A 144,179-nucleotide genomic window follows, 5' to 3' on the forward strand; every position below is an offset into this window, starting at 1 on the left:
TCACTCATTCTAGACCCAGCAACACAAGACTTTCGCAGAAGCAGAAAAACAGCTCGCAACTGCAGCCCGCAACCCTCACCAGCCTACGCGTTTCGACTGGCGCAGCCGCGGGTCAATCAGAGCGCCGTGCCCGCCCCATTTTGCGGCGTTGAGGACGGAGCGAAAGATGAAAACAAGGCTAGAGCTCCACCCACAGGTCCGTAGAAAGAAGGCGGAAACAAAAGAGGAGGAAATGCGCGCTGACGAAACGACGCCGCCGCTCAGCTGGGAGCAAGTCGGCCAATCGGGAGGCGCCGCGGAGAATTTTGAACGAAGTCGTCGCCTGAAAGACACAGACATACACACAAAAAACCACCACCAACGGCTTTTGGGTCGTCGCGCGCACTCGGTCGCGCAGTTGAAGGCATCTGAGGGGAAAAGAACGAGGGACGAGCGCGCGCCCCTCAGACGCAGGTTCGGCGGTACTTCTCTGTCCGTAATGGCGGCGGGTGGGTGCGAGGGAGCCCGGCTGAAGGGCTCCGTTTGCGGTTCTCCGTTCGGCGCCGGGTCGGGAGGCGGTAGGAAGAGAGAGATGAAGCAGGGCAGAAATGGAGGCTCCCGCCATATACCTTACAAAGCGGAGCCCGAAACTGGAGAGGCCGTTTCTGCCGAGGGCGGCTGGCCTCTCGGGCTCTGACTGCTAAGAAACTGAAGGGGTCGGATCCGCGCTTAGTCGTGCTCCTGGAGCACACTTGGTTGAAAGGAGCGGCCGCTTAAAAGTGGCGCGGGTTGGGTGCGACCCAGACGGCCCAGCACTCGTCAGATAGGAGAATTGTGAAGTCGGAAGGGACCCTGGGGATCATCTAGTCCAACCCGCCCCCTGCAACGCAGGAATAGGAAGCAGGACCGTTACGCGGTTGCGCACTGAAATCAGGCCACGCCTAATAATAATAATAATACTGTAGTAATAAAATATTTATACCCCACCCATCTAGCTGGGTTTCCCCTGCCACTCTGGGGAACATTAAAGGGTAAAGGGACTCCTGACATTAAAGGGTAAAGGGTCCAGGGGTTGTGGCGCTCATCCTGCTTTATTGGCCGAGGGAGCCGGTGTACAGCTTTCGGGTCATGTGGCCAGCATGACTAAGCCGCTTCTGGTGAACCAGAGCAGCGCACGGAAACAGCGTTTACCTTCCTGCCGGAGCGGTACCTATTTATCTACTTGCACTTTTTGGCGTGATTGTGAACTGCTATGTTGGCAGGAGCTGGGACCGAGCAATGGGAGCTCACCCCGTCGTGGGGATTCGAACCACCAACCTTCTGATCAGCAAGCCCTAGGCTCTGTGGTTTAACCCACAACGCCACTGGGGAACATTAAAAAGTGATAAAACATAAAGCATTAAAAATTTCTCTAAACAGGGTTGTCTGCAGATGTCTTCTAAAAGTCAGATAGTTGTTTATTTCCTTGACATCTAACGGGAGGGCGTTCCACAGGGCAGGCGCCACTACCGAAAAGGCCATCAGCCTGTTTCCCTGTAACCTCACTTCTCGCAGAGAGGGAACCGCTGGAAGGCCCTCAGAGCTGGACCTTTGTGTCCGGGCTGAATGATGGGGGTGGAGACGCTCCTTCGGGTATACAGGACCAAGGCCGTTTAGGGCTTTGAAGGTCAGCACCAACACTTTGAATTGTGCTTGGAAACATACTGGGAGCCAGTGTAGGGCTTTCAAGACCGGTGTAATGTGGTCTCGGCGGCCGCTTCCAGTCACCAGTCTAGCTGCCACATTCTACATTAGTTAGCCCCATGTAGAGCACATTGCAGTAGTCCAAGCAGGAGATAACCAGAGCATGCACCACTCTGGCAAGAGAGTCTGCAGGCAGCTAGGGTCTCAGCCTGCATACCAGATGGTGCTGGTAGACAGCTGCCCTGGACACAGAATTGACCTGCGCCTCCGTGGACAGCTGTGAGTCCAAAACGACTCCCAGGCTGCAGACCAGGGAGTCCCCCACACAAAGGTTCCAGGTTCAATCCATGGAATTGGGCTTGATACTTGGGGGTGGTTTTTTGGAGGAAGGGTATCTGAAGACAGGAGTTTGGAAAGAGTCTGCAGTGAATATAGACTCCAGAAGCTCAATTCAGGGTAGGATGATAATAATAATATAATAATTTATCATTTATACCCCCACCCATGTGGCTGGGTTTCCCCAGCCACTCTGGGAGGCTCCCAGCAGAATATTAAAAACAATAAAACATCATACATTAAAAACTTCCCTAAATAGGCTGCCTACAGATGTCTTCTAAAAGTCAAAAAGTTGTTGGTTTTAGTAAGTCAGATAGTTGTTTAGTTTATTAATAACAAGAGCAGCAATTGTGCTCTGTAGGTTTTTCTTTATACACCCCTTGTTTGTAAAAACAAAAGGCAAAAACATCTTAAGTGGTTAGGGTCCAATATCTCTTTTTCTTTGCTTTTGTTTTTTTTAAAAAAGCAGTGTATATATACAGTGGTACCTCGGGTTAAGTATGTAATTTTTTCCGGAGGTCCGTACTTAACCTGAAACTGTTCTTAACCTGAAGCACCACTTTAGCTAATGGGGCCTCCTGCTGCTGCTGCGCCGCCGGAGCACGATTTCTGTTCTCATCCTGAAGAAACGTTCTTAACCTGAAGCACTATTTCTGGGTTAGCGGAGTCTGTAACCTGAAGCATATGTAACCTGAAGCGTATGTAACCCGAGGTACCACTGTATATGGGAACAATGTTGCCCTACTGTATACGGAAGGGGATGAGGGTGGGCGGTGGTTAATAAGAAATCTAATTAAGAAATCCATTTTAAAATGGGTATTATTCCTAGGTGGTTTTGACTGTCTTGTTTTAACAAGCTGTAGTTCGCAGTCTTTAAGACTACTGGTTCAAATTAAATAAGTACATTCTTTCTAATTTATTATTTAAAATAAATAATAAATCTTTATGTAAATCTTTACGTACTGTTGAAGAATAGGCCAAACATTACCTTTTCGGTACAATTTTATGATAAAAACAGATAGCTGATAGGTTTTTGGGGGTGGGGTGGGGGTATTAATATAAGATGGGTTAAAGAGTTCATTTTTCTATATTGGTAAGAAAGCCTTTTAAATAAATATTTGTTAAACTGTAATCAGTTGTTTTTGTATTTTTTTAAGGTGGAAAATGACTAGAGAAAGGTGCTTGAAAAAGTCATTTAAGGACAGCCTGGAAGATATAAAAGAACGAATGAAAGAAAGGCGAAATAAAAAATGGGCACAGTTGGGCAAAACCAAACAAGTCTTATCTGTCAACAGTAAAATTGCAAGTAAGTATTTTTTAATACAGTATTTTATTCAAGTTTTCCTAGAAATAGAAATTTTAGGAATTATTTCCATTTTTTTCCAGACAACTCATCTACACTGATGAAAAGCTTTCAAACAAACAATCGAGCATTAGCTCTGGCTTTGGAAGAGGAGAAGTGCAAAGTGAGGGAAGCACAAGATACAATCCTGTATTTAAAGAGAGAATATCAGAGTCTGAAATTTCAGATGTTTGCTTTGCATAGAAAGCTGGCATTACAACAAGGAAAAGAGCATTCTGAGGTATTTTATCTTAATACATGTTGTACATATATAATGCCCAATTAAAATACAGGCGGCAATTGTTTTAGGAGTGTCCATTTGACATATGATTTCCAACGCATGGGTCTTTTGGGACCCAAAAGAGAGTAGGATGGGGTGCGCTTATATGTGCTCCACCAACGCACGCAGGGCCCAGGAACAGAACATTTATTTATCACTTCAGACCAGAACCAGAAGGAGTTTTGAAGTTGCAAGAAGAATAAAACGCAATCTGTAAAGAAATCCCTTAAAACGTTACAAATAATACTAAAAATGTTTATCCAAAGAATTACCTAAAAGCACAAAATATCCACTTCAGCTGAAAACACAAATGACTACAAAAAGAAACCACATAAAGCCAGATCATTAGGGCTGCCCCAATGCCTAGAAAAAGAAATGGTATTTATTTTTCTGTTGCCAAAAAGATGACAAATGTTAGTGGCAGACAAGCTTGCAGGTGTAGAGCTTTTCATAATTGGGGACTCACAGAAAAGGCTTGTTCTCTTGTTGTCACCCTACTGACATACTTTGCATGGGGCACACAGATGAGGACCTCAGATGTCTTATTTCAAGGTTTGGGTTGGTTCATATGGAGAAGGGTAGTCCTTGAGAATGTAACCTGTGGTAGCAGATAACTTGTATAATAAACAAGAAATAGGAACCACTATTTCCTGTTCATTTTATTTCTAAACAAGCTCACTGTTGTATTGTAACTACATCAGTTAACTCTTTTTGTTTCTGTTAGACTAGATTAATGGCTTTGAAGGAGATTATTTCTAAAGTTGTTCGAGACCTACTCAATGCAACAAGTCTTCTTGGTTCAGCAAAAGATCAATATAACACAGCTTTTGTAAGTCTTTTCCCCATCCTTATATTTGTATGTTACTTTCTGACTTTAGACTGTTATCAGTTCTGCATCCATTAAGATAATTGCTTAAATATTTTGCTGTTACTGTCCAATAGTAACAGTAATCTTTTCTGTTACTGTCCAGTAGTCTGCCTCATAAGCTGCAGCTGGGAGCCACATTTTCAGACATTTCACTTTTATTATGTGCTTCATGTATGGTCCATACAGCATAATGGTTCTCAGCATAATACCTTGAATTTTTACAGAACCAGACTCTCAGTGCCTCCAGTGCTGAGGAGTATGATTCTAGCAATGTAAGAAGCCAAGATTCCTTGTAAGTATACTTAATATATTTCCATTTTTCTGCCTGTTTTTCCCCTTCAAAACAAAATTAAGAAACTTGCATCAATAAAATATATTTTAGATTGTGTTTTATACACGCAGGTACATACACACACAATGATAATTGAAAATGGTTTCTGTTTACTTCATTGATCACTTCCCCCTCCCCCCCCAAAAAAATGTTGCTGTGGGATAGAAAAAACAGTTTTCTCATGTTGACTGGTGGTTCTTGAATTTCAAGAGATCTCTAAAAAGCCTATATATTTGATTATGAAAAGTCATGAGTATATGTACTAAAGATTATAGTCCATGTTATTAGAGCACTGAGTCAAAATTATGTGATGAGGGCAACCCAAAAGTGGAAAATGCAGGGTATATGAGAAGAGCTTAGACTCCTGTGTCTCTTAATTATGAAATAAAATGATTAAGATTGAGAAAATTACCAAATGACATGTTAATAATGCTAAGCTAAAAAATGTTCGCATAGATCTGAAATTATGATTCAGGAAAGTGCTAGAGTAGCATGAACCCAGTCATATTCTGCAACTATATTTTCTCCATAATTAATCATCAGGGTTGGTCTGTGGGCTGGAGTTTTGATTCAGTGTGGGCCAATGAGTCAGGACCAAAGAGCAATCTGGCAAACCAGGAAGCAAAACCCAAGAGGCAAGATCAAAGAGCAGGACCAGAAACACAAGGCTCACTCTTAACAAAGCACCACTGAGACATGAAGCCCTCATACATCGCTTCGTGACCAGGAGAAAGCAATGGTTAGCCTGCATGAGTGAAGTGAAATCTTGTTCCATGTTTCCCCAGAGAGGGTAGAGTTATGAAGATCACAACAGGAGGCATATTTTAGCAGTTTCTGACAGTGTTATTTCTTTAGAACAACTGCACTTTACCACCAAGTACAGCACTTTTGAACAGGAATGTTTCTTAGAAAGTGTGTTTTAATGCAGTTTTTAATTAAAACATTTTCCCCTGTCCAAAGCCAATTTGAAGTTGAGAAAACTAACTGCCAAGTAGCTTTGTATTTCATTCTCAAGTGCATATTCCTGGAATATACCTTTGTTTACAAGAGTGAAGGTTCTCATTCAGTTTTAATTTAGGAAACCCTTAACTTTTCTTGCGGGGTATGTGTACCAAAACTGCTATATGAGAATCTGCTCTTAAAATAATTCATTGAATTTCACCTCCCCCCCCCCCCTTAGGGCACATCTAAGGCATATCCTTTCCGTAGATGCAAGCAAGCGAGATAAAACATCTGGAACAGAATTAAAGGATAATACAGATACAAATTATTCAGATGTTGCAGCTGATTCTCAGCAAGATGTTATGACTGAAGATGTTTTTTCAACATCAAAGAAGGATACAGGTAGGTTATCCCGCATTTAAGATTCTAAACATGGGTCAAAGGCTTTACTATTAAAGAGCATTGGCTGGGTTCTAAAGAACCGCTGCTGATTCTGCATACCTTATATTCTGTTTCTTAAACCACGTGCTTCTTTGAAGCTGAATGGATTTTAAAAGCAGATTACAGTATTACTTGGAGGTTTGCTTATTGCAGTGGGAGAGAGGAGTATACCTTTCCTGTCTTAGGAACACCTAAAGTAGCTGTTTGGATTCTGGTCACAGGTAGCAGCATAACATCAAAGAAGTTTCATAATCTTGTGCAAAGCTATTTCCTTGCTATGTGCCATAACTGTACTTTTTATGAAAGGTGTCCCTCCGCTGACAGAAGGCTCATTAATTTAGCAAAGCCTCCTGTCAGTGGAACAGGGATTGAGGCAATCTTCAGTGAGGCAGCCCCTCAGCCCAAGCTCTGAAGAGTCCCCCTGCCTCCAGAGCAGGTGGCAGTGGAGTTGGGGGTGCTGGGGAAGATTCATTTACAATTGCCTTAATCTCTGTTCTGCTGACAGAAGGCTCTATTGGATCAAAGATTTGACAGAAGGATATCAACTGGTTTGCAACCATAATACATTTTTAATTAAACATTTTAAGTCAAATTTGCTGCCTTTAATACTCAGGCATGAGATAGTGGGACATAAATGTACATATAGATTTGACATAATCATTTGGCATAATCAACCGATTCTCACAGGACTCAGTTCTGCAGTTCTCTTTCCCACTCTGCACAGCTTTGGCAAAGTACTTGTACTGAGGTGAAAATGACCTGATACAATTACCTTTGCTTGTGGAAACAGAGCAAGTTTACAGATTTCTGTTGTAATTCTCTATGCACAGGCATTATTGGTAAACGGTGTCTACTTCTGCTGTATCAGTATTATAATTAATAAGAATAATAATAATATAACTGTTCGTTATAACTGTTCAATCTGATGGACCAATCTGCCAAACCTTACTAACCATATTTAGCTTAATTTTTTTCTGTGCTATTCTAGTAACTACGTAAAGCTTTAATGTATGTATTTTTAAGCTTCCCTGCAGAACTGACACATTATTTTAAATTACCAGGTTGGCAAAGTAGTTCCCACTGTCATATGGAGTATCAGAACAGAAATGAAGAGAACATGCAATTTGAAAGTAGCTTACTAAAAAATGTATCTATCCGTCGTCACTACTCCAGGATCAAAACTCAGAATCCATTTGATGTATCTGATGGTAGCAGTCCGGAAGTACTTGAGCAGATAACAGAATGTTGCCAACAAGATGAACCTGGCCCTGAGTCAGGCTTGGTGAAAAATAATGAACAATATGAAGAAACTTACGTTTCTCAAGAGAAACATAAGATAAACACAGACAAAACTTTGGAACAGCCTACTATGTTACCTGAATCAAATACCCCAACAGCAGCCCCCAAACAAACTGATTTTAAAATTGTTGGAGGTTCTCAAACACACAAAGAGAGAGACCAGAAAAGAAAGTTGGAAACAAAAGCGAGATCCAGGATAAGGTCCAGAAAAGAGAGAAGCCATAATAGGAAGTGCTGTTCCAAAGAAAAAACAGATAGATCAACTGGTTCCAATGATGCTTACGATTTTGTTTTTGAGGAGTGTGTCCATATCACACCTTTCCGACAAAACAAAGTTGAAGAGAATAACATCCAAGAAAAAAATAATAGAGAAGAATCAGAAACTTCTTGTAACGAATCATTTGCTTCAGAAGAGGACTCTGATGATAGTCAGTATGTGCCTTGCATGAAAAAATCCAGGAAAAGCTTAGAATGCACAACTGATGGCAGCCCAAGACACACAAGGCAACAATCAAAGAACGCTGTGAATGACCAGCATGGCAGTAGTCCTGAGGGGAAAAACAGGAATACTAAAAAATCTGATAATTCTGCAGATAAGGAAAATGTTGAAAGTAAGTTATAATTCTGTTTTGAAAAAATCTGTATGTGAATAAGCATAGGGATACTGACAGCTAACTCTGAAAAGTTTGGGAATCTAAATTTGATCGAACACAATAGGATTTCTCTTTCTTTGGTTGCAAAAAAGGATAAATCTAATTTGCACAAGTGGAATGCCACAACTGGATATTTCCTGTAGTTTTTCCTCCACTTTAGAATTGCCAGGAAGAGGTCTAACTAGACCAGCGGTTTTCAACCTTCTTAAGTCCACGGCTCCCTTCACCAACCACATTCTTTCTGTGGCTCCGCTGTGGAAGCCACTTAAACTGGGATTGTTACAGGATGCACACAAGTGGGGATTTTCTCATTCCACCCCCAGCCCTTTTTGGCACCATTTTTGGTGCACATGTAAGTGGGAGCGCACGTGCTGACTGGAACCCAAGCAATGCCACTGCTTTGCAGGGCTGAGCTGACGTACCCCACCTGGCAACCTGTGTCTGCCTTTCCTGAAAGTAGCGTGCACATAATGGGGGTGGGGGGTGGGACGGAGAGGGCAATACCAGATTAAGATCAGAAGCAGAAATATTTTGTCATTATGGGGAAGGAAACCGAGAAACACAGCATAGGACACATGTTCAGACATGCTCCTTTCCTGCAACATTCTCCCTGTCCCCATAAAGCTGGGTGACTTAAGAAGGGCGGTGTTGCCGGGGGGGGGGGGGAGAGATAGAGAAGAAGAGGGGGGAGGGATGTTGGAGGTAAGAAGGAGTGAGAAACAGAAGACACTTTATTTTCAGGGTTATTTTTAAATCCCTCATAGAACACACATCCAGGCACACACATCATCAAGCTACTTTGCTGTTTTCTTGCATTTCTCATGCCCTCTGTGTAAAACTATGGAACTGTTAGTTACTGAAGCTGGGGAGGATTTTTTTTTTTGGGGGGGGGGGAGATTATAGGAAGATAAACAGTCTTGCAAAAGTGTCTCCGCTTTATTTGCCACTTTTATTTCAGGAAGATAATGAGCTGCAAGTTATATCTGCCGGCTCCCCTAAACATTCCCCAGAAAGAAAGACATAATGCAGGAAGATACAGGCTGCAAGTTAATGAAAGGATGGCCCCCAGGGCTCACCTAAACGTTCCTCAAGTCCACGGTGCCACAGCACACTGGTGGAAAACCAATGAACTAGACACAAACATGCTCATGCTCTTACATTTTGTCTCCCAGTGAAGAGCACTCACCCCCTGGAGCTTCCCAGGGGGAGAAAGACTAGCCGTACTCCTTTTCCTGATTGATTTGCACATCATAAGCTGTTTAAAAAATGACTAAAAGGAAACACATAATTTGCACACATTTTAGTCTTATAACCTGTATAAGGCAGGAAAGCAGTATGTGGGCCAGATCCTGGATTCCCCCCACCTCTCACAGGCAAACTTTGAAAGTTCAAAGGATTTCCTGGTACCCACCAATCACCCTTTGAACTCCCATTTGCAGGCATGGTTTGAAATCGATTGTTGTTTTCCAGCAAGAGCCAAGTCTGGTTTTATCCTGAATATTGGTTGTTGCATCTTAAAAATCAAATAAACTTAACATTCTGCAGAATTCATATACAGAGCTTTACCAATATTAAGGTGTTGTTTTGAGCCACAGGAAGAGGGTTTGTTTAAAGCTTATTCATTGCTGACGTTACCATTTAAACATTTTTCTCCCAGCAGATAAACCATCTAGGGCTCTTGAAAAATGTCATCCCTGTTTCAGTGATATTACCAATTTCGAATCAACTTCTATCCAAACTAGAGTTTCTCACCCACCGATGAGTACTGGAATAAAAGGTACTCCTCGAAAGAAACGTAGATGTACTGATCGTGTGAGCTATAAGGAACCAAGTCTCAGCAGGTCAGTATATTTGTTTCTAAATGGATATGCACCAGTTTCTTTCAAAAATTTATTGTATAATTTAGTTTTTAGAAATTTGTTGTATTAGTTTAGAATTAAATTTTGAATATAAAATCCAACCTTGCTTATGAATTTAGTTATGAGGCAAAGTAAGAATTACATGAATGCTTTCAAAACTAATGTACTATTTTGCTTTGATAGGAAACTCAGAAGAGGAGACCCTTTTACAGATAACATCTTTCTGGATTCTCCAATTTTTAAGCAGAAAAAGAGCCGCATATGTAATTCTCTTAAAAAGAAATCACTGCCCAGATCTAATGAGGTATTTGAATGCGTTGGTTGATTTTAATAACATTTTTAGGGAACAAACCCTTTAACTTGACAATTTAAGTAGTTGTATTGATATAAAGGTAAAGTGTATTTGCTGAAATATCATTACTGGAAAATCTTAACTATGTTTGTACATAAAACAGCTTTTAGATTTTAACACACCCTGGCCCAACACAACGCACATACAGTTGAAATTTATGTAATATAAGAACTAGATTTTATATTAAAACTTGTAAACATCAAATTTGTTGATGCATTTAGTGTTTTTTTCTAGTTTCTTGTTACACAGGAAATGGGAATTTCTTTTTGCTTGAAATGTAGGTTAATGTAATTCTACTTTTATAGCAAATCTTCAGATTACAGATTTAACTGTTGAAAGTCTTTGTAGTGTTTTCTAAATGATCATATTGAAATAAAATGTGTCAATGTTTTTGAAAAAGATAGCTATTTTAGTTTGCTATCTCAGTAGTGCTGTTGTTCCAACATCCATTTCGTTGTGTTTGTTCCGATGTTTCACTTTAACTGCATAAGGATAGTAGCACAGCTATCTTAAAAAGATTCCAAGGTGCATTCTTACGCAGTTACTTGGAAGTAAACCCTACTGAACACAATGATTCTGAGTAAACATGAATAAGCTTACCCTCTGGCTGTCCTCAATCTACGAGTAGGTTCCAAGGGGTGAATTGGAATGCTCAATTTATAAGCCAACTTTTTTGTGAACTTCATGTGTGTCTACACACATGAAGTACTGAACATGTAATGAAGATAGTTTCTTTTGGTAATAGTTGCACTCTTTTCAATTCAGATCTATTCTTGGGGGTGGGGTGGGGACCCTCAATGGGTCCACAGGAAAACGGATTAACTACATGGAATAGCATAGTGTTTGGTTCTTACCATCTGAAAGTGATGGTACAATTGTCAGAAAGTCTATTCACACAAGTTAAATATTTCAGGGTTTTTTTATATGCAAAGTACGAAATAGCACACAAGATTAATTTTATACATATAATTTAAAACCATTTTATACCAGAACAATAAATAATTTTACAAATGTAGAATTTCACTTAAAGCATTTTTAAAACACATCGTACTATATAGCTTTATTGCACAATATCTATGAAAATAATCTTTAAATTAGAAACCAAATGTTCTCAATATAGAAGAGACTCTAATTTCAAGACAATAAGAATCTTTGAAAATAACACTTTCACAGGATATCAAGCTTAAGAGGTGATTTTGTTGGCCCAGTTTATAAAATAATTGAAAATTACTACTTAAATACTCTAACACACAGCTGCATCATTGTACCTTAAATACAAAGCCAAATAAATTGATTTTTATATAAAGCACTAAGGCATTTATATGTTACCATTTTGACTTAATTTTGTACCATTACCTAGCAAGGGTAATCTAATCTTAGAATAAACACTACCATAGCCATTTTGAAAATAAATTTCTCTTGTAATTCTGTTTGGCAATTTTTTTACATCAGTTTTGCTAGTGAAATATTTCAGCGCATATAAAAACAATGAAACTAGTTCTTGAATACCTTTGTATAAATTAGGAGAAAGAAATAAAATGAATAAATTTACTTTCTTGGGTTTTGCAGAATTGCCTGCTCACATTCAAACAACTGAATGGCAAGTGAATATTTCCTTCCCTCACCTACATGAATGAAAGTGTAACTCCAATATTTAATGTAATGAGTAGGTAAAATACAGAAGTAATGATCAATAATGTTCTAGCAATACTTCGGTTGAAAATCAGTTTAATGTAACCAAAAGAATCCCTATAAACACTGGGAGAGGTGGGTGTGCTCAAAACTACTTTTATGGGGAAGTTCATGAAACCTTTGAAAGTATCAACAGTATTGATCTAGAAAGTGTTGAACACAAGAATTAAATAATTTGTGGTAGTAGCAGCTAGAGAGGAGACATTCCCATTGGGTAAGTATAGTAAAGGAAGATCATATGGGCTTGTCAAATGCACATGTAAATCTGCATGTGCTTTGGTTTCATATGTATGTCAGTCACATCTGGTCAGTGGTGGATCTTCATGCTCTGGCACCGGGGGGCAGGGTGTGCTGCCCGCAGGGGCAGGGCGCAGGCAGCCACAGTGGCACCCCACTGGGATTGCACTGCCAGGGGCGGTGCGCTTCCTCTGCCATGTGACTGGTGAAATCTAGTGTTAGCCTATGTGTGTGAAAATCAAGACTATCTCTTTTCACCCAAGTACTGCAGGACCAAGTGTGACTTTAAGGGAAGAATGGCTTTTCAGGGATAAAGGTATGTAAAAACTTATGCAGACAAAGCATTTGCTGGATTAGGGCATAAAGGTAGAAATGGTTATCGTTTATCTGAATTAAGCTTTTGCTGGCACTACAAAAGTTTTAAAAAGTGGTTTGTGACTACCACAGATTTTTTTGGAAGTGACCTAACACAGTCAAAGTCAGATGATGCTACATATTTAGATTTTCTTTGCAAACTCTAATATTAAAGAATCAAATTCAGAGAGGAAGTTTGAACCTACTGGGGTTTTTGTATCTTGTAGGATTTCTCTTTCTTTCATAGCACCTTCTTAGTTGAGTGTTTCATTAAAATATATATAAAACTCATTTCCCCCTTCATTAGCATCTTTTGTAAAAAATAAAAAGCTATTTTACAATTTGATACTGCATTACATTAAGCTTAAACATTCACTGCTTGGAAAAATTTCCCTTTTCAAATCCCCAAACAGTTTGTGCAATACTTCTAATAAAAATGTATTATTGAATACACTGCAAAAGGGCATGCAAGTGTACATTTAAAAAGACTTTAATAAAATAAACTCTTCTATATTACATGTTTTAAAAGTGCTAGTAAATAAAATGTTTTTTTAAAACACAAATTTCAATTCTATTCAAAGATCAACTGCATATTCTGCTCTTAAATTAGGCATCTTGATTGCATGAGAGAAGGACTGATTACTTGTCAATTAACCCAGCTTCTTTAATTTTTGTGTAGAAGAATTTCTCCAATATATTGGCACACTTGTAGTATTCACTTTCAGGAGGGTTGTACTCTCTGCAGTTAGTAAAGACTCGCTGCAGATCTGCCATGAATAACTTCTTGGACACGTAGTACCTGTTCTTCAGTCGCTCACTCATCGTTTTCAGATCTGTATAAAAACAGAAAAATCAAGTCTTGTTCCAACAATATTATATCCTAGACTTGATTTTTTTTACTATTGCCATCCTCCCCACCCTGTGCTGCTTTAGTGAAAAGGTCCTGTTTCAAAAGTGCCCTTACAGACCTCCTATTTTAAAACGTACACGCTGAAAATAGGCTGGTGGTGAGAGCTCTTTCCCCCATTTTTATTTTAAACCTTGGCCTATGGTGATGACCAGACTACAGCTGGAATCATTCCAGCAAATATGAATTATGAGAAATGGGGGAACACAGTGGCCAGAGTTGTGATATGACTGCCACTATGGGCTACAGTTTGAAAAGTATATAAAAAACACACCATCATGGTAAGTGCCCCCCCCCCCACCAGCCAGACCTGCAGCTCCCATCCCCAGAAATTAAATAATCTAGGTCAATGAAAATCTCAGTAGTGAAAACTTGTAATTATTTGGAGGGTAGGGCAAAGCTGTCACTGTAAGCTATATATAAAACACTTTTCTACTATCCAAAGTTCTGTTACTACAAGTAATTTCCACTTACACAGAAGGACTAGGGTAGTCTTTATCTTAAGGGAAAGGTTTGATCCCTGGTATCTGCAGGTAGAGGTGGGAATATCCCTGTTTAAAATCCTGGAGAGCCACTGCCAGTAGGTGAAGATAATACTGAACTAGAGAGACAAATGTTCTGACTCAGCATATGGCAGCTTCCTTTTCCTGTTTCCTTCTGTACTATAAATGCAAGAACTGCTGCACTGTTGCAGTGCACTGCAAGAAACTACAGGCGTTTGTGCAAGATTTCATGGAGCAATATAAATAAACTTCCCCCCTCTTTTACTCTTGGTTTCTGGGAGCAAAGCCTATATACTCAATTTGCTTCTGGTTCATTGAATGCTCTACTTTTTAAAAAGTTGATGGCCTTACCCATGGGGAACCTTATGACTTCATAATATCCAGGAGCTTCTGTTCTCTTCACTGGTTCCATGAATGGCCAAGCGCTTTGATGGCTCTGGTAGATGGGAGAAAATACACTCATGTAACAACGCTCCATAGCGGAAAAGGTTTTCAAAATATTTACAGAAAATGAATGCTCACCTTGACCTGCTGCAGAATGTTTTTTAGTGTGCTGTAAAGCTGATCTGGATCTTTGGGTTCTTTACTTGAAAAAAAAGAAAAGTAGACAAGATTAAAATGTATGATTTGTTCAGTTGCGTAATGTTCTTTAATTAATAAAAAGCAATCGGCCACAAATTAAAAATGTACTTTAGTTACTTAGCAATTGTGCAACACATATCAATGCTTCACAGGCTTTCTTCATTGTCAAAAACAACGCTTACCCTTTTTCTTTACTGCTTGGTTTCCAGCCAGTATCTCCTATATAGCAAACAAAAGTGAAGCATTTAAGAATAAATTACATTGGATTACAAAGTAACTGAGTTGGTATGGCCCTATCATAGAATTATATTGCATCCTTACTGAAATACCAATCAAAAGTAACAGCTACAGTAATTCCAAGACCACCCAGTTTGCTTTAGTCAGCACTCCAATATTCAATTATATGTTCAAGTATGTCTAAGTAGGATAAACCACAAAATCCTGTGGACCGCCCCAAGATCTTTTGAAGGGCAGTATACAAATCTGATGAAGAAATATTTTTTTAAAAAACTGACTAATTTATCTATTCATCCTACTTTAGTAAAAATAATCTAATCCTACATGCCCAATGCTGCCCCCTCCCCAGGCTATGTGGCAAACTGCTTTTGAAACTGAGAGGACTGCTATTCAAAGGTGGGGAGAGTAACAACTGCAATTCTATTCAGTTATTTAGGAGTATGTCCCATCACACTAATTTATTCAGATGCAAATCCCAAAGGACAGCATCCATTGCTGCTTTCTGCAAGCTGTAGCCCTTGTCTATTTAGAGACCTTTCTTGAATTCTTCCCAACCTCCTGAAAAAGGTTTTTAGGGGGGCGTATGGGGACTGCAGCGTAGAGGAAGGGGCAGGAACTGCTTGCTCCGTTGCAGAAGCAGGCTTCGTGTGTAACTGGATGCTTGCTAACAATCCCATGTGAATTTTCTTTACAGAATTGAGCTGCACTCTGTGGGACCTACTTCTGAGTAGGTTTAGGACTGCACTGAAAATCTGTAGAGGCAATGATCATTTTGCGCAGCGGTTCCTGACAGAGGCAGAGCACACATAAGCCCACCCCCTTTTCTGGCCACTTCCGCATTGCAACAATGTCTATCAACTCCACCTGGTACGCAGGCTGAGACCCTACCTGCCCGTGGACTGTCTCGCCAGAGTGGTGCATGCTCTGGTTATCTCCCGCTTGGACTACTGCAATGCGCTCTACGTGGGGCTACCTTTGAAGGTGACTCGGAAACTACAACTAATCCAGAATGCGGCAGCTAGACTGGTGACTGGGGGCGGCCGCCGAGACCATATAACACCGGTCTTGAAAGACCTACATTGGCTCCCAGTACGTTTCCGAGCACAATTCAAAGTGCTGGTGTTGACCTTTAAAGCCCTAAACGGCCTCGGCCCAGTATACCTGAAGGAGCGTCTCCACCCCCATCGTTCTGCCCGGACACTGAGGTCCAGCTCCGAGGGCCTTCTGGCAGTTCCCTCATTGCGAGAAGCAAAGCTACAGGGAACCAGGCAGAGGGCCTTCTCGGTAGTGGCGCCCGCCCTGTGGAACGCCCTCCCATCAGATGTCAAAGCGATAAATAACTACCTGACATTTAGAAGACATCTTAAGGCAGGGAAGTTTTTAATCTGTGATATTTTACTGTATTTTTTGTTTCTATGGAAGCCGCCCAGAGTGGCTGGGGAAACCCAGCCAGATGGGCGGGGTACAAATAATAAATTATTATTATTATTATTATTATTGTGCATATACTGGAGAAGCATAAAACAGTCATTGCCTGTACTAGATAGCGGAATACAAATAATCTGATGGAGAAAGCACTGGCTGTACAGTACGGCATAAAAGCCTGTGGCTACAAAAATAAACCCAACGTGTGCATATAACATCACAGAACCTCAGATTCAAATATAATCAACTACTTTTAATGCATTATTTCAAAAGTGGTATAGAATTGTTATGAACAACTAGAAGCAAGTCACTTCAACAAAAGAAAATCCAATATTCTCAAGAATGAACCCAATGATAACTGATGTACATACTAATTCCGGGGATGCTTTCTATGGGAATCTGCCGTACACCATCTTTGAAGCAAGAAAGGCCGGGATAAACTTTCCGAATCTGAGCTTGCTTCCTTTCGATCAACTTTTTAATAATCTGCAATGAAAGTAACATGGAAATTATACTTTTGGGGTGAAGGAAGTAGGTACTGCACCAACAGGCATAGATGAGTAAAGGGGTATGAGAGGTGCTTACGATTTCTATGGATCTAGGCGGCCTTCTCACACATTAGGAGCAGGGTTGAGACACATCACCGTCTACAGTGTGATGCTTATCCATGCTCTACTGAAAGCACACTTGTTGCACAAGACCAGTCGCCTCCAGCTAAAGATGAACCACAACTAGGGACTTCACTTAGGTGTGTTTATACATCTCAACTTTCTTCCATCATGGAACTCAAGGTGGCAAGCATGTGGTTCCCAGGTAGTCTCCCATCACTCAACCTCTGACCATGCTACGGGACACTGGCATTAGAGGACTTTTGTACACCAAATTAAAAACAGGTTACACTGTCAGATTAAAAATTACGTAAGAATGTTCCGCTTTTCATTGTAAAAGCTGCTCTTTTATTGCTACGAGTCAGCCTTTGGTGGTAGGGCTACCTGGTCCATGGAGCCACTATGCTAGGCATGGCTAACCTCTGCCCCTGCCTCAAAGACCCCTGAGAATTTGGTGGTTGCGGGGCCACAAAAAAACCCTTCACCCTCCCTCACCAACAGCACGGGGGCTCTGTTGTTGAAAGATGGAGCACTTGGCATAGGCTTCTGTTGCTGGGATGGTTGGAGAGTTGTCCTGAGATTGCCAATTGGGGGTCATGGGTTCAAATCCCACTCCTGCCATTATTTTTGTATACGTGCTAAAGTAGAGTGGACGGTTTTTCATCACAAACTTTTTTGACCGCTGCTATGTGGCTCTATGTGGGCAGGGGTACCTTTACCTTTATGTGGCTCTCACGAGAGGTCCCCAGAAGGAAACGCTGGTTGAAAAAAGGTTAGCCACCCCTGTTCTACATTATATGCTGTGAACAGGCAGAGCAATCCTATCCATGCTTACTCAGAAGGAAATCCCATTGTGCTCAGTCGAGCTTACTCCCAGGAAAGTGTGCATAGAATTGGAGCCTTAAATAGAAAACAATATTTATAAACGGGGGGGTGGGGGGGGTTGGTGTCAAAAATTCTAGTAAAACCTTTTTATTTGTCCAGGCTTTTTGAATTACTGTATATATTTTTTTACCTGGCTAAATTATTTTATTCTTCTCACTTTTCATCAGTCTCATTCTGAGAGCACTGCAGGGGCTGACAGTGACCCAACAGGGGTCAAATTTGAGCTACTGGGGCCAATTCAGGGTGGAATATAATTCAGCAAATAAATAAATGTTGCTGTATTTTTGTATAGTTGATCTGTGTTTTAATGTTGTATAGCAGATTAAAAAAATCTCTTGAACGAAGGTGCAATTTATATATTCTTCTGATAAAGTAAGGCTGGCTTGTAACACAGTGAGAAGAAAACCCACATTTGTCAACCAAACTGCCAAATTAACACTTCACTACTTTCCATTTCTAACAAATATCGTTCCATACATCAATTTTTTTTGCCTGTAATAAAAGGAAAGGAATGCTTTCCCATTTCCAAAGCTACTCAGAACAAGCCCCTCTGTCAAAGTTGTGCAAGAAACCTTATCTCTAAGAAATACTTGCGGGGCAGGTACTAGTAATTTGTGTTTTAATAAATAATAAAATAAAATAAACATTTGGTTTACATATTATTATTATTTACCTCTTTCTGCTTCTTAATGATGACTGAGAATTCGGTGTAAGGGATCCTTGGGTTTAGTTCACATCCCATTAAAGTTGCTCCTTCATAATCCTTGATATAGCCAACGTATTTTGCTTTTGGTACTTTTATGTCTTTTGAAAACCCCTAAGGGAAAGAAGAGTCATTGTCAATGTGCTTTGTTCACCTGCTTTCCAGCAGCCTTCTGGAACCACTGTGAGGTTCGTCCGTCGTCGTCCCCACCCCCGTGGAAGCACAGAGTGACCTTTTGCCTTGTGGGCTTTCAAACCACAACTCTGCATTCCAGATGAACCCATAGTTCACCAACTTACACACTACTGAAATACACATATGCCTGCAGTCACACTATATACCATAGGGCCCCTTTTAGATTGAGTTCACTATCTACCTCAGATTTTCAAAGTTGCCCTGCAAGCTACATAGGGCCTCAGGAAGACCTCAAAAAGGAAACAATGAAAGAAACCCAAATGGCATATAGATGTTCCAAAAACCTGTGCAATAAAATTAAAGGGGAAAGATCCCTGATGGAACTTCAATAGATGTGGATATGGTGCCTACGACTGACACTTCTACAAGGAAGGAGAGGTGAGTAAGTTGAGTGCCCAAAGGCAGAGACAAAAATCCTGCACTGGTTCAGCTGCCCTCTCGATTTTTTGAAATGGAATGCATTAACTGCTACTCTCATGTGCATATTCTTGACATATGCTTTGAAGAATTAGAGTATATATCCAGTCCCTGTTTGGAGAAAGGAGAGCGGTCACTCAACACATTTTTTTTTCAATGTAACAGCATGATTTCAACAGGGAAGTTTGGCATTAGGTCATCATTCTACTGCATAAGAGCAAGCATGATACCCTTTTAAAAATGTAAATGCCCTGAAAATTGTGGATGAGATGGGGTATTGCTTGTTAACAACATTGGCCTAAGGCTGTAACCCTATACAGTGGTGCCTCGCAAGACGAAATTAATTCGTTCTGCGAGTTTTTTCGTAGAGCGAGTTTTTTCGTCTTGTGAAGCACCACGGCGGGGAGGGGTGGGGAGAAGCAGGGCAGCTGCCGCAGCCGGTCCTTGGACTCACCCGCGCCTTGTGGACACCGCGCGACGCGGCTGCTGGAGGGCGGCGGGGCTCAGGAGCGCGACTCTGGCTGCTGGCGGCAACGGCTCCTGAGGGGAGCGCGCGAGGGCGGTGGGCAGCAGCGCGAGGCAGCCGGAAGGTCGGCTGGAAGGTGGGAGGGAGCCGGAGGAGCCGTCAGCAGGAAGGTGGGAGGGAGCCGGAGGAGCGGGGAAGCGAGCGTGTGACCGTCACCATGACAGGAGAGACAGGGCTGTTTCGTCTAGCGAAGCAAGCCCTTAGAAAAATCTGTCTTGCGAAGCACCTCAGAAAACGAAAAAGCCTTTCATCTAGCGGGTTTTTCGTCTTCCGAGGCATTCGTCTTGCGGGGTACCACTGTACATTAATTATCTGGGATTGAATTCAGTGGAATATACTTCCAGGTAGATGTACTGTACACAGGATTGTGCGGTAAATTAGAAGAAGAAGAAGAAGAAGAGTTTGGATTTGATATCCCGCCTTTCACTCCCTTTAAGGAGTCTCAAAGCGGCTAACATTCTCCTTTCCCTTCCTCCCCCACAACAAACACTCTGTGAGGTGAGTGGGGTTGAGAGACTGTGACTGGCCCAAGGTCACCCAGCAACTGCATGTGGAGGAGCAGAGACGCGAACCCGGTTACCCAGATTACGTGACTACCGCTCTTAACCACTACACCACACTGGCTCTCAATGTGTGTTTGGGAAATTCGTTCAAAATACAGAATGCTCCATTAATAATGTTCTCTGCCATTCCTTGGAAAACCTACTTATTAACAATATTTCTAATCGGACCTAACAAAAATGTTTGCAGGACACTTTACAAAATATTAGGAACACAGGAATAAAATAATTCTGTGGAACAGAAAAAAATGCAAATTGTGAAACTATGTGATAGCAACAGTACAATCTCCAGTTAATTCTGGAGCTAATTCCGGTTAATCCTCCAGTTAATAGCTGGTGGGACACAAATTTCTTCCTCCCAGTTGTCTTTTGAGAAGCAGGTGAAAACATACAGGTCTCTGAGGGAAGTGTATCCCATAATTCTGTGGCTGCCACAAAAAAAGAAAATCCTGGCAGATTACAACCTTAACCTCCTTAGAGAATGAAGTCCAATATATGGCTCTGGCTATAGGAGGAGAACATAAACGCCACTTCATCTGCATAATAGTGGCTTCTTTAGGATGATTTTCCATCGCCACCCAGTGATGTCTAGTACTGGTTACTAATTGACTGTTCCCTACCAGTCCCAGATACCCTGTTGGGTGTATGGGACTGGTGCTAAAACTTTATCGAGTGCAGAAGAGTCACATGATAGCTACACTAGACAATAAAGCTCATGAATGGCTTTAGGAAGCAGGCAAAGCATGGGTTTACATGCACCACTCTTCAGATTCAAGGAATAACATCGTTTTCCGCTCAAACATTTGGTCACCGTCCACATGAAAGACTTCTCCATTCTTTGCAAACCATTCTTAAAATTTCAGTCCCTCGCACAGGATTAAAAGCACTGTCTCAGGGCTACTCACTTGCTTCTTGAAGTAGCCAATTGCATATTCATCTGCGTATGTGAGGAAGTTGAGAATATTGTGCTTAATGTGGTACTCCTTCAGGTGATTCATTAGGTGAGTTCCATATCCCTGCACAGAAATTAGTAGGACAATTTATTTTCTGCAAAATGCAACAATCAAAGAAACATTGGCACACCAGGAATGCTTTGTGGGCGCCAGCATAACATGCTTCCTACTTCCAGGGCGGAGGGTTGCTGATTTTCCCTTTGCAACTTCACATGTAGACTGAATTCTGCCTCAGAGCCCAGCCTCTCGAGAAGCTTCAGGGTAGAAGCTCTCAGGCCCTGCAATGGGAAGGGAAGTTTAAATGTTCTGCTGTGTGTGCCAAGTCTGCACAAAGGCCTTTGGGCCCCAGACTGAATATTTAGACCTGGAATCAACTACCATAATAAAAATTACTATTATTATTATTACCCTGTTCTGCTGGCAGAAGCCAGTGCAAGGACTCCCGCTAGTTCAATAGGGCGTTCCCTGCTCTCAGAACTGATGGAAGGATCTCCTCAGCACTACACTGAAGTCCATCCTAAAAGTTTTTCCTGGGTGTTCAAAGTGCATCACATATATTATTTCAGTAATCATTTCAAAAGAAGCTACCCCCATATTTCTGGTGGAGGCTGAGACTGAAAGAATAGCGATTTCATGGCTAAAGTCGAGATTACAACCAGGGATTTTCCAGTTTTGCAGTCTATAATTATCATGAAGTCTCTCTCCGCTATGAATACATTTTTTCTACAAAAGATGTCCTATTTAAAGGGGTTTTTTATTTTGGGTATGTATCAGCTAAAATGAGCAGCAATAACAAAAACAACAACATTCGAATGGTGCATATTATTTTCCTGCTTAATGCTCCCCCCCACCACCTAAGTAATCTGCAGGGACTGAGGAGAAAACAGAATAATTTCCGTGGGTTAAGAAAGGGTTAACTTGGTTGGGTAATGATCATGAGCTATGACAAAGGCAGGAGAGCAGAACTGTGGAACCAGTGACTGACACAGAAACTTACTTACATGTACATTAGTTGTGGCAAGCTCCACGTGTTGCTGAAGTAAAATTCCCATCATCCCTAGCCATTGGCCATGTTTGCTGGGGATGATGGAAGCTGAAGTCCAGCAACATCTGGAGGGCCAAAGGTTCCCCACATCTGGTGGGGAAGAACAAAGAACAGATGTCGGCGGTTCCTGCCCTAAAAGGCTCACAATCTAAGATATATGCAAGCAAGCATCAGAGGAAGGTGGGGAACAGAGGCGAGGGCAGAAGAATATGCAACTAGTTCAGTTACATTGACATTGACTTCGTTACATGACTAAAAGGCATTCCAGAAAAGGTGAATTCTGAGTTCCTCCTATGTGGTTCATTTCATGTGATAAGAGGCACAGCTGAATGCCTCTTAAGAGATGCATGGATTCATGGTTCTGGCTCTCTGCTGATAGCCAGACTACACTTAGGAGAATAGCATAACGGTTGAGACAAAAACGCAACACGTTTTCTTCTTTTTACAAGCTGAATTTCCGGGCGTTTTTAAATTTGGCCACCTTTCTACAGCTGGCGTTTATTTCTGCATCCAGGCACTTTTTGGCATGAGCCTGCTGTGGGAGCGCCCTCGCCACCTATGGGGCAGATGTGCAGTTGTTTCTGTTGGCTCAAAGTCAGGGGAAAGGCTGTGTGCTAATCAAATGGGATGTGCCCCTACACAATCCAATTATGCCTTCATGATTGTGAATTTTGTGCCTTTCCGTACCACTGACTTTGTCCTTACCTTGACTTGTTCATTAGAAGTCACAGCGCAGAAAACTATTTCTGTAAATCCTTGAGATGGGAACATTCGGAAGCAGATGCCGCCAATCACACGGCCGTCTTTGATCAATGCAAGGGTCTTGTGTTTCCTGGAGTTATATACATTTTATGTCAGGCTTGTTTCACAGCGAGTGATGTATAAGCATTAGCATATCTCACATCCACAGCTAGAGCAGCAATAAATAATAAAAGCATTTGATGCAAAGACCTGACGCCAACTTCATGCTCTGCACAATCGGTAAATACAAGATCTTAGCAATATGTTACATTAAAGAGGAACAAAGCTGCTGATTCACTTTATTTTAAAAGTAAAGATGCCCAGGAAATTGGGCCATTTCTTACTGAAGTTGGTAATAACACTGAAGTAGTTATTACCGCGTTTTCCAACCCCCTTCCAAACAAATATCTGAACACCCTATCATACAGTTTTCTGCATTATACTGAAGAATTACTTGTTTCTTCAAACTGAGGAACAGTTTTGAATTCCCAACACAAAATTATCATTGTAATAACCAAAGGTGCACATACAAAAAACCACAATATATTAACAGTGGGGCAGGTTTTTGAAAACCCAAGTTTGGTGAAGATATTAGACTCCAAAAATAATAAAGAAATACAGATACCATTAAGCAGGTGGAAAGAGGCTTTCAAAGAACAGCTAAGGAGACATTTTTATTGGCTGATATTAGAGAACCATAATCTGCAATGGAGTAATATCTAAAATAGACAAATATTAATTTATATGAATCAATGGCCTGGTTCTTACATAATGCTAGCCATGGTTTGTCTTGTTCAAGTGTGATATTTTTGAATGCCTGAATCCAGTCCAAAATGGTTTATCTTGCAACAAACCATAATGTGAAGTGAAGGTTTGCTATTTGCTTAAGAACCATGGATTATTTGGGCTATAGTTTGGGACTGTGCCTGAAACTAACAACCTTGTTTAACCAGAGTTTGTTTGGCCACCCACAAACAGTCACCAGGCTACAGAGTGCACAATGCAGGAACAGCTAGAAAATAAACCATCTGTGGGACTACGAATGGGTTCATTGAGCAAACCATGGTTTGTATTACACAGCCAGTAAGTGTAAATAGGTGCTTAAGCCTTACTTTTCAGTCTAGCCAAGCTTTGTGGGATTGGTCTATTTTATTACTGACTTTTTCCATTTTTTTATGTTGGCAGAAGCCACCTGATAAATCAAGCTTTCTTTCCTCATTTCCTACAAATTTCATTATATCATAAATAAAAATAAACCTGCTTTTATTGTTCATCTTTAGCTTTCTTTTTCTGCTCTGAAGATTGCATCCACGCACCACATAAAATCTGAAAGCATGCTTTTTCTAGAAGCCAAATTTATCCAATATAAAGTATTGCCTTTCTCAATCTACCTTTCCCATGGAGAGGGGAGGGAAAACTTACGGATCAAAGACTAGACGAGTAATATACTCTTTCGGCATTCTGGGTAGCTGATGTGAGAATACATTCTGTAAGCCAACCAGCCACATCATGATTTTCTTATTTGGCTTTTGATTTAGGGAATTTCCAACTACGTGAAATTCAATCACTCCCCTGCGCTCTTCCATCCTCGCTGCTTCATCCCGGGCTGAGTGTGCAGATAGAAAATTAGTCTGCTTTATGAAAGGAAGAAGAAAAAAGGTTCAGTATACATTTGAGAATTTTGCCTACTTTGTTTTTACAGTCAGGCACACAGCACACCTGGAAATCTGTTCCATCTGTTGTGATAGAACACATTTCTAAGTGTGTTAGAAATTCCACTGAGAAACAACACAATTTGATTACAATGGGACTAATTTCACTGGATCTTTCTCCATGTGATTGGAGACATGGTGTGATCCCGTGACTTATCTTGATAAGGTGAACTAATCAGCTCCCTTTCTACGTACAGTGGTACCTTGGTTCTCGAACTTAATCCGTTCTGGGAGTCTGTTCGACTCCCGAAACTGTTCAAAAACCAAGGCGTGGCTTCTGATTGGCTGCAGGAACATCTGAACAACATTCGCAAACCGGAACACTTACTTCCGGGTTTGTGGCATTTGGGAGGCGATTTGTTCGACAACTAAGCTATTTAGGAACCAAGGTAACACTGTATTAGCAATGTTGTTTTGTTTTAAATGAGCTCTGATGAAATTCAGAATTCACACTTAAAGATTTTACCATTCCACACCACCTATTCTATAAGAGAAGCCTTTTTTACTTAAAGCATTTCTTAGATGCTATTTGCAGGAAAGGTATCAGTTTGTGATAACAGGAAGAACATCATGGCAGGGAGGGAGCTTCTGTTAATCCATGTGAAAAGCACTCAGCTGTATGGACCAATGGTTTAATTCGGTTTAAGGCAGCTTCCTATTCTGTAGGCAGTATTACGTGTCAGACTGAATTATGATATTCTGTTGGGAAAGGGAACAAATGCATTGCTTGAAATAAAAGGAAGCTAGGCGTGACAAAACCTACAGACAACTTCTAGTTCAGAGGTTGCCAACCTTATGAGGCTGATGGGCACATTTGCAAACTGGAGAAAACTACATGTCTCACCTCTGGACCGAGCATTGCAGCTGGATCTGTAATGGTTGACATCACTTCGTTGATGAGTTCAATAGGAATGTCTCCTACAACTCTTGGCTTCTTAGCATCCTCCACAGAATAAGGCTCATTGCTTTTTCTCTTCTCCCCTGGATAATATAGCAACAGCAATTGAAATAATAATCCAAACTACTGAAGAAGCTATAACTCTGTCAAAAGGCAGACATTCAAAGAATGGAAAAATTATGTTACTCATAAGAAATGCAATAAATCAATATTTTAGTGTGGCAGCATCCACACTTTGCAACTCCCTGCCTAGTGACATCAATCAGGTGCCTTCGCTGGACCCTTCTGGGTTCTGCCTTCCCCATGGAAATAAAAAGCCTCTGAGCAGCAATCGGTTTATGATACCAGGATGAACACCCCAGCAGATTAGAGGGCCAGCCTAGCCCGGTCCAAAGGAGAAAGTTTGCTTCTCCAACCCAAAAAGAACATTCAGCTCTAACGGCCAGTTTCCCTGGCCCCATCTGACACCAGGGTAACTCACAGCTTCTTGATTGTGTGGGTTTGATTACATCCATGTGCATTATTGAAATCCATTCTAAGGTGCCTTAAGTAGAAGATGAGTTACACTTCTTATAAATATGGACAAATGACAGTTTTGGGTTGCTGTGGGTTTTTTTTAAGTGTATATAAACACCTACATGTTAAAAATAAACATTATCACTACTTTGCACAAAACGGGGTGTTATTGTTAGGATATTTCCGTTCCACCTTAAAAGGGAGCAGGATGTTTGTGTCACAGCCTGCGTATTTCCTGTTTCACAGGATGTTTCTGTTGTGTCTTTGTTTTCGTTTCTCTCTCTGAGCCGGAACACTGAAGCAGGCAGTCATGTTTTTCTTTGTTCTGATCAACGCAGAAATAAAGTTGTAAATAATGCTCTCCTGAGTGCATCTTTCGCTGTGCATTATCTGCTGATAGAGCGTGCACGGCTCTGGAATGTGGCAAGCCATTTCTGGAGCTCGTGTCGCTAATTGCTGATACTGCGTGTCTACGGGAGATCGATGGACGTCCGGAGACGACGTGGAGTCATGATGGACTTTGTCTCCCTGGCAGTATCCCAACAGTTATAGCCAATGCCAGTCCTGCTCTGCATAGGCCCACTGGAAGTAACAAACCCCACACACTCATATCCATTAATTTCAATGGCTATACTGTAAGTAGGACTAGCCCTGGATAAAACCCTAAGTTCTTGTCCCGTGGAGTATACAGGCATTTCCTATTTGTGTCAATGTGACAAAAGTTGCTTGTCTCCAAGCCTGCCTTTTTCCTCTGTGATGTAAGAGAAGTTGCACACAGAACTATGTGTAGTTATTTGATTCTGTTCTCATTTTCCCAACCCCCAATACAGGGCAGCTGCTGAGATGGAAGATGGGTATGGATGAACAGTTCCTAAACCCTATTCTCCCTGTACTTCTTTCCCACTGAAAATTCTTATTCCTGCCTCCCTCCCTCTCTGCAGCTGCATTTATCCCCGCTGAAGGAAAAGATACAGATATATGACTGCATTAAGAGTAGATGTCTCTTCTGGTTCATGAATCAACAAAAATGGCAGTCAAGCTTCCATTGTATAACGTTTTGCACATATGGCATTAAAAGCTGCAAGGAGACAGACTGGCACTTTAGGGCCAGGATCAGCTAAAAATAGCCGCATTTTGACTTGCTTCATTAACTGCTGGGCAGGGGGGCGTGTTGCAGAATCAATAACTTGGAAGGGGGGAAGCGCTTTGTCAATTCAGAATGGAAGTTTTTAGATGAGCTTTGATTTTCCAAATTGCTCTTGAACAAAACATGGGCTTCATAAGGTGCTTACTGGAGGCACACAAAACATGCATGTGCTTGAAGTCAGGTCACTTGGAGAAGCAACAAGCATCTATCACACCTCTCTGGACAATTTCAGTTGAATTCTTGCAGCCCAGTCCTTGTTTCACAACATTCAATAGGCCATACCTCACAGCAAGCCTTCTTAGAGATTGCGGAGTTCAGATTTGCCTGGGCTGCGAAGGGCATCCTTTGTTTCTTATCTCCAACAGGTATTTCAAATGTATGGGGGCTAATATCTGCTGAGGGAAAATCACTCTGCACGCACTCAGCGCTTATCTACTGTTACCTTTCACCCTGCAATTTCCAGGCAGAGATCTGCACTTTAATGCTCTGTGTCTGAGCATCCTCTCCCCTGAACTTTCCCCACCAAAACCCGCTCTTTAAAACTGAATCAGAGCAAACGTCAATTTGAGTTTTCTGCGGATTGGTGTCTACACTGGTTGGACACACACAGACCTGGAAAGCCCAGACCATGGCTGGAAAGAGCGGGTAAGTGTGGATAAGCCCTCATTTAATTGCTTCACATGTCTGAGGGTTGAGCCCTGCCAAAGGGGTAAAGGTAAAAGACCCCTGGACGGTTCAGTCCAGTCAAAGGCGACTATGGGGTTGCAGCACCCATCTCGCTTTCAGGCCGAGGGAGCCGGCATTTGTCCACAGACAGTTTTGGGGGGCATATGGCCGGCATGACTAAACCGCTTCTGGCACAATGGAACACCGTGACAGAAACCAGAGCACACAGAAACACCATTTACCTTCCTGCCATAGTGGTACCTATTCATCTACTTGCACTGGTGTGCTTTTGAACTGCTAGGTTGGCAGGAGCTGGGACAGAGCAACAGGAGCTCACCCAGTCGTGTGGATTAGAACTGCAGACCTTCTGATCAGCAAGCCCAAGAGGCTCAGTTGTTTGGACCACAGCGCCACCCGCATCCCCTACCTGCCAAAGAGACTGGGTTTCAGAGTTGGGTCCTGGTCAACCCGACTGATAGTTAAGCCCTCTAAATAGCATGAAGCAAAACTAACAGCAGACACCAGCACTATGGTACAATGGCTAGAACCCTTTTTGTTGCATAACCTATCAACGTATGGCATCTCTGACAGCTTTATCTTGCTCAACTCCCATTCTATTCAATGGGGCTTGCTCAGCAGAAATCCCATGCAGATTCCCTAGCTTGAGCACAAAAAAAGCTAGAATCCCACTGCTCTTAACATTACCTAGATTGGGGTCCAGACTAGAAGCAGCCTTGCAAGCAGGACTCATACTTCCACCACTGGGTTGCTCTAGAGAGGAGGGGCTTGCACTGTAAGGAACAGACCTTACCACAGGAGGGCGGCTGATAACTGCAAGGAGACAGAAAGAAAACAACAGTGAATACAGGAATGATCAGCACTAAGTAGAGCCCCCCTGAAGCTATTTGCATGTTCAGGGAATCCTGCAGTTGGTGTTAATGGGAGCTTTCCTTGAAATGCAAATAGCAGCTTCTGAGGGGGGATTGTAGTCAGGAAGAGAAAGGGTAAATTTTCCCATTCTCCACCCCACAGGCAGCTCAGGCTGTCCCAACAGCTGCTGTTTGCATAGCATCCATGTCTAATTTGACTTTCATTCTGTCCTGTACCACATTACATTTACCTGTCTGGATGCCTAGTTGGGCACTTCGAGAAGATGATGCTATGAAATCTGGATCCCAGATAGGAGAACTTTGACTGTACACCTCTTCCTCCAGCATGGACAGGAACCTTAACACAGGAATTGAGGCAGCATTAATAGATGGGAGTTTTATCTACCAAGAAAAACATACCTTGCTTTATGATAATAATAATTTCAGAAAGCTATCAAAGCAGGAACAAGCTGAACAAGCAAAAAACACTTTTGGAAAAATAGTCCATTGCAAATTTCTGATGAAATCTAATAACAGTTGAGAGAAAAAGCACAGTACTGATGTGAAATCATTTGCTTATATATCTAATGCATTTGTTAGATGCTTATAAAAATTCTTGAGCTACTCTAGCTGGCGTTACTACTCATCACAACTGCCGACAATTGTTGTCACCTCCGTGTTTTTTTTTAATCCCCCCTCCCTTTTCTACATTGTATAAAGTCATTTACAGTACGATACTATCCTTGTCTACTCAGGAGTAAGTACATTTCAGTTCAATAGGGCTGACTCCCAGGTAAGTGGGTACAGGGCTGCAGCCTTAGAAGCTCCCCAGTTTGTTTTGGAGTATTTTCTATACCTGGGATGAGGAACCTGAAGCTCTCTAGATGTCATTGGGCTCTAACTGCCATCAACTTCAGCCAACACAGCCATTTCTCAAGCATAGGAGTTGTAGTCCATTAGCATGAGGTGGGGGGGCTTGGGTTTCTCATTCCTGCTTCAGAACCATTAGAAGTGAGCTTTTACTTCTGTCCTGTCCCATCCCATTGCCTGGGGCTCGTTCATGGAGGTGTTGCCTTTAAGGTCACAACAGAAAATCTAGGAACATTTATGCTAGAAGATACTGGAAAGCCTTCACTATTTAGGCCTGTAAATATCTAAAAAAAATCTGAACAAACACTTAAAACAACTTTATGCTGCCATTATGCAGATCCTGTTAGGCAACAGATCACATTTCATGAATAATACTAGAGAGCTTCCTTTGAAACATCGAAATATCTGACCGGGCTATGCATTAAGATGATAATCATGCAATATTAGAAATCCCTCATACTATTAAGGATATGCCTGCTTAATCCTTTCCTTGAGGTCTGTTGAGAATTCTGCTTTGAAAAATAAGAACTCGCTCAGAATTCTAAACCGAAGTTTGACCAGCTGAGTCACTCATTTTGTGTGGAAATATTGCTCACAGCAAGAATGGTTATTTTTTAAAAAATGATTTAACATTCATGTGAGGCTGCAAGCCCCAGCAAACTCAGTGGGGCTTCTTTTTAAGTAGATACTGCATGGGATTGCACTAAACCATGGTTTATGACAGCAGGAGAATGATATTTACCTCATGTCCTGCCTGTGGCCTTCCAAATGGCTTCTCTTTGGCCACTGGCGATGCTGGACTAGAGAGGTCTTTGATATGATCCAGCACAGCTCTTCTTATTACATCTGGACTACAGACCTCTGATTTAAAATCGGTTAAAACACACCAGGGCAATAAATCCGGGTTGCATGGTTCAGATGTAAGACTGAACTCTGGATTAATATAAACCAAGCTCTCCACACCAAACCCAGCACATGAAAGCAGAGGAAAATGTGCTCATTTACAGCTTCATGTGCCATGGTTTTACGAAATCCTCAATGACTGTCTGAACTGGGCCAATCTGTCTCTGATGCAAAGCCAACAAAATCACATTACTAACACAACATCGTGACAGTCTCATTCAGGTTGATTTGCAGCGTAATTCCAAGATGCATTAGTCAACTATAATTGCCTTCCGTGTGGTGGAAATATGGCATTTGTTGTGATTATGCCACTGTGATCAGACTCAGGTACACCCTAACTAATTCCCAGACCAGTCTTTCCCCAACCTGGTGTTTTCCAGATGTTCTGAACTCCAACTCCCATCAGCCTCAGCCATCAAGATCAATGGTCAGGGATGGTGGGAGTTGTAGTCAAAAACATCTGGAGAGCACCACGTTGGGGAAGGCTGCCCTAGGCTCTCAAAGACCAAGTAGATATAAACAAATTCTGAAAGAGAAAGAAACTGTTCCATAAGATGGTGCGAAAACAGCCAGCTCATCAAAAATGACATAGGGCTGGTTATTTTAAAAAGAAAAACCCTTAATAATTCTCATAGAACAGTTTCTTTCACTTTCACAATCTTTGTTCCCACACCCTTAGTTCTAAGAGAAGCAAGCCTAGACAGGCATAAAGATCTATCTTTATCTTTATCCTATTTGTTCTCTGAAAGATCTGAGTGTGTGGAAGCTTTGCAACATTAGATATTTAACTCATCTCATCAGAGACACTACTTTGCCAATGTTTCTTCATGATGAAGCAGTCACTATTAAAGAGCTGCATGTTACTGCTGAGCAATTTGTTCTTTGCTAAACCGGCAGCTTAAAAAAAAAAAAGGTAATTACATGGTACCTTTTGCTATTGTCCCACTAATGTGTTTGAAATGCAAGCAGTCATGAATAAATTATGCCTGTTACAGTACAATTATTATGTAAACTGACATCTTCATGGCTTTCCCCACCAAGCTGCACGGCAAGACACACTGCTTATAAAGTCACAAGCTATGTAATGCACTGCACTGTGTTGATAGGTCTAAAAATGCAAGCGAGTAGCTTCTGCTAAATTATTGAAAATGAAATCAAGGGAAACAATAGATACTTGAACTCATTAGGGTACAAAAGACCACTTTCAAATCCTACCACACAGACACATAAACTAATACAGCATAAAATATTTATATTAAATGATTTGAATATCTCTCTCTCTCTCTCTATATATATATATATTATACAATGAAATGCAGCCTGTTAAAGGCTAAAGCGAATTATCCTCACACACATTAAACCACAACTATGGTTTAAGATGGTGTGGTGAAGCTGGCAAATTGCTGTCCACCCATGAAGTTTTGGACCTTTGGAGCTCATTTTGAGTCCTGAACAGAAACAATTTCAATCCAATCCTTGCGGAGTTAAATCCTGGGTTATGAGTTTCATCAACTTTAACAGCAGGTCAGCTCCAGAAATGCCTGGCTTGGAGTATACATTTTTGCTCGGTGAACAGAAGGAGCTTCTGTTCACTGCAGGACCGCTTCCCAACGAGCGGAAGCTTTCTCCAGCCACACAGTGAAAACTCAGGCTCTGAGCCAATGTTTATCACAGAACACATTCATTATGCATATCTTAAGAAATTCATTAAGATCACTTAATTGAAAGCTAGACCAAATTTCACTGAGATTTTTAAAAATATTTGTTTCGCTGCATTCTTATCCTGCTTTTCTGCCTATGCCCAAACAGAACCGCATACAAAGGCCCACTTTACACGTAACGCTACACCAAACATGTCAGTGTAAATGGGGGGAAAGTGGGATTCCCAGAGCTAAGATAGCAGCCGCAGCCCTCTTTCCCCAGGGCCTGGCACTACTCAAAGCTAAGCTATGGTTTGATGCAGCACTACTTCCAAACCCAGGCTCATGGATTGTCTCCTGCAAACCACAAAAGGCAACATGTACATTTCTACTGCATGACTACTGCTGTGTGTTGTGCATAGGGCTGCCTCTGAAGATGGTACGGAAACTTGAGCTCGTGCAGAATTCAGTGGCCAGGTTGCTCAATGGAACAAGACGGTTTGAGCATATTGCACCAATGCTGGCCTGACAGCACTGGCTGCCAATTAGTTCCCAGGCGCAATTCAAAGAGCTGGTTTTGACCTATAAAGCCTTAAATGGCTCAGGACTGCAATGCTTCAAGGAACACCTCTCTCCATGTGAACCAACCTGGACCCTGAGATCATCATCTGAGGCCTTCTTTGTGCTCTGCCAGTGTTTGAAAAGGAAAAGGTTTTGACCACCTTTGCCTGGTCCTCAGACCCTAGTCCCCGAGAAAGAGTACTTTGCAGAATGCTGATTTTATTCTAAAAAAAAGTCTTCTCCAACTACGACCGACCGCCTTATACATATCAAACGCAGCCAACTTTCTACCATCCAATCAACCCACAACACACACAATCAATGACCACTCTATATATTTATAGACATAGGTAGATAAAGGTTTGCATGAGTCATGTAGGCTTTGCCGATTCAGTGTAGGCCGCTGACTCAGTTCCTTTTGTATTAAAGAAGGGGCGGCTAATTTTAAGTCGTGACATGTTCCTCCTCCTCAAGAGGTCTGGAGGGTGTCAACATGAGAAAGGGCCTTTTCTGTTGTGGCTCTCCATTTGTGGAACGCTTTCCCCAGAGAGGTTTGGCCTTCATGATACACCTTTAAGTGCCAGGCAAATCCTTCCTCTTCAACCAGGCCTTCAGCTGATTAACATGCGATGCCCTTTTAAATGTTTTGTGGGAGGTGGAGTTTATCAGTCTGTTTTTCTTTTTGCTATGTATTTTGTGCTTTTATATTATATTTTTATGTTGTGAACCGCCCTGAGATCTGCGGATGAAGGGCGGTATACAAATTTTAATAATAATAATAATATATATACATTTTAAGTTAATCAGAAAGTTCACAACAAAAGCAAAATTACTTAGGGAAATGTGTGAGTATTAGCGTTCGTTTCTCAGGTGGGAGCTTGTCCTTTTCCTGTCTTGCGTGTTCTAGGAGTTGCCTTCTCATGACGGTAAAGACGGAGCGCAGCAGCGTTCTCCCAAAAACTTGTGTGGTTTCGTATCGAGGTAGACTGTCACAAAACTGGGGGACGTTGCAGTAACACAACCACCTGCGAAGGGGGAAATATTAAGATAGAATAAACCCAGGCAACGGATCCAAACTAATATGAAAAATTATCTCCTTTCAAAACCTAACTACACTATTCACATCAATTCACCTTAGAACAAGAATTTACTGCATCCTCTTAAGAAAAGTATATTTAATTAATATCCAGAATCACGACATTTGCCGCAAAGAATCTGGTTAGAAAACACATTAAAATTCCGTAGCTACATGCACACTAGAAAACGTCTAGCAGGTCCAAATTGTAAAATAAGAATTGCAAAACTGGGTCAAAAGTAAGTCACTAGCTCTTCTAGCTCAGGCATCTACTGACATATAAACAAATCAAATCATAGAATTGTGGTCCTGTAAATGTCCAAAATGTATTTTGTATGGTTAAGTTTTTACCTCTATCTTCAGTACATTTTATTTTATTTTATTTTATTGCTATGGCATCTTCTGATGATGATGATGGTCACCTAGTCCAATCCCCAGCAATGCAGGAACCTCAGCGAATGTGATATTCTCTAGATGCAAGATGTTTGCACCCTTCCCTGGAGAAATTTCAGGGAACAGAATGGGCCCTGAGGTGTGCAAAGCCTTCCTTGCCCCCACTAAGCCAGGTTTGATACTGCAGCGGAACAGGACTTTTGCAAGAGGTACTAAAATGTGTCAAGAGGTGAATCGTTTTAGGAAGATTGTGCAGAAATTTCCCTTTCCCTGGCAGCTGACTCCAGGTAGTGTAGCAACCATATTGCTTGCCAAATCCTGTCCAAAATGCTGGGAATATGCACACAGTAAGCAGGTTGCTCACACAGAACTTGCACCTGATTACCTGCAAAGCAAATTCATTAGAACCTCCTAAAGGCTTGGCCACAAAACCATAGACATCTGCAACAGGAACATTGTTAGGCAGCACCAAAAGACAGGGCAAAATAAGGACGGCCTCAACAGGAGAAAGAAAATATTTTATCGAGGAATGGTGGCAATATACTAGCCCTGCTGCCCGTTCCCTAGCTTCTGGTCATCACAGGTATACTGCATTAGAACTTGTAGGTTGTGCTTTTGTCTACAGGTTGACCCTACAAACAGACTTTCTCTCCATGTATTTATCTGATCCAGTCTAAATCAAGTCAATAAATATGAAGTCAAGAATATTGATCCCAACACTGTACGTAATAGGGAAAGGGCAAACAGCACCCACTACCCACCGGAACTGATCCTACAGGTACAAATGAATACCTGAAACAAGACACTGTTACCTTGTGTAGTTCACTTTGTAGCTGGCAATGTCGTCATTAGGTGACCTCTGTCTTCGCTGGGAAGGTGTCTCCAGGTGCCAGTAGTTGATGCGATTCAGGAACATTTTAGCCAGCTCTACTATCGTTTGCCTCTCTTTCGATGGTAAGTGACTAAATTTGTATTGCACAAAATTATTAACTCCCTTAAAAAGAGAGGACAAATAAATAAGACCATTTGTAAATCAAAAGGAAGACGAGGCTCTAAATACATATTTAGGGTTTTATTTATTTTAAGTGATGAATTAATATGTTTAATTCCATAAGGTGAAGATTTAAGGATGTTAATGTCTAAGTTAAATTTTATAAGAATTGGGATTTGGAAAACCGTTAAAAGAACATGCAATGAAATTCAACCACGGGGAAGTGAGGAAGTCACTTAACAAAGTTAATAAGTGTAATTTTCAATAAGGCTATGATTTATGTTTGTTTGTCTTATGTGTTTGTTTGTTTATAATACTGTGAAAACTAATCAAAAATATTTTGGGGGGGGGGCTAAATGCATATTTCCTATTTAATGACTTCATTCTCTCTAGTGGCTAGTTGAGGTCCACTTCACATTTTATCTTTTTCAAAATCCAAACAGCACAGGTGACACGTGTAAGTAAAACTCTGGAATAGAAACCGAAACCACCTCTTAAATAAAAGCAAGGACTTTCTCCCACAGATGTAGCTTGTCGAATGACCATGCCACTGGCTGTCACGGATTATCTTAACAGTCAAATGAATTTGGAACCAACTTTCCCAGTCTGTGTGTGTGTGTTTGTTTGTGTGTGTTTTGTCTATCTGTCAGCTGTGACCTAGAGAACAGACGCAACAAGATAGGGCGGTGCAGACTCTCTGTCAAAATCCCAAAAAGGTTTGCACTCTCTGATTTAGTACAACTGAGGGCCGAAAGTGGGGTTTTGAGCTCCCCACTTCAAGCAGCAGACTAGCCTCCACCGCTGGCAACTCACAAAAAGTCTCTTAGCAAAGCCAGGGAAACCATCTAGAGCAGTAGCTTTAAAAATAGGATGGGCAACTGTCCGAATGAAATTGCAGAAGTGTGAAAGGGGGCAGGGGGTCTTTCCTAACCGCAGTCCAGAGGTGCATATGTGCTCCCATTGGTAAGCATGGAAACCACAGCTGAGTGAGTGTTCCCAATAACAGGGAAGCCCCACTTTTGCACACAAATCGAATCTGCACCAGCCAAGCTAACTTCAGTCAACTAGCATGGCATAGCTAGTCTGCAGCCCTTGTTTCTCACTGGGTACTTGATCTATAACACCAGCTAATATCCCTAAAAGTCTTTAGTCATCATTCTTAGCCCCAAGTCAGCAAGACACTTCATATACAGATAGGAGATGCCTCTGTATAGATGTACTTTACCTGTTCAATACTAGGTTTCTCAAATGGGGGGCTCTCCAAAGATCCTTCTACAACAGGTTTTCCCATCTGTAATATACACTTCCTCAAAAGCTGTTGAAAAGAGATTTTTAAAAAATAAATAAATTTAAAAGGTTACTAACTAGGGCTGGATGATAACTGGTTTTCAATATTGCGATATATCACCAGGTAAACATCGCAATGTATCAACATATCACGATATCTGAAATAAGGAAGGAACTATGGAGGGGCGAACAGGACAATGTCCTGGCAACTGCTGCTACTTAAGGGACTAAAAGTGATAAATGTTTAAATTATCAATCACCTCATGGTCACTTTCAGCAGCAGGCAAGCCAAAATGCATCCAAATGAGACTTTTGGTTTTGGGCCTGGCTAATCTGACAGTCCCAGATTATTTGTATTCACTATAACTCAGCACCATACTTTGGATTGTCCTGAGTATCACCATTTGGTACTCCAAGACCAAAGTATCCAATGAAGCCATCCTGTTTGTGCAAGAACTTCTGCTTGTGCAACGGAACTTTCCCCTCCCCCTCCTCCCCACACGCCCCAAATCTGTTCTGCAGGTTCCCTGAGGCCTCTGGAGGAGATCTGCAGGGGGCATGTGGCAAGAGGAAAGGGAGGGGAAGAGATCCGTGCACCAAAGGAATGTCTTCACTGGATAGAACCTATGGTTTGCAACTATAACAATTATACAATAATATAATAACAAACTTTCAGCCAAGGCCGGGCTCAGGGAGGCTAGACCAAATATGAATTACAATAAAATGTAATAGAAAAACAACAGCAACAACAACAACAACAAACAGTTAATTAAAATACGCTTAAAATACAGCTTAAAATGCAGTCTCATTTTAGTAGTAGCCCATAAATCAAGACCATAAAGGGAGGAAACATCAGATCTTCACCCGAGCCAGCTATCCATGCTGGTCCTACATGGGCCAGCAAAAAAGCCAAGGAAAAATTTATATACCAAATCCCATATAAGGGGTCAGAGTGAGTCTAAGCCAAAGGCCAGGCGGAACAGCTCCGTCTTGCAGGCCCTGCAGAAAGATGTCAAATCCCGCAGGGCCCTAGTCTCTTGTGACAGAGCATTCCACCACGTCGGGGCCAGTGCTGAAAAGGCCCTGGCCCGACTTGAAACCAATCTAACCTCCTTGAGGCTTGGGACCTCCAAAGTGTTGTTATTTATGGACCTTAAGGTCCTCTGTGGGGCATTACCTACAGACTCTATCATATATAGAGGAAAGGCACTATGTCTTGTATGAGTCAAGCCCAGAATTAATGTCATACTGGATCCAAGCCAAATACAGTGCACTAATTGATGGTAACATGGCTCAGTTTTTGCATCAATCTCTACGGATGTTTTACGCAAGATAACAGCAGCACTGAATGTATTCCGGGAAACAAAACAAAAACCGGCAACTTGCCTTGAACAAGTAAAAGTAGACTTGCTTGGTATCTGCATCTTCTTCCTTGTGAACACAGGCAAAGAGATACTCGACATCCAGCACAATCCCCAAGAGCCTGTTCATTTCGTCTTCAGATACATTCTCCAAATGGGAAACGTGAGCAGCTAAACAAACAAGTAAATCCAAAGCTTAACGGGAAAGACCTGAGCAAATGGAAGCATTTATCTGTTCTTTGTTAAACTGGCCTGTCTCGGGAATGGGCAGCAGACACACATAAGCCAAAGCAAAGTCATGGAGAATCTTTTTTTCAACCCGCTAGAGATGCTATCACAGACACTACTAACACATCAAGTATTTTCCACATCCAAACAGTTACTGTCAGATTTGCACCCTGCTGTGTTAACCTAAAAACAGTATCTGATGTGGCAAAAGCTGTATTATTATTATTTTCGATATTTTATTTAACACTTGAAACAATAACAAAATTTCAAATATAAAAAACCACACACTTAATATTGACTCCCCTCCCCCCCTCACTTCCATGGTGCATTTTATTACATTCTTTTCCACCACATATTCTAATTTCTCCCCATTTTATATCTCAGTATTTTTAACTGCTGAATTTATTCTATTACTGTTAACTTTTTTAAAGTGCTTGCAATATTTCTCCAAATAATCTATAAAACATTTCCAAAACCTTGAATGGTTTTTTTAATCCTGATCTCCTACTCTTATCTGTCCATCTTGCCCTTTCTATATATTCTATTAGCTTCATCTACCATTCTTCCTGGGGACACAGGTGGCGCTGTAGTTTAAACCACAGAGCCTAGGACTTGCTGATCAGAAGGTCGGCGGTTCGAATCCCCGTGACAGGGTGAGCTCCCGTTGCTCGGTCCCAACTCCTGCCAACCTAGCAGTTCGAAAGCACGTCAAAGTGCAAGTAGATAAATAGGTACCACTCCGGTGGGAAGGTAAACGGCGTTTCCATGCGCTGCTCTGGTTCGCCAGAAGCGGCTTAGTCCTGCTGGCCACATGACCTGGAAGCTGCACGCCGGCTCCCTCGGCCAATAAAGTGAGATGAGCGCCGCAACCCCAGAGTCGGTCACGACTGGACCTAATGGTCAGGGGTCCCTTTACCTTTTACCATTCTTCCTTCGCTGGTATTGTATCTTCCCTCCAATTCTGAGCACACACCATTCGTGCTGCTGCAAAAACTGTATTAGCAGTGGCTGATGACATGTTGAAGTGGCGACACTCATCTGACCTCCGGCCAGTCATGTTGCTGTGTCTTACCGAGAAAGAGGCCAGTGAAGACCAAACACAGTGGTGAAGCCCATCTGTGGCTCCCGTAGGGCGTTTGCACTGTGCTGACCTCCCTGCCACCCTACTGCTCTACCTCCCAGTAAGCCACAGCAACACGACCAACCACAGGGCAGGTGAGCACTACCATCCCACCACACTGTCCGCTGCTGATTATTAACCATTATGTGTAGTAAACTACAGAGTAGGGAATTAATCAGTCCTGTTTTCTTCTTCCTGTTTCAGAAAATGTTATCTCTCCTGTCCTTTACAGTGTGCCATTTAGATTCTCCATAGCTGAGAACACATTGATTATCTACTGTGTTGATAGGGCTGGGCGATATAGCGATATATCATCCTAAACCTGTTTGAAGTCCACATTGTGATATTGGTTTCATAATTTTTGACGTGGCAATATATCACAAACCATGATGTGTGTGTGTATGCTACGCAAAAATCACAATGCAGGAAAAACTGTGAAGCCAGTCAATGCCTCTACAGAGCTCCATCCTTATTTCAGACATTGTGATATATTGCATTGTTTAGCTGGTGATATATCACAATGCTGAAAACCAGATATTGCCGAGCCCTATTGTATGACATATCTTTGCTATGAGAACGTTCCTAACAAATTCATATGTGAGAGATTTCTGTATGTCTGCTAGTAGGAAAGTGATCCGGTTACAGTTTAGATATGTGAGGAGTCCCCAAACCTCTCCGGAATAATATTGTCAATCTGAGATTTCTCACTTATTTCACTCTATGGCGCATTTAGGTCTCAGGGATTTGCAAAAGATTATTTGCAAGATCTCTGGTGTAACTTTGTCGGAACAAATTAGTTCTCCTAAATGTCATCAGGCTACCCTAAGAACACACAGGTGCTATAGCGTAAAAACTTGGAGCAAAATTCTTTCCTAGGCTCCCTGAGAACCGAAGAAAAGCAAATGCTTCAATGTCTTAGAAGCTTAATAAATGGCAGTTGTAACCATCTAACAGCAGGAGGCTAATTGGGAAATTAGTTACACTGTCATTTTAATGACAGCAGGGTCTGAACTGTGAAGACGCTTCTGTTATCAGCTCCTACTCTCAATAGATTATCTATTCTCTCCAAAGGAGAGAGAAAGGAGTCCGACATTTCTGAGCCTGTTCAGACTCAAGGTCTTATTGTCCCTGCAGATCTAACCAAATGTATTCAGTGGCTCTATGTTGTTATAAGAAAGCCATTCTGTTTTCCATTCTACGGTATTTAAACTTACCTCCAATCCTCACAAATAAAGGGAATATTAGAGAATACCTTACTACATAGATATTCAGCAATCATTAGCATACTAGTTTTAATATATTTATGTTTGGGGTACGGCAATATTGAATTTTAGCAAACTTGTACATTTTGCAGCTTTCTTGTGGAGCTCTGGCTATCAGTTTTTGGTACAAAATTGCCTCCCTAGATCTGCTGAAGAAACTGCTACCATAAACAGCAGAATGACATGACATATATTTTAATCCTGCTTCTTTGATACTTCTTGTTTTCCATACTTAGTTGAGCCGCGCAGGTATATGCATAATCTTCAGATTTATTTTGTTTTTGCAGCTGAACACATCTTGAGTCATTTAAATGTATTTTGTTCACATTTCTGTGATGTGAAGCAAAACACTGTTCCAAGAGTCTGATCTGGGAAAGCTATTTCATGCACTGAAATCCTAAATCCGTACCCAAATCCAGGTTGATAGATATAGCAAAACAAGCAGCCATGGAGGGCGTTACATTTGAAGAATAAGAAGAAAAACCCTATATATGTAATTTGACTTCTTGGATCAGCTATTTTTGCTTTAAGGTTTAAAACTGCAGCCTTGAAAATAACTTTGGAAACTGACCCATACCGTAAAGTTATTTATGGAGCTTCCCCCCCCCCCCCGGTTATTACAAAGAATTTTGAAGTGCTACATGAATCAGGCATTTCATCTTCCTAAAAAAAACAAAGTGTGCAGGTGAGTTATGTCCATGTGCTGCACAACTGCACATAAACGCTTATATGTAACAACAAAAATAGGATTTTTGCCCCTCACAGTACATTATCATAATAATTATGAATCTAGAACAATAATAATAATGTGTTTTCCTCGTAAGGAATTCTGAGTGCAGAACTTGAGAGCCACAATACATTAGAGGCTTTTGTTGTTGTTTTTAAAAAATAATTTTACTACTATCCAGAGTAGTAGCAATAGATAACCATAAATTGGGAAATTCTACTTGAAAATGTTTGCATTACATTCTCTTTATATCATGATTTTACTTTAAAATTGTTTAATTGTAAGAATACCAACAAAAAATAATAGAAAAAAGGAGAAGAATGATAACTAAAAAGAGAACAAAAATTTATGCATTGTCTCTGCAGAACTACTGAATATCTGGTCTTGGTTCTACCCTTGTGCTCAGCTTTAGCATGTTTTCAAATACACAGTATATTTAGGTTCAATTGTTTTTTCTTAATTTACTCAATTTACTGTTACCTTCCCCGAACCTTTGGAACTGGGTAGGCTATGAACTTCAATTAAGTGCACCTTGGGAGTGCAGCAATACCAGTACCCAAAATTTTACTGTTGGTCAACTTTCATATTTGGTTTGTATTTATGTGCTTAAGCCAAAATTGTTGTTTTGTTTTGTTGTATTGCAATAACTGAATTTATTCTGTATTTGCTTAATTTCTGGATTTTGCTTTTTTATAATAATTCCGAATAATATTTGTGGTTTTTTATGTTTCTCCATTTTAATGTTGCAAATGGGTTTGCTGTAAGCCGCTTTTGGGCACAGCTTACTGTGGGGAAAGCGGCGTATAAATAAATAAACAGAAATTCCAGAAGAAAATGCTACAAAACCTACCTAGTGCATGATTACAGCTACGACATGGTTCGTTAAGACTCACAACCGCCTGCTGTAGTTCTGCTCTGGGTGGAGTTGGAGGTGGGTTAGGGTTTTTCCAGCCATTACATTTACAAGATTCCTCAGCCTGTAATTTTAGGAAAGTGGGGTGGGGAGATAGGGAGAGAGAGAGAGATCATACGAGTTTAAAGAATGTATAAACATTCCCCATATTACTAGTAATGCTAGGAAAGGAGAGCTTTTACATTGCCACAACAAAGCTATTTTCTTGACTTCTGTAAGATGTGCTTGTGTTTATACACAAACACAGAAGAAGAACATAAGGAAAATCCTTCTGGACCAAGCCAGAAATGAAATCCAGCAACCCTGTTCTCAGTGGCCAACCACATTCCCAAGGGAAGTCTGAAAACCAAGACCTGAGCCAGGGGTCAGCAATCTTTTTCAGCTGTGGGCCAATCCACCGTCCCTCAGACCTTGTGGTGGGCCGGACTATATGGGGGGGGGGGGGACGAACAGATTCCTATGCTCCACAAATAACCCAGAGATGCATTTTAAATAAAAGGACACATTCTACTCATGTAAAAACACACTGGTTCCCGGACCGTCCGCGGGCCGGATTGAGAAGGCAACTGGGCCGCATCTGGCCTCCAGGCCTTAGCTTGCCTACCCCTGCCTGAGCCCAACATTTCTCAACCCACTTGTGATTCCAAACAACTGGCAATGGAGATAAAAGCATAGCCGTCATTGCTAGTAGCCATCTTCTATGGATATAAAGACAAAATATAACTCTATGCTCCTGATCACATAAGGGGGAAGAAGATGATATTCACCACCATAAAAAAGTAACTCTGGATCTAAGCCATTATATAAACATTCCAAACAGAATATTCTATATGAAATTATACATTAGATGTGGAAGAAGTACTAGCTGGGAAAAAAGGAGGCAACATCGTCAAAGAATCATTCTCCTAGCCATTAGCAAACCAAAAAGCTACAATGCAATTCTGGGCATGCATTACATCTAATCATGATGTTATAGGTCAATGTTTTCTCACCCTTAAATGATTACACGTGCCAGAAATACTGTGGATTTCTACTGGGAAATTCCCATACATTTTTAATGAAAACTTCCACAAAGGTTAACATTAAACCCTTCATTTGTTTTTGTTTTTCCTGGAGGCCACCATCATTCTCGCTATCCCAAATATGCAGACAAAGCCTGGCATTGCTACTGAAGGAATTCAGTATTTTTTAAATTAATAAAACACATCGTAACACGCAACGCCATAGTTTTAGAGATATACATTACTGCAAAATTTTCTATTAATATTTTAGTAGCTTAGTCTACGCTATTTATGCTAGTAATGTGCTTTCGAACATACTACATATATTACAGGAATCTGCAAACGCCATACACAAAAACTACTATCTTGCAGTCTTTCATGTCTCAATAAGATCAGGCTTTCGTTCTAATCCACGTTTAGATTTTGTTACCTCCCAGTTTAGGAGTTCTAACAGAAAGATCACTGGAATCTGCAACTTTTCATGTTTCAGAACAGAACATATCTGAAAGTTGTGCCAAAGCAACTTCTTTCCAACAGACATTTGTTTTATTTCACTTGCATGACAAATCTGTTGAACATCACAATGTGTTCATTTATTTATTTGCCCTTGGTATGAACTCTGTTTATGTGTATGATTGTTTATGTGTGTGGAGGGGATTTGTCTGTTTGTTTGTTTTACTAAGTATGCCTGTTTTTAAGAAAAACATTGGAAGGGTTGCTGCCCAGGTTTGTAAAGGGTAAGCTTGCTGCTGTGGATCTGTAAATCATTGCTGTAAGAAAAATAAATTTAAAAGCCTCTGTATGGCGTGCGCACACACACACGCACACGCACAGACACACACTTTCGCCCAAATATGAATAAGCACTTGATTTTAGAACACTGTGCCATAATTATCCCAGAGCTCTAAACCCATAAAGACTGAGTACCTACACAAAAATGTAGCACTGCACACTAATTAGCATCAGAGATGCAAACAGATGTACCAATATTGTAGTCGGAAGAGCTAAACTGCCAGGAATGAATACCAACCCTCCTACAGGAACAGAGAAAAAAGTGTTTTGTTTTGCTGGCAGGCATTCGTTGCAGCTCTCAGTTTTATTTCTAGCAAGCTAATTCTTGTTAAACAACCAATCTCGGGTTCCGAAAAGGAAGGGATTCGGAGCAAAGATGCTCGTATGCTTCCGAAGGCATCCTGTATCGAGGCCACTAAGGGCTTTAAAGATGAAAAGGGGCACTTTGAATGGTGCTAGGAAACAAACTGGAAGCCAGTAAGGTTCTTTCAGCACAGGTGCTTCCACCAGCTAAGAAAAAAAGCCGCTGCATTTTGTTTCTGAGTGGTTTTCAAAGGCAGCAAATGGCATTCAGATCCAGCATTCTTGCTGAGGCCATATGCCTTCTGTTCTTGACCCCAGCAGTGAAAATATTTTGCCCTCAATAATGAGTGCAGCATTCCTAAGGAGTTCAAATTACACCCCGCTGAGTGGCTTTTGAGTCTCTTGCAATGTTTCCTCTCTCGTGCAACTCAATAAAATGTCACTCCTCTGCTTTTCATTAGGAAAGAATGTATGAAATTACCTCTTTTGAGAACTTGAGAGTGATGGGAAGGAGCTGGGGAGAGTAGTTAAAAAATATTTAGTGCCAACGTTATGAAACATTGTACAAATTGTACAGTATGTATATGAGGTTAAGAAATGAAGGCTGTGGGTACTTAATAGCAGGGGTAGACAACGTGGTGCCCTCCAGATTTTTGGACTCCAATTCAAGAGAGCCAGCCTGTCTCCTCAGGTTGCACAAGCTAGAAGAAAGAGGTGCAGAGAACTTTGCTGTTGATTTAGCTCATGCAGGAGATAGCTCCGTTGGTTAGAATGCGGTGCTGATAATCTCAAGGTTGCACATGCCGGAGATAGCTCAGTTGGTTAGAGTGTGGTGCTGATAATGTCAAGGTTGCAGGTTCGATCCCTGTATGGGACAGCTGCATATTCCTGCACTGTAGGGGGTTGGGCTAGAAGATTATTCTCAGGGTCCCTTCCAACGTTCTATGATTCTATGTACATTCCACTGGTAAGTACGGCATAAAAATAAGATACAACAAACTTTGTAGGGCACTGAATTGACTATGTGCGCTTTAGAGTGTTCCACAGAGTTCACTCCACTTGGGCAATGATCATCACTCTCTTAAACAAAGGAAGATTAGTCATGCTAAGGGATGATCACACAGACAAGGAACCATTGCTGAAAATGGCCCCCCTGTGTTGAGCTCCCCCCACTCCCTCAGAATACGCCACGTGATTCATGCTCCGAGGTCACCACATTCTGAATTTCTGACCCATGTTGGTAGGAAAATGTAGGACGTAATTATGACAGCAGGATAAGAGCAAGCGATCCTACATGTCTGGGGGAAACTCAACAGGATAATGTCATTTGGGAAGTGGAGTGTAACGTGTTGTTCAGCCCTCAGCATTCAGCCCACGGACTCAGTCAAGCCAAAGTACTTAGCTGAGCACGTCTTTGTTTTCTATAATTTACCAATTAACTGGATCATTGTGTAACTTTGCATTACTACCTTCCCTAAACTGAAACTCTAATCAATGAGGAGTCTTGGCTCTCATGAGTCGCCCACATTGGAAAATAAATTACTGTATGGATTTGGTTTATGATGAACATTTTTCTAATGATATGTGCTAGCACAATATATGGATTGCAGATTATATACACCACTCTCAAAGACCACTGTGATTAATCTATATATCCGCCACATGTCTAATTATATCTACTGCCCTTTCTTCTAATAAATAGTAAACAGTGAAGTGCTAATAATTAGGAAGATTAATGTAATAATGTTTTGGCTGTGATCCAGAGAGCTGTGAATCTACTTCTGTAAGCAGAGAAGGACTGTATTTATTGCCTGACAAGCTGCTCTTGAAAACCAGAGAGTTTCAGAATGAGTAGGTGCTGCTGCTGCTGCACCGAAGAGAGATTTACGTGGTGAATTCAGGCTTGCCCAAAGAAACTCTCACGATCACAGTCTCCGAAGGTGTTTACGACAACAGGGATCTTTAGTTTCCATTGAGATAAACACACAAATAATGAGACAGAGAGCACAAGTATTCAATTACTATCTTTCACATCTGAGACCTCCTGTACCGAAGTGCATAAGCTACGTGCACAGAGTCCTCAGTCCAACTCCAAAGGTCAAACTACAAGTGCACTGTTGCAAATCACGTCAAGAGTTTTACAATTCAGAATCACAGGCTTGGGTGGGCATCATTTAACATGTGGATGAGGGACCTTTTATCTCGCCATGGGCTTTATTCCCATCTCAGTCACATGCCAGTGGTGTTGAGGGCCAAACGCAAATGTGGTTAAAGCAACAAATGTGATTTTTTTTTACCTTTGGACAGTAGGCTCGTTTCTATATACATCTCTCTCTATCCTCCATCCAGGCAAGAAAAAGCAATGGATTTTTGTTGTTTTGAGAAACCCTTCCAAAAATGAACATTCCCAGTATCTCCAGGACTGTCCGTGCATCACCAAATGGGCCTGATTCCTTATCTGCACCCACCCATTCTATTTGCCATCTGCCCCAGTTTTTCCTGTAATATTCCGATCCTTTCAGCCCTAACTGATGCTTCCAATTTGTTAAAAGTAAGCAAGTTATGCAGTTGCAAAGATTAATTCTTCATATTAATTACTGCTGTCAAACAAATGGCATAAAGAGGGATGAGATGTGGATATGCATGGACGAGAGAGAAGCAGACTCATGTTAAACTGTGCAACATGACAAATAGAGACACTTGGAAATCAGACGCAAAGTATAAGATTAGATAGATAGATGATTAGATAGATAGATTAGATGCTAGATAGATAGATTCCCCTTTCTGCCATTACATTTATGGCTACGTGAATGCTTGGGAGGGTAGCAGAGATTAGTTTGGGACACAGGTGGCGCTGTGGGTTAAACCACAGAGCCTAGGGCTTGCCAATCAGAAGGTCGGCGGTTCGAATCCCAGTGATGGGGTGAGCTTCCCGTTGCTCGGTCCCTGCTCCTGCCAACCTAGCAGTTCGAAAGCACATCAAAGTGCAAGTAGATAAATAGGTACTGCTCCGGTGGGAAGGTAAACAGCGTTTCTGTGCGCTGCTCTGGTTCTCCAGAAGCGGCTTAGTCATGCTGGCCACATGACCCGGAAGCTGTACGCCGGCTCCCTCGGCCAATAAAACAAGATGAGCGCCGCAACGCCAGAGTCGGCCACGACTGGACCTAATGGTCAGGGGTCCCTTTACCTTTATTTAAATGCTTGGGAGGGTAGCAGACATTAGTTTGGTAGGTCTGCCCCCATTGACGTTCTGGTCGCGCTCTAATTTGGGGAAAATTATCTTCTAGAGTGTGATGCCTTCTATACTCAAAGAATACTCAAACACATTTTAGAACCCTAGAAACCCAGGGTTCTAAAAATGTGCAAGGAGCTTCCATAAGGATTGGAGGCCCCCCACTTCAGAGCCGGCCCCCAAAGTTGGAGGGCGACGAGAACAGTGGCAGGGTGGGGCCGATGTTTTTATCCCTGCTGGCCCCCCTCAAGTGTTTACCTAACTACAAAGCTAACCCCCTAAAGAGGGCTAAAAGACAAACTGCATTCATTTACAGCATGGTTCATGCTTAATGCTTGAACGAAAATAAACTCTCAGATCTGAGAACTTTTGAAACCAGTCTAAAAAGAACCACCCCCCCCATCAAATTAAGTTACTCCACTGATTCCAATGGATCTACTCTTGAGTATGACTTACAACCTGCTGCTTATTTTCATTTCCAGTCCTCTTTAAACATTATGCAGAAACCTCCAAATGCATACTAGTTATTTAAAAAAAAACCAGAAACAGTGGCATTTACTTTCAAGCTTGCTTACAAAGGGGCAGTTCAAAAGGATTTTCTGATTTGAAATTTACCCTTTGACACTGAAGAGCATTTGGAGACATTGTACACTGAACCACTCTAATCTAAGAGGAGTGAACTCAATTATGTAAAGTTCCCAGGAAATATTAGTTCCAAAACACAGGAACGTATCAGTACCCCAACACTACAGCACTTTTAAGGCTTTTGTTCAGAGGAAGCCAACACAGTGCTGTCCAGATGTTGTAGACTACAACTTCCATCATCCCTGACCATTGGCCGTGCTGGCTGAGTGAGGCTGATGTGATTTGTAGTCCATCAACATCCTAAGGGAACCAGAGTGTGCTGTTGACTAGAGTGAAATTCCCAGCCAATTCACTACAAATTACTTTTAAGCAAACTTGTTCAGAGCTGAGTTGCAAGTGTACAAATGTTTTAACAAACAGTTTCCTCTATTCAACCTCACAACATAGGGTTGTTTCATGGACTAATTTATCAATGGAAAACTTTTGTCCCTGTTCTAGCAGTATGATTATTATTACTCCTATTACCCACAGACTATTACTGCATGACTCAGGGTATTGGAATGACAGGAGGCAGAGAGAGTTCCAGCAGGAACTAGCATCTTTTGAAGTATTATTTCCACTTTTGGAACGTAGGGGATCAAAGCCGAATTATTTAAATTCTCATCCCCTATTGTAACTAAGCTTATATAAGCTACATCTAAATCTAACCTAAACTGTTCCCCATTTACACACACACCCCACCTGTTGTTTCCTCTACGTTAAATTTTAGGTTGTATGCTACTTGGAACAGAGAGCAGTACACCATGTAAGCAATGTGCAAAACCATGACATATATGTACATGCATAATTTAAAGGCATTATTCTGCCAGTTTTACTAGCTCCTGGTGTCTTATTACCCTAATCGCCACTCTAAATATTACTGGTTAGAGGGACATGACGAGGTTAACTCTTCATTTTCTTATTTTTGTGTGCAGAGCACAGGGATTAGGCAGCAACTTCTAATGAAGTGCCTAATCTTATGATGATTTGGCCATTTTTAACAAGCAGGTCATGCTGTGCACATTATCAGTGTAAAAACAATTCCAGTCAAAGAATGACTTTTTTTATTTTTAGAAACTTCAGAGTACTAAAATGTTTCATAGCAAATTCTGAGAGTCAAATGATACCTTAAATACATGGTGTACAACTAGTATTTAAATTAATAGTAGGTGGATGTGGAGGGGCATTGTAATCCAGAATTCATGACACAGGGAGGGGGGGATTAAACACTTCCTCACATCCTGACAGAATGCATCCCTCCCTCATGGGTGGCGCTGTGGTCTAAACCACTGAACATCTTGGGCTTGCCAATCAGAAAATCGGCGGTTCGAATCCCTGCAACAGGGTGAGCTCCCGTTGCTCTGTCCCAGCTCCTGCCAACCTAGCAGTTCAGGAGACCACCAGTGCAAGTATATAAAAAGGTACCGCTGTGGTGTAAACGGCGTTTCCATGCACTCTGGTTTCCGTCATGCTGTTTCATTGCACCAGAAGTGGTTTAGTCATGCTGGCTACGTGACCCAGAAAGCTGTCTGCGGACAAACGCCAGCTCCCTTGGTCTGAAAGCGAGATGAGCGTCGCAACCGCATAGTCGCCTTAACTGTCCAGGGGTCCTTTACCTTTTATACCTTTTTTTTTTTTTTTTTAGCTTGGCAGGGGGAGGGGAGTTGTCAGTGGGGACTGGGCAGTGGCAAGGACTTTTGTATTGGGAATGCTGGGAAAAGGTCTTTATAATCGTATCTTCAGACTGCAGAAGGGGTGAAGGCCTCACCCAAGCACAAAGAAGATGCTGTCAATCTTATCTCGCTAGAGAATATACTGTGCATTCCAAATATGCTCGTTTCATTCACACATTGCAATATGAGGTCTACAAACCTAGCCTTAGTTGTAGCCTTGAGTGTTTGCAAACCAGTGTGATAAAGTGGGCTCGAATACTGGACTAAGACTTTGCAGAAATTGAACCCCACCCCCTTACAGAGTGCAATTGGGCCAGGCACCTACTTTAGTTAGGCTGTTCTAAGGATAAAATGGGCAAGGAGGAAGATGCGCCACAATAGGTTTCCTGGAGAGATAAAATTGTAGAAATAAAAGAAATAATTTCCAAATTATTCATGGTTCAAGCTCGTTTTTACTGTAGTAAAGGAGAAAGGCAGGGGAAGATCCTTCACCTGCGCTCTCCTGAGGCTGAGCTTCGAGCTTCTCATACTATTGGTAATCTGGGTTTCCCGTCAGCTACAGGCTGCAAAAAAGGAACAAGCCACAGTCTCCACCTCCTTCAGCTGTCATCCTGTCAAAACAAAGGCTCTGTTGCCAAGACCAGGCAGAGGGAAAGGGGGGGGGGGAGCTTGGGAGGAGTTACAGCTCAAAGCGCCCAATCCAAGCTTCTCCTTCCCCAAGTACACAGGCACTGCACACAACTGGATACAGAGTGCTGGAATGGCTTTCTTGTGCAAACAAAAAAGAAAGAAAGGGGGGGTTGTTTATCTCTTCAAACAGACACACACAGCAGGCACTTAAAGGAGTTTGTCTCTGTGCTCAATCCTGTGTTTACATGACAAGCAGCTGGGGCACCATTTTACCAAGCAAATAATAGAGTAAAAACAACAGCTGGCATAACCTGCTGGGCCTGAGTTTTCTTCTGCAAACACAATGTTCTCCCTGGTTTTTTCCCCTTCTCTCTCTCTCTCTTCCTATCACTTTCTCCCAAAAGATGCACTGACATCTTGTCTTTTTGACATGCATTCTCAATCCTGCGTTGCCTTACAGCTGCCTGCAAATTGGTTCTTTTTCCTCCCTGTGCAGAGAACTGTGGAACATCTCCACTTTAAACGCTGTACACACATTGCAACCTTCAGTCTTGCCATGGTGCTTCCGTAAAAACAGAGCAGGGCAAGTAAGGGGCTTTTTTGGAAAGAGCTTCCATTGGGCTGTCAAGTAGAAATGAGTCATACAGAAACTGAAGGCAGACAAAGTACAGGGAAGGCTGAATTTCACCCAGTTCTGAAAGATGTCTCTCTTGCCAAGCCTGGGACATATGGTGCAAAAGCAAAGAACTGAGCAGCTCTAGCCATGCACAAAGTGCAAAGTACTCCCCTTCCCTTAAGTAATCACAACCTGTCCCACAATATGGATTGGGGAAAGGGGTTTGGTTTGGATTGGGAGCCTGGTCAAGTATAAATGTATTGCCATAGAAACGATTTGTTACTGATGCCTCCAGCCCCTAGAGAACAATAGGCCAGGGGTGGATAGCTCAGTTGGTTAGAGCACGGTGCTGATAATGCCAAGGTTGCAGGTTCGACCCCAGTAAGGGACAGCTGCATATTCCTGCATTGCAGGGGGTTGGACTAGATGATCCTCAGGGTCATTTCCAGCTCTACAATTCTACTCTGGGATAGACTTGCATGGAGCTGGGGAAATAAAGAGGCTTGACTTGCTCTCTGTGCTGTAACCAAAGCTAGGAGGGAAGGGTCCCTGGAGACCTAATGGGGTATTAAGATCTGTTGGAATGTTAATGCTGTGAGTCCTATCTTGTGCTCAGGTTGTATAAATGTGGAGGGAAAGCCATATTTCAAAAAGACACCACAGTGATCTTCATGCCAAAGAAACCGAACCCAAGATAAGCTCTGGCACTCCTAAAGTATCCCACTGCCCAGAGACTGTTTGCGTGTGTGTTATTACAATTACAATTAATGAATTATTTGCATTCTAAACCAACATTTCAAGACGATTTATGCTTATGATAATTGATAACAGTTAAAGCACACACATATATATATATATCACGAAGAGTCGGACACGACTAAACAACAACAACAAAACCCTAACAAGTGGGCACTCGTGGTAAAAAACCTTTTTCACCCAGCTGGGAAAGGCTGTTGGAACAAAAATGTGTCCAACTCTTTCCAGAATCTGTAGATAATACGCACCTGTCATATCCACAGGACAGGGCAACCACACAAAACACCCTGCTCCAAGTTACTGGGGAGTGCGCTTCTGAGAGCTTTGGAACTTGCAGGAGAAACTGTCCCACAGACTGCAGCAATCTACTGGGAGTGTAAGAAATAAGGCAGTCTCTCAAGGAACCTGGTCCTGAGCTGTACAGGGACTTATGTGCATACCAACACCTTGAACTTGGCCCAGTAGCAGATTGGCAACTGGTGCAAATCCCTCAAGCAAGGTGTCACATGCTGGCAGTAGTTTGTCTCCAACCACTGCAACCACATTCTGCACCAGCTGCAGCCTCCAGGCCAACCGGGAGGGCAGCCCCACACAGAGCGCAGTGCAGTAATCCAGCCACATGACAACATAATACCACGTGCATCACTGCGCCCTGAGCCAGTTAACCCACAATAACTACCAACCCCAATCACAGTTAACAACGGAGCTTGCAGGAGCTAATGGGAAATGGTCCTTCATTTTTCTTTTCAGCTACGCTGGCATACGTGCATGCATGCATGAACTAATCCGAATCAGGCGATCGCGCAACGAAACATAGCTACAGGTCAGGAAGAAGAAAATTAAGCAAATCGCTGCTTCCCCAGCGAGCAACCTGTTGCCAGGCTGCCTTAAGTGGAGAGGCAGGAATGAAAACACCCGTTTGCGCGTGCGTGCACATCCACACACACACACACACACACACACACCCCTCCCCGCACACGCACTCACCGGTGCAACCGTTCCATTTTTTAAGGGCCTCCTATTCGCTCCGCTTTCCAAACGGGCCGAAAGAGTAGCCCGGCCGGCAGCTCCGGCGCCTCCCCTTCTGACGGCAACTAGCAAACGGCAACAGCGGCAACGCTGGACGCCCCCTGGGGGCTGCAAGGGATCAGGGCGACGTCTACGGATGGATGCCGCTGCCGAGTCCCTTATTATTATTATTATTATTATTATTATTACTGTGTTTTATTTTTCGATTCCGCCCCCCCCCCAATAAAAAAACCCCGCACCGAGCGGCTTACCTTGCAGGCGGAGTAAACGCCCAGCTTCTCCAGCTTCTTGGCGCGCGGCGCGGCGCGGAGCTGCGCCTTCTTCCCTACGACGCGAGCCGAGCCAGGGCCGCCGCTGCCCGGGCCGCCGCCGCCGCCTCCCGCTGCAGCAGCAGCTGCCGCCGCCGCGGGGCTCTCGGCAGTCGCGGCAGCGGCGGCGGCGACCACAGCCCGGACGGGTCCGCAGGCGGCCAGCCCTCCGGCGGCCGGGGAGCCCTGCTGCAGCGCTCCGTTGCCGCCGCCGCCACCGCCGTTTCCCCCGCCGCCGCTGACCGCGGCTGCTGTGGTGGCGGAGGACGCCGCGGCGGCGGCAGCGGCTCCCGCCCCGGCCGCGCCAGCCTCAGCCATGCCGCAGCCCGGCCGGCACGACGAGGCTCGCCGCCAGGCTCCTCGCCCAGTGCCCGGCTCGGTGCGCCCGTCGAGCGAGCGCGCTGGATGGAGCCTCCCCTTTTCCCCGCTGCCGCCGCCGGCTGCTCCCTTCGGAGGGAGGGAAGGAGGGGACAGGGCCGCACCGCGGGCGGGTCCTGCTGGGCGGAGAGGAGGAGGCGGAGGCGCCGCTAAGAAGAAGCCAGCGGGGAGGAGGGGAAGGCGACGGACATGTTGTTGCCGCCAGCGAGCCTGGCTTCGGCTGTCACCGCCCGGCAGCCCAGGAGGATGAGGAGGAGGGAAGCCGGGCGGCCGCGCGGCCTGCCTGGCCCTTCCTTCCCTCCTCGCCTGGGAAGCGGCGCAGTGGCGTCTCCGCCGGTCCTGGCCATAAAGCGCACCAAGTGCCTCAGCAGCTCAGATTTGCCCGTCCGGGTCGCGCCTCTTCGGAGCCCCGCGGAAGAATTTAGCAACAGTTCCAGAGGGCATCTCTCTCTGAGGAGAACTGGCGGCGTGTGTCTGTGCGCGCCACTGCGGTGTCCCCTCAGGGCAAGTCATAAAGGGGAAGCAGAAGAGTCCTCCTCCGGCACTTAAAAAATAATAAAATAAAGCAACGTATAAGTCCGTCAGGCTTTCAAGCGCCACAGAGCTCTGGAGCGGCGGGCGGGTCTCCGCTTTTGCCAGGCGGCTTCTTCCGCTTCTGTCGGAGCGCGCTTGCAAATACGATTCATGGGGGAAGGAGGACGGCGACTTGGGGAAGCCGCCAATCCTGCAATGCAAAGCCGCCCCCCAACGTGATTCTAGGGTTAGGCGAGCGCGAGTGGCGTCGAAGCGCGCCCGCTTTCCTTTTCCTTTCCCTCGAGGGCATTGCAGTTTTTAGGACCGGGCAAGGAAGAAGGAGCCTTTTTATTTTATTTTTTTAAGAGCACTCCGCTCGTTGTTATTTGTTATTTTATCTTCAACCAAGTAGTTTTAATGCTGGGCTCTTCGCAAACTTGCAGGGAAGGAAATGGGCTCTTTAGACAGGCAGCGAGTTGGGGAGAGAGGGCTCAACGTGCCCTTTACTGTAGAGTTCAAAGTGAACTCTGTTGGGAGTTCATTGCCTCTAAAGGTAGACTTCCAAAAATAATAATTATAATTAATCATAATCATAATCATGCCAATGGCCCACCTCCTACAGCATCCTATTCTCACAGTAGCTGACCAGATGCCTGTGGGAATCCTGGAAGCAGGATTCTAGCCCAAGAGACTCCCTGTGTCTACCAGTGACTAGTATTCAGAATCATTGCTGCCTCCAGTTGTGGAGACAAAGTATAGCCATCAGCTAGTAACCATCCATAAGCCTCTCCACCAAGAATTTGTCTAATCCCCCTTTAAAGCCATCCAACATGGTAGCCATCACTGCCTCCTGATGGAGCGAGTTCCATAGCTCAGCTATGTGCTGTGTGAACAAAATAAAGTACTTCCTTTTATCTGTCCGAAGTCTTCCAACATTCAGCATCATTGGATGTCCCCAATTTCTGGCGTTCTGACAAAGGGTTTAGCTGAGATTCCTGTGTTGCAGGGGGTTGGACTAGATAACCCAAGGGATCCCTTCCAACCATAGCTGTCAACTTTCAGACTTGAAAATAAGAGATCAGCAGCCTCGAAAATAAGAGATCAGCAGCCTCACCTGTCCCAGGGACAGTCTACGGGATATCTAACAATCCGGGATAGCAGCGGGAAACAACACTGGAATAAGGGAATTTCCCGCAAAAAAAAAAGGAAGGTTGGCAGCTATGCTTCCAACTCTACTATTCAATGATAACTTCTCTATCCACTTTTGCCATGCCATGCATCTTTTTAAAAACCCACTGCCCAGTACCTGTTGTTCAGCTTCTCATGGCATTACATGTATCTGGAAATGGCTGTTTCACACAAGCACAACACGGTATGTGCAGTTATCTATGGAGAAATGCCACAGTTTAAATAAATCAAAAAGAGGTACACTCTTTGCTCTGAGTAAATTGGCATGAAATAGAGAACAAAACAAACTGGTTGTAATGTGATATAGCGAAGTGAAACCGATCTTGTGCATTTATTTAAAAGATGTACATGCCTCCCACCAGCAAAGCTTAAGGGGACATTTACAGAAACATAGTAAAATGCAAAAGTCAAAAGAGAATAGAATAAATCACAATGTTTTAACAATATGTTAAGACTGCTATCGTGGTGTTAAAAGATGGGGGTGGGTGGATTATATCTTTGGGAACCCTAGTCTTGTAGTTTTGTATCTGTTAGGCAGGAGTCTGTAGCTGAAGAAAGTGTTGAAGTGGTCAAACCAGTCTTGGTTAAGCTAGCGTTGATATGAGTCCATTTTACAAATCTAAACGACTAGCTAGTGATATTTGCAGGAAAAGGAGGTAAGACAGAAGTTAGTCTCTTCTGGACTTGGGAAGACCTTCAGGCTTGGCTTGCTGAAACCCAAGCTATGACTTGGGGGTGGGGACTCCCTGGAAACCATGGGTGTAGCCAGGGTTTATTTTAGGGGGGCAGGTTTTATGTTGGGGCGCAGAACTGAGTTAGCCATGATGCAATTGGTCAGTTAGTTAAGTATTTTTATTTGTTTGTTTGTTTGTTTATTTGTTTGTTTATTTATTTATTTACTTACTTGAAGGGGAGTCAGCTGCACCCCCTGGCTATGTCCATGCTGGAAACCTAATGGGGGAGCAACTTCTATTGGAGTATTAATGCTGTGAGTCCTTCCATCTCATTCTTAGGTTGTATACATGTGTAAATAGAGCAATATTACAAAAAACAAACCAACCACCACAGTCTCCAGAGACCATTACAAGGAAATCTAAACCAAAGTAGGTGCCGGCACCCCTGAAATCTCTCACAATTTGCAGTGTGTGTCTGTGTAAGTGTAACAATATGCACACTTAGGTGTAAGGTCCATTGAATTTAAGAGACTTTTTAGGATTGCATTGTGATCTTAGGATGCCACGGACTTTATTTCATATGAGGGTGATGGAACAGAGCTTTGATACAATGGCAGGTTAATAATGTGCAGGTTAATGCAGAAGCAAACATTCCTTCAGCTACCTGCATAGGGTTTTCAAGGTAAACACCAACTCTTGAATTGGACTCTTACATGGACCGGAAGCCACTGGAGTTCTCAAAGTGCTTGTACAATATATTTGTACAATTGCAGTTTCATTGTCACTGAATTGAATTAATCCACATGAATTGGTTTGATCAGCATGAAACAGAAGGAGAAAACATAGAGTGGTACCTCGGTTTAAGAACAGCCTGGTTTAAGAACGATTTGGTTTACAAACTCCACAAAACAGGAAATAGTGTCCTGGTTTGAGAACTTTGCCTCGGTCTAAGAATGGAATCCGAACGGTGGAAGGGCAGCCTCCTTAGGGAAAGCACACCTCGGTTTAAGAACGGTTTTGGTTTAAGAACGGACTTCCAGAACGGATTCAGTTCGTAAACTGAGGTACTTGGTTTTATAGTGATTTGTAACTGGCTTTGCAGCTAACGGTGTAAAAGAGGAAATGTAGGTTCCATTACATTCTGACAAAAAGTACAGTATAGCAGAGCGATACTGAATTGACACTGCTCCCTCTTTTTGAGGTGGTGATGATTGTAACCAACATGTGCTGAGGACTATGACACAGTATGCCTCAAGACCTGTTCACAAGGCAACTGCAACAGGGCTGTTGTTTTTGCCGGGGTGGGGGGGGTGCATTTCTTGATCACATTCCTTGGAAAATACAGAGGCTCTGTAGCACCACCCACACCTTTTAATCTTGATTCTTAGACAAACCAGAACAGCATCTTAGTGGCTAAGGATACGGTTACTATAGTAATAACTGTAAACACTGGAAAGGCACCGCCAATCCTGTCCCAGTGTTCCAATAGCAACAGAGGGAAATGGCTTCCAAAGAATCGACAACTTCCTAGGAGTCAAAGGTATATATTTTTACAGGATTTTATTGAGTAAAATTTTATTATTTATTTATACTTTTCAGGTGTATACATTTCACTGATTTTACAATCGTTTTGGCATTTCAAATCTTAACTTCCTCCCCCCTCTTTCTGCAGTTCCTTAAATTTATTTTTAATATCTTCTGCATATCCAAATTAACTTGACTTACTCATTTATTTATTTTCTTTAAGAATATACTTTTATGTAACTGCAGGTTACTACAATAATCCTGCCGGTGTTTTTATCTGTAATATTCCATAAACAATTTCTATTCTTTTATAAAAAGTTTGTTATCTTGATTTCTTATTCTTCCGGTAAGTTTCACCATTTCTGCATATTCTCCATAAGTTTTGTATTCATTCTTCCTTTGCTGGGACTTCTGCTTCTTTCCATTTTGGGGCAAGTAGCATTCTTGCCGCTGTAGTCGCATATATGAATAAGTTTCTATGCGATTTAAGTATTTCTATCCCTGTAATTCCCAAGAGAAAGGATTCTGGGTTTATTTTACAAATGTTATTTTAAACATCCTTTTCATTTCATTGTATATCATTTCCCACTGAGTAAAACTTTAAACAAAAGAAAGAATGAATGTAAGCAAAATCAACTGAGGTTTGAAGACACCTTAGCACAAAGGCATAAATGAGGATCAGAAAAATCATTGTACGTGGAACAGGGAAACTGAAGAGCTCTTGTTAAAAGTCTTTTTAGGAGCACCTTTCTAACTAAGCTAAAAAGTGGCTCATCCCAAAGGCAACGACCAATACAAACCATAAGAAAATAGGTTTTTTTTTAGAGTAACTGTTTCCAGATGTTCAAGTTCCCTGGACTTGCTTGCAGTTCAGGAGCTGGGCTCGTGAAGAAGGGTGGTCCCTGGGGATTGTCTTGCCCAAGGTTCCTCCAAGATCTGGAAATGACACTAACTTTTGTTTTTGTTTTTTTAAGATATTTATTAAAGTTTCAACATATTACAAAAAAAAATAAAATAAAAGGAAAATACAAAATAAAAGCAATTAAAAACAAATCAGTCTTTCCATATCTTATCTTTCATTTGCTTGTTTCCCTGACCTTCTCACACCTCCCTTTCGTGTATTCCAATTCAGTTGGTTAATTCAGCAAATCCTTTCCCTCTTTAATTTTATCTTAATCTTTTATCTTAATATATTATAGTTTTAGATTATCACCCGTTAACAATCCATTTTTACATTTTCATTAACATTGCTGCTAAAAAAAAACCCACTTAACTTCAATCCAACATCATTCTAACATTCATTAATTTTGCAGTGTTTCTGTAAATAGTCTTTAAATTTCTTCCAATCTTCTTCCACTGACTCTTCTCCCTGGTCTCGGATTCTGCCTGGAAATGACACTAACTTTTGGACTTGTATGGGGATACCTGGCTTTGAAGCCCCACTTTTCATAAAGGTAATTTTGAATCAGTCAATACAGACTCAGCTTAAACCATCCTTTCATTGCTTATTCAGTTCCCCATAGTTTGCTCTTGATTTCTTCTAGTTAGAGCATCACTATTTAATCAATTAGGCTATTAATTTTTTTAAGAAGAACGCTTTCATAAAATTGTAGAGTTGGAAGGGGTTCTGAGGGTCACTTTTTCAAACTCCCTGCAATGCAGCAATCGCAGATAAAGAATCCCTGACCGATGGCCATCCAACCTCTGTTTAAAAACCTCCAAGGAAGGAGACTCCTCCACCTTTCAAGGTAATCCATTCCACCATCGAGCAGAAACCTCTTCCCAAACTTCAGTCAGAATCTCCTTTCTTGTCATTTGGCACCATCGGTTGAGTCCTAACTTCTGAAACAGCAGAAAACCAACGTTCTCTATCTTCCACGTGGCAGCCCTTCAACTAAAAATTGCCACAGTTTAAAAGACAGTACATTAAAAAAATATATTAAGATGACTTTAAAAATTAAGCACTACTTTAAAAAGGTCATTTTGTCTTTCACATACAGGAGAATTATCTTCCAAGATGAAGCCTGCTACAATATACAGGCACATGATCTAAGAACAAGAAATGTATGGTTCCCCCCCACACACACACACACCTTCAGTATGATACTCCCATCCCCTTATATGTTGATTTGTGCAAATTCAATGGATTCATGAATACTTCCTTCATTTGTTACAGCCCTAGTTTCTACGCTTCCTGAGGTGAACTATTTCCCAATTCATCAGACAAGTAAGTACATATTCCATGTTCTGTCCTCAGTTGCCGACCAAGTGGCCATCAAGGAAATTATCCAAATGTGGAGTCCATAGACCATGAAGCAGCCGACTGTGGAGATCAGTTACTAATGTGAAGGAGCCTTTAAACAGCCTCTGCCTGGCATTTTTATTCTGTGTGAGGTTTGTTATATACTGAAGTTCTCACCCTGGGCCAGCAGGGGGATACTGTAGATAGTTTTCACTCAGGTCCACATATGCAAATAAGGCATTGAAAGTGACGTTCAGTGATTGGATAGTTACAGAAAATTGTTACAGTTGCGTTGTAAGGTAAAGGTAAAGGTACCCCTGCCCGTACGGGCCAGTCGTGTCCGACTCTAGGGTTGTGCGCCCATCTCACTTAAGAGGCCAGGGGCCAGCGCTGTCCGGAGACACTTCTGGGTCACATGGCCAGCGTGACGAAGCTGCTCTGGCGAGCCAGCACCAGTGCAGCACACGGAAATGCCGTTTACCTTCCCGCTATAAAGCGGTACCTATTTATCTACTTGCACTTAGGGGTGGTTTTGAACTGCTAGGTGGGCAGGAGCTGGGACCGAAAGACGGGAGCTCACCCCGCCGCGGGGATTCAAACCACCGACCATGTGATCGGTAAGCCCTAGGCGCTGAGGTTTTACCCACAGCGCCACCCATGTCCCTTACAGTTGCGTTGTAGTGGAGCTCTATATAAGCAGGTTGGCTGAACCCTTCAGTTCAGTTCAGTTCTGGCCTGTGAATAAACAAGAGCTGTTTGAAGAATTGCTGTGTCGTTTGATATGTTCACCCACAACTTAACAATATTCTTTCTCCTGCTGAAAAAAAAGGCCTGGAGATTGCATCAATATTATCGTATTTGGAGTTACTAAAATCTTTCTATATCTGAAACAAAAATAATTCAAACACTTCATATGGTTGTACAGTATCTTAAGCTTGAAAGGATAGGGCAACTTTATCATTGTTATTGTTCTGCTCTTCTTGCAAATCTTTACAAAGGAGCTCTGCTCAGCTCAGTTACGAAAAAGCTAGCTCCCCCCCCCCTCCATTGCCAGTCACTTTGTTCGGGGGGGGGCGACTCTAATTTATTCTGGAGAAATAGCCCTGTTGACACACTATGTAAATATGTCCTGTTACATTATAAAGACAGCAGTGCCCCCACAACTTTACAGATATTTTTCATTTGAAATTGTGCACCCCCACTGGGCATATCTCTCTCCATTATTTATTTATTTTTAAATGTGAACAGTAAATACATAGAGTCGCCATATTTCAAAAAGTGAAAATCCGGACACAAAAGTTGTTTACCTTTGGGGGCGGGCGGGATTGCCAAAAAAATCAACACTATGTCTGGGAAATTACGGGTGTATGGCAGTCACATACATACATAATTTTATTTGTATGCCACCTTTCCACAGTTCAAATCATGCTCCAGGCGGCTTACTACAGGGGAAAAATTATACAGTGGTACCTCGGGTTAAATACTTAATTCATTCCAGAGATCCGTTCTGAACCTGAAACTGTTCTTAACCTGAAGCACCACTTTAGCTAATGGGGCCTCCTGCTGCTGCTGTGCCACTGGAGCACGATTTCTGTTCTCATCCTGAAGCAAAGTTCTTAACCTGAAGCACTATTTCTGGGTTAGCGGAGTCTGTAACATGAAGCGTATGTAACCTGAGGTACCACTGTAACTACAACATAACAAAAGAAGCCATAGACAATAAACAGAACGTTAAAATGTACAACCAAACCGAATGGTTTTCACATGAATCACAACAAGATCTCCAATAAAGATACAAAAAAAACCCCAACAGCAACAACCCCCTCCCCAACAACAACCAAAAAACCCCAAACAATACCCCAGCTCAAGAGTCTGTTCAGCAGCCTCAGTTTTTGTAGCTGGAGTCAGTCAGGGTCCTGCTCTCCCAGGCCAGGTAGAAAAAGGCCTGCAAGGAAGACATCAGGTCTTTTAGGACTCACAGCCAATATGGTATCTGGCCTCTTCAGGAGCCTCAGGGTTGTCGCATGGAAAAGTTATCAAACTATATGTGCCATATCTACATTACAGTGCTACCTCAGGTTACATACTTAATTCGTTGTGGAGGTCCGTTCTTAACCTGAAACTGTTCTTAACCTGAAGCACCACTTTAGCTAATGGGGCCTCCCGCTGCCGCCACACCGCTACCACGCGATTTCTGTTCTCATCCTGAAGCAAAGTTCTTAACCCAAGGTACTATTTCTGGGTTAGCAGCGTATGTAACCTGAAGCGTATGTAACCTGAGGTACCACTGTACTGTATGTTCATGACAGTATGGTGTGTGGGTGTGTTGTAGTTGGGGGTGAGAGAGATAACCTGGAAAGGGCTAGTCTGGAACGTTTAGCTGAGATTCCCCTTACCAGGACGTAATGCAATTACAGTGGTACCTCGGTTTTCGAGCGTCTCAGAAGCCGAACGTTTTGATTTTTGAACGCCGAAAACCTGTAAGTAATTGCTTCCGTGCCTCGGAAGTCGAACAGCTTCTGCTGCATATTTTTCAATTTTTCCAATTGAACTTGCAGCCAGCCCTTTGTGCCTTGGTTTTTGAACATTTTGGAAGTCGAATGGTCATCCAGAACAGATTACATTTGAGAACTGAGGGGACACTCTACTGTGTTGCCCAGGCATATGGCAACCCATGTTGGAAAATTTCATTTTTTCCAGAGATTTTGCAAAAAAAATAAAAATACCCCCCCCCCCAAGAAAAACTCAACAACTTTGCCCCAAAAAGTGTCTTTCAGTAAAACAACTAACTTCCTCTCTTGTCTCCTCTCTACAGATGAAGGGCTTTTCAATTTTTGTCCAAACAGGTATTGGCTAACTCTCACCATGATTGGGCAGCTATTTTAAGGCTAAACAGGCCCTGACAAAACTGGCGTGGTGCTGCTCTTGATCATCTATACACACTGAAAACCCTTTCTTGTTTCCAGTTTTGTTGACAGTAGAATTGCATGCAGCCTACTTTGTTCAGAGTTAGGTTCTTGTCATGTACTGACCTGAATCTTAGAAAAATAGGATGCAGCAGTCTGATTGGTCCGCAGGAGCCACCCAATCCAGCTCCAGATGGCAGTGAAACAGCGGCCTGATTGGCCTGCAGGAGCAGCCCGGAATTAGCCAATCACGCGGGGCCCATTGTGTAAATAATGTATATATAGCTAGATGTTTTGGGGAAAGTTTCATTCATTGCTACTATGAGCTGAATAAAGAGCATGAAATTCACACTCGACTCCGAGTATATTTCAGTTCTCTTTGGTAATACTGATCATATTTCCTAATTTTCCTCACATGGAAACTATGCATTGTAGAAATAGCTATTCAGTATATACAGTATAGTGTAGGTAGGAAGCAGATGATTAATCTCTCATTTGCTCATAAAGGGGTATGAATTAAAACTTAAAATTGATATCTATTCTTTAAAAAGTCCCAACTGTTCATGAAATTGTGCTCCTATATATGTGTGCATAGGCTGCAATTTGTTAGAAGTCCCATTGAACTCAACAGGGCTTACTTCTAAGTAAGCCACACATATACAGTATGGCATGATTTTATTTCTTACACAAATATCGAGGCACATGATCACTCAGTGCTGCCACTATGTGCAAATGTCTGGATCATTTACATCTATATAGAGACTTTATTTTCAATAATGATGGAACTCCCTGTTGAAGAATACTTTTATTTTTTTAATAAATCTTTATTGTTTGTAAAGGAAATCTTTGTAGGAGTTAATATTTTATTATCCCTTTGGAGCTGTCTTTCCAGGCTGTGACGCTTTATGGTTTACGGTTTGATTTTTAAAAGATTTTTAAAACATATTTTTCTTTTTGTTATGTTTGCACCTGTTTTTTTCGTTAACAAAGCAATAGAATTTAAAAAGGAAAAAAACATTTCCTCTCTACCAGCATTCCATATCAGACGGCTTTAAAACTCTTTGAGAAGCAGTTGATCATATTGTATGCAGGCTATCAGAGAAACGCAATCCTAAAGCCCCATTTGGCATGTAGAACAAATTGCAAGGTTCTTTTATGAGTATTTCTTGGTTTCGTTTGAGAAGGATAGTTGAAACACATTTTACTTTTCTTTGTTTTTATAGAATGTCGTGGGGAAAAGGATCTCCGCAATGTAAATCCGACAAATCTGAAGAAGATCCCACAAAGGTAGTTAAGATTGACTTCAAGAAAGTTGACAAACTCGATATTACAGTACTTTGCTCCATATGCCAACAAACGGTACACATTAGCGAAATTCTTTTCCATAAAAAAGTCCACCAGGCTCTGGCAGTACTGGATTATCACCGGCCATGGGTGGAATCAATAGATGTAAATAAAATAGTTCTTCAGAGAAAACGTCTGCTTTTAAAAATGAAAAAATATAAGACTCATAAGTATGTTGAACGAAAGACGGAGAAGATTGGCTATTCATTTGATCTCCTTAAAGAAAGCATGAAGCCTACTCCATATTTTTGCATTGATAGTATTGCTCAAAGTTCTGTGCACGTTGAAGAAGTTACCAGTCCACTGATAAAAGCCATCGCAATATGTCAAGACAAAAATGCTCGTTGGCATGAAAACTTGGAAGACGTATTTGTCGTATTAGACAATTATGGGAACAGGGCAGGTACGTGCTTTCTTGGGGTTTTCGATGGAAGCAATGGAATCTCTGCTGCAGAGACGACGTCCGTGGAACTTCCCCTTTTACTCCTTGACCAGCTTTCTCACGAAGATCCCTCCTACCAGGTGAGTGAAGCTGGGAAAGAATTCATAGATTCATTCTGCACCGTCTTCAGGGCAGATTATTTTTTTTTTTTTATAATATTTTTTATTGCGTTTCTTTCCAAATTTTGTGCATTGCAAACATACCTACAAATTTACAAGAAACCATTTTTTTTTTTTTTTTTTTTTTTGTATAGCAAAACAATATAAATCAAACCAAAAAAAGAGTCCTAACTTGGACTTCCCCACCCCTTCCGATTCTGCATTCTTTGTATTAACAATGTCAGCAATTTGTTACCTTATATCATACCTTATTGTAACTTTCACATGTTATGTATCCAAATTCAATATATTATGTCACCATTTTTATACCTTTAAAAATAAACGTAACATGTTCAATTCATATTATCTCCTTTTCTCTTTTCTCACTTAATTTACTGTTCACTTAATCATAGTTGCTAAAGCATATCATTTCCAAATCATGCATAATCTTAAGATTCATACAGCTTATAATACTTTTGCAAATAATCTTTAAATTTTTTCCAGTCCGCCTCAATTGTTTCTACATCCACATCTCGGATTCTGCCGGTCAATTCAGCTATCTCCATGTAATCCATCAACTGCGTCTGCCATTCCTCCAGCGTGGGTAGATCTTGTGTCTTCCAGTTCTTAGCGATGAGTATTCTTGCTGCTGTACTAGCATACATAAACAAAATTCTGTCCTTCTTTAACACTCTCTGGTCCACCATGCCCAACAGGAAGGCCTCTGGTTTCTTGGGAAAGGTATACCTAAATACCTTTTTCAACTCATTATAAATCATTTCCCAAAAGGCCTTAACCCTTGGGCATGTCCACCAGAGGTGAAAGAATGTCCCCTCTGCTTCTTTGCACTTCCAACATTTGTTGTCAGACAGGTGATGTATCTTAGCTAACTTGACTGGGGTCATGTACCACCGGTATATCATTTTCATGATGTTTTCCTTCAAGGCAGTACTTGCCGTGAATTTCATTCCGGTGTTCCATAACCTTTCCCAGTCTTCAAACATAATGTTGTGTCCAACATCCTGTGCCCATTTAATCATAGCAGATTTAACTATCTCATCCTGTGTATTCCACATAAGCAGCAAGTTATACATTCTAGATAACAGCTTTGTCTTTGGTTCTAACAATTCTATCTCTAGTTTCGACTTTTCCACCTGGAATCCAACTTTTTTATCCATTTTGAAAACCTCTTGAATTTGAGCATAATGTAACCAATCTCGCACCTTGTTTTTTAATTTCTCCTGGCTCTGCAGCTTCCAATTGTCTCCAATTTTTTCAATTAGTTCCCAATATTTCGGCCAGTAGGCCTCCATATTGGGTCTTTTTCGGGCCTTGGCCTCCACTGGTGATAACCACCTCGGAGTTTTACTCTCTAGTAGGTCTTTATATTTCATCCAGACTGCAAAAATTGCTTTTCTGACAATGTGGCTTTTAAACAATTTATGTACTTTAACCTTGTCGTACCATAGGTATGCGTGCCAACCAAAAGCATTATTAAATCCTTCCAGATCTAGGACATCAGTGTTTTCCAACAAAAACCAATCTTTCAGCCAGCAGAAGGCTGCAGCCTCATAGTACAACCTCAAGTCCGGCAGGGCAAACCCCCCTCTTTCTTTTGAATCTGTTAGTATTTTAAACTTTATTCGGGGCTTTTTGCCCTGCCAGATAAATCTAGATATGTCCTTCTGCCATTTTCCAAAACAATCCACTCTGTCCACGATCTGCAAGGTTTGAAACAAAAATAACATTTTCGGCAACACATTCATTTTTATAGCTACGATTCTTCCCAACAAGGAAAGTTTCAATCTTGACCAAATTTCTAAATCCTTTTTAACTTCCAACCAACATTTCTCATAATTATCCTTAAATAAATTCAAATTTTTGGAGGACAAATAGATCCCTAGGTATTTCACTTTTTTTACCACATTCAATTCTGTTTCTCTCTGAAACCCCTCTGTTTCTGTAATTGTCAAATTCTTGGTCAACACCTTAGTTTTTTGTTTATTTAACTTAAATCCCGCCACCCGACCAAATTCAGATATAAGTTCAAGAACTCTTTTTGTACTGGGTTCTGGCTCCTGCAGTGTCAAAACTAGGTCGTCTGCAAATGCTTTCAGTTTATATTGTTTCACTCCGACCTCTATCCCTTGTACCAACCGGTCCTCTCTGATCATGTTCAATAGCACCTCCAGGACTGAAATAAATAACAGAGGGGATAGGGGGCACCCTTGTCGTGTCCCTTTCTCAATTCTAAATTCCTCCGTCACCACATTGTTCACTATTAATTTAGCCTTTTGTTCTGAATAAATTGCTTGTAATCCATTCTCAAACCCCCGTCCCACTCCCATCCCTTCCAAGTTCTTCTTCATAAACATCCAAGATATGTTGTCAAATGCTTTCTCCGCATCAATAAAGATTAACACCGCCCTTGTGTTCCTATCAGTCTGCAAAAGTTCCAAAATGTCAATGATGTTTCTAGTATTTTCATATAAGTGTCTACCAGGGAGAAAGCCTGCTTGGTCCTTATGAATTACTTCATTTAATACTTTTTTAAGTCTATTTGCCAAAATGTCTGCAAATATTTTGTAATCCACATTTAGGAGTGAGATGGGACGGTAGTTCTTGAGCTGAGTCTTTTCAGATTCTGACTTGGGTATCAATGTGATGAAGGCTTCTTTCCACGTTTCTGGTGCCCTCTTCCCCTCCATGATCTGGTTGCATACCTCCAACAAGGGTTGTATCAAATAGTCCTTCAAAGTCTTGTAATATTTGGAGGTAAGCCCATCCGGGCCTGGAGATTTGCCTAGTTGCATATTCTGAATGGCACCTTCAATTTCCTGTGAAGTTATTGTAGAGTTCAAGATTAATTTTTTATCTTGAGTTATCTTTGATAATCCATTTGTCTTTAAAAATTGATCTATCTCTGATTCTTTCTGAGGCCCCTGTGCATACAGTTCTTTAAAGTATCTGTGGAAGCACTTCCTGATTTCTTCTGGTTTCTGAATCATCCTTCCTTCAATCTCTAGATTTGTAACCGTGTTTAACTTTTGTCTTTTTTTCAGCTGCCATGCTAGCAGCTTTCCACATTTATTCGCTGATTCAAAGGATCTTTGCTTCATCTGTTTTATTTTCCATTCAATCTCCTGATTAATCAATTTTGAATATTCTGCTTGATGGAATTTAATTTCTCTCAGCACCTCCTTTGACTTTGGTTTAGTTCTCAATTTTTTCTCTCCTTGGTGTATTTTCTCCAATATTTTATCTTTCTTTCCATTCCAGAATTTTTTCTTGATTGTATTCTGCTGTATCAGAAACCCTCTCATAACGGCTTTGCTTGCGTCCCAGATCGTTCTTTTTTCTACTGTAGTATTCAAATTTATCTCAAAGTAGTCCTTTAGTGTTTTTTGGGCCTTTTTCACAATCTCTTGATCTCTTAATAATGTGTCATTCATTCTCCATCTGAAGGAACCGGGTTGAGTTAGTCTAAATTCTATTTTCAAGGCGTTGTGGTCGGAGCATGTTTTTGGGCAGATTTCCACCTTTTTAGTCTTTGGTGCCATCCCCCTGGAGGTCCAAATTTGGTCGATCCTTGACCAGGACAGATGGGCCTCAGAGAAGAAAGTTCCTTCTTTACCTAGGGGGTTCTTTGTCCTCCATATGTCAATCAAATCCAGATTGTCAGTCAGTTCAAAAAAAGTTTTAGGCAGTCTGCCATCTGATGTTAAATTCTGATTGTAAGACTTATCCATGTGTGTAGACACCACTCCATTCATGTCTCCCATCATTATGATGTTAGCATAATCCAGATAGTCCAGCAGCGTCTCATGCAGCTTCTTGAAAAATTCTGATTTCCCATCGTTTGGAGCATAAATTCCTAATATCAATATTCTTTCTCCTTGAGCTTGAATTTCAATTGCCAAAATTCTACCTTGTTCATCCTTGAATAAAAATTTAGGTGTCAGACTCTCTTTAGCATAAATCACCACTCCTCTCTTCTTTACTTTGTCCGACGATATAAATTCTTGGCCTAATCTTTTATTAACTAAAACCTTTCTATGGAGCCTGGTCACATGAGTTTCTTGTAGGCAAATAATGTCCAATTGTTCTTTCTTCAATATGTGAAATAACCTCCTTCTTTTCTCCGGGGAATTTCCGCCATTAATATTCCAACTGAGTAGCCGCAGAGACATCCTGAACTATTCTGTCACACCTAGAGCGGTGTGTCTTCTTTCTCCTCTGGTTCCGAAGGTGCAGGCGTTGGTCCACCTGGGTTGGGTAAAGGCCAATTAGCTGCTGCTTCTTTTTGGAGATCTTCTCCGTGGTCGTGCAGGAACTTTTGTAGGTCCTCTGGTGATCTTATTTTAGCCTTCTTCTGTTTGTAAGTAAATGATAGTCCTTGTGGGAACTCCCACCTGTAAGGAATTGTGTTAAGTCTCAACAATTTAGCCAATTCTGAATAGGTGGCTCTCAAATCCAATAACTGTTTGGGAATGTCTCGGTAAATTTCCACCCTTTTCTCTTGTATCACAATTGAGTTTTTAAAGTGTAGGCCTAGTATTTTGTCTCTCTCTTCCCTTGATCTCAAAGCTATTAAGCAGTCTCTGGATCTATTTTTTCTTACCAATCTTCCCAACCGAAAAGCCGATACAATTTTAAAGTCACTTTCTTCTTTTAGATCCCAGAACTTTGTAAACTCTGTTGTCAAGAGTCCAATCAAATCTTCTTGCTCAATTTCTGGGACTGCCCTCAGCCTGAGGTTAGTCTCCCGATTTTTCAATTCCACCAATGAGAGATAGGTTTGTTGGTCACCTATCTGTTTGTAAAGAGGTTTGACTTCCGCTTTAACTTCCTCAACCTCTTTTTTAGCCGATATTGCAATTTGAGCGGCTTCCCCTGCCAGTTTACGATTCTCTTCTGATGCTCCTTGCAATTTTTCAATTGCTAGGTTATGTAGGGAAACCTGCTCTGTCAACTTCTGGATTGAGGATGTTGATTGATCAATTTTTATTGATTGATTATCAATTTTTTGATTTATCACTGCCAATTGTTCCAAAACTTGTTTCAGTACACCCTCAGCTCCTCCTGTTGCCATATCTCCCTCCTCTGATTTTTCAGGCTTTTCGGTTTCTACTTTTTGTGTCGCAAGCACAGCTGGAACTGATAATCTGCGTCCCTGAGTTAAAGTTGTTTGAACAAGCTGTGCCTGCTTTTTTGCTTTCTCTTTCTCCTTAGCTTCTTTAGCTTTGGCTGCTCTTGTCTTTCCTGCGCCACTCATCAGTCAATGTTCAAGGTCAAATGTTATAGTCCCATGGGAAAGACAAGCCCAAATTTAAAAACAGTCCATTGAGAGAGGATAAACAGAAAACTTTTCCCAGGCCTCTATATTACCAATATCCTCTAGGGGGAGTGCCACCAAAATTTTAGTGAGAAGAAGGTAACTTTTCCGCCATCAAAGTCCCTTTGTTCCAACTTTGAAAGCACCTTTAAAGCACCTTTGAAAGCACCTTTAAAGGCGAATTAGTTCCAACGCACTAAGAAAAGAGTCCTGCAGAGCACTTTTAAACATGTAACAAAGTTCCAGCAAGGTGCCTGCAAATGTATCCACTTCAGCTAAATAAGCTCAAAGTTACACTTTCCAATTACAAAAAGTGTCTGGAAGTTTGCAACAGTTCCGCAGTTTATACAACTTTGACCGGCCACCCGGGAATATGGAGTTAGAGTCTTCCCTTGCCCCTTGGGGGACCACTTCAGGTCCAATTTATGCTGTATTTATTCTTAAAAGGAAAGTTTCCAATGTGCACGAAAGTCCCAATTTAAAGCTTGAAAGCTTCTCTACTCACAGCGCTTTCCGCTCTTTAGATCATCTGCTTTGATCTTGCAAGCAGTGCCGGAAGACGGACTTCCTCTTTCTCGTCTCCCGTTTTCAGCCAAATTTTCCGAATTAATTTGTAGGATCTTAGGTCCTTACTCACGGGTTTGATGTTTCAGCCCGATGTTTCTTGGAAGAAGGATCAGCGCTCATCCGTGACAGCCGCGCGGCTTCGCCTCCGCAGAAAGAGCGATGAACCCACAGCACCACTCCCCCTCCTTCACTCCGGAGCCCCTTACGGGGTTCCTTTCGTGATTTCGGGGTCGCTCCAGGTGCCCGCCGGGTCCCACGGCCACGGACTCACTCTGCCCGTGGTTTCTCTTGATGGGTTGTCGCTGCGCCGTCGCGAACAACCCTTTTCTGCGGTGCCCCTCTTCAGAGCTCGAAGAGGTCCGCCATCACGGTTTCGCGCCGCCCCCGGAAGTCCGTCTTCAGGGCAGATTACAAAGTAAGGGAGAGACTTTTCACCCAGAAGGGTGCCAGAGGCAAGAAGTCTTGGCCAGGTGATTATGAATGGATTCACAGAGCATATGCTAAGTCTTTCTGGCGTATGGACAGGCTTTTGCGGCTCGGGAGAAACGAAGTTTCCAGAGTCTGCTGGAGCAGTTGTACAGCTGCCACCTGTATAATAGAAAATATAAGCAACGAAAAGGAAAGCCAACAAGAAGAAGAGGAGAAGAAAACACTTGAAAAGGTAACTGATGAAGAGGAACAGAACGTCAGACAACAGAACGAGGAGGAGATGCCTAAAAGGATATTCATAGCAAAGAAAAAAGTTGACGCAGAGCAGGGAGTGGCTCTGCTTATAACTAAGAAAGAGAGGGGCAGTGTCACAGAACAGCAGCCAGAGGAGCCACGTGGAGGAACCAACGACAAAAAGGAAAGCAGCACAGTAGAGTCAGAAAACAATGAGCAGGTTGCCAATAATAAGGATGTGATTCAGGAAGAAAATCTGCTTGAAAGCAAGGAACAGCAGCAAGAAGAATCACCTGAAAGAACAGATGATCATGCCAGAGACGCAGGAGACAATGTGCAGATTGCTGATCATATGGATAAGAGTCAGGAAGAGAGTCTTCTTGAAAACATGGAAAAGCAGCAAGGTGGGTCACCTGAAAGAACAGATGATAACACTGGAGAGCCAGGAGACACTGTGCATGTTGCTGATCATATAGATGAGAGCCAGGAAGAGGGTCTCCTTGAAAACACGGAACAGCAGCAAGGTGAGTTGTCTGAAAGAACAAATGATCTCACCGCAGAGCCAGGAGACAATGAGCACGTGGCAGATAGCATAGATGGGAGTCAGGAAGAGGAAGAGCTTGAAGGCGACAATAGTTCTGCACCGACAGAAGAAAAATTTGGACTCGTGCATATTGCTAATATTGGTATGTATGGAATACTGTTACCATTTCCCACTACCCTACCCCATTTTAAAATTTTGGCCTGTCAGTTTTGAATGATACAGCAAGTGCCTGCAATTTAATTCAATACTGCATAGCCTTGGGTCCTAACTCACTCTCTCTGGAGCGTCTTCACCTCCATCGTTCTGCCCGGGAACTGAGGTCCAGCGCCGAGGGCCTTCTAGCGGTTCCCTCGCTGCGAGAAGCCAAGTTACAGGGAACCAGGCAGAGGGCCTTCTCGGTAGTAGTGCCCTCCCTGTGGAACGCCCTTCTACCAGATGTCAAAGAGAAAAATAACTACCAAACTTTTAGAAGACATCTAAAGGCAGCCCTGTTTAGGGAGGCTTTTAATGTTTAATAGATTATTGTATTTTAGTGTTTTGTTGGAAGCCATCCAGAGTGGCTGGGGAAACCCAGCCAGATGGGCAGGGTATAAATTATTATTATTATTATTATTATTATTATTATTATTATTATTAACAGAATGACCCTTTCCACTGGCAGAGGAAATCGGGCTCCAGCATAGGTTTTTGCCTGAGTACAGGGTAGCGTGTTTTTGTTTGTTTGTTTGTTTTTTGTCTCTCACCCCACTCTCTAGAGCAGATTTTTCCTCCCTTTTAAGCAAAGGGGCTTATGAAAAAAGGGGAAAGGGGATATGAACAAAGAATGTCACACAGACCCCACACAGAATGTCCCACCACACGGTGGGAGTATCTTATTAGCAGAATTCCATTCGCAGAATATTCTCGCCAGCAGAACCTTAGGATCTACCGTAAGTCAACATTTGCAAGATGAAGCACTTTTCAACTATCTCAGCACCAAAAAAATAAAGAGTGGGAAAAAGACACGTCAATATGGCATGCAATAATTTTGAATAACAGATATCCTCTTTAATGGGATTGTTCTCACCTAAACTTTGAACCGAAATAGGAACAATAAGTCTGTATTCCTAAACTGTAACAAGCTTCCCTTCCCAAATATTTTTTTTGTCATTGGTCTGTTTCTTTGTTATGTTCAGCAAACACAATCTCTCAGCAAACCATAGTTTAGCCAGTTCCTAATTCAGATGCAATAAACTATTGTTACAGACAGGGTATGTGCAAAATGGATCACCACGTGAAAAACAGATACCATCTATCTGTCTTAGCTGTATTTACAAATTCCTTGGAGAAGTCAGGTGGCTAATGGCTCTTTTTGGGGGGGAAGAAATAAGACCTGGCAGGTTGGACATACCCCTCCAGTCAATTTATCTCCTTTTTAAGGTTTTCCTTTTCCTCATATGAGAAAACCAGCCTCAGTCAAAGAAACATCAGCTTATTTAGGAACCAGAAGGTTTATCACTCATCTGTGGATATGGGGAGTAGAAATAGCTGTGATATTATGTGTGAACTGGGTTGTTGACTTGTTGAAAGAGGGGGGAAATACTATTGGTAAAATCCTATCAAATGCATTTCATGAAAAACTGCTTAGCTGAAATCCTCAGTAATTTAAGCAGAAATACTGACGCAAGCTCATGGTAGGAAGATTACCCTTCCTGCCAACCCTTGTATTTTAATTTGTATCTCTCATAAACCTTTTCTGTCAGATGTCGCAAGGAACATGCCCACTTTACTTACATAATTGCTTTATTCTTTTATTCCATAATTGTATTCATCATTTGCAGCTGTAGAAATGGTGAAATTCCATGATAGGGATAATTAGGAAAGGGGTTGAAAATAAAACTGCCAATATATTAAAGCTGTTATACAAATCTGTGGTTGGCTGTATTTGGAATACTATATACAATTCTGGTCACCACACATAAAAAGGATATGGTAGAGCTGTAAAAGTTTCAGAAAAGGACAACGATGACGGGGATGAATCAACTGCCGTATGAGGAAATATGTTGATGATATTTATATGCCACCCATCTGACTGGGTTGTCCCTGCCACTCTGGGCGGCTTCCAACAAAATATTAAAATACTGTAATACGTCAAACATTAAAAGCTTCCCTAAACAGGGTGGCCTTCAGATGTCTTCTTAAAGTCTGGTAGTTGTTGTTCTCTTTGACATCTAGTGGGAGGGTGTTCCACAGGGTGGGCGCCACTACCGAGAAGGCCCTCTGCCTGGTTCCCTGTAACTTGGCCTCTTGCAGTGAGGGAACCGCCAGAAGGCCCTCAGCGCTGGACCTCAGTGTCCAGGTAGAATGATGGGGGTGGAGACGCTCCTTCAGATATACAGGAGCGAGGCCGTTTAGGGCTTTAAAGGTCAGCACCAACACTTTGAATTGTGCTCAGAAACATAAGGGAAGTCCCCCCCCCCCCACCTCCAATCATACTACAGTGGTTTACAACCATCCGTTCTGGAGGTCCGGTTGTAAACCAAAACAGGTTGTAACCCAAGGCACGCTTTAGCCAATGGGGCCTCAAAAAAAAAAAAAAAAAAAAAAAAAACAAAAACAAAAACGGGTTGCAATCCAAAAAAAGGGACATGCACTTCCAGGTTTGATGTGTTTGTAATCCAAAATGGTTGTAATCCAAAATGGTTGCAAACCAAGGTACCACTGTACAACCCAGGGCTATCTATTGGAGGAAGATTCAGGACTGACAAAAGGAGGTACTTCTTTACACAGTACTAGGGTTGTCATATGTCTGGAATTTCCTGGACATACCCGGAGTACTGAAGCCAGAAGCAGTGTCTGGGCAGAAATCAGCTAAATGTCCAGGAAAATCTGGACGTATGGCAACCCATGTCAGCAGTGTCATTTTTGCCAATTTCCCTTAAAAATAGCTCAAAAACTTCCTGTTATTTCATATTTTTTTTAGCTTTTGCCCAAAAGCTCAGCAACTGTCTGGATTTCCACTTCTTGAAATATGGCAACCTTGTACACAGTACATAACTGTAATATGTAGTACTGGTCACCAACTTGGATGGCTTTAAAATGAGTTTAAACAAATTCGTGGAGGTTAAAGCTATCGGTGGCTACTAGCTATTATATCTCTCTACTACCTCCAATTCCAGAGGCGTTGTTGGGGAGCGCAAGTGGAGAGAGTTGCTTTTACACTCATGCCGCTCTTTTGGGTGGCCACCATGAGAACGGGATGCTGAACTGAATATCAAAGCCTTTGGCTCTTCTTAAATGACTGCTGCCCCGCGTCTTATTTACATAACCTCGGCTCCAAAGAGATAAATATTTGCGCTTGACTCAAAATGATCCAGATTCTTTTACTACCTGAGTTCTAAATCCAGTCTGTTGAAAAGTTGCCCTCTAAGATCCAACATGTTTTACTTGCACACACTTTCATTTGGAACCAGATATTATTATTTTTGAACAAATGAGATCTTTTTTTGGCAGTGACTGGCATCTGGGAGGTACCCAGCTATAGATGTGACAGAAGCTACATAGCAGACATGGAAAGCAGCAGCCCTAATGATCTCATAATTTTCAGGGAAGATAAGTGTAGCTACTAGGCGTGATGCCTTTGCTCTGCCTCCATAGATGAAGTAATGCTTCTGAATACCAGTTTCTGGAAGCACAGAAGAGGGGAGTGCTATTGTGCATGGGACCTGTTTGCCCACTTCCCACAGCCATATACCTGAAGGAGCATCTCCACCCCCACCAAGGGCCTTCTGGTGGTTCCCTCCCTGCGAGAAGTGAGGTTACAGGGAACCAGGCAGAGGGCCTTCTCGGTAGTGGCGCCCGCCCTGTGGAACACCCTCCCATCAGATGTCAAGGAAACGAACAACTATCTGACTTTTGTAAGACATCTGAGGCAGTCCTGTTTAGGGAAGTTTTGAATGTTTGATGTTTTGTCGTGTTTTTAATATTCTGTTGGGAGCCGCCCAGAGTAGCTGGGGAGGCCCGGCCAGATGGGCGGGGTATAAGTAAATTGTCATCATCATCATCATCATCATCATCATCATCATCATCTAGGTGTCCACTGAGAACAGATTGGCTTGATCCAGCAATCCTTATATCTAATTGTACAAAGCCCATTGCCATGTCACTGTACTGCACATTTGTCTCCCCTCATTGGACACTGAGAATCTCCATGCAATTGTGATCCAACAGAAGTGTATGTGGTGTTAGGGGAGGGGTAGTACCTCTGGTGAGGGACACAGCGTTCTCCTTCTAGAGTAGTTTGTCCACCTTTGGTCCCTACCCTCCACTCAGCTCTCACCTGTGACTCATAGAAGCTGTCAGCATGTGGCAGTGGCCACATCCTGGGAATGACTTTGACTGGATGTAGCCAAGGGCTCTGAAACCCTCAGCGAGTTAGGGACTTCCCTTGCATGCGAAGACAGGTTGAGCAGAGACCAATGGTCAAGAAGGTGGTTTCTGCACGGGCTGCAGAGGGAAGTGAGGGGCAGATGGGGCTCATCAAGCTGGGAAGGCAGCCCATCTAGGAAAAGGAAAACTGATCCTAAACTTCCGCTGCCTTACGTGGTATTTTTGGGAGAAGAGAAGGCTAAGGAATAAACACAGATCTGGAGCGCAGTGCCCAATATGGTTGGATAGTGCCTTGCACGCCTCCTTCTGACAACAACTGCAGCCAGGTTGGTGCCAAACGTATAGCTGTGATTTCCTTTGGACTACATCAGAGAGGGCGAGAAGGGGGTCTTGTTGTCTGGGCAGCCCAGGACGACTTCCATACACACTGCCTGGAGAGGTCACTTCGGTGCTGCTAACACAGTGGTTTTGACTTCACCCCTAGAAGTGCGCTCCACTGTCTCTTGAGACAGATGGATGCAAACTATTTTGCACAACAAAAACAGCCTTCCCCAAATGTGTTCCCTCCAGATGCCTTACACTACACAACTCACATCATCCCTCAGCATTGGGACCATGCTGTCTTGAGCCAGCGGGGTGTTTTAGCTTAATGCATCTGGAGAATACCAGGATAGAGAGGGCCTTACTAGATATTGCCAGTGGAACCTGCTCTAGCCATGTTTGCATCTAGGGTACTGCAAGATGTACAAATGATTTGATCAGGAAAATCCACCACCACTCTTCCCATTTTTCTTCTCCAACTTCACACTTTCTATGCTTCTCACAGGCCAACCAATAAGCACACCCAGTCCTCATGGGGCTATTTGAGCTTTTTGCTATTTTGGTTTTGTAAACGGATGTGACATTTCTACATAATTCATGGCTCTCTTCTAATATGCCAGTACACCCTCATTTCTTAGTGGCCCTGTTTTGTATCCAAACCTATCGGCATTGAACCACCCGAGTTTGCTATTCGTCAAAATGGTAAGATGGATCAAATTTGCCATTTGCGTCCCACGGGCTCTCACTGTCTAGTTTCAGCCTATGGATGTAGTAATTTAGGTCTGTAGAAAGTGGCACTTGACTTGGAATCGTGGGAGAAGGGTAGGTAAGATAAACTGAGCACTTGGGACTCAGCTAGACTTGTAAAGAAAAAGTGTTTTATATGCATTGTATGTGCGATATAACATTGTGCCACCAGATGGTGACACAAGAGTCCCGTTTTTCTCTACCCGCTTTCCCTGTTTAAATTTACAATGCTTTGAACTGAAATGCTTCTTTGATGTGCCTAGAATCCAGCTTTAGACTGGTTATCTCCATGAATGATGAAAGATGGCAGAACATGAATTGTGTATAAAATCTGCACAGCATAACGTGTAGAGGAAAAGCAACAGCTGAAGTTTTAAGTGCTTTCAAAGATCAATTCAGTTACGTTATACAGTGATAAGTTGTGTGTGTGTTTTTTTAATTGTAGGCAATGTTCATGCTGTTTTATGTAAAAATGGGAAAAGCTATTGGGTTACTAAAGAACACAGCACTTATTCTAGAGAAGAAAGGATCCGTGTTCTTAAGAATGGTGGCTATATCAGCAGCAATGAACCCAAAGGACTGATAGAAGGGCTTATCAAGAGCACTCGGGGCCTTGGCTACCACGGCAATCCAAAGCTGAAAAATACTGTCATTCCTGTACCACATACAATCTCCTTTCCTGTTGACGATTCATGCCAATTTCTTATTTTAGCTTCTAGTGGACTCTGGGAAGTTCTGGATAAAAGTGAAGCAGTACTATTGACATTAACAATGTTTTCTGCTTATCTGGAAAAGTATCAGCGCTCCCAACTGAAGAAAGCCCGCATGCCCAAAGGCTCCGAGTTACCTTTGAATGATTTGGAAACTGAATTCTATTCATGGTATTTAAATAAAGATTTTTTGGCAGATATTGACTTACAAAATTTAAGGTCCTCAAGTAGCGTTGTGCGAGAAGAAGAGATGGTTCAGTCAGGTTCCTCAGCAGAGCAAGAATCAGAAGAAGCAGCGGAAGAATCAGAAGCAGAGGAAAAATCAGAAGCAGATGAGGAAGAAGCCGCAGAAGAAGAAGCAGAGGAGGAAGAAGCAGCACCAGAGGAAGAAGAAGAGGAGGAGGAGGAGGAGGAAGAATCAGAAACCACTTTAAAAGTTTCTGGATCATGGGACTTAAGTGATGATACAACTCATGAAAGCACAGAACAAACTCTAACCCCAGAGTTTGCGATACATGTAGAAGAACCTGAACCTGAAAGTTCTGAATCTTCACAAATATCAGAAGATTCAGAAATCAATTCTAGGACATTTTATGCCCTTGCAGCTAAGTATATTAGTAAGCACCTTGTAGAAGCTGCACTAAAAGCAGGTTCCAGAGATAATATTACTGTTCTGATAGCACTCTTAAATGGATGTGATAAAATACCCACTTATATTTAGCATGTATACTGTGCTTAGGAGGATAGTTCAAGTGAATAGTAGTTCATCCGTTTTATGATAAAAGAAACTGCCACAATAAATTCACAAAGTGAGTTATTTTGTATAAAAAAAAGACTGATTACAATTATTTCCTTTTTTATACCACTTTATTCAAACCTGAGCACCTCAATATAAAACTAAACACTGGTGAACTGTCATTTTCCTTGCTAAGCCCAATTACTGCAAATTTACAATCTGCACATGTAAGTTTCTGCTAGCAGTTCAACATTTAAATAGATTAAATCATCTTTTCTGACACTTGGTAGATTTCATATAATGAAAATAACTAAAGAATTAGTGCAATATACTGGACAGATCAAAATAAAATGGACTTTGGAAAACAAAGTTGCAGATTTCATTACAGACAGACAGTAGTACTTATGTTACATGTACAGGAGCATCATTTATTACTGTTCTAGCCATTAAGGAAGAACTTAATCCCCTTGAGATGTGGGGAAAAGAAATGTTAGCTCTTGAAAGTAACTGTACATATTGTATACTTTTAAGCAACTCTTAAATAGTACAGAGTATTAAACAGATGTAGACTACAATGCAGTACCCTATTTACAGTACATTAATATCCCAATTTAAAATCAAGTTGAATGTACATAATTGTTAGTGCACTGACTGATTTTATTCTTAGGGGAAAGATAATTGTGTTATGGTCAACAGTGATTAAAACCAAAATCACGATATCTAGTTTTTGTTGGACATGTCTCAATAGTTTATGATGAGGGAAATTTTGCATTAGATGTTGAATTCATTAGCTGTGCCATTTTATAAACAGGGGAAAAAATTGAATTAAACTTGATTTTTACTTTAAACTGGGTTGACACATTTACATATAGTGGAACAACTAAAAACCAATTGTTCTGCAAGCACAGGATCCATAAAATTGTTAATGCTGCACATATTTTGCAGTTACATTATGGAAATGTGGAATGTATATTTAAATGGTAGATACCCACATAAACAACATTTTGCATAAATACTGTGAATAAGCTTATAGGATCTTTAGAAGGTGTGTTATAGTTAGGGTTTCCCCCCCATACCACAAAGGGAGAATCCCAATTCTATTTCACTAACAGTAACCAATATCCAAAGCTTGAGGAACTAACCAGTTAGCTGCAGACCCATGGAGTAGTTCAGTCTCTATCCCTAATGACATGTGATACAGTTTATAAACCTTTCAACTGAAGCAAGTCTATCCAGCTTCCATTTCCCCCCTCTTTTGCTGAAACGTAACAGCCAGTGATACATGCATGTTATTAAAAATTAGGACAAAGTCGTTTCTAATACAGAATGATTATTTTGTAAGTCTCTTCGATTTTGGAAGCTGTATTGGGCCAGGTTAAACACTCCAAATTCCTTCGTTATTAACAAGTTAGGAAGCAGAAGAATATTCAAGACAGTTTAAAGCAGCTGAAGGTTTAGTTACTACAGCATTGACTCTTAGTTGGTTGTGTTGGTTCAGTAAGATCTACTCCTCTTCCTCGGACAGAGTTGGCCCCTGCATTCTGTTGTTCATTCTTCGGCAACTTTTTAGCTGCAAGGAAAGGTAATTTTTAAAAACTAGCATTAAAACTTTTTCTGTAAGCGTTTCCTACATACATCCGCATCTAATAAATGACAATTCTATACAAGCACATAAGGGTATGCACAGGATCCTAAGTAAAATCAGGCCAATTTGGAGAGGTATGTGACTCACTGCGCCAAAGTGAGACCGCTCTGAATCACCCCCCAAACCAAATCAGGGACCTCCAAAGTCATCTGGACCTTAAAAAACTGCAGTGTGTCTGCAGAAACCATAGGGTGGTATACAAACCTGCTGTTCTATTTGTACAATGGAACTTTTCCCTTTCATTTCCCCTTCAGCCTCAAAATCTTGGGGAGATTTGGGGGCATAAGGGTGAAGGAGAAAACCTACTGAACACAATCCACTTCTCCCAAACCTTGCCATGTATGGAAAACATCAGGGCTGGGAGAGACAGTTCTTGTGGCTGATAGGGGAGCTTCTAATCAGAGGGAATAAATTTACCAGGCCTTTGAGGAAGAGATGATGAAGCGATGTGCAATATTGTTCCTGTCTGTTCTGTACTCTTTTGCTGGTTCTGCAATGGTGCTTGCTTAGAAAATTCTAGATATTCAAGTCCTTCTGCCTCTGCGCCACATGCCCATATTCATGTCAAATCAACTTTGCACTTAATAGTTTCTGTGAATTTTGGTGCCAACTGACCAGAACACAAGCTTAAAGTCTGTCTCTCTCTCTCTTCCCCACCCCCTATCCAATCTATCCTAACTATAGTTCCTGCATCTAACTTGCTGGTTACTCTCCAAGGGGCACCATTGATACACCATTTTTTATACTAAAATGAATTGCTGCCCACAAAAACCACGGAGTGGGGAAGCCTGCTTTCATCCAACCCACCCCAAATCAACTTTTCAGATACCTAGTATAAAAACTACTCCGCTCTTCTGAAATGTGGTGGGGTTTTTTTTTAACCTATGGGCACTTCTCTAATGCTTGCTATTTTCCTACAAATTGCTCACAGAATAGGGGAAATTAAGGAAATGCTTTTTTAACCACTGCCTACTCCAAGGAATCAAATAAAATGAGGGCAGAATAAAATGGAAAACATATATGTGACTTTCTATTCCACTAGCTCCAATGAGCAGAGGAAAAACACTGTACTCCCACCAGTATGGAGAAGTTATCCCACAACGTGGACAATGTGAGTTTTGGTTCTGTTTAAATCAAACGTGAGCAAATACAGTGTCTCAATAAAGAAGTTCAGAGTTTATCTGGATTTAATGAAAAACGTGTGGTGGTCCCCATAGGCAACAGGCTTTCCCACCCTGCTTTCCACAGCTGCCCTATATGCTCTATAAAAAGCCACTAATGTGGGTTCGGAAAACCCACAAAATGTGCATACAATGTAGCCTGCAACCATATAAGGGCAAATCAGCAACCTTCCACCTCAAATGCAAAAACAGCAGAAATGCCTTCCACATTCAAGGGGCATTAGGGATTTAAGCCACGGTTTAGTAAAATACAAGCTGACAACATATACTTCATTCTGCAGATGATACAAAATGTACTGTTTTCTGGTAGACTCAAAAGAATTGTGGGCTGAAAACCAGTTGTGTCATAACTCTGAGGTCCTTAAATCTACATTTCTTTTCAATATTCTGCATTCCCCTGATATTACTAAATAAAGCTTTTCAGATTTGTACATTCCTTCACAATATTCTAATTTTGCTCAACACTGCCATTTATCTTGTTTGTTCATTGTAAAAGGTCAAACAATGTATGATTTAGAATGGCAAAAGCTTACTGAGTAAACAAATCAGTGCTCAGAAACAATGGGTCCATTAAGCAGTACTATCAGATAACTTGTTTGGTGAATGCTATTAAGTCCCACACTCTTCAATGAAGCACATACAAACATGTTTTAAAAATGTACCTTCCATTAAAGCTTTACTTACCAATTGCCATGAATATTTCATTTACATTCATTGATGTTTTAGCCGACGTCTCCATGAACAATAAACTGTTGTCATCCGCATAAGACTGTGCTTCCTGTAAATTAAGCATACCAGTTTATTATTTCTTCATATAGTTGTGGACTATACACAGCAATTTTTTTTTGCTGCCAGCTTAGAATCTACTTTTCCTTTTCAAAGGCTAAATGGCACCATGCCAGGTTTGATAAGCTCTTTTCCCTGCCCCCTAAAAAATAAATAAATCAGTCTTTAGGGTTTGAAAAGGCTGCTGCACAAATCTGTACCAACACAAAAATACTGCAAATCACAAATCTAAACAATTCTGGTGTAATAAAAATGACAGGCGAGTATGAAAATGTGCAGCAATTGTGGGAATGAAAAATAGGAGTAAAACTTAAAAAAAAACAACCAACACTGACCAGTAACCTTTCCAGAACCCAGAAAAGCTCATCATCTTAATGCTGGAATCTAGAGCTATAGGACTATGCAGTAAGATCAGTATCAGTTATTCAGAAATCTTAAAAGAGGAGCAGAAAACAAGCTTTTCATGAATGCAAAGTCTCTCCACACTACTATTTTTATTATGGAAAAGGCATGTTATGATCACAGCAACTTTAGAAGACACAGACATCATTACAGTGCTGCCTGTATCGGAAAACATCCAACTTGCACAACAGGACTTCAGGATCCTCTACTTCCTGCCTCCAACCAAAGAAAGAAGTACCTTTACATAAATTAGTTATCTTTCTGGCTCAGAATGCATCTTAAAAGAAATGCACTTTGCAGAGTTAAGTGGGCCTTCACTAAAATACAATGAAAGAAAAACCAGCTTATGCTGAATAACACACCATCCATGAAAGACAATGAAAGCCTGCAGCAGTTGCTACTTGTGTCAGTTCTGCAAAAGTCATGTTTCTAACATTTGTGGCTACAAATACAGGTTTGGAAAGGAGACTGAAGGCTAGCAGTAACATTCTCCAGAGAGGCAAGTCTAAAGTCAAACTAACTATTCTCAACATATAAATATTTGACAAAACACTGGAATTTTTCCTAAAATTGCCCATTTTAGGAAAGAATATTGTAGAAGACACACAACTTGACCACTAGCAAATTTGCTATTTGCTAAATTCATGAATATATTTTGCATGTATTCAAATTAGCAGCAAACTTGCATATCTCAATCTAATGTTGATGCTTCCCTCAGTAATAAATTGTCCACCCTTCCTTTAAAGCAGTTAATAGAAGGAGCCATATAAATGCTTACATAGGGAATGAAAGAAGGATGTGCCCCTCCCATAACCACTGTGTGTGCAGGGACATTTTCCAGGTTTTTACGGCTTGAACTTTTTCAGAATAAGGCTCAGTGGTAGAGTTATCTGCTTTGCATGCACAGGGTTCCAGATTCAATCCCTGGCATTCCAGTGTATGCACTGGAGAAGCAGTATCAGACCCAACCAATATTGTTTTCACTAAACATATTGCGTTTATATTCAAATTAAAAGTTAACACACAGGTATTTCCCCCCCTTTTCCATACATTCAATAACCTTGTTAGGGAGACTGTGATGTTTAAACAGGCCCACTATCTGATTCATGAATGAATGGAGCCTTAACTCCAGATCCTCGTACAAACATAATGTTCAACTTACCCCACTGCAAACTGCCATCCCTTCACAGGAGAACACTATACTCTTCAGATCTGCCTACACCATTATATATTGATTTATGTGAGAAAGAAGGTTGTGCTGCCCCCCTTCACTTGTAACATTCACATAAATTATCTGGTAGAATAAATCCTTAAAACAGCTTGCTTTCTAAACCACTTGCATTCCCAAGTTTGTGTGTGTGGTTTCCAAAGCAAGCGAAGTAGGAACAACACAAGTTAACAAAATAAAAGGTCAGTGCTGCCAAAGACCTGCAGCAAAACAATAGCATGACTGAGGGGGCTTTAAAGTTCTGTATAATATTCCAGAAAAACCAGAACTTCTAATCAAATATAAGAGACATAACTTACCTGAAAATCTACAGCCCTTTTGTTAGCTAAATCAGCTTTATTTCCTGCTAAAGCTATTACAATGTTAGGACTTGCTTGCCTCTGGAGTTCTTTTACCCAATTTTTTGCTCTTGCAAAGGATTCCTGTTAATCATTTAAAGAAAGGGAAAAAAGCTCATTTATTCTTTTCCACCTTCATTGGTTTATACCACAATCAGAATTTAGAAAAAGAGCAATGGTGGGCGCTCATTACCCAAAAGCACATAATAATATTATCCCTTCTCTCCATACCCCTTTTGCTACAACAATTTTAATTAGCAAACCCCTAAATTTTACTTATATTTACTTGAGGAGGAAATCCTCTTTGCATCAATTGAATTTTGAAGATGACTAAAGATTACTATTTAGATAAAGCTTCATAATGCAGCCTTTAAATTATGATTATTTTACTTTATACAAAATCAAAACAGGATTCAACAAATTTAAAATAAAATACGAGTTTTAAAACAATCCATGAAACTCTGCTAAAGAATCAACCTACATTATGAAAGGTATACCAAAAATATAGTTATCCCAAAAGAAACAAACAAACAAAAACAAATCAGTCAGCCAGAAACTGGCCGTAAATTAAACTCAGAACATAAAAACAGAACTATTAAGAATTTCCCCTTTAAAAAAACAATTCACGAATACCTCAATAACAAATGCAACACTAAAAAACTAAGCAGATTCATTCAGTTTAGTTCACACATTACCTCGTTGGTAATATCATATACAACTATAGCTGCCTGGGCTCCTCTGTAATACATTGGTGCCAAACTGTGATATCGTTCTTGACCAGCTGTGTCCCAAATCTCAAATTTTACTGTTGTGTCATCAAGACATACGGTCTGTGTTAGAAAAGCAGCTAAAGAGAAAAGAAAGCAATAGGGTTTGTGACTCTACGTATGCTCATTACTTTTTATTTTATCTGGAAACCACTTAACGTTAAAAAACATCTAAAGTGTACAACATACAATAAATCACAATCCTACATTGCAGTAGAAAACGAAAGAAATGTTTTCATATGTAGAACATTCTTTTTTTCTTTTTGCCAGGAGATGAATATAGTGAGTGGAATTCAGATGTTGACTCCCAACTCCCATCAACTGCAGCATATATGAGCAATGGTGAGGGAAAGAGGTAGCAAAATCACAAGAGCCACAGATTCCCACCCCCAATGCAGCCCCCAGTGCCACTCCAAATCAGTTCAGGATCTGCAGGAACAGATTTGAAGGGGACACTGTGGGCTGCAGGGAGGAAGGAGCAGTAGGGGAAAACAGGTATGCAAAATTGTGGCTCTCCTGATGTTATTGGGGTCTAACATGACATGAAAGCTAGGAGCTAAACTGCACCCAGGTGGTTATGGATGCAACAACGGAATGTCTAGGTGTGCTTTTTATAACGAGAATACAAAGCTGGAAATGAATGAATGAACTGAACTAAAATCATATGTTCATTATGTACATTTTTATGGTCTAGTTGTCTGAAGACTGCAAAAAACAAAGCCAAGAAAAAACAATTAGGTAGGATACTACAGTTGCTCTAATCAGGAAAGCCTGGTCACATATACAACATACAAGCCTTAAGTCTGAGAGGTATGATGGGTTCTTGAAACAGACAAAGCCTTCTGGCAGAGTTTAAATATCTTGGGAAGTACAAGTTAGCCACAAATCACCTCACAAATGCTGTTGTATATCGTAGAATCATAGAACTGTAGCGTTAGAAGGGACCTCAAGGATCATCTAGCAATACAGGAATATGCAGCTGGTTCATATAGAGATTGAACCTGTGACCTTGGCGTTATATAGTGGTTGGCATACAGAGGGCAGCACAACAGGACTTCAGACTTACAGCTGTTTTCAGGAACACAATGAACAGCATACCAACAAACGCTCGACCTGAAGCAATATGAGTGCCACACCCCTTAGATGCCTTTGACTGGACTCAACCATCCAGGGGTCCTTTACCTTTTTTTACAGGTGTTAGGCAGCATCTAGTTTTAAATAAGCTGAATACGAATTAAAGTAGATATGAGCTCATATACCCATGCCACAACTAGCCCAGATCTTTATGCAGAAACTGTAGTTCCACAATGAAGGAGGCAACTGCTTTTAAAAGAAAGAACAATACTACATTTTGCACACAAAGCACCACCTCACACTAGGAAGTTTCCTATCTTACTATCTATGAGTGAGCTATTAAACCCATTTACCCCGTCTTTCAAAAACTTTAATGCAAGTATCTGTTGTCAGCTGTAGACTGGCTTCAACAACCTGGCGCCCTCCATGTCTTCAACCCTGCAGCCAGGACACACTAAGGGGCATCACAATGGGGAAGAGTGCTGTATGTGTACACCTTGATTTCTACACAACTCAAGCTTGCACAAACCTGTTACAGCAGAAGCTTAAATAAAATTAAAAGTTACCTTTTAATCAACAGAAAAATTCAAGAATATGCAATATTCACAGCATAACAAAAATATGGGACAAATAAAAATAACTAAAGCACTGGATAAAATACAACAGGTCCGCCTTGCCATCAAAACAAGAAATCTTTGATGGAATGTACCCCACATTAAAATCTGCTTTGGATGGCCTTCTAGAGCAAATTTGGTGGCATGGGGAGGATTACAGCAAGGGAGGAGAGAGAAGGGGAAGTTTGCTTGTGCAATGTTTGCAGCAGTAACAATTGACAGCAGTAACAATTCCCAATAAATATACAGTAATATACATAGATACACAACATTTTCTCACCTCCAATCGTACTCTCTTGAAACTCATGAAACTGGCCTTTTACAAAACGAAGCACCAGACTTGATTTGCCAACTGCAGATTCTCCCAGAAGAACTAACTTGAATTGACATATTTTATTTCCAGCATTAGGCCCATTGGGTCTAGTTGCTCCTCGGTTGGCCATGTCCAAACTAGAAAGGAGTCCCTTGTTTCAGATTCTTAAAAAGACGATTCCAGGATGTGAACCTCGATGTGCCTTCAACTCAAATAACCTGTTTCACAAAACAGTATTCAGAAATTAGTGACCACATTTTTGTTGTTGTTAGGCAATAAAATTGTTAGGCACATTTGTTAGGCAATAAAATATATCCATCCAAATTAGGTATGCGTCTACTCCAGGGGTGCCCAAACTTTTTTCAAAGAGGGCCAGATTTGATGAAGTGAACATGCGTGAGAGCTGTTGAGCTTTTTTTAGAATTGAAGTTGTTGAGGGGGCAAAATACTACCACGGGGGCCGGATTAAATCGACAGGCCCCCAAAACGGACCTTGCCTGGTCTACTCTACTCTGTTCATGTTCACAGCAATTCATAAATTGACTGTTACATTTTAGCAGTCCTCAGAAGAGAATGATCCCCCTCAGCATAGATAGATTATCTCAATTATGCTGGACATTGTATCCCTCATAGTAGATGGAATTAAGGTTCATCATATAACCATAATGTGCCAACTAACAACCTCACAACTAAGGAAGCTCTTGTGACCCGTTAACTATTTTATTCACATTAAAAATAGCTTCAGGCACACTAATGCAGACCTTGACTGTCTCTGTGGATAGCAGTGGTGCCTATCTGGTGGACTCCACAGGCTGTATTGTCACTGGGACTGGAATATACAAAATAGCTAAGAAATCTTTCTCTAATGCACATGTTATAGCACTGACCATTTCAGCTTGCCCAACAACAGAGGCTGATGAGTATGTGCTAGGAATAGGGTAGAATAAGGAGATAAAGAGTTGGGTAGGTTGGTCTGGGAGTCTCTCATCTTTTGACAGACTGAAGTCAACTGACCATGAACTTCAATAACTCAGCCCTCTACAAGTGGTATTCCAAGGGAATGTACTTGGTAGAGGACCAAGAATGTTTATGGGAGGACCAATAATGTTAAGGGGGGTGGATGATCTGTTAATTCCCCTCTCCTTTGGCCCAAATGTGGCTCAACCTGAATTGCTATGCCACACCATTTATCAGGTCTCTTTGCAAGTTGATCCAACAGAGCTGGTTTGCACAGGAACTTATCAGTTGCTGCAACAAGCCTGCTTTATCGTAGATTGCAGACACAGCAACTTTGGTGTACTAACCAAAAACCCTGTTAGAGACATTTGGCAAAAGACTTGAGTAAGCAGAGGGATAGCAAGTTTTTCACTGACCACATTCCCTCCACCCCCTGCGTGTTAGTACAGGTTTCCAGTTTCTCTGCCAACTAAATTCTACCTGCTCTACATAGCAACTTCTACAGAAATACCCACTTTCTCCCCTAACTCATCTGTCATTGTCTACCCTCTGGTTACCAATTCTCACGCATGCCCCAACTTTAAAAAAGATAATTCACAAGAATAATAATTTGTTGATCTAAGAAACAGTATCAAATTCAAATCCTAATTGTTTTAATGCAGCCTGCAACTTTAAATACTGTGTGAACAAATATATAAATTGTTTCTGCAATATATTCACAGAACGACAACAGTTTCAACAAGTGTTTGTTCAAAATCCAGATGATCACATTCAAAGTGCTTCCACAAACATGCTAGGAGGGAGTAGAAATAGTTGCCCCTTGCCCATGAATATTAGGTGGCATTTCCTAAAGTGTGGGGGGCTGCCACATTTGTGTGATGACAAGCATTCTATATGTCACATCAGCACAGTAACCCTGCATAACAGTCACAACACATTCCAGATCAGGATTCTAACTTGTACAGCAAGTCTCCACACATACGGCAGAATGCCTGCCACAGACACTTGTCCTCCAACATGTGGAGGGCAGCAAGAACATGAAAAATGAGGTAGAGCCAGCTAGTCATTCTAATTATACCCCTACCTACATAAGGTTTCTTTATGATACTATGTCACTGCAAACAAGAAAATGCAAGGTCACATTTAACATGTCTGCCAAATTTGAAAACAGCAGCCATGAGGACCAAGCCCATCCTCGCTGTTCTGTGGTGCCAACAAGGTTCTCGTCTTTGCCTAAACCCAGCTAATATTCACTACCATTTTCATGTGGACTGTGGTATGCTCTGGATCCTGGATTGGTCATCATCAGCTACCTTTTAAAACACACACAGCTATTTGTGACTAAATATTCGTGAGGATGGAAGGCCCATTCATTGTACTTAAATCCTGCCTACTAACTGAACTTGCTGAAGTGGTTTACAGTATATTTAAAATACTTTTAAAAGGCGATAATTTTTAGGGCAAGGCAAAGGTGTATATGGTTTGATCTCTAGTTCTTATATATTCCAATTTCACTCTGTAGCTGAATCTCCTAGAAATTACTGATTAAGAGTAGTTGGATATTAGGTCTCACATAGGCCAGGGCTTCCACAGAGGACTGCTGCTTTGGTCTCTCACAGCTTTTCTCTGTTGCTGGGTATACAAACTGCTGTCAAAAAAGTGCTACAAGCATTCCCCTAGTTCTAAAATCTTTTAACTGCCACTCTGATGCTGAACCTCTGGACCACAGCAGGTCTCTTAGGAAATAATATTGGTATACAAGTGCCTAAGTAGCCTGATGTTAAGTCCTTTACAGCACAGAGTTTCCTCATGGGACTGCTTATGTCTCCCACAGCCTCTGGCAGTAAATGCTGGAAGGACACTTGCCATTTAAACATTTAATGCAGTGGGACATATTCCAGAGTCAACATAAACACTGCATATAAATCCTGTCTGACTGCTTAAGAATTATTCCACTGGATCGTCAACTATTTCACATCCTGTTCTGCATTAATCAGGCCTTACTCAGCTCAGTGGCACCTTTCTATATCCTGGACAAAATGAAACTGATACTATACTGAAAGGATGGGTGTAACAAGACTCTGGTTGCTTCTCCACTTATCGTAATGGTTACTTGTAACTTTGAAAGAATGAAATGGTTTCCTCAACCTCAAACAACAACATTTTCCTTTATATAGCTTCATCCTTGTCAAGCAGGTTAGCAAAACCCAGCTCACCTGAGAAACATCTATTCAGCTCCAACATAGACGTTTCCTACTAAAAACATGAATAGCTTAGCTGTTTTCTATCTGGATCTCTAGACCATACTACAAATTTCTATACTAATACATATAATAATTTTAAGAGCTCAGAGTTTATTGTTTGACAAATGAGTACTGCAACATTGGAAACAGGGCTTTAAAAACCTATGGTATATGGTGGTATATTAATTCAATAAATAAATAAATAAAGATATCTTGCTTGCGTGTATGGATTTCAATTAAGACTGCTATAAGTCTTACACCTAAAAGTTTGTGTTGCCTTATTCATTCCTACTTTCAAAATGCACAAAACAAGCTTACACTTGGAAGGAGCAATGATCAGCAAATACTGCAACTTGAGGGGTAAAAATAATAATAGATAGTATTCAATCCTCCTAGTTATATAGATTCTCAGCTGTGGGTGCTCTTGGAGCCATCACCGAATCACAAAGTCCAGACTGCAGAAACATACTTTTACACAATGTGCCTGGTGAATGGTTGTGAACATCTCTAAGATATGGATTAGGTCAACAATCATCATTCATAGGTCACCAGTTTGGTGTAGTGGGTAGAGTGTTGGACCAGTACCAAGAAAACCCAGATTCAGCCTCCACTCAACCATAAACTTACACTGATTAAGTTTGAAGAAACAAGGGCTGAGAATGGCAACCCTGTATGCAGCCCAAAGTTCTGATAAGGTGAAATAAAAATGTAATAAGTGATGCCTTTATAACCATGAGAATTGACGACTGTAGCTTGTTTTATATGAAACTGCCCTTAAAAACCATTCCAGTCCAACCGTCTTGATGTGGACAAGTTGCTGAGAGTACATCACCCCATGGTTCATCATCTGTACACAGTCCAGTGCCAGAAGCTCAGATATATAAGCTAGGCACCAAATGGCTCCTTAAACAGGTTTACAGATGCCAAAATGGAATAGCTATTTGCCAATCTGGGGCCAGACAGCTTGAAAACCGTATTTTTCAATACGACTTTTTGGTTCCTGAAATTCATTCTGATTGTGCAGATAAAATATAATGGATAGAATTCTACAGGATCTGTTGCTAGTGTGTGAAAACTGACAAGAGCCAAGGATCCCCAGGCATGCACCTCCAGATAGTGGAGTGTTCAGGCACCACCACCCTGCCATACGTTATTGACACAAATCAAGGTTCATGTTTTGATTTCAAGTAATATAACAAGCTTGAATCCTATTAGTACCTTCTGCCCTTTGCCTGATCACTGTCTTAGCTTACATACAACATACAGCTAACAAGTCCGAATACCACATAAAAGTAGCATTCCCAATGGGTGGAAACCTTTGTCCCAAGCTCCACCAATGTTCCAAGTGTGCGTGTATTCTGGCGATACCATAAAACTTTCTACTTTGGCCAAACTGGTTATTCCTGCAGCATTTTAAAATGCTTACTAAATATTTTACAATTTCTTGCTAACTTCTGTTTCCATAAAATTGGTTGCTCCACCTTAAGCTTCTTTGAGAAGGACATAAACCATTATCAAGATACAAAGAATTTTGCAGCTAGTGAGCTTAGTACAGCCTGCAACCATAACGCCACCCCAACTCAAATGTCATAAGTCAAATAAATAGCTTTTAAAACTGAGGGGAATTGAAAAGGAAGTTTGTTGTAAAGCATGAAGAGCAGCTTTTATTATCACAAGCTCCTTTCATGAGCCTAAGCAGCTATTTGAATACCAGACAACTTAATTTTATTTATTAAATTTTAAATGAAGTGTTTAGTACTACATTTCAATCTTTTATAGGAAAAGTCCTTTAGACAATTTCTGCAAAAAAAAAAAAGAATCAATATTCCTTGCATTTACAGAAGTCAAATGTTAGATATTTTAAGTCCTGATAAATTAAAAGAAATGTGCTGATTAAATGTTTTAATCTTTATAATGCTCTGACTTTAATAAGACTATATATGCTTACTTTTCTTTATGTAGCTCCTCTAACAAAAATATGTAAGTCTTAAAAGTGTACACAAGATAAATATTAAACAATGGGCAAACCTGTTGCTCTTCTTATTTTTCAACTCAATGCCAAAATGTAAACAAGGAAAAAGAATGCACCAACTTCTCTTGTTTGTTACAACTACAGAGGCATTTCCAAACATTCCTGAAAAGATGGCCGTCTGCTCCTAACCTATCTTAAAATATTACACCATGTTATTAAATACTGCAGTTTCACCAAATCACTGGATAACAACCACTCAAAATTATTCAAATTCAGTTACTAAATGCTTGCATATCCAACTTTCTCATTTGATGCTTCATTCCTGCTTACCTCAATGAAAATCTAAATGAAATACAGTGGACACTTGGGTTGCAAACGTGATACATGCGGCAGGCACATTCTCAACCCGCAGCGTTTGCAACCAGGAGTGCCGCGTCTGTGTGCGTGCGAGTCGCAATTTGGTGCTTCTGCGTATGTGCATAGCGTGATTTAGCACTTCTGCGCATGCGCCAAAACCCGGAAGTAACCTGTTCCATTACTTCTGAATTCAGCGTGGTGCGCAATCCGAAAACGTGCAACCTGAAGCATCTGTAACCTGAGGTATGACTGTATTGATAATCTGAAGGCCAAAGAAAAACATTGTTCATACAGTCACCCCCCCCCCCCGCACAGTGGTGATTTACAACCAACTGCCCTATGAGCAGAAGAGGGAAAACTACCCAAGCAAACACTGCAATTATCACCAATGATTGCTAATACTTCAGCTTTTGTGCTCCTGGTTATACTTCTTTACAGAAAAAAATAGGGATTAAAAGGGGTTATAGATTCCCCCTGCCTTCTTTAGGGCTGGGCGATATCACCTTTTCAACACTGCGGTGTATCACCAGTCAAACATCACAGTTTTGATGATATACCGTGATGTTGAAAAAACAAGATGCATTGGCCTCTGCCCGTGAGACACCAGGTGACACTGCCCCAGCTCTCACCTTGCTTGAGAGCTGAGGTGGTTTCACCCAGATGCTTTTGGGCTAGGACAAAGCAGCTTATTTGAGCTCAGCTGGGGAATGGGAAGGTTCCCCCTCCACAGCTGAGGCAGCCCTGGTGTTCTCCCCCCAGCCCTGGAGTAGGCCGAGCATCTGGGCTCCTTTAACTACTCATTGCGGGGAGCGGCAACCATGCATCAGCTGAGCAGTTTCACAGAGCCCCACCCCCAATCCGCCTCTGACTTGTGGGAGGTGGCACTGGGATGGGGGCTCCTTTAACTGCTCGACTGAGGCAAGGGCTGCTGCATACTCCTCAGTCGAGCAGTTTAAAGATGCAGAGGGAGGAACAAGCTGTAGTGGTGCCTTGTGCTGTATGAGGGCAGAGTGGGATGATGGTTTCACTCAGCGATATATTGCTGGTGAAACCGCTGCCACTCCTGAGTCCCTCTGTTAGCAGCACCCACTGGAGGAAGGAATTCTTGACTATCTCTAGCATAGGGTCTCGGGAACAGTAGTGGTTTCACTAGCGATATACCACTGAATGAGGCCAACATTACGGTCTGCTCCTCATAGCGGTCATGGGCAATATATCGCTCAGGCCTAGCTAGCCATCTTTATTTAGAAATGAATTGTAGGGTGCAAGAGGAATTGAGAAAGAGAAAAAATTACTAGTGAGCCATCCATACCTAACTTAGGTCAGGGGTGCATAACCTGTGGCCCTTCAGATGTTTCTGGGCTACAACTCCCATCAGCCCCAGACAGCACAGCCAGTGACCAGGGCTGATGGGAGGTGTGGTCCAACAACATCTGGAGGGCCGTGGGTTGTGTACCCTTGACTTAGATGATGCCCTGCACCCACATAGAGTGGAACAAAATTACAATGTTTTCTAAGATGATGTTTCATAAAAAGAAACAAAATATCTGGACTTACAGATGTACTATTTCTAATTTCAGATATACTTTGGCATTCATATGAATGCCAAACGTTCTCCATATATTGGGAAAATAAATATTTTTATAACGTTATCATGATTTAGGATTACAATACAACTGTCAGTTATTAGCTTGCAATATTTTACACTCATTTGCTTATTTATTCATGAGGCTGATGGATAATTGAGAACTCCATCTCTCCTTTGCAAGCCCCTCTTAGAAGTAAAAAGCAGGTTAGTAAAATCATTTGCACTTTAAAAATGCAATCACCTGGTGGGCGGGGGGACATAATGTTACCTGCCTCGTCCACCAGCCCTCTTCATTTCTATGCTGGACATGTGATGACTGGGAAGGAAGAGGATTCATGGAAGCCAAGCAAGCTGGTAAAGGAGGAACATGGTATTCTATGTCCCTTCTCCACTTTCTTGCTCTTTCCTGCTGGCCAAGGAATAAGTGGCTTCGCTTCCTTCGTGGCCAGCATGGAGACCAAGCAAGTGGCAGATAAAGGACAGAAGAGGCCATTCTTCCTCCATCAACCCACAGCCTGACCTGCATGGAATATCTGGCAAGTAGTTAAAATGAAAAGCTGCTGTAACTCTTATCAAAATGTCCAGCTTTAATATTAGTTTACTTGTTAATGCAGCATTGAATACTTCTTAACTATTTTCAAGTTTAAATACGTATATGAAAATAATTACCAAACTGTGATAAATCAATCAGTACTGTACACTACATCATAAAATAGCAGGAGGAGCCTCTGATAATACCATTTCATTGAGGGACAAAAAACAATGGGATTCCTGTGTGTAAGAAAATAGATATAAATAGGGGCCCAAGTTGGAGGGATACATGAAAAATTTTCATCCAAATTCACTAATAAGTTGGTGCTATGCAACCTAATATTGTGCATTTTTATTCAGAAGTCAGTTTCAAGCAATTCAGTCTTTACTGTACATGTGATTGCTACCTAAGTGTGTTTAGGAAGATATCATTTGTTGTTTATTTAATATATGGAATTGTTCAGTAAAGTATGAAATTGTAACTTTGTTATTTCTGTGCTTTGTATATGTTCTAAATTATTTCTCAATATTTTAACTCTCAAAGAATTACTAGTTTATTAGAGTAGTGCTTCACATTGTTATTTGTGGTAAATTTTACTGCATACAAAATGAGTTTGTATGAGAAAACGAAGTGCGCGCCCAACAAGTTATCAACTACTCAATACTTTTACATAGATATCTAATGCATTTGTCTGCTGACTATTCACATACACATTGCATTGTAGCTGCAGACTCCTTATTGCACAGAAACAAATCTTTACATAAATTAACAGATTTGAACAACACAAAGTATCTGAAACAGTTTAAAATAAAGGGATTTCCACTTAAGCTGTTTTAAACATTACTGCAGTTTACATGTACATCCCAGACATTGATCAACCAACCAACCAAAGAAGTGGGTGACACATATTAATTCTAAGTGCTCAAATTTAACGATTTGCCTCCAATTCAGTCAATAACTGATGGACAGCTATATAAATGACATAGTAAGGAACTGGAAGTGATGATGTTGTAACTACCTGTGCTACATTCAAATTGCTCAAGCCTTAAATTTTCTTTCAAGCAGCTTTAAAAGATGAAGCCAACGTTAATACCTACTAGTCTCTATCTGCACATGTTAAGAACTGTTCAGGAGATCGTGCCCCGATACACCTGGAATTGCTTGGATTTAAAACACACACACACAAAAACAAGTTTTTCTTACCCTGATCTCACATTGCCACCACAGGATAATCAAACCAGGACTGCAAAGCGTCCACAGAGATAAAACAAACAAGCTACTTTCTTAATTCTATCTCCACCTAGACACCTTTTGCACATCAAAATTCGCGTGGGAAACCTGAAAGGAAGGAGTTGCCTTTCCCTCCCGGCCAGTCTGCAGAGCGAAACACGCCGCTTTTTCTTTTTAACTCTTTCCTGGAGAGGCCCCGTAAGCCAGCCAGCCCTCCCTCCCTCGCTTCGCTCTCTGCTAGCCGGGATGGCTGCGTCGCCCTCCCCGCACCCCGAAATCCAACCCTTCAGTCGCTCCCGGACCGGGCGGCCCTCCCCATTCATTCCTCCAGACGACTCTCCCACCGGCCCCGCCTCACTCGCTGGCCCGGGAATAAGAGGAAGTGGGAGAAACGGGGGCGCCATTTTGAGGGTGGAAAGGAGAATCCGGCCGACTTAAAAACGACGACACCGCCGGATTCGGGGCGCCGCTGTCGGAAGGAAGGGGCGGTGAGGAGAAAATGAGGAAGGAGCGAAAAGCGCGCGCGCGGGGGGGGGGGGGGTCCGGGCCTGTTTCGTTAAGGCTTTTCCGTCTCTTCCCCCACGCCCCGCCATACCGCACCCCGGCCGGCCGGCCCCACCGAGTCGTTACCTGGCCCTGACGGGAAGCTGCGGCCTCCTCGCCACTTCCGCCCCCCGGCGAGTGTCTGACTGAAGAGGAGCCGGCGAGCGCCTGGTCCTTCCGGTTGCGGGTGGGTAAGGTGAGGGGATATGAGGGCTTTAGGATGCTCCGGTACCTCACGGTGCGCTGAGGCTGCTGAGGGGGGGAAAGGAGGGGATGCGGCCTCCAACTTCCGTCTTTCCCTCCTCCTCCTGGACCAAAACACAAAAGCACGCAACTTCCTGCGCCTGCGCAGCCGCCGCCGCTTGCCACGTCACCGCGCCCGCCCTCGTATCACTTCCTGCTCTGCGCTGTCACGCGACCCCCGACAGGCCGTTGCTGCCGGAGGGAGGCGCTCCGGGAGGGCTCGCGCTAGGGATTGTGGGAGGAGGGGCGCCGAGAAACCGGCCTCTCTGGCTTCGGATGACGTCACGACGCGGGGCCTGGCGCTTGTTTCCCCAATCTCGTTTCATCAGCTTCCCTGGAGGCCCAGCTCTGCCAGGCACCGCCTTCCTTGCCCCTTGTCTCCTGGGAGTCGAAATAGGAACAGCTGTTTTTGTTCCGTGTTTTGAGCTTTGATTTTCGTTTTCCTCATCCCTCCCTGTCCCTTTCCCCTTGTGTGCCTTTAAAAAAAACAACGTTGTTTGATAGGGGGACTTGCCTTACTTCCATTGTAAGCAACTCTAGGGGCCTTTTTTTGGCTGAAGAGCGTGATACAGATGTGCCAAATAAATTGATAAATAAAATATCTCGCATCGTGGGGATAGCGTCGGTACAGTTTGGATAAGAAACTTCACATATCAAAGTACGCCCCATGTTATTTTTTAATGGGTAAGATTCTGGACCTAAATTTTAGGGGGATTCCAGAAAACAATGGGGGGGGAGTTTAATGGATATATTATTTATTTACTTAGACTTTATTTCCACACGCACGCATGCACACTTGTAGCAGAAGAGGACTGATCACCAGTACAAAATATAAAATAAAATGGTTACCTGTTGAATAAAACAACAATAATTTTAAAAGAAAAAATACAGAAAACTTGCAATATGTAATGCGTAACAGTTGAGGTAATTTTTACTGTACAGATAAATGGTGAATTGCCTTTTTTTTTAAAACAAAAACAAAAACAAACCCTTAATGTGAAATATGAAAGCTACAGCTTTACTAAGTTACACCAGAAGGCTGCCACCTTTCCTGGCAGATGTGCTTCATTTAAAGGTAGAAACTGTGTAGGTATAACTTCTTACCAGCATGGACATGCAGTAAAGGGGAGAGCTGCACCTGCTGAATTTTGCTTCCCATGGAATTGGGAGAACTCCAAGATAGTGTCAGGAAATGATGGTGTTCTTAAAGACTGCTGACTAAAAGTGCAGTTAAAGAACATGCTCTTACACATAACTCCCAGATCAGCTGAAAGATTATCTACCCTGTGTACATGAGTAGAAAAGCTTTGCTTCATTGAGGCGGTAATGATATAGCTCCTTGTCATTATCCAGGTCATACAGCACACCTACTATATGTATTGCAAAACTCCAAGCAAAAGAAAATAGGCTTTGCAACATTCCTAACTGAATGTAAGATTGCATAAATTGGCAAACTACTTTTAGAAGTGTTGTGCAGCCCTAATTCCATGAGTAATGATTTCTGTTTATAAATGAGGAATCTATAACTTGATTGATTGATTGTAGGTATTTTTATTTGTTGTTGTTTAGCCGTTTAGTCATGTCCGACTCTTCGTGACCCCATGGACCAGAGCACGCCAGGCACTCCTGTCTTCCACTGCCTCCCGCAGTTTAGTCAAACTCATGCTGGTAGCTTCGAGAACACTGTCCAACCATCTCGTCCTCTGTCGTCCCCTTCTCCTTGTGCCCTCAATCTTTCCCAACATCAGGTTCTTTTCCAAGGAGTCTTCTCTTCTCATGAGGTGGCCAAAGTATTGGAGCCTCAGCTTCAGGATCTGTCCTTCCAGTGAGCACTCAGGGCTGATTTCATTCAGAATAGATAGGTTAGATCTTCTTGCAGTCCATGGGACTCTCAGGAGTTTCCTCCAGCCCCCTTCAATCATATCCAGAGTGGTTTACAAGAAAAATAAAATTAAAATGTAAATACCCCCTGAATTAAAATGTAATTAAAATGTAAATACCCCCTGAATGTAAATACCCCCTGACATAATAAACTAAATTAAAAACTACAGAAATCACAAAACAACAAAAACAGCAATATTAAAATTATGCAAGTAATGTGTTACTATATTATTTTAACTGTATCTTCTTTCTACCATAGGTGCATGAAACGTATTTAGTACCTTCTTTCTGCACTATCCAGTCCCAGGAAAGGTCAGAGCACCTAGGAACTCAGTAATACATTTTTGAACACATGAAGAGGATTACAGTGTACATTGTCAGGCTCAGCCCTGTGAAAAGTTCTAGACACCCCATATTTTAGAACAGAACAGATGCGAGCAGGGGCGGAATGATCAAGCACACACAGTAAACCTTTCACACAAGGAGAGAATTGATGGACGGGGCTAAAATATTGTGGCCATGATTTCAGTGGATTTGGTCTAACATGAAAAAGTTAGAAAGCAAACTGCTAGAAGGACTACTAAGCTGATATCACATAAATAAAATCATTATCTGAGTGGAAAAGGGCAAGAGAGATTACATGTTTCAATAGAGTTTGAACAATAGAACAGGTTTAAAACAAACAAGGAAAAGTACTTTCTTGACTAGTGGAAATCTCCAACACAATGTCATAACAGCCATATTGAGTTTAGAAAAAGATTAGATAAATCCACGGAAGATTTAAATATCAAGTTATATTGTATAGCACTCACACAAATTATATGCTTTCTGTATTCCCTATCAGTAAAGACAAAAAAATACAGTTAATAGAATATTGGTACCATGTGGTATCAATGCATACTGATTCTAGACATTGTTGAGTCTGATTATGGAGAGCATTCCCTTACTCTGACTTTTGTAAAGCTAACTTCCCTTTGCTTTTGGAAAGTCCCATCATCTTTCCATACTTGGACGCAAAACATGTGTAAATAACTCTTGAAAGAAGATGGTTTTAGATTTCCAGGAAAAATAATTGTTCAATTTAGTGGAATTTCTATGTGGAAAATAATTTCCCTCCGAAATGCAGTCTTGCATCCAGTCTAATATCTTGAGTGCAAATTCTCTCTAAAAGCATCATTTCCCAGGAAAAGTTATCTGAATTGTGCCTCACAAAATATACCCATAGTATCTCAGATAACAAATGAGTTCTTGATTTTAAATGTTCAGCCAGCATGCTGGAGTTCTGTAATGTTTAGTTCAAGTCGCGATAATGAACATACAAAACTGGCTTCAGAGGAGATACAGAAATGAAACAAACGTAGTCAACAAGTTACACAATTAAATACTTCCTGTAAGCAGTTAATATTGCCACAGTGACAGCCTTTCTATAACTGAGATGAATGCACACGCATTAATTCAGACACATCAAAAAGACAGATGGAAGGAAAAGTTAACAAGCACAAGAGATAATGGCTTGAACAATGGACCAGAAACCGGGAAAGGTTGTGGGAGTAGGGCTCTTAAGGGAAACGGGAGCAACCAGCTTGACGTTGTACAGTGACATTTTAAGCACTTTAATATGAATGGAAACAATACAGAGAAGAAACAAACAGGAAGAATCGGATGTCTTAGCACATAAAGAATGCTACGACCAAATTGGCACCACAGTTACTTGATGGGACAATGCTGTACATAAACTTTGGCACTTCAGGAGAATATATTATCATTCTTACTTAATACTGTATTTATTTGGTACCAATAGCACTTGCCTCCATCCTGAGCAAATTCCAACTGCTGGCATCAGAGAGTATTAGTAGGCAGGAACTGCTGATTACTGGGCAGAGGTGGAAGGACAACGCCAGGGAAATTATAGGATGAGGGCAAGAAATGTCACCCGAATAATCTTGACACAATTAGAACATAAGAAGCGTCCTGTTGGATCAAACCAAAGGCTTATCTACAGCATCTTGTTCTCACATTGGCCAACGAGATGCCTATGAGAAGGCTGCAAACAGGTCATGAGTGAAAGATATGCAGATTTCCTCCCTTCTAAAAAGAAATAAATCAGAAGCACCTTCAAGCATAACTATCTTGTCCAGTTTCTTCTCCACAGCCCCAATCAGAACCTTACTTTCAACACTTTTGATTTATTTCTGTTTATTTCCAGTGTTTATTTTCGCCTGACAGGTCTGCAGAAAAGGAGGACATCTAGTGGGAAGAATAAGAGCTAAAATAGCAGGCCTGACCTAGAAATTCCAGACTTGGTTCCAGCCCTCTGAACGAGAGACTGCAGTCACAATTTAGACCAGGGATGGGGAAACTGTGGTCCACCAGGTGTAGTTGCTCCCCTCAGACTCAGCCAGCAAGTCCAGTGGTCAGAGTTTTAGTCCAACAACATCTGGAAGGCCACACATTCCCCATCCTGCATTTAGATCTAATACGTTTAGTTACCTCAGCAGTGTTCCTGAGCATATTCCTTTTAAACAACTCTCATTATTTCCATGTTTATTTCTCATGTATCTGAAGAAGTGTGCATGTGCACGAAGGCTTATACCAGAACAAACTTAGCTGGTCTATAAGGTGCTACTGGACATTTTTAAATTATTATTATTATTTTGACTGCGTCAGACAAACACGGCTACCTACCTGAATCTAATCTCATCTCTGTGTGAATGATAGATAGTTATACTCCTATGGCGAAAAGAAAGGAGTTTTGTATGGGCTGCCTAACCACTATACTTTCAAAGCCCTTTCAAAGCACATGCCTTCCCTCAAAGAATTCTGGGTACTGTAGTTTGTTAAGGGTTGCTGGGAACCGTAACTCTATGAGAGGTGAACTACAGGGCCCAGAATTCTTTGAGGAAAGAATGTGCCTTAAAGGTATAGTGTGTGCCCAGCCATGGATACACCACTGAATTGTGTAAAAACATGTCCCCCACCTCTGCTACTCTGTGCCCAAACAGAAAAGGATGCGTGGAAACACATTGTTCTGAATCTAGAGGGATTTGTTGACATGTTAGCCCCATTATCAATGAGATGAGTCAGCTATTACTATCCTGAAAGGCTTAAGACACAGCATTCAGGAAGCTTATATTGTCTCTCTCTTAGAAGAACAAGAACAACAGGAAATTCCTGACTCTGCCCCATACAACTAAATGACTAAAGATAGAATGATGCTATTCAAACAGTAACTAAGTTGGTTGCAAGGGCGTTAAAGCATGGGTGGGAAACATTTATTCTACTGAGGGCCATTTTCCCTCAGGGGTATTCTGCCAAGGGCCACATGCCAATTGTGTGTCAGGACAACCAGAGGTGGGCAGGGCTAAAGTCAAAAGTGGACAGAGTTATTTCCTTTTTCTGCCAATCTTGTTCTGCCCTCTTCTGCCTTTTTCTGCAACCTCCTCTCTCCTTTTTCTTCCCACTTCTCAGGGGAAGGACAGATCATCCTGGTCAGAGCTCTGAACTGATCACTTGCAGGCAGTTTCTGAAATTAGGCTGGTCCTAGGCAGTGGTGGCTAATGCCCATTTGGTGGAAGATCAGGAGCTCAAATTGGAGCCAGCTCCAATGACAGATCCTCCAAGTGTCCCTATTTTCCGAGGACAGTCCCAGATTTACAGAAGCTGTCCCAGTTTCTGATTTCATCCCAGAATGTACCACTTATTATTATGGAATAGAATGTCTCTATTTTCATCAGAGAAATGTTGGAGGGCATGTCCTCTTCTCCCTGGCCTTTGGCTAAATAAACAATCTATGGCCTTTTAAATATATTGGGGGTTATTGGTTTGTTATTGTATTTGCTATGAGGTATTTTGTGCTCTCATTTTGTATTTTTTATGAACTGCCCTATGTTCTTAAAATGAAAGGTGGTGTTAATAATAATAATAATAATAATAATAATATTGTAGAGTAAACTTCTTTACCAAACGTGTCATGGGCTTTGAAGACACTTGAACTCAGGATGAAAGGGAGAAACGTGCTAAGAGGAAGGAACGCTTGGCAAACCCTCACCGTGATCAATTCCTGCCCGGAAACCTATGTCCCCACTGTGGAAGGACGTGTGGATCCAGAATTGGCCTCCACAGTCACTTACGGACCCACTGTTAAAACCGTGTTTATGGAAGACAATATTACTCAGCTACGAGTAATTGCCAAAGAAGGAGAAGACATGACAGTGTGGGAAGCAAGTTATGGGAAAATGTAGGAAGCTGCTTTAATTCCGAGTCTGACCATTGACCCGTCTTGCTCAGTATTTGGATCTGTTGACAATGGCTCTCCAGGGTTTCAGAATATTCCCATCCCTACCTAGATATGCAAGGGATTGAACCTGAGGCTTTCTGCATGCAAAGCAGCTGTTCTACCACTGAGCTATTGTCCTTCCCAAAGGGGGCAGCTTCATATAGGAGAAGGCAATCCCAGCCCTACCTGGAGATTAAATTTGGGAGCATTTGAATGCAAAGCTTTTGCTTTACCATTAACTCCAGCCCTTCTCCAAATAAAAGCCCCCCTTGTGACTTTAACGCACAAGACAAGAGACTTTAAATGCTTCACAAAGCAGACGTTGCTTGGTTAAGTTCTCTTGAGATGCATTTCCTAAATGAAGATGGAAAGTCTTTGCATCTTTCTTTCTTCCCCATGTGATCAATCATGAGATTTTTGGCATGAGATCAAGAATGTTACAACATCCCCCCCCCCCATATAAGCCATAACCTTTGCATGGCTTATTATATTGAACACTTCAGGTGTTCAGTATATATAAATGAACATGAGCTGGAGAGATCTTAGCAATGATGGAGTGTAAGTGTTTAGGAGGAGGTCTGTAATAGATATCAATTATTCTCTGGGTGTGCATATAGGGGAAAAACATGCATATGGTCCAGACATCTCTTGCGATTCCTCTGTTCTGTATACCTTCTTTCATATGTCACTTTGAATAGTGAGGGTGCAGAATTAAATTTCATTAATGTAGATCAGCTATCCCTGAACATACCTTCCCTTCCCTTTAAAAAATGCAGTTAGGGTGATTAAACAGTGCGGACAAAGGTAAGACGACGCTTTGGGTGCATGTTTATTTCTGCATTATTGAATAGAACCAGGATTGCTGCACAGAACAACAGGATCAAAACAAATAAATTACCTTGAAGGACAGCCTTTGCTATACTCACCTTTCAGCGGGTGGCGCTGTGGTCTAAACCACTGAGCTCCTTGGGCAGTTCAAATCCCCACGACGGGGTGAGTTCCTGTTGCTCTGTCCCAGCTTCTGCCAACCTAGCAATTCTAAAGCACACCAGTGCAAGTAGATAAATAGGTACTGCTGTGGCGGGAAGGTAAACGATGCTTCTGTGCGCTCTGGTTTCCGTCATGGTGTCCCCTTGCGCCAGAAGCGGTTTAGTCATGCTGGCCACATGACCCAGAAAGAAGGCTGATCGCCGAAGAATTGATGCTTTTGCATTATGGTGCTGGAGGAGACTTGAGAGTCCCATGGACTGCAAGAAGATCAAACCTCTCCATTCTTAAGGAAATCAGCCCTGAGTGCTCACTGGAAGGACAGATCCTGAAGCTGAGGCTCCAATACTTTGGCCACCTCATGAGAAGAGAAGACTCCCTGGAAAAGACCCTGATGTTGGGAAAGATGGAGGGCACAAGGAGAAGGTGACGACAGAGGACGAGATGGTTGAACAGTGTTCTCGAACATGAGTTTGACCAAACTGTGGGATGCAGGGGAAGACAGGAGTGCCTGGTGTGCTCTGGTCCATGGGGTCACAAAGAGTCGGACACGACTAAACGAATAAACAAGAAGAGCGAAGAAGAAGCTGCGTTTCCCACCTTTGGCCTGTAGGGGGCGGGAATCTAGAGTGGACCATTCCTTCCCCGTTGCTAGGATACGCGAGAAAACATCCCCTTTCCTGCAGCTCTTGAGCTCTCGGCTTTCTTCCTTCGCCAAGCGGATCCCTCCCGCCAGGATGGTGGGAGGGATCCCAGCCATGGGAGTCCCCAGGCCAGCGTATCCGGGGAGGTTTTTCGACCGCTTTCCCGAGCTCCCCACCGTGAGTTTTCTCTGCCCTTCTCTTCCCCCCCTTCCCTTTCTCTTCTCCCCCGCATCTTTATAAAGATGTTTGACTGACACTTGCTCAACCCTTCCGCTCCTGTTTAACGTCAGGCCTCTCCTTAAAACAGCTCCAGAGAGCAGCCTGGAGAAGGACGGCACTTTCAAGGGGGTGGGATTTGGCCATAATTTGCAGGTGGAAGGTGCATTACCCTGGCATCAAAAAACCAGACGATTGCTAGTTAGAGGGCTGGATCCACTCTTAAAAGGCAGATCCACACCATGCATAAAAAGTACACCCAACACTCGTTTAGAGTGCAGAGCTTCCGTCCAAAACAGCCTTTCTGAACCTGTGGGTCCCCAGATGTTATTGAACTACAACTCCTATCACCCCTAGCTAGCAAGGCCAGAGTTCAGGGATGATGGGAGCTGTAGTCCAACAACAACTGGGGACACACAGGTGAATCCTGGGAATTGTAGTTTCCCCCCTTGCACAGCGGCAGTTCCCAGCACCCTTAACAAACCAGCCCAAGTTACTAACTTAAGTCCTATTGATTTCAATGGCTCGAAGCATGGCTAACAGTGCGCTCCTAACATGTCTACTCAAAAGTAAGTCCAACTGAGTTCCATGGATTTTACTGTGAGGCAAGTGGGGTTAGGATTGCAGCCTAAGGCTGGATCCCGCCCAGATTTGATAATACCAGGCAAAATGAACCAGCAGTCTGACCTGGTATGTATAAGGTTGTGTACACACTATATTGTTAAAGCACATTCAAAGCACAGTCTTTCCCTCAAAGAACTCTGGGCACTGTAGTTTGTTAAGGGTTGCTGGGGATTGTATGTCCATAAACGATGAACCCATAGATCATGGAAATTATTTATTTTTTGGCTATAGAGCGAAAAGATATGCACAAATGCGAAATGAATTTTATTCAGACATATACCTTTATAAACATATCAGTGTTGTGAGCGTTTTTGTTATTACGATCTCTTGTCTATGTTGTTTGTCTTTGCTTGCTTTTTTCAGGCTGGAAAGCTGATGTCCATTGGAGAAACAGCTGGCCATTGTCTCACTGACGTCTTTGTAAGCACCCTATTTGACTATTGATTGTCCTATGTACAGGCCAATCTCCCTCCAGACCATTATAGACTTACTATTTTACGTTACCAACATATTACACATATTGTAGGGACGTGGGTTAAACCACAGAGCCTAGGACTTGCCGATCAGAAGGTTGGCGGTTCGAATCCCCATGATGGGGTGAGCTCCCGTTGCTCGGTCCCAGCTCCTGCCAACCTAGCAGTTCGAAAGCACGTCAAAGTGCAAGTAGATAAATAGGTACCGCTGCGACGGGAAGGTAAACGGCGTTTCCGTGCGCTGCTCTGGTTCGCCAGAAGCGGCTTAGTCATGCTGGCCACATGACCCGGAAGCCGTACGCCGGCTCCCTCGGCCAATAAATCGAGATGAGCACCGCAACCCCAGAGTCAGTCACGACTGGACCTAATGGTCAGGGGTCCCTTTACCTTTACCTTACACATATTGTACAAGAGAAGCTCAAGGGGACTGTAGTGTCCTGTTTGTGGTGAAAACAAAACAAAACAACACCTGGTATTGACTGTAGTGGATCCTGAATGTCAGTAGTTTTCTCAGTATTCATTACTTGAACTTGCATAGGGCTGCAATCCTAAACATATTTACTAGGGAATGAGCCCTATTGAACACGGGGCAACTTTCTTCCTTCCAAGGAAACATTCATAAGTTTCAAAAGCCTCAATGTAGTAAATCACAAATGTACAAATAATTTTTTCAAATTTATTTAGAAAACTCTTTGTATACCACTATTCATAGAAACATCAAAGCCATTTAGAACCAACATGCATATATACACTGTACAATGAAAGCAGTTTTGAAAAATTAAAATCAGATGAGTAACCCTACAAAACATTACATTTGAAAATACACAAAATGTGAAGCTTCCATTATTTGTCTTTTCTTTTCTGAGGTTGTCAAACACACTGCTGTGACTTTTAAAAAACAAAACACAACAACTTATTTCTTGAAGCTTGAGGGCTGACTATAAAAGGAAACCTGATATTCCCACCTAACTGTGCAGGTGTCTAAATGGCTTACAAGTAATTGGATTGTGTTGACTACAAAGTAGTTTCTGTTAATTCTGTTTTTGTTCATATAAAGCCCACTATGCTTGTTGGTGTTTTTTAGGAAGTTAAATCCATGTGTCCCAGTTAATACCGAGGACAGAACCAGGTCACTACTAGATTTTGTATTTTCAGAAAATGGGAGGATATACATTTTCTTTTCTTTTTCTTTTTGTCCCAGTAGCCTGGATGCCTTTTAAAATTTGTCTGGTGTCCTGTGAGGCTAACCTAATTATGTCTGCCTACATTTTCCTGCACAACTTCTTAAGACAGTTATGAATTGCAGACTTGGGAGCAACAACTGCTTTTCTCAGTTTTCCTCAACACTCAGCCTGATAAAGAATTATGGAGAACCCAGACGTTTGCCCATTAATTTGCGACATTCTGATTGGTCCAAATGAAGGTGTTAATTACTTTTCTGGGGGATTCCCTTGTCCCGCCCTGCCCAACGGACCAACTCAGCTATCTACAGTATTTGCAGGAATATTCTTAAACTCTTTTTTTCTTTTCTTATAGCCAATTACTCCACCTGTTGTAAAAAAGTTTCGAAACACCAGCAACCCTTCTCCTGGTGCAGAGAGAATATTTTATGGCCGAGCAAACGATCCTGATATTGCATCACATTTGACACATGGCATAAAGTCTGTCAAGTCAATCTCTGTAAGAATTTTAAAATAATATCCTTTTGACTCATGGATAAGAAACACAAACCTGATTGGCCCTGTGCCAGGGGCATTTTATGGACATAAACTGGGATATCCTTGTCCCCTAAAAGATTACCATTTCTAATATACAGTGGTACCTCAGGTTAAGTACTTAATTCATCCCGGAGGTCTGTTCTTAACCTGAAGCACCACTTTAGCTAATGCGGCCTCCTGCTGCCGCCGCGCTGCCGGAGCACGATTTCTGTTCTCATACTGAAGCAAAGTTCTTAACCTGAAGCACTATTTCTGGGTTAGTGGAGTCTGTAACCTGAAGAGTATGTAACCTGAGGTACCACTGTATCTCTGTTGACCTAAGTCTAAACATGGAACCTTGGGTGGCAGTGGGCACTTTGGGGTTTTTAAGAAAATGCTGTGGGCACCAGTCACAAAATGGCTGCTGTGAGGGTGTGGCATAACACAAAATGGCTGCCTGGTGGGCATATCATAATGGCATCAGTGTAGGAGAGACAGAGTCAGTGGGTCAGCTGGGCTGGGTCATGTCTTTCCTTCACAGCTACTCCCTTACTCATCACTCACCACTTGTTTCCGCATGAATCCAGCTTGGCCTGTCCTCCATCCATGGACAGCATGAGTTTTTTATTCTTTTGCCCCCTGTAAGTAGAACAATTCTGGAAACCAGATATAAATCAATTAGATTGTATCCTCTGCCTCTGGTAACATCCTTTTGGGCAGTTTGGGGACCTGTACTTTACCCATACTATTTTCTTAAAAGGATGGGATGTGGGTGAAGTTGTAGTACCCCAACTGTGATCTGTTTTTTGTTTAAAGAATTGAAATGCTAGTATTATTGCTTTCACTAGAAGCATTGCAGCAATAGTATGCCAATAACGTTTCGATTAGTGACATCACTCGGTGGTTGACTTATACATACTAATACATACAAACGTCTGCTGCTGTGCATTCTGAATGATGCCTTTCTAGAAATAACAATTAAGAATGTAAATTTGCAATGCTACGTTACACAAAGGTGGTCTTAAATATGAGGTTTAGCATTGTTTGTTTTTTAACATGAACTTAGTAGGATTGTGGCATTTGATAGATTTAGAACGCACAGGAATGAAAGTTGTGTGTCCCTTGTATAGGAAACACATCCTTTTTTGTGCATTTTGCAGCGTGCACCAGAAGGCTAATAAACGAATGTAGTATGAGATAGTTCAGAATTGCAGAACTGATGTACTTGATGTGGTGTGAAATCTCTTCAGGTGGCATCGCTGGCAAACCCACCTCCGAAAACATGCTTTGAGCAAAAACTTCAAGAGAAGAAAGAATCTGTTTACGCGAGCGTTCGCGAAGCACCTCTTGGGAGATCCCATGATCAGTCGTTACACTTACCCAAAGGCATGGATGTGACTAACACTCTGTTTGGAGGAAAAGTGATCAGAGGTAGAAAAATGAGTACTAAAACAAATCATTGATGAATGGCTGGCAATTCCATTGCAAGCTCATAGGGTCTTCTTCTTTAATGCATACACTCAAAAGCATACACTGTTTCATTTTTTTTTCCCCAAATATTATGGGCAACATTCAATGATGTTCACCCACTTGTGCAATAAGAATATACCGTATTTTTCGCTCTATAAGACGCACCAGACCATAAGACGCACCTAGTTTTTGGAGGAGGAAAACAAGGAAAAATATTCTGAATCTCAGAAGCCAGAACAGCAAGAGGGATCGCCGCGCAGTGAAAGCAGCAATCCCTCTTGCTGTTCTGGCTTCTGGGATAGCTGCGCAGCCTGCATTCGCTCCATAAGACGCACACACATTTCTCCTTACTTTTTAGGAGGGAAAAAGTGAGTCTTATGGAGCAAAAAATACGGTACTTGGGCAATGGGACTTTCTGTTTCTCTTCTGCCACCGCTAGCACCTCCCTTCCCACAAAAAAAAAAAAATACCTGCCCTAGAAGGTCCTTCAACCCAATGAGGACACACAAGGGCCATAGGGTGGAAGAGAAGACCCACTGTGTGGCCAGAAGTCCATTCATGCTGTGTTGGATCTCATCCTATGTTTGGAATAAGGCATATAGGAGATTGCCATTCAATCCTGCTACTACCTTATAACAACATGCAGGTATATTCGGGGACGTGGGTGGCGCTGTGGTCTAAACTAAGGTTACCAGATTTTTTTCAATGGATCCGGGGACACTTTTCAACTTCAATGGATTTTGAATGGGGACTGATTTGTAAATCCGGGGACTTTCCCCAGGAAACGGGGACATCTGGTAACCGTAGTCTAAACCACTGAGCCTCTTGGGCTTGCCAATCAGAAGGTTGGCGGTTTGAATCCCCACGACGGGGTGAGCTCCCATTGCTCTGTCCCAGCTCTTGCCAACCTAGCAGTTCGAAAGCATGCCAGTGCAAGTAGATAAATAGGTACCGCTCTGGCAGGAAGGTAAACGGCGTTTCCGTGTGCTCTGGCACTCCATGCACCAGTAGCAGTTTAGTCATGGTCCTCCATGCACCAGTAGCGGTTTAGTCATGCTGGCCACATGACCTGGAAAGCTGTCTGTGGACAAACGCCGGCTCCCTTGGCCTGAAAACGAGATGAGTGCCACAACCCCATAGTTGCCTTTGACTGGACCTGACTGTCCAGGGGTCCTTTACCTTTACCGTTTTACCCTGACTCTGATGTACCCTATGGTCTCTCAACCCTGCATTGCAACTGTTACTGGAATAAAGTACGTGAACGATCCTTTAATACATGTAGTCTGTTATTTGTCAAGAGTTTTAAGATGTTGTTTAGATCAGGTTATTTCATTACATGTAACGGTTCCCTTTCAGAGGGTCCTAGTGGAGACGTTATAAATCCACCAAAGACATTTGACGAAGTCCAGAGGGAAGCAGAAGAAGGACATGATTTGTATGTTGTAACACACAATGATTATTACGTTGGTGAGTAAGAAGGAAACGGAAAAGTCATACATAGATATATATTTTTTAAAATGACCATGGATTATTGCCATTTTGCATACATAAAAAAGAAACTTGACACCAGTAAGAAATTCTTTCCAAAGAGCTGCTAAGAAATGCAGTAATCTCATGACACTTTTCATGTAAGCTCTGTATTGGAATGACAATTGTATTATGATACTAATATAGCATATTCAACAAATGTCATAGGTTGTATCCTGGCAACAAGTCACTCTCTTTCCACATCACTTTATTATGATCCTAGACATTTCTCATAATGCGCAGGGGCTTGTAGCCAAAATGCTGAGGTTTGTTTTTATTTTGTTATTTATTTATTTCATAAAATGGATACATTGCTTGATTGTTAAAAACAACAACCCAAAAACACCTCAAAGCGTTTTACGAAAAGATAAAACAATAAAACTGAGGGAAAAAATTCACAACCATATTTTAAAACATACAAAAGTTAAAATGCTAAGCAGATTAACACCACAACTTCCTAAGCATCTGGGTTGGATTTTTGTTCATTTATGGTGTACATAATAAATAAATACCCCCTTTTTTCCCCTCACAGGGGAGTCGGTTAATAGAAAATATAACCCATCTACGTTCAATAGATTCAATCTATATGGAAAGGAAACCCCCCACTTCAACGACGGACGAAATGTAGCTAGAACTTTACGCTGGTTCCCTGATCTGCAGATGTAAGTTGCATTATATCAGTTAATGATGCTTGGCTTGCCTCAGTTACAGCTTCCTGGTGACACACGTTTTGAATAAATAGCAGATTACTCTTTATACCTTTTCTGGCATCAGTTATCCTCAATGATGTTGCCTCATGAGACATAAAGTGTCACCATGTTGAATGCACAAAGTCATGCATTTCAAGAACATTTCAAGTTGTGAGGATCCTACTGCTCTGGAAAGATATTTGGAATCCACTTTTGCCTCATCTCCTTTTCACCCCTTTTATGTTGATGTGTTCTCCGAGAGCTAGAGATGTTGGGAAGCGGTGTGATTCATGTCTGCTGATTGATCCCTCTTGATCACATGATTCCCTGGCTAGAATTTCCTAGCCGGATGATTTTGCCTGCAGTGTTGAAGATTTCTTAGTGCCCTCTGACCTGCTCCCTTGGTGGCACACTGTGTAAGATGCCGCCGAGACCACATAACACCGGTCCTGAAAGACCTACATTGGCTCCCAGTAGGTTTCCGAGCACAACTGAAAGTGTTGGTGCTGACCTTTAAAGCCCTAAACGGCCTCGGTCCTGTATACCTGAAGGAGCGTCTCCACCCCCATCGTTCAGCCCAGACACTGAGGTCCAGCCGAGGGCCTTCTGGCGGTTCCCTCACTGCGAGAAGTGAGGTTACAGGGAACCAGACAGAGGGCCTTCTCGGTAGTGGCACCCACCCTGTGGAACACCCTTCAGATGTGAAGGAAATAAGTAGCTATCCTATCTTTAAAAGACATCTGAAGGCAGCCCTGTTTAGGGAAGTTTTTAATATTTAATGCTGTACTGTTTTTAACACTTGATTGGGAGCCGCCCAGAGTGGCTGGGGAAACTCAGCCAGATGGGCAGGGTATAAATAATAAATTATTATTATATATTATTACTAACTCTCAAGGCTCCAGTTTTGAGAGCGGGACATCATCTAACCATCCTCCTGCTGAGGGCAGCCTATCCTTATTTTAAATTTTCCTCTGCATGTTTGATTGCTTGCATAGTATTATTTAGGTGTTATGCAAAACTAGAAATACAAAATGAAAGTGGGGATGACCACACTGGCTCTGCTTCCCTATCGCTGACCCTTGCTGTTCTTCATAAGATAAAGTTCAGGGTTCAACATCACACAAGGGCAGCTAGGAGAGATGCGTGGCTCAGGCGCACTGCAGGCCCCGCGGTAAGTGCTGCCCCTCCCACAGTGTGGCGCGCAGTGCACCCCGCCCCCTAGCTACACCTCTGCACAAGGGCTGGATCTACAGAGCTATTTAAAAAAACGCTGTGAAAACGGTCTGCAAAAAAAACCATAAAGTTCACCATTGAAAATATCATTGAGTTGCAATTTCAGCTCCACAGCGCCATCTTGTGTCAAGGTGTTATAACATTTTATAACGCTGCATTTTGACTAATGTAGCTGAGTTCAAGGAACCTGCATAGATAGAAGCAGGCTCCCTATTGTGGACCAACTCACAGTGGCCCCATCCTCCCAGAGAGCTTGAGGCAAGAAAGGGAACAAACTGGACAAGACTACATTCTGGGATTTAAAAATTGGCCAGTTGCCCTCCAGCTCATGGAAGACGAGAGGCAGCAGAGCTACGATTCTCAATTCCAGTCTCTCCATTTATGTATTGTATTTCAGGATTTGTTTAGTGCCTGAATAGCGCTAAGGTCTTGTGATGATGAATAGAGGAGCATAGTATTTGGGCTGGCAGTGAATTACAAAGCCCAATACATTGAAAATTAAGACATATTTTATGCTAATAAGTTCCCGGATCAGTATATGAGTGGGGCACTATTCTCCAATTTACTAAGGTAAAGGTAAAGGTACCCCTGCCCATACGGGCCAGTCTTGACAGACTCTAGGAGGCCAAGGGCCAGCGCTGTCCGAAGACACTTCCGGGTCACGTGGCCAGCGTGACATCGCTGCTCTGGCAAGCCAGAGCCGCACACGGAAACGCCGTTTACCTTCCCGCTAGTAAGCAGTTCCTATTTATCTACTTGCACCCAGGGGTACTTTCGAACTGCTAGGTTGGCAGGCGCTGGGACCGAACAGCGGGAGCGCACCCCGCCGCGGGGATTCGAACCGCCGACCTTTCGATCGGCAAGCCCTAGGCACTGAGGCTTTAACCCACAGCGCCACCCGCGTCCCTAATTTACTAAACACAATGGTTAATCGAGTCTTGAGGTTCCCTGTGATGATGATGGTTTATCAACTCAGGCTTTTAGGCCTGTCCTCTAAGAGTACCCTGCCAATGATATTTTAGATCGCTTCTGTTTATCTCTACTGGGTGTGGCATGACTCAAAGGGTAAACAGACAGAAAATGAACTTTAAACAATTTTCCTAATTAACTTTAAAACACATACCGTTAACCAAACACTACATTACCTTATCCTTACCTGCCTTTTTAGAATTTAGTTTTATGAAAGCGTTTTAGTTTTCTCAGGTTAGAATAGACATTGATATGGTGGAGCCACATGTAATGGATGAGGTCCATCTGGTTTACTTTTTAATTATGGTTTTAATGTTATATGTTGTAAACCACTCTGGGATTCTAACTGATGATGATAATGATAATCTGTTGCAATTCAACTATTTTGCGGTTATCTTTTTTTTTTTTTAGGAAGAAATCAGCACATTTAGTGTCTAAGATAAGTGATGATTTCAAGGAAAAATTTCAGCCTCAGCTTGGAAAAGTCCTTGATCCGTAAGTGAATTAAGAGGGAGTCTTCACAATGCACCCTCCATGAAAAATTAGTTGGTTGTGTGTAATTGGCATGTGTGTGTGTGTCCCGTTCCTTTTCTGCATCTTCCTTTCTGGGGCCTGTGAGTGACATGACAAATACAAATTACTAGCAGACGCAATCATTTAGAAAGCCTCATAGCCTCATATCATCTTGGCTCACATTTTGAGATGTTCTCTCAGGCCGGAAGGGGATGAGGTGATAGTTAACTGGCAGAAAACTCTGTGAAGCTTTACCACGAGGTGAGCAATCCAACCATTTCAGATTTCCTCCACGGCTTCTGTGTGATTAATACAATACGCAAGTTTGTCCTAAGAATGCATTCCACCACTGCTACAGTGTCTGCCTGCCAACTTGAGCAGTGATGGTGGCCTGCCTATGTTAGAGAATGTCAAAGGAAGTTGAGTGTAGGATCATGGAATTGGACACTATGGTATTCTTCAGTTAGTCCCCAAAGAGTTTAATGCCTTACAAGCAACATTAAAAAATAAATAAATCCCAAAAAATTGTTTCTCTTCTCCCGGTGATTGTAGAAATGAAGACATGGGTTTAGCCAAGTTGGTCAAACAAAACTATGATCTGAAAACCGTTTTACTGAGTATTGCAGCTCCAACTTTTTCTATATCCGATTCTGCTAGGCTGCCATGTGTGCTTAGCGTGCTTTAAAAACCCCTTTTTCTTTTCTGACAGATACATGAAAAAGACCTTATATGCACATCGATATCTGTTAAATAAGAAAACAGCTTATTTAGGCTGCGGGGTCTCTTTTGCTCTCTAAAGAAATGTAAGCATCGCGATCAAAGACATTTATCGCCTGTTGTGCAAATATTTCTGACAGTTATTACTATGTGCTAAAAGGAAAGAATGTGTAAAAGAAAAGGATTCTCAGTCGTGAGTGGCTTTGATTCATGTAGGAAAGCCCAAGTGAAGATATTTCAGGTGAACTCTTACCAAATGTCTTCATCAGTTTTTCATCTTCGCTTACGGCACAAGAGGTGACCTGACAGACAGATCTTTCATGTCAAAAGCAAAGATTACGCTGGGGTGAAAAAAAAATCAAGCCTTTATCTAACAGATTCTTTTCATTTTTTAGTATAGCAGACACACTCAACGTTCCTCCGGACCATACATTTGGAGTGCTTGTTTGTCCTGAAGAATATGGCAAGTATATACACGGCCTCCCTGCTTATACACAAGGATGTCTTGGGAAATTGTTTGGAAACTCAGGCTGTCCCATAGCACTCCTGCAAGTTGGCTAATGGGGAGTAGTAGATGGAAAGATATCTCACCAGCCGAACTATTGGTTGCAAGTGCTTACCTGTAAAGCCCTGGGTGCTTCTCGAAGGAACACAAACCCCACTTTGGACTTCCTCTCATCTTCAGATCATCATTTGAAGGCTCGTTTTATGGAAGCTTTTCAGAACTAAGGCAGGGTGCAGTCACGGAGAAGGCCCTTTGAGTAGTGATGTCCCCTGGGAGCAGGCCCTCTCAGAGGTTCAGAAAGGCTTAGGCTACATTCAACATTTGAGGCTCCTAGCCATAAAAATAAAAATGGCATGTTAACAAAGGCACCCAAAAAGAAAAAGAGTGCTTTGTTTATATCAGGGGTCAGCAAACTTTTTCAGCAGGGGGCCGGTCCACTGTCCCTGAGACCTTGTGGGGGGCTGGACTATATTTTTTGGGGGGTGAATGAATGAATCCCTATGCCCCACAAATAACCCAGAGATACATTTTAAATAAAAGGACACATTCTACTCATGTAAAAACATGCTGATTCCCGGAACGTCTGCGGGCCGGATTGAGAAGGCAATTGGGCCGGATCTGCCCCCAGGCCTTAGTTTGTATGCCCCTGGTTTATATAATCAGCAAAGTTCTTAACCTGAAGCACTATTTCTGGGTTAGCGGAGTGTGTAACCTGAAGCGTATGTAACCTGAAGCGTATGTAACCCAAGGTACAACTGTAAAAACATTTTTTTAAAAAAGAATTGTAGCTGTAGGATGAGCTGGAGACCTAGGCCAAATGGCCTGCCTGCCCTGTCCTCTCTGAGTGGCCCTGCCTTGGAAGCTTGCCTTACACCTAGTCTGATGTTCTTTCTGCACACGGTATAAATGCTTAGAATAATGAAACAAAATATGGCTACCTCTAGCAGTAGGAGCCCCCCCTGCCTCTGTTCCCTACAGGGATATGGTGCAGTCGGGATTGAGAAAGGGGTTGCTGAAGTATCACACAACAGCTGAAACGTGGTCAAGCCACAGTTTTCATTGACTGTTTTTTTTCTATAGGTGTCGGGGACCTTCTTCACCAAAGGCTTCCTAGTGAATTCCTTCGTGGGAAAGACAGAGAAAGGGCTGTCTTTGCTGCGATTCGACAGAATCTGAAGAAAGCCAATTACCACAACTTTGACACGTTATTGCAAGCCTTCAGGCATTACGATAAGGTGAGCCTTGTGCCAAGATGTCAAGCTCATGACAAGCGAATGCTGCGGGAAATGCCTATATTCTTGCTGTTAGTATTGTACTTGGAATAATACAAATACTGCCGTGGTAAATAGTTACCAGCACTTGTACTGCCTTTAATCTGACACTGTACTCTGGCCTTTGAGCCATGAGATGTATATGTTCAGAGCCTACCCTATTTTTTGCGATTGCAATTTTTGCAATTTTAAGTTTTTAAATAGTGGAAGTAGCATACCAAAACATATTATATTAGGGGAAATTGCTTTGCATAAATTAGGAAGAATTGCCTGCAAACATGTCTATTAAGAGAAATTCACACTAAAACATAGATGGATTTTCATTAATACCTTTTAAATTATTATTATTATTATTATTATTATTATTATTATTATTATTAAAAACTGATGGGGAAATGTAGAGAACTAAACTTAAGAGTAAGGGACGTGGGTGGCGCTGTGGTCTAAACCACTGAGCCTTGGGCTTGCCGATCAAAAGGTCGGCAGTTCGAATCCCTGCGACGGGGTGAGCTCCCATTGCTTGGTCCCAGCTCCTGCCAAGCTAGCAGTTCAAAAGCACGCCAAAACGTGCAAGTAGATTAATTGGTACCGCTCCGGCGGGAAGGTAAACGGCGTTTCCGTACGCTGCTTGGTGTCGGTGTTCAGCTGCGCCAGAAGTGGCTTAGTCATGCTGGCCACATGACCTGGAAAAACTGTCTGCGGAGGAGACAAACGCCGGCTCCCTCAGCCAGTAAAGCGAGATGAGCTCCACAACCCCAGGGTCATTTGCAACTGGGCTTAACTGTCAGGGGTCCCTTTACTTTTACCTTTAAACCTAAGAGTGAGAAAATTAGAAACTGAATTTTGCAGATTCACCCATTCCTAAGTACAAGCAGGGACAACCCAAAGCATTTTGCCGCCCGCTCCAAAGATGGTACCCTCCACCCCAACCCATTTCAAGAACAGAAGTCAACCAGAGTGTGAGCTGCCTTTTGCTTCAGCACTAGCAATGGGATAGTATTTTCCATTGCACCTGAGGCAGCAGGCTAGCGGGGTCTGGGACACTTCCCAACAGAAGGGAATGGCTGGAGGGCTCAGGACGACCTGCTAGGAAACGTCTGCTGTGGCTTCCCAGAAACTCTCCCCCCCCCTGCCACTGAGTCATAGGGCCGGCCTTGGGTGCAAGGATCGTAGTTAAATTAAAATGGGCTACTTGCATTTTTGGGACGCGGGTGGCGCTGTGGGTTAAACCACAGAGCCTAGGACTTGCCGATCAGAAGGTCGGCGGTTCGAATCCCCGCAATGGGGTGAGCGCCCGTTGTTCGGTCCCTGCTCCTGCCAACCTAGCAGTTTGAAAGCATGTCAAAGTGCAAGTAGATAAATAGGTACCACTCTGACAGGAAGGTAAACGGCGTTTCCATGCGCTGCTCTAATTCTCCAGAAGTGGCTTAGTCCTGCTGGCCACATGACCGGAAGCTGTACACCGGGTCCCTCGGCCAGTAAAGCGAGATGAGCACCGCAACCCCAGAGTCGGCCACGACTGGACCTAATGGTCAGGGGTCCCTTTACCTGTACCTTTTACCTGCATTTTTATTACACACACTGTGCTGTTTAACTAGGATGGTGATCGGAAAATCAGCAGAGATGACTTGAAGAAGGCCTGCTTCCAGCTGAATCTGGACTTGGATCAAGAGCTCCTGGATGCTTTATTTAATTACTGCGATTTGGATCAAGACGGGTTTATAGACTATCTGGAGTTTGCGAACTTCCTCAACTGGAAAGACAAAACGTCTATCAAAGAGTATGAAGAAAAAATAATCACGAAAGGTATGTGGGAAATAACGGTTTTAAACCACAGATGTGGTTCTAATGTACGTATACATACATGCCTGGCTCTTTAAAAAAAAAAAATGTTTAGGGGTACTCTCATTTTGACTCAAGAAAATCACCATTTTATAGTTCAAATTGGGGAAACTAAATACAGTAAATGGACAAAAGTACAAAGATTCACAAAATCTTTAGGGGTATGCATCCCCCTGCGTCCCCCCAGAAAAAAGCACTGCATACATGCATATATACATATATTCATACAAACACACACACACACACACACGATTCCATGAGTATTCCCTAAAGCAGTGGTTCCTAACCTTTTTGTTACGGTCTACCACAAGTCCAAACTTATTTGGTATGGTGACCCATTGTTTTATTCTCAGGTGAATTTTGAACCTTACCTTTTCAGCCGCTTTTGGTTTTGTGCATTTTAACTTCACGCTTGCTTGTTTTATAACCATTACTTGAGGCATCCAAGCAAAAATGTATCTAGCACGCCTCTTAAAGTGGATTTTTTTTTGGAAATATTTATAGTACTCACAAAGTTATACATAGCTTTGTTTATGGGAATGTAAGAATACCAACCATCTTATTGCAAGATATTGCTCCGTGAGTTATAAACACGTATTTTAAAAACGTATGGTTACATAAGCAGTGTTAGATGTAATGAACTACAAATAGTTTGAATAGTTTTATACATGATGAAGTCCATTTTCTCAAGTATCAGTATGATGACTGAGTTTGCCTGTTAGCCATGTTATATCTGGAGGGCGCTGCAATGGCGTTGCAACTTTTCGTGACAGTAACAAATACTTTTTCCCATTTCGTTATCATTTATTTTTCACAGGCAGAAGACCAGCGGCCTTTGACCTCATTCCACAAGAAGCAGATCAGGATGCTGTGCTGAAGAAGGAAGACATAGTACTAAAGGAACCGGGAAGTGAAGAGAAAACACCCAGAACACTTTCGAGACCGACAGACCGGGTGTTTTCTGACTACCGCACAACCTCTTCTCAGTATAATGCAGTTGTAGGAGGCATTCCGTCATCATGTATGCACAAGACATCCTTTTCATTGCCAAGTTATTTAAAATGTTTGCAGATGCCACTGGCAAATGTAATAATTAACCATATTGTCACTAAGGGTACTCTAGATGGCAGTTGCTTTTGCTCTTAGTTGGGGCATTGTGGTTTGCAATGGGGAGTGTGGAAAGTGCCATATAAACACACATGCACTTCTTCTTCCTCTTCTTCCTCTTCTTCCTCTTCTTCCTCTTCTTCCTCTTCTTCCTCTTCTTCTTCTTCCTCCTCTTCTTCTCCTTCTTCTTCTCTTCTCTTCTTTGGGGATCACTCATAGTGTCATGGATGAGTTGTGAGTGCTAGCAGAGATAAGAGTCCAGGAATCCAGCCATATTTACAAAGTTTATTGCTTCTTTCTTGCTATTTACAATCGGCTCTGAAAGTACGTCTCTGTCATGGCGAGTCAGTTGCCTTGACTGAGGAACCTTTCGGTTTTCCCCAGCATATCCACTTCCTAAGCCCAACCCCCCTCCTTCCTCTCTTACGAGAGTGGCTTGGCCCCAGAAGTGCCTTCCCCCTCTCAGATTCATTGCCTCCTGACAGCTTTTCGTCACCTTCCTCGTCGGAGGAAGAACAGCTGCTAATTAAAGGAGCTTTCTCTTGGTAAGTCCCCATTCTCTCCCCCTTCTCTGCCTCCAATTCCCTGACACATAGCCAAATAAGATTGTCTTCCATAAACAAGAGTACGTAACACGAGTCTTCCCTTAACAGTGAGTCCGTAAGTGACTGTGGAGGCCAGTTCTGGATCCACACATCCTTCCACAGTGGGGAGATAGGTTTACGGGCGGGAGTTGATCATGCTGAGGGTTTGCCAAGCGTGCCTTCCTCTTAGCGCGTTTCTCCCTTTTGTCCTGAGTTGGAGCGTCTTCAAAGCCCATGACACCTCCGGTAAAGGCTGTTCTCCTTGCACTACCCCCATGTTCAAACCATTAAGCAACTTACATATCTTGCATACCCTCCAAGTGTCCCTGTTTTCCAGGGACAGTCCCAGAACTGAAAAAGCCATCCCGACTTCTGATTTGATCCTGGAAAGATGGGGGGGGGGGGGAGGATGAGCCGGCGCTTGTCCTGAGCGGTGGCGGCGGCAGTGGCTGCTGCGAGGGACCACCCCATTGCCTCTCTATGGCCACTTCTGCTGGCCCCCTCCCTTGGGCAGCTCGTAGCAGCTGCTGGAGTGCAGGCGAGAAGGAGAGGTTGTTGCTCCTGAGGTTCAGCCACGCATAATGTGCCAGCCCTGAGGTGCAGGCAGAGGCCAGGGCCACCCTGAGCGGGAAGAAAGAGGAAGCAGAGCAGAGCGCAAGGAGTCTTGATTTTAAAAAACCCAAAACCTTTGTGCGTCCTCATCTAATCTTTCCCCTTCCCACAATTTATTTATTGGTGTGTGTTTTTCTTTTTGTAAATCTACCAAAGAATCAAACCAAGATTAAGGGGTTTTCCCAGGACGGTGGAGGGTGTGTGTGTCCCGTTGGTGTAGTGGTGGTGGAAATGCTGGGGGGGGGGGGAGAGATGAGGGGTCATGGAGGGTCATTTGCAAGGGAGTGAGAAATGTCCCTATTTTCATTTCGGAGGGCATGATCTTGCATATAGTTTCTACTTCTTTATCCTGGCCTTTGACACGAGAGTTACAGAAGGACCCACTCTATTCCTATGACTGCAATTTGTTTAACCCGCTTTAATATTGAATATTTAAATTGCTGTGAGCTGAGACCTTATGGTGAAGGACAGGTAAGAAATAGAAATAGGAAGAAGAATATCCCAGGGTCATTTCCATAAGCCCTATGCAGACTGGAAGTTGAACCTCCCTGCATGTTCCCTGTAAGGGTCAGATGTGCCAAAACTGCATTTTTGTACTTCAGTGCCTCATGATCAAGAACCCTTAGTTCATTTTTGGATACCTGAATCAAATACAAATAACCAGAAATACAAATGCTACTATTATAAGTCTGATTTTCAGTTTGGTTGTAAATGTAGCTCATGATCCAGCCAAAGTTAAGAGCTTTTAAGTCTTGTTTTTAACAAGAGTTTCACTTTCTCCCATAGAAATCAATTAAACTTGCTTCTTTGGGCTAACTCCAGTTAGCCCACAGTGAGAACATCTCTTTTTCTTGCATCTCTTGTATTCATGTCCCCAGTTTCAGCTTCATGTGATAACATAAAACCCAGATGTGTACAAAAATTAAGGGAGCACTGAATTTTGAAAAGAAAACTTTGGGTTGGAAACTCAGCTCTTTAACAGAATATGTTCATTTCAGGTATATTGTGTGATCTGGTTCTTTGTGAACAACTTCCTCTAACACATTGCTTTCTTCCATTTCTCTCTTTGCCACCTGTTTCCCTACAGATTACCCACTCCTTGGTGTCCCAACCATTCGATCAGACATTCCAGCTCCTCGATTTCGCCGCATCAGTGACAACACCAATTATGGTGATCAAGCCACTGTTTATGGGTTGTTATACCCCTCGATCTATAGCAATAAAGGAGTGTACGAGACAGACTTCTTCAAGACAAGATCAAAGGATGAGGTAGAGGACATTTTTTGAGAGTTCATTCATATCAGCTCTACAATTCTATGAGTCTATGAGTGCTATCTAAGCCAGGGGTTCACAGATTTCACCCTCGCCAACTTTCTTGAATACTGAAGCATCCACAAGCGATTACATAATTTGCTTTGTCTAAGATCTGTGTATTCTCACATAATGGAATTAGTATTTAAAAAACAACAAGATCCGACAACATTTTCTTTCTCTAATTTTACTGTATTCATGAATTCCATTATATATGACGCGAAACTTGGTTTCCAGATTAGTCTCTTACATTTTATGCCTCCACCTTGTCCTGACACCGAGCTTTGCACTTTTCTCATCATACTTGTTTCTAATTCCCAGAACGGTGGGCCTAATTATTTTCCTTAATAAATGCACATTGTACAGCTACCTGCAGATAAATTTGAAGTTGGGTAAAGAAATTAGCAGGAGAGGTTAAAGCTTAAGCAGCACATGTGCCAACTTCAATAAAATATTTGGGGAGGGCAGGTAAGCCCCACCCTACATAATCACACAATGCGGCACATGCACACCATTTGAATGGCAAGGTCCATCAACTGGGGAGGGGCCTGGCTCCCTCAAATATTTTATTCGGGGAGCCAAAGGGACCACGGCCCCTAGCAGTTGGCTGCTATATTGAGCAGGGACTGTGATGCTGCCTTGTTAGAAGATCTGTGGTCAAACCTGACTGGATTACTCCAGCCATTCCCAAACTGGTGCCCTCTGGACGAATGACAACCCCCATCTTGCTATCTGGGGCTGATGGAAGCCAAACTACGGAAAACACCTGAAGGGCACCAGGTTCAGGAAGACTGGCTTAGTCCACATTTAGTTAAAATCCCCATCTTTAGTGGCCCACTTAGTGTGTTGTCTAAAGCCTCACTAACCTGCAGTAAATAATTATTTATCTCAGTATCAATTCTATGATTTGCACATGTGTTTATTCCTTCTATTTCAACTGGAGATTATAATTATACTGTATATTCTTTTGTAGATTGCACGCATCTTGAGAAACATTGGTGTGAGCCTTTCAGATGAAAGCTTCAATGAAGTATGGAGGCAGGCCAGCCAGAAAGATCACAGAGGAGAAGTTTGTGTAGAATCCATCAGGAATGTGCTGGACGAGATGCAGGCAGCACACATCAAGAGCAGATAGCAGGTTTCTCCAGGTTCTGTGGTTCTAAATCTATTTCGTTGGAGGTCCCAGGCAGTATTCTTTCCCTGTATGGAGTGGATTATCCCATTATTATTTGGCTTGCAAAAAAGAAAGAATTCTGTACATATGAACGTTTATTTACTGAAAACAATAAAAACAGCCCTTTTAAACCGTGTATTTAAAAAAATGATTCAAAATCCAAAATGCAAAAATGTGTATAAAATAATTTGTTGCCTTCTACAAAATAGCAAATATCGTCATCTTCTTAAAGCTCATTCCAGAGGGATAGCAAGATAGCCTTTCCTCAAAACTGTGACTGCTGAGCATTGCAGGTACACATTTGTTGCTGGGAACTTGGCAGGATAGATAATTAAGTCACCTGAATGATCACTCCTATTCTGGAATTATGAACACTGCTCAGATTCCTATTCCTCCTTGCAGTAAGAGGAATAGGCTTATAAAGTAGGACGGAAATTAGATCCCTGGGTTGTTTTTCAGCAGATAGGCACAAATTTAGCATCTGACTTGCAATTGTTTAACAATACCAGGAGCAAAGTGACTTTCCTTGTTCACCCACTGCCACCTGGGCTCTGTATTATACTGCTGAAATGAAGAAAGTTTGGAGTAACTTAGGCCCCAAAATGAAATTCATGGCTTAGGCTTCTAAAAGTTGCCTGAAAACATGACTCATGGCTCAGGATTGCACCAAAAAGGTGACCTGCTGGTCAGGATTTTTTAAAAATATATATATTTAAAAAATCACAAGACAAAGTGATCTGCAGGTCAAAATTCACAAAAACACACAAAAAAATGCAACACACTGGTTAGGATTCCGAAAAACATATGAAAACTTAATCCATGGGTCAGGTTTCCAAAAAATGACTGAAAATGTGATCTATGGCTCAGGCTTTCAAAAATTGTTTGAAAGCATGATGTATGAGTTGGATTTCCCATAGCAACTGAAAATGTGACCCCCTCAGGCATGCCCACATTTCTTTGGATGTCAAGATTGGACACTCACACTCCTTCCACCCCAAAATATGACTTAATATGTGACTTTTCATGGGTGCTATAGAAGGTCGGATGGGCACACTGGCAGGTGAGTGGGGGGCAAAGACTGTGTTCCTGGGGTGACCCCAAAGCCAACAAATCACAACTAGGGGTGGAAAGATACTGTATTGGCCTCAATATAAGCCACACACCCCAATTCCGACCATGCAAAGTTAAATTGCGGCTTAAATTTGCGACCTTACAAAAATGGTTTTTTACAATATCGCTGCTGAAACAGACATACGGCAAAACAGAACACGGAGTTTTAAGGGGGCGGCATATATTCGGGAATCGTCTTTTCCCCCCCTTGAATTTTAAGGGTGCAGCTTCTATTCAGGTGCGACTTATATTCGGGCCAATACAGTAGTAAAAAAATAATAATTCAGGCTTAAGCAAGGAAGGCATAGATGTGTTAAAACACCAGGAATCTGTGCACCATAAAAAGGCATGAAGTTCATATTTATATGATTGCTCTACAAAGCTTCTGGTGAAACATCTTATGAATATGCAGTGCTACAATAGCAACCTCTACTATATTGGTTTTGGAAAGTGGACCAGAGAGGAATAAAAACTCCAGGCACAGAGCAAATGCTAAAGGGACTAATAGAACAGGTTCATTAGGCGCATCAACAACCGTTGGAATTGTGTGTAGCTTCAGAAAGCTTCCAATTTTGTACTTTCCCCCTGAGGCTATTTGAACAATTTAGGGACTTTCTGAGACTGTATTCTCCACTTTCGAGTTGGAGATATCTACAGAGGACTCAACTCCTTAAGCAACTCATTCTAGAGGGATGCAGGAAGCACCCATTGTGCTGCATTATTGCCCCCATTCCCTCTTGTTACTGAACAGCGAAGGATATTGATTTCAGTCCTGCTGTTTCAGTGCTGCTTGGGGAGCTGCAGGCAGCGTCAGGAAAGCTGACCTGAATCCGTTGCTAGGCTATTTCTCACCAAATGGCCAGACTCATTTCTCAAGGCCTATTCACATGCCTGTGCTAGAAAAGCACTCAGAAAGGCCGGATACGATGTCCTCTATCCAATACGGTCACAGGCAGCTGTTTCTGCACACAAGAGTCTGGTTCTGAACATGTTAGGTAGTGCAAGGAAAACTACTCTTTGGTGAATGCTGAAAGCTAACTCTTGCCAGAACTGGACCAAGATATTATGTGGATTTAGGGTTGCCATATTTCAAAAAAAGATGGCAAAATACCACGTTTTTGAACTATTTTTTAAAGGGAAATTGGCAAAAACAGCACTGCCAACACTGCCATACATCCAGATATTCCTGGACATTTTGGCAATTTTTAATACGGCTTCCGACTGCCGTATTAAGTTTATGTCCAATAAATTCCGGACATATGACAATCCTATGTTGCCTTTTAAATCAGAGATGGGTAATCTGTGCTCTATCCAGATGTTGTTGGTCTCCCAAATCCCATCACCCCAGCCAACAGGAGCAATAGTCAGGGATGATGGGAGTTTGGTTCAGCAACATCTGGAAGGCCACACAACCGAGGCACAAAGGGCTGTCAGCAATGGGAAAACACTGTGGAAGCTGTTCGGCTTCCAAGGCATGTTTGAAAATGGAAGCAATTACTTCTGGATTTTCAGTGTTTGAGTTCCAAAACGTTCAGCTTCCAAGATGCTCGAAAACCAAGGTACCACTGTATAATGTATCTCTGCTGACTGGTAGCAAAACCAAAGGCCTGTTCAGTTCATAATTCTGTAAACCTCTAGAGTGTATTTTGTATAGTTAAGTTTTTACCTCTGTCTTCAGTACATCACATTTTATTTTATTGCTATGGCTAGTGGCTGTTGCAAATAATAGATTCTTCTGATACTGATTCATCATTCTGTTCCCAATGTGGCCAACAAGTTGTCTCTGGGAAACCCATAAACAGGGCATGAGGCCAATAGCACTCTCCCACTCGTGTTCTCCAGAAAGTGATATCCAGTGGCGCCATTCCACCTCTGATATTGGACGTTGTAGGATAACCTTAGCTAAGTCCACTTCTTCTTGCTTTTATTTTGCACCTCTCCCCTGCCCTGGTTGTAGAACGAAAATGCAATACTGTTTTATTAAATAATTTATAATTTGGTGCCCTCTTTCATGACATCCCAAACCCCACTCTACCTAATAATATGGCTGGCCCTGAGATGACATCCCATCATGCACTGGTTTTCCCCATGACTACTATTGACCGAGGCAGTTGTGTCCCTTTAGGCCAAAATGGGCACCGTTTTGCTTTCGTGTTTACGAAAATGCTTGTTGAGAAAGCTAAGTATGAAGTGATCTGTTTGGATTTTAATCTGTCATTATGACGGATGTGTGAGATGGATCACGTGACCGTAGAACCGTAGTGTTTGCCAGAAAGCTGTGATGTGCACATTTCACACTTGCCTTATGGTTGGCAAAGCACCATCTGCCTATCTCTCTTGATCAACTTACACAGTGGGCACAACAATCTCTTAACAGATGGGGCTGAGTTCTGGAATGCCACCGACTGCCAGGAAACTGGTATCTAGGCTCCTCATGAAGAAAATCTTTAAACTTAAAAAACAACATTTTCTTTGACGAAAAACAGGGTAAACATTTCAGGCTATTGAAGCAATGTTTTGGCTTTCTTGCTGGATTCTACAAAAGAAGCATGGGCAATTTGCTCCACCTTCCTTGATGCTTCGCTCTGAATCAGTGATGGGCAACCGATCACCGATGAAGTGATACCTTTGTAGCCTCACAATGGCACATCTGCATGGCTCTAATTTAGAGGATCAGGTATAATCTTCCAATGAAAACACCAGTTGGTATTGATTCTAGGTATGTGCTGTTGTTGTTTTAAACTTCTGCTTTTATATAAGCAATTACTTTTAGCAGTTTTTTAAACATAGGTACCAGTAAGTGTTTTCTAGGGATGCGGGTGGCGCTGTGGGTTAAACCACAGAGCCTAGGAAGGTCGGCGGTTCGAATCCCCGCAACGGGGTGAGCTCCCGTTGTTCGGTCCCTTGCTCCTGCCAACCTAGCAGTTCGAAAGCACGTCAAAGTGCAAGTAGATAAATAGGTACCGCTCCAGCAGGAAGGTAAACAGTGTTTCTGTGCACTGCTCTGGTTCGCCAGAAGCAGCTTAGTCATGCTGACCACATGACCCAGAAGCTGTACGCCAGCTCCCTCGGCCAATAAAGTGAGATGAGCGCCGCAACCCCAGAGTCGGCCACAACTGGACCTAATGGTCAGGGGTCCCTTTACCTAAGTGTTTTCCATCTGTTTTTATTACATTGAAAATCATTTTGGGATTATTATTTAATCCTTATGGGAAGCAATTCGTAAATGAAATAAATAACAATAAAGAGGTTAACATTGGTAACATTCGGAACCTGAAAACCATCCTGCGGGGAGTGCTAATTCCACCTTCAAATGCCAAAACTCTTTCCTGAAGGTCAAAGCAAATCTTCTCTGCCAGAGTTGGTTCCCTTGGTTTTTGTTTTAAAGCTGCCTCCAAAGGAATATCATTGCTACTCTTCCCTGTCACATTCTCGCTTCTGTCAGAAACTAAAAAGAAAGTCAAGAGCTAAAAGAAAATTCCCTCCAAACAATTCACTTGGAGAAGGAACAGGACTCTAGCCTACACAACTCAAAACAGAAGACCCAGTGGCTGATACCCTACTCCCTGCAAAGCATCCCGAGAGCCATGATTTTAGATCACTTGACCTGTGGCAGTTGAATTGTTTGCTGTCAGACAAACAGTGGTTAGTAAAAGAAAGAAGAAATTGAAGGACTGAGCTTCCGACTTGAAATGCGCTTTACAGCCTTCAATCACAGACCTGTTTATTCTGGAACGTGGGGGTCAGGCAGGGAGGCCATGGCCCCGGTTGCACAATTTTGAGGGGTTACAACCAGACAGGCACAGAGCCCTGGCAGCTGAGACGAAGTGGCAGGCAGGTTCGTCTATTGGTCAGGTGGATGGAGGCAGTGGGCGAGTAGCCTGTTGGAGGCGGGCTCCGTTCATCCGTGCCCCCCAGCCCAGGTGCCCAGTTCACTGCCGGGGTTTGTGTGTGTCCAACCCTTGCCCTGCCGTGATTGCTAGCAACCCACGCTACACTGCTGCTCTGGAGTAAGCTTACTTAGGCCACATTTGCACCATACTTTCAAATTGCTATTATGCCACTCTTAACAATTTTCTTCAAAAAATAATGGGAACTGTAGTTTGTTAAGAGGTGGTAGGAAAACCCTGAGTGGATCTACACGCAGGGAAAAAACACGCTATAAATAAGTCAGAAATTAAATCGTTATAACGAAAGAAAGAAAAACGTTATGGAAAACTGTTAATAGTTTTTTTTTTGCTCTCCAGCGCCATCTGGTGTTTTATGTTTATAAGGCATTCAAGACTATTTATGTATGTATGTATGTATGTATGTATGTATGTAGCTGAGTCCCCTATTCACTTGTGGAGTTTCAACACCCATAGTTTTATAGAAAGAGGGAAACCAGTCTGAGAACTGCAGCAGTGCCCCACTGAGCTCCATCCGCCCTCAGGCAGCCACTGACTGCCCACCTCTCTACTTACAATTTGTTCAGGGAGGGACACTGGCTTTCAGGCTCCTTCTCCCCAGTCTCTGTGTTGCCTTTGCAGAAACAAACAGAAAGGACAACTGGAACAAAGCCGGAATTTGTTGGCTGTGCCTAATATTGGATCTGGCTTTGTTGGTCCTTTGCTCTGGCTCCACCTTCTGCCCTACTGGTCCCAATGAGCACCAGCTTCCACTGTGTGTGTGTATTTTTTTTTAAATATATCATTCATCACTTCTTTCAATGGTACAAGTAGGTTGTGCTTTAATTCCTTGTAGTATTTTGCTGTAAATCCATCTGGCCCTGGTGCCTTCCCACTTTTCAATTGCTTTATTGCTTCTTTAATTTCTTCTTCCTCTGTTCTTTCATTTAGCCATTCCTTCTTCTCCGTTGGAATTTGTTGCACTCCTTTCTGTTTCAAGAATTCCTCTACCTTTTTTACATCTTCCTTTCCAGTTTTTTTTTATACAATTGTTTATAAAAGTTAACAAATCCTTTTCTAATTTCTTTCGGATTTTCTACTTCTTTTCCATCCAACATTATTCTATTTATTGTACTTTGAGCTTTCCTTTTTTTGATTTGCCACACCAACCACACTGTGTGTGTGTGTAGGATTGCAGCCAAAGATTGCCATTGGTACTTTCCTGTTCTTTCAGGCAGTCATAGTAAACACCGTTTGCGTATTTCTTTAAATCTGAAGCGGGTGCTCTGTGTGTGTGTGTGTTTTTGTGTGTTGGGGGGGGGGAATGGGACATACCCACCTCAAGCAAATAATGAACAATGGAATATTATGCCTCCCCTTCTCTGCCACACCTCTGAATATTTTCATAGTGGAAGTTAAATTCTGCTTAATTGTATACCTCAAACCAAGGAAGCACTCAATGCCTAGCTTGAGCTTCTGGGGCATCTAAATAACTTCTGTGGGTTGAGAACCTCCTGCTGATATCAGTGAGATTAGAAGGTTTGGCGCTCTTGAGAGGTTCTTCCTCCTGGAGTGACGTGGAAAAGATGTTCGATTTGGCAGGCACAATGGCAGTATTGTAAGCAGGCTGTCATCCTGCCGCCACTTTGCCATTTGGCTTTCTCCTTACCGCCTGTCAGCTTTTTCCAACACAACAATGTCTCTGTTGCCTAAGGGGTGTCATTTGTTGTATTCAGAGTCATGGAGATGCATCTGTGTATTCCTTCAGGTATTTCACCGTCACAGACAATCACTTTAGGACAGGTGTACCGTAGGATCATCATTATCCAAATGCCAGTTATCAAAAGCTAAGTAAAAAGCTTCTTACATGATCTTTATAAAACAGAAAAATAAAAAACCAGGAGCCAGCTCGTGTTAATTTCAAGGCGGCTGACGTTGGTTGCTTTATCTGAAGCACAGAGTAGCCACTCAAGTGATTTGGTGCCGGGGTGTGTGTGTGTGTGTGTGTGTGTGTGTGTGTCAGGCGGTCTGTCTGGATTATACCCTTAGATTCCTTCGAAACCTGTGATCCTGTATCCAGTGAGGTTTAGAATTCAGTAGAAGCAGCTCTGGAACCTGCCAAACTAGTCCTTTTGTCAAGGTAATGGCTTTAGTTGGCTAGTTAATAATAATTTAGAATAATTTATTACTATTTATACCCCACCCATCAGGCTGGGTTTTCCCAGCCACTCTGGGCGGCTCCCAATAGTATATTAAAAACATGATAAAACTTCCCTAAACAGATGTCTTCTAAAAGTCAGATAGTTGATTATTTCCTTGACATCTGATGGGAGGGCATTCCACAGGGTGGGCGCCACTACTGAGAAGGCCCTCTGCCTGGTTCCCTGTAACCTCACTTCTCACAGTGAGGGAACCACCAGAAGGCCCTCAGAGCTGGACCTCAGTGTCTGGGCTGGACGATGGGGGTGGAGACGCTCCTTCAGGTATACTGGGCCCATGCCATTTAGGGCTTTAAAGGTCAGCGCCAACACTTTGAATTGTGCTCGGAAACATACTGGGAGCCAATGTAGGTCTTTCAGGACCGGTGTTATACGGTCTTGGTGGCCACACCCAGTTAAGTCCTCACCAGCGTCTCAAAGAACCAGCTAAGCAGGTTAAGCATTTCCCTGCAGTCCCCTCACTTGGCTGGAGGCCACGTTATCCTAGACCAGGGGTCTGCAACCTTTAAGACAAAAAGAGCCACTTAGACCCGTTTCTGAAGGGGAAAAAAACTGGGAGCCGCAAAACTCGTCATTATAAAAATAACTTTTTTGTCACTTTTTATTATTTCTTTGTTTGACCTCTCAGAATTACTCCTCCTCATAGAAATAAACGTTAAATTAACAAGTTACCTTTTTTTGTGTATGTGTTCTTCACTCCCCTTCAAAACAGTGACCAGCGTACATGCCCCCTTTCAATGCAGTGACCAGTGTACATGCCCCTTACAATGTAGCGGGCGGGCGGGAAGGTGACGTCGGGACGGTCCGTGACTAACGCACGCACCGCCCCCATGCGACGTCACAGCCAGTACGGCGCCCGCCACAGTGGGGAGTGTCGGGGCGCACAATGCGCCTCCTCCCCTCGCTAGTATCCACCCCGGAGCCGCGGCAAAGGTGTAAAAGAGCCACATGCGGCTCCGGAGCCGCAGGTTGCTGACCCCTATCATAGACAGAAGAGCAAAAGCTAGAGGATTATTGTTGTGTGTGAGATGGGAAAGCAGCATGTTGGAAGCTGAAGGATGGAAAGGTGTGTGGTTGTTTTTTTTGCCCCGTGCTGGAGCCTGACTAACAGAGAAGCAAGATGGAGTGTTAATGCTGTGAGCTCCTCCATGCTGTGCTCAGGATGTATATATGTGTAAATAAAACCTTGTATCTCGAAGACACCACAGTTTTCAGTGACCTTCATACCAAGCAGGCTGAACCCTGGAAAAAACACTTGAAACCCCTGGAGTCTCTCAATGGCATGTAGCACTGTTTATATCCTTCCCTTCTTTGTCTCAAGACAGTTTTCATAAAAATGCAAAATAACTACAGTTCAGTAATACAGGGAGAATACAATCCTGCTTCAAGTTGCCAGGAATTGAACTGTTAAGAAACAATAACTAGTACAGTGGTACCTCGGGTTAAGTACTTAATTCGTTCCAGAGGCCCGTTCTTAACCTGAAACTGTTCTTAACCTGAAGCACCACTTTAGCTAATGGGGCCTCCTGCTGCCGCTGCCCGGCCAGAGCATGATTTCTGTCCTCATCCTGAGGTAAAGTTCTTAACCCGAGGTACTATTTCTGGGTTAGCGGAGTGCGTAACCTGAAGCGTATGTAACCCGAGGTACCACTGTAATTGGGTAAACTCCTGAGGTTAGGCTAAGAATTGTCTAAGGCTCATGGGTGGGCAAATAAGGCCCGGGGGCAAGATCCGACCCAATTGCCTTCTGAATCTGGCCCAAGGACGGTCCGGGAATCCGCGTGTTTTTACATGAGCAGAATGTGTCCTTTTATTTAAAATGCATCTCTGGGTTATTTGTGGGGCATAGGAATTCGTTCATTCCCCCCCCCCCAAAAAAAAATATAGTCCGCCCCACCACAAGGTCTGAGAGACAGTGGACTGGCCCCCTGCTGAAAAAGTTTGCTGACCCCTAAGCAAATGGAACATAGTTCCAGTCATTCCAGGTGCAACAAACCCGCCCATGCTCCCTCCCACCAATGATGTCATCGCTGGCATGACTGGGTACAATCCCCCGGACATTGCCTGGTGAGTCTGAAATTTGCCTGCCAATCCCCTCCTTCTTTTCTCCCAATTGCCTGCTAAACCTCCTTGCTGCTTCTCCGCTGAGACATTTCACATTATAGGCACATAATGCATTTGTCAGATGCAAATATTTGCCCAGCCCTAGGTCTTTGGGGTGTGTGTGTGTGTGTGTGTGTGTGGTTTACAGCTTATCAGGAGAAAAACTTTATTTACAATGTGTACTCTTCCACTAATCTAAAGAAACCAGAGGCAAGCATGACTGCTTGTTTGACAAGGGAATTAGAATGATATCTTTTGTCTCAGAATTCACTTGGAATTGTCCAGAAATACAACTCTCTGTTCTAATGCTTCTCCAGGGCAATCTTTACATTGAGTTCAGTTCCAGTCCAAATATTGTACTGGGTTGCTTTTATATACTGTATATATCTTTTTCGATCTGTTTCCAGTGAGAAAGCCTCTTTGCAGTTTTTATCTGCGTCCATGCATTTTTTCTAGTTTCATAGCAGCAGATGAAAGCTCCCTGCCTTTATCAGAACAGTAGAGGGCAGTCTAGCATTTCTACATTTGGCACAAAAAAGCAATTAAATCTCTACCATACAAGGTACAAGGCACAGAAGCAACATCCAGCATAGGAAGACTTCTAAACAGAAATAGTATCTTGACTGAAGGAGGGAGTTTACTTAACATGGCTGTTTCCTAAAAAGATGACAAATGTATATTTCAGTATATTACACTTCAGGAAGACCTGTAATTCAGTAGTACAACTCAAGCATTGCATGCAGTGTGTCCCAGGTTGAGGGCTTTCTGTTGCGGCAACTGCTTCATTAGGTGTACATCCAGCAGTAGCTGAGAGACAAAGGACTGATGGACATGCTTTTTCCTAACTTCACTTGGCAATAAAGTGTTAATTCTTCACGCTTGACGTTCCTTGCATGACAGTGTCATGACACCACAAGGTGGTGCCCCTATGGTGCCCTGCCTGCCCTACTGCCTCCACCGGGATGCAAACCACCGAGCCTCTTGGGCTTGCCGACCAGAAGGTCGGCGGTTCAAATCCCCACAACGGAGTGAACTCTCGTTGCTCTGTCCCAGCTGCCAATCTAGCGGTTCGAAAGCACGCCAGTGCAAGTAGATAAATAGGTACCGCAGCGGCGGGAAGGTAAACAGCATTTCCATGTGCTCTGGTTTCTGTCATGGTGTTCCGTTGTGCCAGAGGCGGTTTAGTCCTGCTGGCCACATGACCCGGAAAGCTGTCTGTGGGCAAATGCCAGCTGCCTCAACCTGAAAAGCGAGATGAGCGCCGCAACCCCATAGTGGTATTGCAATCCTGGTGCAATATGCCATCCACTGTAGAAACACCTGCGGACAAACACACATTGCCAGTACCGCCTCCATCTGTTTTCAGATGAACGCTCTGTGGGGTCATGCAGAACCAGTATGCTACGAGCTTTTATTTTCAGAATGAAACCAGTTTTTCAAGAAGCACTTCTCAAGGGCAAAAAATATGCAGTACAGTGGTACCTAGGGTTAAGAACTTAATTAATTCTGGAGATCCGTTCTTAACCTGAAACTGTTCTTAACCTGAGGTACCACTTTAGCTAATGGGACCTTCCGCTGCCACCACGCAATTTCTGTTCTCATTCTGAGGTAAAGTTCTTAACCCGAGGTACTATTTCTGGGTTAGTGGAGTCTGCAACCTGAAGCGTCTGTAACCTGAAGCGTCTGTAACCCGAGGCACCACTGTACACTAAAGATTGTGTGTTGACTACACAGGAAAAAAGTACCCCAAGTATCCAGGTTCCATGGATTCTAGATTAAGTGTTGTTGTACAAAGCCTTGAATTTTAGGTGATGGTTTTCTTACACCCAAGGAGGCCATGGCAAGGTAGTGGTAATCCTGTAGCCCTGGTGCCAAATAAGCAGGTAGTAGCAAGAGAAATATGATGGTGAATCTATGGCTTGTGGCCTACCCTACTGGGTTGGTGCTAGAAAGGGATGTCTCCACCCTTGAACTCAATGGGCCTTACTTCTGAGTGAACGACTATAGAATTGCACTGTTAGTAGCACAAAGGTTAAGCTGAGATTGAAAAGAAGAATGTCTCATATTAAGCCAAACAGCTTTCTGCCCCATCTCCCCTGTTTTCCTTGTAATTGTGCAATGCGCCAGAGCTCAATGTCTGTATCTGACATCTTTTCAGTGTAATGTACCAACCAAGAGTTTACTTCTTAACTTCTCCTGTGAGAAGGCCATTTAATTCTTCCTGAATGGAGGTGGTAAAATGCTTATTTGCAGGCACAATGGGTGTGCTTTGGAGAAGATGTGTCTATAACCCTTTGGAAAGTGAAGTGGGAAAAGGAAGACGTGACGGATGGATTTTTCTGACATGATTTTCTGGGCTGCAAAGATTCTCCTCAAATATCACAAGTTTAGATGGGCAATCACAAGTTTAGGCAGGCAGTTCCTAACTTACTAAAATTTAATAGCAATTCTGTCTATTGAAACTAGAGCGATGTGGTTTTGTATTCTGAAATCTAGAAGGTAACCTGTTTCTGAGAAATGATATTTTAGGTTAGTTGTTCTCCTCTCCCCCTCTTTTGATCATTGCACATATTTCTCTGGGAAACTCATGGTCAGGTGTGTGAAGAAGGTAGATCTGAATTTACTGAGGAGATTTCTGGTGAATTGCAGCCAATCAGCAAGTGTTTCTGACTTCCAACAGTTATTCCAACAATGACAGCAGCTGAGAAGCTACCTCCAAATTTTTGTGTGTGCGTGTGTATGTGTGTGTGTGTGTGTGAGTGAGAGAGAGAGAGAGACTGAAAGAGAGAGAGGTGGAATCTAGACACATATAAAAAACCCCTGTGAAAATGCTTTTAAAAAAACACTTTGAAAAATATATTGAATTTGCCATAGCTCACCATCGCCATCTTGTGTCACATTTGTGTAATGCACTTTACAAAACACTTAAAGCATTTATTTGCAACTGTATAGTTGAGAGAGAGTGAGTTTGGGAAAAGTCTAAAGCAATTTTGTATGTGAAAGGACTTGTGACTTGGCTTCTGTCACTGATCACAAATTCCTGGGCTGAGCATGCAGTCAGAGACAACTTGTTCTTTAATTCTTAGCATTCTAGCTGAGTTATTATAGTGATCTGTTTGATGGCTCTCCTGTAAAATACAAGGCGGTCCTTACTAGAGGGAGAGGAGAATTTTGATTTGCCTCTCATTTGAAGGTGAACATACCTAATTCACATTTTTCTGAAACAATAAGAGAACTGAAAGATAGATATCCTTCAAAACTTGCACTTAATCCAAATCTTGCAACACAGTGTTCCAGCCAAATAATACACGCAGAAATGCATGCAGTATAGTAAAATGTGCATAAGATTCATATATAATCGAAAACAGCATACAAAAATACATTATATTAGGGGGAACTGCTTTGCAAAACTGTATATTTGGGTAAATTGCATAACAATATGTCTATATTAGGATAAATTTGCACTAAAATGCTGATTAATTTTCATGAGTTTTTTTTTTTTTTAAGACTGGAAACTGATGTAGAAATGTGGAGAACTGAACATTAGATCGGGGGGAAAATAAGGAACTGAGATAAATCACAATTGGCATATCCACCCATCCTCAGTCCCCACAAGTGGGAAGTCTAATGCACCTCCTGCCGTTGGGTGTCTCAGAACCTTTAACAGATCTCCAATGAGAACACCAATCATCAGTGAAAGACAGTCTGTTCTTTCCCCACAAATACGACTGCAGAACTATTTGTGGGGGTGGAGTAGCGTTTTAGGACATCGTGTTCATAACCTCCAACATTTCTCTGATGAAAATAGGGACATTCCATTCTATAGTGATAACTTTACTATTTATACCCCACACATCTTAATGGGTTGCCCCAGCCACCCTGGGCAGCTTCTAACATATATCATAACATAATAAAACATGGAACTTCCCCCCCCCCCAACTTCCCTATACAGGATTGCCTTCAGATGGCTTGGGGGGGGGGTTGGATAACTCCATACCCTCCAACATTTCTCCAGTGAAAATAGGGACACCCTACCATATTCTCCAGCTTTTCTCCGATGAAAATAGGGACATCCTGAGGAAAAGCGGGACATTCCAGGATCAAATCAGAAACCGGGACGGCTGTTCTGATTTTCCTGGAAAATAGGGACACTTGGAGGGTCTGCAGGTTTTCAATTTGTCTTCACCTTTCCTCCTCACAATTCTCAAGGCAGCTTCCCTGAAGAAAAGGCCCATTGTTGGTATCTTCCAAAGTCTTCTCAAGACAAGAGCGTTGCCTCAAAAGCAACACTCACCCATCTGAGGTGTTTTGCTTTGTTCCAACGGTTCGGTTCTACTCTTGCGTTTCGTTCTGGCAAGCCGCGGTACATTCCGGAAAGGAATCTCCACAGCTGCAAGAACTATAGCCCGTGGCGCTGTGGAGGAATATGATGGTGGTGACACAGATGATGCTGACAGACTGACACTGTAGATTAATTCATGCAAAATGGGTTGATGCATCAAGACCTTTGTGAAAAGCCACCAAAACAATGCTCTCGGATGCTTTCAAATACACAAAGGTAGGCTGGCAGGCATTTCTTTTTACACAGATACAGGGATCTCTAGTTACTTGTTTACTGATACTAATGAAATCTCTCTTGGTGGAGAACAAATTATCTTTGTGGAGAACCAGGTAACTCTTGGTGGAGAACCTCAGGCCTAGGAGCTCAAAGTCTTTCTATTGGACCCTCAGGACTTTCTCCAGGCCACAGCCTCTCCCCATACCCCTAACATTTCTCTGAAGAAAATAGGGACGCCGTATTCCATAATAATGATAACGATTATTTTATTTATACCCCACCCATCTGACTGGGTTGCCCCAGCCACTCTGGATGGCTTCCAACAGATATAAGAACATAATAAAATGTTAAACATAAATACTACTTCCCTATACAGGGCTGCCTTCAGATGTCTTCTAAATGTCATATAGTCACATATCTCTCCAAGTTACTTATTTCTCCAGTCAATATAGGGACATCCTAAGGAAAAGCAGGGATCAAATGAGAGACTGAGACAGCTTTGTAAATCCAGGACTGTCCCTGGAAAATAGGGACACTTGGAGGGTCTTTCTCCCCAACCATCCCTTCATTGCCCAGACCACACCTCCTCAGTGGCCTTGCTTCATTTGTCTTACCCTGACCCACAACTAGGATAAATTGTTGTTGTGGAAGGAAAAACCCCTCTGCATCCCAAGGGATTAATAGTTTGTGTTACCATTCATTGGTTAGAACTGCTGGTGAATATCAATCATTCTAATTTTCCCTCAAAACCATAGGTCATTTATTTATTTTATTATTTCCTTCATAAAATTTATACACCGCGTGATTGTAAAAAAATAAAAAAATCACCTCAACACAGTTTTCAAAAAGATAAGACAATAAAATCAAGAAAAATTTACAAGAGTTAAAATACTAAAACAGATTATAAATACTGCAACTTTCTAAGCATCTGTGTAGGCTTGTCTAAACAAGAATGCTTTTCGCCAGTGCCCCCTCCCACCCTGATGCCCTCCAGATGTTTTGGATTCCTAGACACCTGGAAGGCACCAGGTTGGGGGAAGGCTGTGAGGTCATTGCAATATACAGCAACAAAATACAGGGGATAGACTGTTGGAAAACTGGCCCCCTCGGGAGAGGCTGGCCCCTCTCCCAGGTTCCAGGGGTGTTATGTACAGAGTTGAATAGGATCCAAACTGCAGCAGTCTGATTGGTCCTAGAACAATAGGATCCAAAAGGCAGCAGTCTGATTGGTCCTAGAACAATAGGATTCAGAATGCAGCAGTCTGATTGGTCCTAGAACAATGCAGCAGTATGATTGGTTGGCAGGAACCACCCAATCATGCTCCAGATAGAAGTGAATCCACAACCTGATTGGCTTACAGTAGAATTCCGGAATTAGCCAATCATGTGCAGCCCATTGTGTAAATAATGTATATAAGGCAGATACTTTGAGGGGACTTTCATTCATTCCTCCTCACCACTATGAGCTGAATAAAGAGCATGAAATCACTTTGCGACTCTGAGTATATTTCAATGGGCCTGTTTGCCGGGGATCTACCCTGGCTGGCATCCCGGCAGTCCCGGGAGATCTTGATAGGCGACACCTCCCTGATGAAAGGTGCACACCCCCTTCCCTCTTGCATACCAGCAGGAGAAAGAAGATAGTCAGAAAGTCTGTTACATCTCTACTTTATTTCTGACTGTACAACTGTACAAAAAAACATGTCCGTTCACTCAGACTTCTCCTAGCAACTACATCAGACTTCCTTCACACAAGCAACAGGAAGGTCTCATGTTACACTGAAAACAAATCCCCAAGAAATCCCCGGAACATCCTGTCCCACGGTCAGGGCCATCATGTGATGTAAACATCGAACTGCTTGTTCGCAGCTGCGTAGTACTCATATCCCAACATAGACATCATATAGCAACAGGTTTCATTTGCCTAAGTATCTGTGCCACACTTTGAAAAAGCATTTCTCATTTTTGCTAATCACAACCCCAATAGACAGTTTTACTCCCAACCTCAGTAGACAGACTGCTATTTCTGGAGTCCTCCGTTCCTTACATACGTGCATCAACTCCCCTTGCACCTACTAGACTTCTGTGAGATTCATCACGTGATGCTGTTCTAAAATTATCTCCCTCTTCCTCTGCATCAGTGATATCCTTGTATCCTTTCCTGTCAGCCTTAAAATTGCAGCCACCTATTGTGCTCCCAGATCTACATGTGTGCCCTCCTGTCTAATTAAAATGCTGGTCTTAAACCCATCTTCATCTCTCATTACCCCTATGTCACTTCCATTTCTTAATCCCTTCAGTAGTTTTCTCCACATTCTGCATCGAGCCTGAACTGACCCTGAAGGTTCTCACACTGTCAACATTCCCATCAAACATCCTGCTCTACTCTTGATCCCTTCTTCTCTCCCTAATTTTTAAAAATCTAGCCCAACCGCTGCTGTTGCTTCCTCGTCTCCTTTCCTTTCTACCTTTTACACATTTCAAATAAACCCTCTATTCTCAAATCTCATAAAAAGGCACCTTTCCCATGAAATCTGTACAAGAAAATTTGGAACGTGAGAAAATCAAACAGTTTTTAAAAATTATTATTTTAATTGAACAAGGCAATCTGGCAGTTTCAATTCATAGTGTGCTTCTGTCTTATTTACTACAACCCATATTCTACTGTGGTTGCCAATGATGGAATTAGTGGGGGGGAGGGGGGGCGGATTTCGGGGAATTGGCAAAATGTCCAGATTTTTAAAACTTTCCCCCAGAAAGCTCAACAACTTTCCTAAAAATATGGCAGCCCTAATATATTATATTGTTACTCATTTATTTCCCATAGTTTTCTGGATCTTTTACCAGGCCACTTAAATGTGGTAAGGAAGCATGACAGTGATATTGGGGGGGGGGGGGAATCTGTCAAGGACCATTTTCTTGGGTGGGTCAGATGGCTTGGTTTCAGAGTATGACTACTATGGTAGGGGTACCACTAAATTTTTTTAAATATTAAAAATGCCTATATTTTTAGATAGGACCTCTCAGTCTTCAGCTGGAAGTATTGCACCTCAAATAGGTAGGGTCCTATCCTGACCTTAGTTTGTTCTTTTGACCCAACTTCCTTTTCTTTGTCCAATTATAAGTTGGCTCCATGTACAACAACTTTGATGCCACTTTACTATTAAGTTATGACATGTTCTTTCCCATTCATCCTGTATCTGCCCATGAATAACATTATTTTCATATCAAATCACGACGCAGTAACAATCAAGACACTTTTATTTTTGTCCTTCACACTGCTGGCTGCTTGTATCTTGAGAGTTACTTTACTTTCACCTAATGAAACAGGTGCTCGGATGTTCTAGCTTCAATTGTTAATTTAGATTCTATTTTGAACAATCATTTTCCTTTATATTTTACTTTCAGGAACCTTCTGCTTAATCTGGTTGTCAGGGGCTAATCTATGGGTACAGAAGGTTTCACTAGCAACTTGAAATGGAGGCCTTTCCCACTAGACACATACAGTCCTAGACAGATCAGTTGGCTGGCAAACAATTGTTCCCAGGCACCTTTGAGGTGTTTCCCTAAGACTATACCTGAACTTGAAACTGCGATGCAACTGATCAGCCAGCTAGAAAAAGAGATATCCCAGCTAGCACATCTGTTCCTGAAGACGGATCTCTCCAAAATATGTCGGGCCTGAGAGGAATCTTTCTTTTCTTTGAGCACCTCTGATGCTTTCTCCAGATTTGTGGTTGCTTCCCAAGAGCAGAGAAATGGAATGTATGTTCACAGTGTCAGTCAATTGATTGGTGCTAAAATAACATTTTCCAAGAAGGTTGCTATAACCGCTGATCAACTCTGATTGGCAGTTGCAGCAACTGCCTTTGAACTTCAAAAGTTGTCAAGCACCCGGTGTCATGATGCCAGGTGATTGACAGCTGTGTGGTCCTGCCCACCTGTCGAGGATGGCTTGCAGGGGGTGGGAGAATTAGGAATCTGGCCTGCTGGCCTGATCCATTTCTTCATCCCTAGCCTAGAAAGATAACTGAAGAGTGTTTCAGCTGATCAGAAAGGCTTCCAACACTGGAACAGATCTGGATTTAACGAGCTCCTTTTGCTTGCTTTGGTGGTAAGAATCTGGTCACTATAATCACATTATTTGAGCATTCATACATTTTCTTCTGGTAATGGTGATAAGATGCATGCTTGCCGTGCAAACCTGAAATTACTCTCAAGAGAGCCTGCGCAACATGGATAAAAGTTTTATGGTGGAAATACTTGTAAATACAAAACAGCTTTGGGAACCTCGGAAGCACTTGAGTCGAGTTGTAATTAAAACACTACAGATCAGGAATACTAAGTAGATATCTTGGATTTCAACACACTGTTCACTTTTTCTTATCAATAGATTGTCGGAGGCTCAGAGGGAATTTAAGAATGTGTGAGGGGTTTTTTTGCCATTTCCAGCTATGCAGAAAATTAAGCAAGTATGATTGGACTTCTGCAACATCTCCCTATCCTCTTCTTCACTGGGTGCCTCAAGATGTTTGTATCAACAGGCAATGAAAGGTAAATATAAAAATTAACAGTGTCCCTTTAAGACTGTTCAGTACCTAGAGGCAGTGGCGTAGCGGGAGGGGAGGACCCACAGTGACAGTAGCCCCGGCGCAAATTTGTTAAGGGCACAAAATTTCAACACCTGGTGCTGCCTCAATACAGCTGCACACTTCCGTCGCTTGGCTTGAAAACAACTTCTCCATGCGAATTAGGAAGTGGCCTTTCCAGACAAGAGAACAACTCTTCGTATCCCGGTGGTTGTGATATCCTGGATGATGCGGACGCTGTTAGGCGGTTGAATATGCTTGCGTACCCTGTCCATCACGTGGCCCTGGGCACCGGCAACTCATGCTACACCACTGCCTAGAAACCAGGAAAAACAAAGAAACTGTGGCATGCGGTGTTTCCCCTTTATGCGCTTATTTCTTGCTAACTATTCATCCTCTCCCAGCTCATTGCAAAACATAAACATTTCCCCCAAATGCATATTAAAGTAGCTATGCAGATGTGGTTAGATTATCTATCCATCCTCTCCAAATCTGAATGATTTGCATTCATGTTATCAGCTCAGAATGCATATATCCCTGTGATGCTAGATATTGATGTTTCTGGCTCTGATTGTACAGATAGATATTGAGGCTTGCCAGCAATTAATTTCCAAGGTATTAACTCATTTCTCATTTTTCGACTTCTGTACAGTGTTATTCATTTTGGGAAACATATGTTTGTTAGACGGTTTTTGAGATTAAGTATAGGTGACATGCAAGCCTAATTATGATACTGCGCCATCGGTTCTTCATGCTGTAGAGCTGCTATGAAAAGCCGGATTGTCTGAAGCATGAGCAGGTATCATAAATATAAGGAATTTGTCGTGCAAAATGAAGAAATACTGTCAGCGTTCATCTGATTTAACACCACTTGAGAAGAAACATGATTGAACAGGCAATCGTGCTAGGAAGTAAACCATTTCTGCCCTCATCTAACTGATTAGTGGAGGAACAGATCAGAGGCAAGAGGTTCTCCCTCTGGTCTGATCCTAAGCCCATGTGCAGGAGATAAAAAAGCGCAGCTGATTGGCTCAAGGAGCAGGGCCTGGGCATGGCTGGATTGATGGAGGCTCTGATAGACTGCTTGGCCACTGCCAAGTTGCATTTCATCCTTCCCTGCTCCCACAACATCAACTGTTTCTAAGTAAGGCTCTCGAATCATCAAGAACTGTAGATTTTGGACCATATCATGCCAGCGAGTAAACTTACAGCCTTCGTATTGGCATACACCAATGAACTGTCTGTCCTTGTGGGCTTGCCTCTTTAAGACCCATGGTGGTCTGCAAACATGATCAGTTGCTGGTTTGTTGACCGGCCAACCAAACACTGCAAACAGAAGGCTGGGTGAAGGTAGAGCACAACTCAGCTGGAGTTTGGATGAAAAGTAGCTCCCAGCTGCCATATAGAAGAACCAGCTTGATGGACATCCTGGCAAGACAGCTGGGAACAGCAGACAGAGAGAAAGCATACTGAGAGGGAAAGGCTTTGATTCCAAATATAATCAGCATGGAACCGAGAGACACAGCTGAAAACAAGCATCTTTATTTATGTCCTTTAAGGGGATGCTAGATCGGACAGTCCTTGCACTTGGTAGCCAAGAGGGAAACACCAGGGCTCAAAAGTTGTTGTTGATTTTTTAAAAAAATAAATAAATAGATAATGCACTTAGCCCATAATTTTATTTGTTTCTCTGGGCTGTTTTATAAGGATGTGTTCCATTTACTCCAGCTGAATGATGGTGATTGTGCTGCCAGGAGTTGCACTGGAAGGAATTTTTAAATTTTGTTTCACCTCACAGAGTGTTTGTTGTGTGGAAGGAAGGAAAAGGAGATTGTTGGCTGCTTTGAGACTCCTTAAGGGGAGTGAAAGGTGGGATATCAAATCCAAACTTCTCCTCCTCTTCATCATCATCAACAACAACAACATCACAGCAGTTATGGTATGTTTTATGCATGCAATAGAGCAGCCATGATGGATGGCTATTCTATGTCTGGGTCCTTCCTGTGGAAGCTGCTTGGACCTGAGTGTGCATTTTTGCTGCTTTCAGTAAAGGTTCATGGAGAACTTGGCATTCTTGGCAGAAAAGCAGAAAAACAGAGTGGCAGAAAAGCACAAAACCAAGTGGGAGAATAAAATGTTTTCACAAACCAATGCTGGAAATGTCTCAAAGGTCCTTGTGTGAGGAACCACATACAACAGGGTCCCAGTTGCTTATTTCCCCTCCCCTCTGAGATGGAGTATGGTAATTCATAGTCCACATAAATGAACAATAAGATTGAAGGATTTTTTAAATTGAGAGGTCCAGTTGTTGGTCGACATCAGAGGCACACTCGGTTTTCGTCCCCCACCAAGGTTGTTCTACATTCTTTGTTTGGGGAGGGGGGTGTTGCAGCATGGTTGCATTTTTCCTTTACTAATGCTTTCTGCCTCTCAGTGTGCTTTGCTTACACCAAGGACTTGGTCTGCAGCTCTAAGTTTGTTAACTATGAATTTTCATTGCTCTACTATAGCTCAGTGGGTAGAGCATCAGACTCTTAATCTCAGGGTCCTGGGTTTGGGCCCCATGTTGGGTAAAATATTCCTGCATTGCAGGGAGTTGAACTTGATTACCCCCATGGCGCCTTCCAACTGTACAAATTCTATGATTGTAATATGCTAGGAACTTAGAATTATTTCACAACTAGATGGGCTGCAGGGAGACAGGACTTATGTGATGCACCTTGATTGCTTTGTCAATGTTTGCTACTTGAAAACCCATATGCAAATCATATCCAACTGCAAATCATTTAATCACGTTTTACCTTATTTTCTATTAATTCCTATATTTATTCAATTTTCTGTTTTCTGCATACATTTCTATACTATTCAGAATTCTATATTTTATGCCATTTCCATGTTGCATTTCCATTGAGCTTTGTTGTTGCTGTTTAGTAATTTCATAGAATCATAGAATTGGAAGAGACCACAAGGGCCATCGAGTCCAACCCCCTGCCAAGCAGTCAAGAGTCGAGTCCGACTCTTCGTGACCCCATGGACCAGA

General features: G+C 42.2%; 5 protein-coding genes across 15 annotated transcripts; 3 read left to right on the forward strand and 2 right to left on the reverse strand.

Annotated features, from left to right (window-relative positions):
- Window positions 1–239: 239 nt before the first annotated feature.
- On the forward strand, window positions 240–26,918 carry SGO1 (shugoshin 1). Of its 6 annotated transcripts, XM_083404899.1 has the most exons (10): window positions 241–453; window positions 3,156–3,304; window positions 3,385–3,581; window positions 4,345–4,449; window positions 4,713–4,780; window positions 6,000–6,163; window positions 7,264–8,112; window positions 9,812–9,995; window positions 10,197–10,317; window positions 26,892–26,918. In XM_083404899.1, exons 2-10 carry the CDS (start codon window positions 3,163–3,165, stop codon window positions 26,901–26,903), a joined length of 1,842 nt encoding a protein of 613 aa, XP_083261025.1. In that variant the 5' UTR covers window positions 241–453; window positions 3,156–3,162; the 3' UTR covers window positions 26,904–26,918. The 6 variants fall into 6 exon arrangements, with proteins under 6 accessions (XP_083261024.1, XP_083261025.1, XP_083261023.1 ...); XM_083404898.1 differs by lacking the exon at window positions 26,892–26,918 and having other exon boundaries at window positions 240–453; window positions 9,815–9,995; window positions 10,197–10,764; XM_083404897.1 differs by lacking the exon at window positions 26,892–26,918 and having other exon boundaries at window positions 243–453; window positions 10,197–10,764.
- Window positions 11,269–53,371, reverse strand: KAT2B (lysine acetyltransferase 2B). 5 transcript variants are annotated; one of them, XM_083404745.1, is made up of 18 exons: window positions 52,982–53,371; window positions 42,012–42,138; window positions 37,850–37,995; window positions 36,402–36,491; window positions 34,998–35,179; window positions 33,551–33,742; window positions 28,995–29,101; window positions 28,580–28,705; window positions 25,492–25,628; window positions 24,358–24,566; window positions 22,900–23,026; window positions 21,102–21,212; window positions 18,469–18,612; window positions 16,674–16,788; window positions 14,823–14,859; window positions 14,581–14,644; window positions 14,410–14,494; window positions 11,269–13,481 (listed from the first exon to the last, which is right to left on the reverse strand). In XM_083404745.1, the coding sequence occupies exons 1-18, from the start codon at window positions 53,354–53,356 to the stop codon at window positions 13,288–13,290; spliced, it is 2,568 nt and encodes an 855-aa protein (XP_083260871.1). In that variant the 5' UTR covers window positions 53,357–53,371; the 3' UTR covers window positions 11,269–13,287. The 5 variants fall into 5 exon arrangements, 3 of the variants coding, with proteins under 3 accessions (XP_083260871.1, XP_083260872.1, XP_083260870.1); XM_083404746.1 differs by having other exon boundaries at window positions 14,581–14,639; window positions 24,358–24,569; XM_083404744.1 differs by having other exon boundaries at window positions 24,358–24,569.
- Window positions 53,372–56,791: 3,420 nt separating this feature from the next.
- Window positions 56,792–78,374, forward strand: PP2D1 (protein phosphatase 2C like domain containing 1). Its single transcript, XM_083405282.1, has 5 exons — window positions 56,792–57,331; window positions 59,492–59,542; window positions 63,687–64,384; window positions 70,657–71,598; window positions 77,338–78,374. The coding sequence occupies exons 3-5, from the start codon at window positions 63,688–63,690 to the stop codon at window positions 78,321–78,323; spliced, it is 2,625 nt and encodes an 874-aa protein (XP_083261408.1). The 5' UTR covers window positions 56,792–57,331; window positions 59,492–59,542; window position 63,687; the 3' UTR covers window positions 78,324–78,374.
- A 73-nt stretch (window positions 78,375–78,447) lies between these two features.
- RAB5A (RAB5A, member RAS oncogene family) lies at window positions 78,448–96,467 on the reverse strand. Of its 2 annotated transcripts, none has more exons than XM_083405211.1 (6): window positions 96,196–96,467; window positions 86,654–86,904; window positions 84,614–84,765; window positions 83,880–84,002; window positions 81,849–81,942; window positions 78,448–79,908 (listed from the first exon to the last, which is right to left on the reverse strand). In XM_083405211.1, the coding sequence occupies exons 2-6, from the start codon at window positions 86,814–86,816 to the stop codon at window positions 79,793–79,795; spliced, it is 648 nt and encodes a 215-aa protein (XP_083261337.1). In that variant the 5' UTR covers window positions 86,817–86,904; window positions 96,196–96,467; the 3' UTR covers window positions 78,448–79,792. The 2 variants fall into 2 exon arrangements, with proteins under 2 accessions (XP_083261337.1, XP_083261338.1); XM_083405212.1 differs by having other exon boundaries at window positions 95,539–96,203.
- A 7,683-nt stretch (window positions 96,468–104,150) lies between these two features.
- Window positions 104,151–122,804, forward strand: EFHB (EF-hand domain family member B). The gene is made up of 13 exons (XM_083404951.1): window positions 104,151–104,316; window positions 105,343–105,399; window positions 106,989–107,132; window positions 108,400–108,580; window positions 109,976–110,086; window positions 110,679–110,808; window positions 113,449–113,532; window positions 114,663–114,730; window positions 115,853–116,007; window positions 117,642–117,849; window positions 118,703–118,906; window positions 121,276–121,457; window positions 122,473–122,804. The coding sequence occupies exons 1-13, from the start codon at window positions 104,233–104,235 to the stop codon at window positions 122,632–122,634; spliced, it is 1,770 nt and encodes a 589-aa protein (XP_083261077.1). The 5' UTR covers window positions 104,151–104,232; the 3' UTR covers window positions 122,635–122,804.
- The last annotated feature ends 21,375 nt before the right edge of the window (window positions 122,805–144,179 follow it).

This window comes from Podarcis tiliguerta (assembly GCF_965153285.1).
Source record: "Podarcis tiliguerta genome assembly, chromosome: 12".
In the NCBI taxonomy this organism is placed as follows: domain Eukaryota; kingdom Metazoa; phylum Chordata; class Lepidosauria; order Squamata; family Lacertidae; genus Podarcis; species Podarcis tiliguerta.

Coding starts and splice junctions, on each gene's coding strand:
- KAT2B (XM_083404744.1), bottom strand. CDS start 53,356: ATGGCTGAGGCTGGCGCGGCCGGGGCGGGAGCCGCTGCCGCCGCCGCG. Junction 35,180..36,401: donor AGAAACCTAGTATTGAACAG/GTAAAGTACATC, acceptor TCTCTTTTTAAG/GGAGTTAATAATTTTGTGCA. Junction 33,743..34,997: donor TACAAAGTGAACTACACAAG/GTAACAGTGTCT, acceptor CCCCCTTCGCAG/GTGGTTGTGTTACTGCAACG.
- PP2D1 (XM_083405282.1), top strand. CDS start 63,688: ATGTCGTGGGGAAAAGGATCTCCGCAATGTAAATCCGACAAATCTGAA. Junction 64,385..70,656: donor CTGCACCGTCTTCAGGGCAG/ATTATTTTTTTT, acceptor TCTTCAGGGCAG/ATTACAAAGTAAGGGAGAGA. Junction 71,599..77,337: donor CGTGCATATTGCTAATATTG/GTATGTATGGAA, acceptor TTTTAATTGTAG/GCAATGTTCATGCTGTTTTA.
- RAB5A (XM_083405211.1), bottom strand. CDS start 86,816: ATGGCCAACCGAGGAGCAACTAGACCCAATGGGCCTAATGCTGGAAAT. Junction 84,766..86,653: donor TCAAGAGAGTACGATTGGAG/GTGAGAAAATGT, acceptor TTTTCTCTTTAG/CTGCTTTTCTAACACAGACC. Junction 79,909..81,848: donor TGAAATATTCATGGCAATTG/GTAAGTAAAGCT, acceptor CTTTCCTTGCAG/CTAAAAAGTTGCCGAAGAAT.
- SGO1 (XM_083404897.1), top strand. CDS start 3,163: ATGACTAGAGAAAGGTGCTTGAAAAAGTCATTTAAGGACAGCCTGGAA. Junction 3,582..4,344: donor AAGGAAAAGAGCATTCTGAG/GTATTTTATCTT, acceptor TGTTTCTGTTAG/ACTAGATTAATGGCTTTGAA. Junction 8,113..9,811: donor AGATAAGGAAAATGTTGAAA/GTAAGTTATAAT, acceptor TTTTTCTCCCAG/CAGATAAACCATCTAGGGCT.
- EFHB (XM_083404951.1), top strand. CDS start 104,233: ATGGTGGGAGGGATCCCAGCCATGGGAGTCCCCAGGCCAGCGTATCCG. Junction 105,400..106,988: donor ATTGTCTCACTGACGTCTTT/GTAAGCACCCTA, acceptor CTTTTCTTATAG/CCAATTACTCCACCTGTTGT. Junction 116,008..117,641: donor CCTTCAGGCATTACGATAAG/GTGAGCCTTGTG, acceptor CTGTTTAACTAG/GATGGTGATCGGAAAATCAG.